The sequence below is a fragment of the Artemia franciscana genome, chromosome 16 (genome assembly GCF_032884065.1).
Source record: "Artemia franciscana chromosome 16, ASM3288406v1, whole genome shotgun sequence".
In the NCBI taxonomy this organism is placed as follows: domain Eukaryota; kingdom Metazoa; phylum Arthropoda; class Branchiopoda; order Anostraca; family Artemiidae; genus Artemia; species Artemia franciscana.
This window is the reverse complement of record NC_088878.1, coordinates 7,644,386-7,788,564: the sequence shown is the minus strand read 5'-3', so window position 1 is coordinate 7,788,564 and position 144,179 is coordinate 7,644,386. Positions and strand designations below refer to the sequence as shown.

General features: G+C 34.3%; 1 protein-coding gene across 2 annotated transcripts; it reads right to left on the bottom strand.

Moving 5' to 3' along the window:
• Positions 1-28,655: 28,655 nt before the first annotated feature.
• LOC136036993 (protein ROP-like) lies at positions 28,656-131,487 on the bottom strand. 2 transcript variants are annotated; one of them, XM_065719394.1, is made up of 13 exons: positions 131,469-131,487; positions 73,528-73,659; positions 69,036-69,191; positions 66,154-66,257; positions 62,157-62,305; positions 57,013-57,228; positions 54,676-54,771; positions 50,454-50,664; positions 47,112-47,213; positions 41,447-41,593; positions 40,204-40,388; positions 34,713-34,867; positions 28,656-28,876 (listed from the first exon to the last, which is right to left on the bottom strand). In XM_065719394.1, the coding sequence occupies exons 2-13, from the start codon at positions 73,652-73,654 to the stop codon at positions 28,815-28,817; spliced, it is 1,710 nt and encodes a 569-aa protein (XP_065575466.1). In that variant the 5' UTR covers positions 73,655-73,659; positions 131,469-131,487; the 3' UTR covers positions 28,656-28,814. The 2 variants fall into 2 exon arrangements, with proteins under 2 accessions (XP_065575466.1, XP_065575465.1); XM_065719393.1 differs by lacking the exon at positions 131,469-131,487 and adding an exon at positions 82,933-83,054.
• Between the last annotated feature and the right edge of the window lie 12,692 nt (positions 131,488-144,179).

Here is a 144,179-nt window from a genome sequence, read left to right as displayed (position 1 = left end):
CCTCAGAAAATACCCACTCCACTCTAAGAAATTGCCCTCCCAGCCCCTCAGTGACGGGTTGGTTTCCAATCACTTTTGAATTATAGAAAAAGACCTTGGACTCTCAATTCTTAATCTAATGAACCCCCTCCGAAGTTTCTTCCACCATGATGAAGGGAAACTCCCAATAGATACGGAATGAATTCTGAGCATTTTGAGGTTTAAGGCTACTGTTTCTGGTAGAAACACTTCCAGAAATCATAGAGTAGTGAATACCAATTTCATATTTTTGATGCATTTTGCAAAGTTTTTTTTTTGCTCCCGAACTGAACCCCCCCCCACCCCCAAGAAAAATACTGGCTACGGAAGTAGTATCCCTTACACAGATGCTAGTGGATATGTCCTCCCAACTCTTTTCTTCCTTAGTTGTTTAAGATCATAAAGAAGGTTTACCGGCAATTCCCCCAATGATGTCATCTAGATATCCAAAGTGGTAGATAACGTTATTTTTAACTACAGTTATAGATGTTGAAATGTTTTCTTTTAAAAGAAGTATTTTGTTTTAGATTCAAAGCAGTTTTCTATTTTTTGTATGAAGTTTATCTCTGGTTAAATAAAAAAAACTAGTTTCTTTAACTGAAAGTAAGGACCGACATTAAAACTTAAAACGAACAGAAATTACTCCGTATATGAAATGGGTTGTCCCCTCCGTAATCCCTCGCTCTTTACGCTAGAGTTTTTAATCGTTTTAAAAAGTAGAATTGTGGTAAAGAGTCAAACTTTAGCGTAAAGAGCGAGGGATTGCGGAGGGGACAACCCATTTCATATACGGAGTAATTTCTGTTCGTTTCAAGTTTTAATGTCGCTCCTTACTTTCAGTTAAAAAACTAGTTTTTTTTATTTAATTTCTGAATGTTTTTGAATTAATGCATGTTTGATTTTAGCTCTCGTGACATAAATTATTAAAATAAAAATTGCATATTAATTTTTTTTTGGCTAAATGGCTTTCTTTTAGTTTTGATCAGACGATTTTGAGAAATAAGGGGTGGGGAAAGAGGCCTGGTTGCCCTCCAATTTTTCGGTTACTTAAAAAGGCAACTAGAACTTTTAATTTTCAACTAACGTTTTTATTAGTAAGAAAATACGTAACTATTAAGAGTACTATTAATTTTTAACTATTAAGAATTAACTTACGTAACAAACTTTTATATTCCTATATTTTTGATTATCTATATGAGGGGGTTTGTCCCCTCGTTAATACCTTGCTCTTCATACTAGATCTTAAGTTTTGTCCCAATTCTTTAAGAATGACCCCTGAATCAGAAAGGCCGTAGAATAAAATACTTCAGCATAAAGAGCGAAGTATTTATCTCCTCCTAAATACCTCGCTCTTTATGCTAAAGTATTTTTATAACCCCTCTTATGCGTAATAGTCTCTGTTTGTTTGAAGTTTTAATGCTACTCCTTACTTTCAAATGAAAAAACTTTTTCATGTTTGTGTTTTTATTGTTTTTTTTTAAATAGTAATGCTAGAAAATCCTGCACCCTTTACATTGAATTTTTCTTCCCCCATGAAATTTTCCTCCAAGGAAAGATCCTCCCACATAGCTCCCTCCCCTCAACCCCACACCCAAATCTGAAAAACCCCCTGAAAACGTCGGTACACTTCCCAATAAACATTACTGTATGTAAACATTGGTCAAAGTTTGTAACTTGCAGCCCCTCCCCCAGGGACTGTGGGGGAGTAAGTCATCCCCAAAGACATAGTTATTTTGGTTTTCGACTATGCAGAACAAAATGGCTATCTCAAAATTTTGATCCGTTGACTTCGGGAAAAAAATGAGCTTGGGAGGGGGCCTAGGTGCCCTCCAATTTTTGGTCACTTAAAAAGGGCACTAGAACTTTTCAATTCTGTTAGAATGAGCCATCTTTCGACATTCTAGGACCACTTGGTCGATCCGATGACCCCTGGGAAAAAAAAAACAAAAAACAAAAAACAAATAAACACGCACCCGTGATCTGTCTTCTGGCAAAAAATATGAAATTCCACATTTTTGTAGATAGGAGCTTGAAATTTTTGCAATAGGGTTCTCTGATACGTTGAATGCGATGGTATGATTTTCGTTAAGATTCTGTGACCTTTAGGGGGTGTTCCCCCTATTTTCCGAAATAAGGCAAATTTTCTCAGGCTCGTAACTTTTGATGACAAAGACTAAATTTGATGGAACTTATATATTTAAAATCAGCATTAAAAGCCAATTCTTTTGAGGTAGCTTTTAGCATCAGAATTCCGTTTTTTAGAGTTTCGTTTACTATTCAGCCGAGTCACTCCTTACTACAGTTCGTTACCACCAACTGTTTGATGTACGAATCGAACGTGATACCCATGATTTCCTAAAGTAAAAGAAAGACATGTTATTCGACTCAGCCAACAAGACATTGATGATGTTAAGCTCTTAGAAATAATAAATTATTACTTATAATTTATTCATCGGATAAATTATAACGTCGGATAAGAATATTCACTTATTATTATTCATCGGGAATAATAATTCTATTATTCCCGATGAAGTAGTAATCTAGAATGGCCTTCCAACGAAGAAACCAGAAGAAATATATAATTCTGTTTCCAAACATTTTGCTAATATTGGCGTTGATTTATATTCCCATATTGTATCTTCTGATGATGATCCTCCCTTGGAGTTTTTTATGAAGACTCCAATCGATATTTCTATGTATATGAAACCCTTCTCTCGTGATGAAGTAGAGAGAATTATCTTTGATTCACTCAATCTTCTGGTGTTAATAATAGCGTTTCCTTATGTTGCTGATGTTCTTACTTCCCTCACTAATTTGTGCTTGAAACGGGGAACGTATCCTGATTACTTCAAAATTGCTAAGATTACTCCTGTTTTTAAAGGTGGTAATAAGAATGATCTTGGAAATAATTGGCCTATCTCGGGCTTACCTGCTATTTCTCGTGTAATAGAAAAGTGTGTTAACACTAGAGCTAATGATCATTGGAACTGCATAAGCTGTTAAATCTGATTCAATTTGGCTTCAGGAAGGGGAGAACAACAGAGATGCTTTTGGTGTGCTACCGATTGATTTTGTCGCCGTTATTTCTTTTGGATAACAAATTAATACTACTTCTACTAAGAGCCAGAAATTAGCCCTTACATAAGGGCCATGAAACATATGATTTTAAGTTGTAAAAAATAATATTAAGCTAAAAAGGAGTATCTTATTAAGCTGAAAAGCCATAATATTATTATTATTATTATTATTATTATTATTATTTATATTATTATTATTATTATCATTATTATTATTATTATTAGTACTATTGTTATTATCAATCTAACAATAATGGTCCTCAAATCCCCTTCTTAGAGGCAGGGACATAGTCCCCTTTCAACAGCAAAATACTATTAAAATTTTGTTCATATATCTAGGCTTGTCATGGATCATTAATGTTCTAATAGTCTAAAAAGTTTATTTCGCATAAAAATTTTGTTTTTATCGTTCAGGCATAAACTCCATTTTCTGGGGGAGCTAGAAGGCTCCTCAAAACCCCTCAGAACTATCGAGAGAACCCTGATATTTTCCCAATTATTACACTGAAAAGAAATATTTTTTGGATGGGGTAATATCGTTAATACCGCCTTCCCTTCGAGGGTAGCAAACAAGGCTCCCAAGGTCGTAGTTGTTTCCCCATATCGGAAAACAATAAGTTTTTGCTGCTAAGACATTAAACTTTACGAGAAATATCTATGGTTTGCACTTACACTAGGGGCAGCAAATCAATCTTGCCTGCTGGGATCAGCTTTTGCAGCCCAATTATCATGCTCTTGTAGTGCGGAAGAGGCTGTAATCTTGCTGCTTTGCTCGGGAGCAGGAGGGGTCGTTTCCAGACGATTTATGAGGACGGTTGATGTGTCCTCATTGCATGCCCTAGCCTTTCTAGAGGGAGGAACCTCTTGCTCTGAATTTTCCTTAAACAGAAGCTAGATTTTAGTTTTTTATGAAGTAAATGGGTCAAAAATACATTTTGTTTTGATCATTTAAAGAAGTAGAAAATCAGTTTTATAGATTTTCTGTCTAACATATTTCAACATCTCCCCCTTCCCCTGATAAATACCAAAAAACATTAGACATACAGGTTTGGAATAGCAATAAACAAGAAAAAGTTGGAGAGTATCATAACAACCAGAAAAAAATCACAAAAAAATGCTCATAGGTTCTTAGTGCTATAATTTCTCTATATACATTACAAATAGTTTTATTTCGTCTAGTAAATAGTAAAAAAAGGTAATAATACGAATAAATAAATGTAGCAATAAGTAATCCTTCTTTGAAGATGCAACTTTGAGTGGTTCCAGAAGCATTTGCCTACACTTCTCCATCTATCAAGTGGCAAGGGGTTGGGGTCCGGGACGTAATTCGTTCCAAAAATAGTGCATGGAGCATTTCACAATTCAGGAAAAAATAGCAAATATTGAATTAGCTAAAAAATAGTCATATATAAGGCAGAAAACCATGATTAAAATAAAAATGCTTGATTAAGGTACTGAACCTTCGCCATTCTGATTCTAAGTCTAATTCACTAGTAACTGAGATACGGCGTATAATGATCGTATTCAATCTATTTGTTGTTTTACAACCATAATTGTGTAGCTTACAGTTCTTTTTCCGAAGACTATGGAGAGCTATGCCGTCACCAAAAGCATAGTTATTGGACCTAATTCAGCAAATACATTTATAATTGGCTATTATAAAATATTGCGTTAGTAATAGCTTCTATTATAAAGAGAAGGGAGTGATAAACTATATTTGGCGAAGCTCAACTTTTGCGAATAGGAGGAGGGGAGGGGTACGTCAAGGATTAGTCATTCAGAATTCTGAGATTCAATTATTTGTTCTTCTATGAATTTCTTCCTCTTAAGAACATTCGATATTCTAAAAATCATTTTGCGAACTCCAGCGTCGGCTGACTGTGTTAAAGAGTGCATAATGAATTCTCACAGCAGGCTAATGATATTTACTAAGGGGGCTAGGAAGGGGAGTATACGGGATGGTTTCTTGTAAATCTCCACTCATGGGTTTTTGATAATGAAATGATACCGGTTTTCGCAATGGTACCGTTTTATGCTTCCAAGCTTTTCGACTTAAGAAGTGGCACCAAAAGTCCCTTTTTTAGTGATATATAGCACTTACGGATGGTAGAACTGAAAAAAAGACCCTAGATACGAGCAATATCTTTTAAATGAGCCCTTAAACATCTGTCTAAGAAGTTCTGAATGCCCACTAGCCCCGGCTTTTACCTTTGAGACATAGCACCAATAGCGCCATTTGGTACTTTCAGATGATGTATTTTAAAGGGAAAACTTAGATATGAGCAATATCTTTTATATGGGCTGTAAAAAAAACTGTCTACGATGTTTTGGTAGTCCGCTAGTACTACTCCTTTAGAAATAGCCCAAAAAGTGCCATTTTAGTGCCATACTGCACTTGCAGATGGTGGAATTTATAAAAAGTACTTATATATGAGAGTTAGCTTTTGAATAAGCCATTAAGCATTTCTTTATGATGTCCTTGTGGCCCGCTAGGCCTGCTGAAAAAAAAAAAAAACAAAAAAAAAACGGGAGACAGATCTGTGCTGCCGATGCGAAAGTGATTGTTCTTGTTGTTCAAGGAAGGGAACTGTAATGTCCCTTTATAAGGTTTTCAACCATGATGATTTCAAAAGTGCACTTTTCATTTTAATCTGATGGCTTTTTTGAGTGGTTTCAGACTTTTTTTCGAAATAACCATAAATTTCTTTTCGTAATAAACTTTTACTTTTAGGACGAACCGAAATAATAGTTACCATTCTTGACCTATCTGTCTGATGACGATTTTTTTCACTGGGTATTTTTTTTTCAAAACGTGTTCTTTAGCTTTTGGTCACTATGGGCTCTAATTCGCTCTTTACTAGGTTGCAGCTACCGCTGCAACCATGATCTGTAAAAGCAGATGCAGGAGCCGTCAAATATCTTGTGATTCAGCCACTACAAGGTCAAATCATATTTTGTGGCTCGATTCAGAGCTGCGAATCCGCCACAACTCTCCAGATTTTCAGTAGGAAGTTTTTAGTTCAAGAAAAACGGGTCCACTAAAGTTGTAGATGTCTTACGATATGGCACTCAGAAATAACTATACGAACTTAAATTACTATAAATAACTATACGAACGTCATACAATTAATGTCCATTTCTTTCACCACTATCCTTTCTGAAAGTGGAGCTCCAGCCTTATCAATTAATAAAATAGTTGGTGGTAATAAATTTTAAGTAAGGAGTACCTCAGCCCAATAACAATCGAAGCTCTAAAAGACGGAATTTTTATAACAATAGATACATCAAATGAATTGGCTTTCAATGCCAACTCCACATGTATGAAATTCATCAAGTTTCATGTACCCATCAAAAGTTAAGAGCCTTAAAAAAATTGAATGACAATTTGTACCAATTTTTCCTTGAGAGGGCTGGGGCGCCACTAAAAAGTCAAAGCATAATAAAAATCGCCCTATCATGGCATGTCAGAAAATAAACTGTAAGGGTTTCTAGCTTCCATCTGAAAAAATGTGAAATTTTTAAATTTTTGACAAAGGGAAGTTCAAGGATGCTTGTTTGTTAGCTCTGTTATTTTTTTATTTTTTTTTTTTTGCAAGGGTGATCATTTTGAAGCAATGGCCATATAATATCAAGAGATGGCTTGCTCGAATAGAAATAACATTTCTAGATCCTCATTTGGTGACAAAAAGGGTCGAAGGGCAACTAGACTCCCCTTCCCTCCCAAATTCCTTTTTTCCCAAAGTCAAAATCAATACTTTCTCGAATTCAAAATTCTGAGAGAGCCATTTTGATCAGCATAGTTGAAAGGTCAAGTAATCATGCCTCTGGGGATTACATGACGCTGCAAGTCCCTAAGAAAAGGGTTGTAATATTTGAAAATTGTCCTGTGTTTGCTTGTATTATTTATTATTGGAGAGTAAAAAGATATTTCTGGGGGAGGATGATTTTTCTGTGGGGAAATTGTCTGCAGGGGGAATTTTCCAATGGGAGATTTTACTATGGGGAGAGAAGTATTCAGGGATGAACTTTCAAAGGGAAACTATATACGGGGGAATTTACGAGAATTTTACACGAAATTCATTTCATTTCACCTAATTTCTCTTTGCTAATTCAATTTTACATTAGAAAATATCTCGGGAAATGGCCCAGGTAATATTTTTGAAGGAGTTGAAGTTGTCTGGTGGATATTGCTGGGGTAGAAAGGGGATTCTTAGCAGGAGGGATTCTTTATGGGAGAATTTCACTTGAGGGAAACCATTCATTGAGAGAAATCTTCCGACATTGGGAGGGGGGAATTTCCATGAAAACTCCGGAACGAAAATTTGGAGGGAAATTTCGGGAAAATTTCCGGAACGATTTGAAAACCAATTAGACATTAAAAGATGTAACAAACAAAAATAGGGTAAAAATAATTTTCCAGGCGGGCTTGTCCGCAAGAAGTTTTTTTTTTATGGCGAATTTTCAGCAGTGACGGAATTGTCTAGTGGAAGGGGGATCTAACAAGGGTGAAACTTTTCGAGGAGGAATTTGCTTAGGGGGAATTGTACACGGAGAGGCAGGGTGTATTTTCTGGCATTATTTGAAAAACGACCAGAAATTAAATAAAAAACAAAACTAATTTTTAAACTAAAAGTAATAAGCAACATTAAAACAAACAGAAAATACCTGTATATGAAGGTGGATCCCACTCCTCAATACATCGCTCCTTACGCTATTTTTAACTTTTTACTATTTAAAAGAAAATTCTGGAACACAGAAGCCGTGTTGGGAGATTTTTGAAATAGAAAAAGAAACTTTGGCATGCAGAGCCAGGTATTGAGGAGAGATAATCCCCCTTATATACGAAGAAATTTATGTCATTTTAAGTTTTAATGCTGTTCCTTGATTTCAGTTGAAACAAGTGTTTTTTTTTTTTCATATAATCACTGAAAGGCTTAACCAAGTCTCACAGGAAAATATTAACAAGTTGTTGATTTGAATATCCAAAAATAGCCAGTAGCTAATTTTCTTTCTCTGGAGCCCGAGTAATTCCAAACCAGGGTTTTTGTAATGTTCATTCCTTAAATGGAAGTCTTTTTATTCTGTTCAAAATTTCGAAACAAAGGTGCGAAATACTCTTTATTTGCAAATTTCGTTAATAAATTTTGCCAAACCCTAAAGATAATCTGAGCAAAAAACTTAACAGAAATAGAGTAATCGAATATCGAATATCGAAAGTAAATATATCGATGTATCGATGTATAATTAAACCAAATTTTTGTTCAACACTACTACCCATTGTCTAGCCAGTACTTTCTCACGGCATTTTAGTTTTCAACATCTTTCAGCCCAATATTAAGTCTTCTACTCTTTTTCCTTGCGAACAAGGCCGTATTCAGAGGAGGAATTAGGGATCTTGACCCCCCCCCCTCTGAAATACTTGTCTAACTCGTAAAAACGCGATAATTTGTATATAAACACATTTTTGATGCGAATTTTAAAGTTGTTTTGTAATCCCCGCAAAAAATGCTCCGAATCCCTCCATATAAAATTCGGGATAAGACCCTGCTTTTGAATTCATTCTCTAGCTAAAACGTCGCAATTTGAAAGTTTAATTTTCGTCGTAAATAAACCTCAAAAATGAAAATCAGATTTTGAAACCCCCAAAATGTCAATTCCAAATTGGAATATTTGAATTATTTATTAAAAGTAGGTGTAATAAAAGTCAAGGCAGTGTATGCCTGACACCGTACCGGGATAATGAGCGGTACCTGATGAGTTTTTTTTCTTGTTATTTTACAAGTCTAGCATTTTGTCTTTAGGATCTATATAGCCAATTATAAATGTATTTGCTGAATTAGGTCCAATAACTATGCTTTTGGTGACGGTATAGCTCTCCATAGTCTTCGGAAAAAGGACTGTAAGTTACACAATTATGGTTGTAAAACAACAAATAGATTGAATACGATCATTATACGCCGTATCTCAGTTACTAGTGAATTAGACTTAGAATCAGAATGGCGAAGGTTCAGTACCTTAATCAAGCATTTTTATTTTAATCATGGTTTTCTGCCTTATATATGATTATTTTTTAGCTAATTCAATATTTGCTATTTTTTCCTGAATTGTGAAATACTCCATGCACTATTTTTGGAACAAATTACGTCCCGGACCCCAACCCCTTGCCACTTGAGAGATGGAGAAGTGTAAGCAAATGCTTCTGGAACCACTCAAAGTTGCATCTTCAAAGAAGGATTACTTATTGCTACATTTATTTATTCGTATTATTAACTTTCTTTACTATTTACTAGACGGAATAAAACTATTTGTAATGTATATAGAGAAATTATAGCACTAAGAACCTATGAGCATTTTTTTGTGATTTTTTTCTGGTTGTTATGATACTCTCCAACTTTTTCTTGTTTATTGCTATTCCAAACCTGTATGTCTAATGTTTTTTGGTGTTTATCAGGGGAAGGGGGAGATGTTGAAATATGTTAGACATACCAAAATATTTCTTAGGTTTAGAAAACCTCAAAATCTTCTCCAGAAAAATAGTTACTTTCTCCTAACTGTTGAGGTTACTCACCTTCAAAAATCGTGTACACGTGTAGCACTTTACTGAAAACACAAAACAATATAGGAGTTTTGATTCAGTAAAAGTTAACCGATTAAGGCCATTTTTTACAAGATACAAATAAAGCACTTTTTCAGTAATAGTAAAGTGTATTGTATACAATTTAAGATTGTTTATTACTCACTATAGGTATTATAGCTGGTAAGACCAAAATGTTACCTGATAAATCGATCAAACATTTCTGTATGCTGTTCAGTTACTTTGCGGTTATTAAAAAAATATTTAATTTTACGCTTATGTTTTTAAGATAATTTTAACTATATACTAAAAGTTACTATTATCACAGCTGGTGTAAGACTATGAAAAGCTATTTAGATTAGTTTGTTGTTGTCAGGCTGCGTACTCTCTTTTAACTAATAAATCAATATTCTTGTTTTTTATGGCACTTGGTATTAACCAAGTGACATATAGCAGTCGCCAATTCTGTCGGTCTGTCTGTCGGTCTGTCTGTCGGTCTGTCTGTCGGTCCCGGTTTTGCTACTTTAGGCACTTCCAGGTAAGCTAGGACGATGAAATTTGGCAAGCGTATCAGGGACCGGACCAGATTAAATTAGAAATAGTCGTTTTCCCGATTTGACCATCTGGGGGGGAGTGGGGGCCCGGTTAATTCGCAAAAAATAGAAAAAATGAAGTATTTTTAACTTATCAGCGGGTATTTGGATCTTAATGAAATTTGATGTTTGGAATGATATTGTGTCTTAGAGCTCTTATTTTTAATCCCGACCGGATTTGATGACATTGGGGGGAGTTGGAGGGGGAAAACCTAAAGTCCCGGTTTTGCTACTTTAGGCACTTCCAGGTAAGCTAGGACGATGAAATTTGGCAAGCGTATCAGGGACCGGACCAGATTAAATTAGAAATAGTCGTTTTCCCGATTTGACCATCTGGGGGGGGGGAGAAGGGGCCGGTTAATTCGGAAAAATAGAAAAAATGAAGTATTTTTAACTTATGAGCGGGTGATTGGATCTTAATGAAATTTGATGTTTGGAATGATATTGTGTCTCAGAGCTCTTATTTTAAATCCCGACTGGGTCTGATGACATTGGGGGGAGTTGGAGGGGGGAAACCTAAAATCTTGGAAAACACTTAGAGTAGAGGGATCGGGATGAAACTTGATGGGAAAAATAAGCGCAAGTCCCAGATACATGATTGACATAATCGGAACTTATTTGCTCTCTTTGGGGTAGTTGGGAGGGGGGAGTAAGTCTTAAAAATTAGAAAAATGAGGTATTTTCAACTTACGAACGGGTGATCGGATCTCAATGAAATTTGATGTTTAGAAGGATATCGTGTCTTAGAGCTCTTATTTTAAATCCCGACCGGATCTGGTGATGGGGGCGGGGAGTTGGGAGGGGGAAACCTAAAACTTGGAAAACACTTAGAGTGGAGGGATCGGGATGAAACATGGTGGGAAAAATAAACACAAGTCCTAGATAGATGATTGACATAAACGGAACGGATCCGCTCTCTTTTGGGTAGTTGGGGGGGGGGGGTTAATTCTGAAAAATTAGAAAAAATGAGGTATTTTTAACTTACGAATGGGTGATTGGATCTCCATGAAATTTGATTTTTAGAAGGATATCGTGGCTCAAAGCTCTTATTTTAAATCCTGACCGGATCTGGTGACATTGGGGGAAGTTTGGGGTGGGGAGACCTAAAATGATGGGAAACCCTTAGATTGGAAGGATTGGGATGAAACTTGGTTGGAAAAATAAGCAAAAGTCTTGCATACGTAATTTACATAATTGGAACGGATCCGCTCAATTGCGGGGGGGGGGGTAATTCTGAAAAATAAGAAAAATAACGTATTTTTAACTTACGAAGGAGTGATCGGATCTTCATGAAACTTCATATTTAGAAGGACCTCGTAACTCTGATATCTTATTTTAAATCTCAACCGGATCAAACGTAATTGGGGGGGGGGCAGTTGGGGGGACCGGAAATCTTAGAAAATACTTAAAGCGGTGAGATCAGGATGAAACTGGATGGGAAGAATAGAAACCTGTCTAAGATACGTGACTGACATAACTGGACCGGATCTACTCTCTTTGGTGGAATTGGGAGAGGGGAGGTAATTTTGAAAATTGAGGTATTTGTAACTTACGGAAGGGTGACCAGATCTTAATGAAATTTGATATTTAGAAGGATCTTGTGCTATAAAGTTTAACTTTAGGTTCTGACCTTCTCACAAGTGCCAAATGAGCTCTTGGCTCTTGGCTCTTCCGACCTCGTCCAAATGAGCTCTTGGCTCTTCCGACCTCGTACCATATGAGCTCTCGGCTCTTCCGACCTCGTCACAAGTGCCATATGAGCTCTTAGCTCTTGTTATGCTTGGTTTCTGTGTTTTCAGTAAAGCGCTAGTTCTCTTTAATCCCACAAGCATACAGAAATATGATTATTTGTTTTTTTTGTACTAGCTTTATTGATATATGTTAGATAGAATGTGAAGAAATAATTTTTGTTCATTTTAAGCTTCAACATTGCTCTTTACTTCCCTCAGAAATTTTGTTGTTGTTTTTTAAAGTAATTCCAGTAAGGCCCGATCCATGTCTCTTACTATTTTACTCTCAACTTGGGGATGATCATCAGGAGTAATATACCATTTCTAGAACAGCAGATTGAGGTATGCAGCAATCATCACAAGCGTAATCTGAGCAAGGCTTATAAGCTTGAAGATATTTGACCTTGCCAAGCCTTTCAGAGATTCTCAGTAACATTTAAGAGTCCACCCTCACCAAACAAAATCATTGTTTTTTCTTTAATTGTTTAAAAATCTAGTGGTCTGGGAGGAAAAACCTATATTTTCACCAAATATGTCCTTTCTATAAAACTGATTGTCTACTTCTTTAAATGATCAAAACAAAATGTATTTTTGACCCATTTACTTCATAAAAAACTAAAATCTAGCTTCTGTTTAAGGAAAATTCAGAGCAAGAGGTTCCTCCTTCTAGAAAGGCTAGGGCATGCAATGAGGACACATCAACCCTCCTCATAAAGAGTCTGGAAACGACCCCTCCTGCTCCCGAGCAAAGCAGCAAGAGTACAGCCGCTTCCGCACTACAAGAGCATGATAATTGGGCTGCAAAAGCTAATCCCAGCAGGCAAGAATGATTTGCTGCCCTAGTGTTAGTGCAACCATAGATATTTCTCGTGAAGCTTAATGTCTTAGCAGTAAAAACTTATTGTCTTCCGATATGGGGAAACAACTACGACCTTGGGAGCCTTGTTTGCTACCCTCGAAGGGAAGGCGGTATTAACGATATTACCCCATCCAAAAAATATTTCTTTTCAGTGTAATAATTGGGAAAATACCAGGGTTCTCTCGATAGTTCTGAGGGGTTTTGAGGAGCCTTCTAGCTCCCCCAGAAAATGGAGTTTATGCCTGAACGATAAAAACAAAATTTTTATGCGAAATAAACTTTTTAGACTATTAGAACATTAATGATCCATGACAAGCCTAGATATATGAACAAAATTTTAGTAGTGTTTTGCTGTTGAAAGGGGACTATGTCCCCGCCTCTAAGAAGGGGATTTGAGGACCATTATTGTTAGATTGATAATAACAATAATGATAATAATAATAATAATATAAATAATAATAATAATAATAATAATAATAATAATATGGCTTTTCAGCTTAATAAGATACTCCTTTTTAGCTTAATATTATTTTTTACAGCTTAAAATCATATGTTTCATGGCCCTTATGTAAGGGCTAATTTCTGGCTCTTAGTAGAAGTAGTATTAATTTGTTATCCAAAAGAAATAACGGAGACAAAATCAATCGGTAGCACACCAAAAGCATCTCTGTTGTTCTCCCCTTCCTGAAATTAAATTGAATCAGATTTAACAGCTTATGCAGTTCCAATGATCATTAGCTCTAGTGTTAACACACTTTTCTATTACACGAGAAATAGCAGGTAAGCCCGAGATAGGCCAATAATTTCCAAGATCATTCTTATTACCACCTTTAAAAACTGGAGTAATCTTAGCAATTTTGAAGTAATCCGGATACGTTCCCCGTTTCAAGCACAAATTAGTGAGGGAAGTAAAAAAATCAGCAACATAAGGAAACGCTATTATTAACACCAGAAGATTGAGTGAATCAAAGATTATTCTCTACTTCATCACGAGAGAAGGGTTTCATATACATAGAAATATCGATTGGAGTCTTCATAAAAAACTCCAAGGGAGGATCATCATCAGAAGATACAATATGGGAAGATAAATCAACGCCAATATTAGCAAAATGTTTGGAAACAGAATTATATGTTTCTTCTGGTTTCTTCGTTGGAAGGCCATTCTAGATTACTACTTCATCGGGAATAATAGAATTATTATTCCCGATGAATAATAATAAGTGAATATTCTTATCCGATGTTATAATTTATCCGATGAATAAATTATAAGTAATAATTTATTACTAATTTAGTAATAAATTACTAAATTAGGAATTTAGACTACGTGTTTGTCTGTGTCTGTGTCTGTTTGTTCAAACTCATGCAAAAGCCTCAGTAATGGAAAAACGATGTCGTCAGGGAAATTACATTAAAAAGTCGATAACTGGCTGGTTGTTGTCATTGCAATTTTTGGAGATCGAAACAAGTTTCATTGGCCATCAAAATAATTTGTCTTTCCAGCAAGTATCTCCAATCACTGTGGTACGCAAATTCATGAAAAGATCGGTACAGTTGGGGAGCAAAAAAGAAACTTTGCAAAATGCATCAAAAATATGAAATTGGTATTTACTACTCTATGATTTCTGGTAGTGTTTCTACCAGAAACAGTAGCCTTAAACCTCAAAATGCTCAGAATTCATTCCGTTTCTATTGGGAATTTCCCTTCATCATGGTGGAAGAAACTTCGGAGGGGGTTCATTAGATTAAGAATTGAGAGTCCAAGGTCTTTTTCTATAATTCAAAAGTGATTGGAAACCAACCCGTCACTGAGGGGCTGGGAGGGCTATTTCTTAGAGTGGAGGGGGTATTTTCTGAGGGAGGATTTCCAGTAGCAAGGTATTTTCCGTGAAGAGTATTTTCCAAGAGGTATTTTCTGGGGATAAGCGCTAGCCACTGAATAATATATCTCATCTTCAGTGTTTGAGCCATGATAAATAAACAGAGCAAGACGATGGATAAAGTGCCGTAAAGCGGTACTTAAAGGACTCAAAATGGTATTTGTAAAGCAATCAATTAATCTATTTACATAAAGCACAGAAAGACCCATTGAGTGGTATATTTATTTTTTACCTAGCAAAGTAATCGAAAAAAAAAGATGATAATATTTACCCCCTTAAAAATCGGACGCCAACAAGGCCCTCCCTCAGTTTAGCTTATTCAGATATTTACTCTTTATACCATCTAATAAATCTCAAAATTCTTATAAACCTGCTGTTATGATATCTTCTCACCCATTTGGATGACCTACTTTAAACCCAGTTTAATAATCACTGCATGTTTTCTATTTTGGGAGGGAAAATTCATATAAAAAAAAAATAAATAAATTTGCTAGCAGCCCTGAATTGCGTAGAGATTATTTGTCAGCGTTTTCAAGTTTTCAAAGCAAAAACAGACGAGGAAGAGTAATATTGTGAACTTGGAAACTCATAAAATGTCAGTTTTATGTCAGTTTTTCCTCCTTGACAATTAAAACCCTTATTTATGCAACTAAACAAGTTTTATTATGTCAGAAATTATCGCTTTCATACAAAAATAGGGAATCAATTACTGGGAAGATTCGCAATAAAACAGAACGCACTTGAAAAAGAACAAATAATTGTCCTGTAGATACAGATGACCTTTTCCAGAGCGCCATTTTTGAGCAAAGTAATTGATGTCTATGAGTATAACAGCATCATCATGCTTTCCCTATCTTTCCATCTATTATCATCATCATCATGATCATCGCCATGCTGTTGTCTTCTTCTAAAGCTCTGTCGCTTCTGACGATGAACCTCTATTTCTGGTTGACTGGTTTCTAAACTTGGCAACGTTGTATGGGAAATTGTAGTTTCAGCCTCGATGGGAGCGGAGCCAGCTAGACCCGCAACGAGTAGTAGAGCAATTATGACCTAGAAAAGAAACTTGTTAAACAAATGAAATCGTTTGGATGTTCTAAGTATCTATGGTAAGGTTTAAACAACTTCTCAATGGTCCTCACTGTAATTAATACATTTATTAACATATTATATATGCAGCTGATCATACAATAATTTTCTAAATAAGAAATGACTTGAGATAATAACAGCACATATTGCTATTGCATGGGTTTTAATTTTTTTGCCAATTTATTTTCACATCCTTTTCCCTGTTTTGTCCTGGGTATAACAAGCATAGATAGTTAACAGAATTTGTATGCTTAGAGCTTCACAGTTTTCGTTTTTGGAGAAAGGCTTTCATTGGAAGACTTTCTCTCAGTGCCAACAAAGTTTTATTTCTGGTTTTCTTACTTTTTTTAAACATGTAACTTGCATAATAATTTTCGCGAGGAATGATCCCTTTGGATCATTCCAGGTTTCCATATATCGGTTTCCATACATCTGTACCTTTGATTATTACAACCCTTTTCAACTCGATCCACTTAACTGTATTTTTCTTCAAATCAATCCACGTTTAAGTCAACCCCCACGTAATTCAAACCCTGTCTAATTCAACGCCCTTTCAGCTTAGCACCAATGCAACTGTGCCCTCATTCAACTCGAACCCCCCCCCCAAAGTTCAACCCTTTCTTAACCAAATCCTTTTTCACTCAACTCAACCAGCAACTCAACCCGCCTGAACTCAACTCCCGTTTAGCACAAACCCAGTTTTACTTAACTCCAAATTTCACTCAACTTCCATTCAATTCAACCCTCGATCAACCCAATCCTAATTGACTTAACCACCATTCAGCTTAAGCTCCTTTAGACTAACAACATAACTGGAAAAGATAATTTAGTCGGTTTTGTTGGAAGTCATTAAAGCTGACTCGAATGAAATGGAAAATTTGTCCTCCTGTGTTATATATTAGGTATTAGCAAAGTTTTTCATGCCCAGGACTCGAACAATCCTGATATCCATGGCTGTCACAGTAGGTGCAAAGTAGCAGAAAGAAATCTACATAGATCAATTCCTTAAAGTTTTTTTTTGATTTGGAATAATTTCAAGGTTAGCCAGACTGCCAGATGGGTAAGCTTTAATTAATTTGTTAGTTGGACTACTTTCAGCTTAAACCATTCGATTCACCATTCAATTTTGTAACTGAATATTATGATTGTTGCCTTCACAATTGCGTCCCAGACCTAATACCCCCTGATGCCAGGACATAGCACTAGCCAATCAATACAAAACATGGATGATTTTTCGTTGTTGTTTGTTTATGGTGTTTTATCATCAACAGTCAATTCATAATACCAAATATTATCAACAAAAAAGCACAAACACACACAAAATAAATCAGCGACATTTTGAACATAGCCTAAGACTGCATTAAGGTATTGGGGGAGCTGGGACAAAATTACTTGGTGGCGATAGTTATATTTTGGATAAGCATTAGATGGTAAATTGAATAGCATGTTCACCTTTCAACTAGCCATTTAATTGAGCGTTCGATCTGAGACGCAATTACGTCGAGGCGATTGTTACATCTGGAAATCCCCGTGCTAGGTATCACCCTCGAAATATGTTTCGAAATATGCTAACAGTTTTTAGTTGGAAAGCGAAAAAACGCATTAGACTTAAAATTCCTTTTCTCCAGACAGGCCTGAAGGATATTTCACTGAAAGTTAGTAAATTTAGGCCTACAAACGCAATTTTGATGTTTAAGCCATATCGTTAAACCCTGCTAATCAACTCTTAATTATTGCCTTAAAGTTGACATACAGCTATGTAATCTTAAAAAATAGTCTTAGCTTGATTAAATAATGAGGCTTTCTGTTAAAAATAAATGTTAATTTAATATGAAATTTATCATCCAGGGACAAAATTTACCACAGTATTCAATGTTCTCAAAAACTGAAAGGCTCTGACTGATAGGTTTATGATTGTTTTGACATACAATAAAAAAAAATGATCAGATTATTATAATTTGATAAAACAAAACAATTAGATAAGAGAAAAATTGAAATTTTTGCGAAGAAGAATTTTTTCACCCTGATTTTGAACGCAGCCATGTGGGTAGCCTCATGAATGTTTTCAGGATTATATTTCAAACATGCGGCATAGAATCTTTAATAAAACATGATGTACGAGCTTTTCTGCTAAATTTTCTGCAATTGTCTCCAAAACACATTTTTATACTAGGTTCCTCTTGTTCTAAAGGAATATGGCTATGATTTTCAATCTGATTGGGGCAAAATGTTCGTTTCTTGGACCCTTAACACAGCTCTTCCCAAGAAACATGCAATCCTCTTAGCCTAGCAAACTATATCTGAAAGTTTCAAGATTGCATAAAACAGACAGAAAGTATGAAGCCATATTAGAGTTTGTCAACGTTTTAAATTTTGCACGACAGATTTCATCAAGATTGCTCCGTGTTGGGGGAATTTTATCCCTTTGCAAAATTTTAAAATAATTTTCTCATTTAATTATGTGTTGAATTAAAAAATAGTTTTTCATCTGAAAGTAAGGGGCAATACTAAAAATTAAAACAAACAAGAATTATCCCATATCTAAGGGGACTTTCCCTCCCTACCCTTTACCCTTAACGCCAAAGTTCGACTTCATTCAAAGAAATTTTTTCATCTAAAAGTAAAAACTAACATTAAAACTGAAAGTGAACAAAAATCATTCTCTACATGAGGAGGCTGCCCCTTCCTCGACCCTCACTCTATAAGTTAATATTGGAGTTCTTCAAAAATATATTCTATTAAAATTAAACGGCCCTTGTAAATAAGAAGTCCTTCTTAAAAATTTGTGATGAAAATTCAAACTTTAGCGTATAAAGATCGAGGGTTAAGGAAGAGGTGGTCCCCTAATATAAGGAATAATTTCTACTTGTTATAAGTTTTAATCATGCTCTTTACTTTCAGTTAAAACCACTTGTTCTTTTTTATTTAATTCTTACCGTTTCTCAAATAATGCCCGGAAAGCCCCTTCCCTCCAGAATGATTCCTCCCATTGAAAAATTCTTCCTGTTGAAAATCTATCACACAGAAAATAAAATCTTTCACCCAGATGGATAAAAATTCATTTCTTTTGATGTGCCTATTGATATCATTTTTCTATATTAGTTTTATAAATCTTGTTCAATATGTAATCCTTATTAATTGTTGGCTCATTATGTGCTTGATAATCAGATCATCAAACAGTAATATCACAATTATTAAACACGATATAAAAAAAATAACGTATTCTTAATCTTGCTTCTTCGCTTGCTATTACAGTTTATTACCATGCAAGGCAACTTACCGTATGAGTATTCATATTGTACCCACATCGAAACTTTCGGATGGACTGATAGAGAGCGTTTGAGAGTTTGGTGCTTTTATTTAGCTTTACAAAGATAAGAGAAATAAAACCGACTCTCCAGTAGGTTATTAGAATATTTCCGAAAGAATGACGTAATCTGTAACATTTTATTAAGACCACGAGAATTTATTGAAAATAAAATTCTTGCCTTGATTTCGTCACTAATTCCAGGTGCTAATCAGTGATGCATTGACGTAAAACCAGATTAAAAGTTTTCAGATCCGGTTATGTGTCAAGTTATATTTTGAAACGGTCGTATAATTACGATTGCATAGCGAGCTAAAGGGATCGTCATGGGGAAATGTTTAATTCTGACAACTTAGTTTAGAAGAATATTATTATTATCAATAATTCAAATTTCTTTAAATTAATAATTCAATAATTCAAAATTATTTTATTAATTGAATTTTATATATTAATTAATTAATTTACTTATTAATTAATTAAAAGTAAATTTTTAAAAAATTCACCACTTATTATTTAATTTTATTTATTTATTAAATTGACAAATTTATAACTAAATAGCAATTAATAATTCCATTAATATTATCCAAGCATCTTTAGATGCAAACAAGTGCATCAGAATGTTTCGTTTGCCAGGGAGAGGGAAGGCGGAAGAAGTTTTCTGGTAGAGATTGAGAAGCAGACTTTAGGCTACTAAAAAACTAAGACTCAAAAACTTTTTTTTCTTTTACTTGCTTGAAATTTATGTATAATCAGGTTTTGTGTTCTTTCCGCTAGCTCAAAATTTGAGTTTTTAGCGACTGGCATGCAACATTGTTGGCATGCCTTTCAAATGTGGGTGTGTCGGGGCTTTCATCACCGCCAATCAGTTTTACAAAAAAAAATATTTTGTAATTACTTTGTGTTAGTTTTTATTAATTATTATTTCATTAATAAATAATTATTGATAATTATTTTCCTAGTAATCATTTTATTTATAATTACTGTATTAATAATTAGATTTTATTAATGATTATTTTAAATTTGATGATAATTAAAAACAAATAATTAAATTTATAAATAATAATTATTTAAAAATAAACATTTTATTAAAGATTAAGTTTTAATAATGAATATTTATATTCATGCATTAATAATTAATTAATTTGTATGAAAATTGGTTTTGTATCATTAAAAAATTTAATTATTAAGGATGGTGAGAAAATAGAGTTGGGGGGGGGGTATTTAGTTAATGCCACTTTGTTGGCATGTAACAAAGTTAAAAAGTGGGGCTAATGTACTATCCTGGTATAACATGGTATAATGACAATAATCAAGGTATAGACTCTATTTTGGTTTATTTATCTTAGTTAAGTTTGAAAATTTGTCAGACTGACAAATAGAACCAGTGTAAATTCCCACTCCCATCTCCAAGAAAATCAAAAATACAGGAAACGGCAAAGTTTTGTAGAACTAGAAAATATTGATCGAGAAAAACAGTCCTGTTTCAAACCCTCGGCTCCCTCCCCTGTGGATTTTCTTAGACTGTTATTAACTTAAACTCTCCCTTCTGAAAATTTTCCACTTGTGCAAACGTAGATTAGTAATATTAAACTTTAATATTAAAAATAATAATATGAAAATAGAATTTCAATTTTAGTCGAATAATTTAAGAGAACAATTGTGTACATAGGAGGGAGGGGGATCCAAGGCTGCAGTCTTTGGAAAATCTTAAGATCGAAAAACTTCTCAAACTATCGATAAAAACTATTTTTTATTTAGTTTGACCGGGGTGACTCGTTTGATTCTCCGTCCGGTGTATAATAGAACATCAGCTACTATTGAGAAGGGGTTAGGGCTCCCGAAACTTTAGAAATTGTTTAATATTTTAACCCAAATTTACTATCTTTGGCTGACAACCCCCTCAAATAATCAATTAGGGGGGAAGGGAACTGTGTTTTTATGTAACATCCTCCCCAGGTAGTGGAAAGGGGCTTCATGTATTGAAACTTTCAGGTACTGTTTTGATATGGAAGTAGACTGTTTTTGTCTCTCCAATCCACTTAAAAGTTTTTGCACTATAATCACCTTGATCAAAGCAGAATTGTATGTAATGTCCTGTTAAAAACTTTGATGATCAAGTTGAAATATTTAGGGAGTGTTTGGGGTGATAAGATGACTTTGAATTTTACCTCAGAAGGAAGAAGGGGGACACAAGGATTTTGTCTCCAAGTTTGTAAAGAATTTGACACTATTCACAACGTCTATGGTCGTTAGTCAAAACTTTCGTTTGATTGTATGTAATACGATTCCCCCCTCCCGTCCTTAACCCCTTGTTCTTAAAGCGAAAGTTTAGTAGTGCTTTATAGAAAGCAATTGTGGGTGCAACAAATCCAGTTAATGACAAGTTAATGACAGTTACTGACAAGTTAATGACAATTGCACGTGTTTTATTTTTGAAATACCTTTTCAAATAATTAAACTGAAAATGCGCATCAATATACTCCTCCATTCTTCCGGCATTGGAAAAAAACCCATTACCCCATTTCCATTGTACTGGTGCTTGATCAGTTACTCTTTAAAGCATAGGGGAGAAAAAATCATACTTCAGCGTAAACAGCAGGGTTTTACAGAGAGTGCAACCCTTCTTACATACGAAACCATTTCTCTTCGTCTGAAGTTTTAATGTTGCTCTTCACTCTTTTGATAAGGCTTGCTTCGCTTCATATCCAGGGCTATCCTCAACATGAGGATGGCTGTTGTCCCCTAAAATCTCACTAGTTAAATCACAGAGTAGCTTTGATAGTGACAGTTAACTTTGGATCGTGATGCATACGTCACCATCCTTCACTGGAAAACGAGAAATTCATGTTTTGTGGATATTTGTTTTAGAGTTCTCAAACGTGGTTTGGTAAAAGTAACTTTGACCTAAAGAGTCTCTTTAAAAGCAATTCTTGAATTTAAGGTACCCTTGGGTATACCATAAAAACAAACGGAAAATCAAAGTAAAAAAAAATTAGATGATAGTAAAGAGCAACATAAAAACTTAAAACGATTTGATACTATTCTTTACATAAAGGGCTGCTCTTACGGTAAATTTTTGACTTTTTTTAGCTTGAGCTTTTTTTTAGCTAAATTCAGGAAATGTATTTTTAAAGCGCTATCAAACTGTAATGTAAAGATTTGGGGTTGATGAGGGACGGGGCCCCTCATTTACGTAATTATTTTCGTTCGTTTTATATTCAGATAGCACCCTTTAGTTTTAATTAAAAAAAAAACTGTGTTTTATTTTATCAGTATCTAAAATGATGATATGCCATTATCTAAAATGATACGTATCTTTGTTATTGTCAAGAGTCTAGATTTAAAAAATTCATTGATAAACGACTAATGGTGATAGATCATCTCGTACGAATGCTAAATGCTGATAATCACGCTTTTTATCTATCTATTTGGGAATGGATAAAAAATAGCTAACAAAAGAAGGATATCCGCAAATGAGATAGGGAAAGGTCATGAGGAAAAAATTTAAAGAAAGTTTGAAGGGGAAAAACTTTGAACAGATTTAGGCGGAGGACTAACAATCATAGATGTATTGGACTCAGGTAGCTTCATGGCGCAGCAAATTGTTAGTGGTGGTAAGTGTGTAGATATTTAAAATTTCCGGAAAAGTTTCGGGGAGGGGAAGGGACAAGGATATTTTTCAATATTCAGGGAAGGGAAATTTGTCGCTTTATTAATTGTATTGCCTAGAATATCAAAAATAAAATGTTTAATGAAAATATCCCCCCCCAAAAGAGTGTTTCATCAATATCGTGGGGGGGGGGGCACCTGTTCTCCTCAATTGTCGTGGCTGACTCGAATATACTAACAGAGTATTGATCTTTGAATCAAATAGTTTTGATTCAGTTCCGCTAGGTAGCGAAATAATATAAAGACCTTACAGTACCAAGGACAGTGAAAATGAAATTTGATTGCCTGAGTTGGTTAAGTGGACATTTACACAATCATATATATCTCAATACACTGTGAAAAATTAGGTTTTCAATTTTTAATAGAAAAGATCTTCCTATATATTTATGTAGCTCCTAGTAGTAGTGGGAGCTAAATTAAAAGTAAAAATGTTAATGACAAATCAGCGAAAAATAAGCTAAAAAAGACATGGTACCAAAGATGGTATAGCGTTCCTTTGAAAGTGTAGTTGTTTTCTAAAATATAACGTTGTTAACGTTTGAACGTTTACGGACGTGTTGCAAAGTGTAGCTAATTGATTTTGGTCATTTATTTTGAAAGTTTAATGTGATAGCACAAACAAAATGTAGTACTGCCCTAAAAACTTCATATCCATGAAACAACCAAAAGAACGGTCTTAGAAAGTCGTGCCTTTCAGATTTGGGTAAAAAATGTTTTTATTTTGATGCCTTGGGTATTTGAACTTCACCTTATGCTCGTTATTCTTTAATGGATAATCTTTTTCCTTTATCCCTTCGCCCTATATTTATTTACTATTTATTCCTTGGTAGTTTATTATAATTACCAAGCTTTTTGTTACTCTTTACCACCCCTCCTCAGCCCTAGCTATGAGAAACCTGATCCAACATTATACATATCCATTTAATAATTCAGTTTTATTAAGCATATTTTGAACACATCGACAAGGGGTACAAAACAAAACTAGGCCCATAGCCCATAACCACTAAATCAAATAACAATGGCACTTAACTTTGAATAATTTCTAATAACGGCATCACTGTAATTGTTATAATGCATAGACGAAGCACAATATTAACTGAACTTTTGTTTTTATTTTTGAACTTTTTCTCCTACATGAAAGGGTCGAGTCAGCTTTGATCTAGTGGGAGCTCAAACTGCACTGTGCAGATCAGGGCATCTCTTCAATATAACGATCATAGCTGCTAGCACACCTATTCACGACTCGCCTGACCTGCAGAAAGATATTTTTTTAAATTACCGAGGAGCCTCACTAACAGACATAGCTGAGAATATTTTTGAAATAGTTTTAGTGAACCGTTTTAGAAAAGAGCGAGAACAACGGACAAGAAAAGAACCAGGCTGGTTTTCGCCCTGGAATGGGGTGTGTAGACTATATTTTTTACCCTGCGACTTCTTTTTCATCAACGTTTCACTCACGGATTGGATACCTTTGCAGTCTTTCTTGACTTTATCGCTGCATTTGACTCGATATTACGACCCTTGTTATGGTAAATAATGCTTTAAGACGGTGTACCGACGAAAATAGTCGACCGGCTAAAAGCGTACTACCCTGAGTAACGTACGAATATATGGTGAGCTAATGGAAATATTTGAAATTGCATATGGCGTCCGTCAAGGATGTCCGGCATCGCCAATTTTTTTCAACTAATTGATAGATTGGATTATGAAAAACGCATTGAAAGAAGATGATGGTATCGCCTTTTCAACACAAGAAACAATTGCCGACATCGAATATGCAGACGATGGTACTCTACTCGTGGACTCCGCCCAGAACAGACTAAATATAATAGAAAGAGTAGCAAAGATGGCTAGTGAGACAGGACTGACAATCAGTAACCCTAAAACAAAACATCTTTCAACTAAAGAGAACACTTCAATATACAGCAGTGGAGAATCTATTGAGAGGGTGGACGAATTCAAATACCTGGGTCAATGATAGATGCTAAGGGTGGAGAAGCTAGTGAGATTCAAGAAAGGGTTAGCAAAGCATGGTCCATCTTAGGCCAGCTTATCAAACCACTTTTGAAGGGAAATCAACCTATTGACAAACGTTAGGATCTACACAGCAAGCGTGCGTTCAATTTTGTTATTCGGATCCCCTCAAGGCGGAGGAAGACTGTCAGCTTGACACTCTTGACCAAAAATATCCACGAGCTATTAGCAACTTACGGCTGGCACAAAGAATAAGCAACCAAGAGCTGATGTAAGTATGCGGACAAAAACATAACGTTTCCACCATGATCAAGAAAAGACATCTCAAGTGGCTAGGTCACGTAATGAGACGCCCGGAAGAGATCCTGACACATAAGGTACTACTTCCTCATGGGAAAAACAACAGGTGGCCATATGAAATCTTGGCATAACGTCGTCAATTATCGAACCGCTTGAGAGATTCCGAAAACATGGTCACAAGTGGGATAAGGCATGGCTAGAGTTTATTCGACCACTCACAGAAGACATAACCCAATGGAAGCATTTGATCCAGCAGCTCCTTGATGCCGAGTTGGGCTGAATAGCCTGTGTCTCGTCTAAGCAAGCAAGTAATCATAATTTATAATATAATATAATCATACAGTTAAGAGCTGTACATTCAGTAATATTTTGTCTAATCAAAATGGAGCTCATAATTATATATTATGAAATATATATCTGATAAATTGAAAACAATGATTATTGTCCTCGTAACTTTGTTCAAGCTTTGTGTATTTTAATCATTACCACTGGGAACTACTGAACAAGGCCGATGAATACTAGTCAGAAATATCTGCCGCTATTTCCGTTTTCTTTATAAATGTTTATATATTTATTAGTCAATATTATATATGTATAAATATGTATTATACAGTATATTATGGTATGTCCTATATTATATGTAAATATATACTCGGTTGTTATAAGATATGATGCATTTTATAACTGAATTAATAAACAGCCGTGCGTCCCATTTTGTGTCTGTTGACAGTAATGAACCTGTTGTGTCTGTATTATGCTTATCTTTAGTTATAAATTTCGCTTTTTGTTTCATTTATCTATTTAAGCCTTTCTGTTTCTTCCTGTTATAACCTGTTTATTATTCATACTATCTTTCTATTGTTTATCATTTCTCGGTTTCTTTTTCTTTTTAGTGTCCTCCGTTCGTGACTTATTTTTACAACGGGGCATAAATAAATTGAAATAGTTCCCTATGGGCGTTCATTTTTTTTTGGTATTTAAACCTCCTGCACAGTTCTTGCTTCAGTATACATTTAAACAGTGGCCTTCAATATACTTAATATGTGGCCTGTTAATATGTTACACTTCAGTCAGAACTGGCTGCGAACAATAACATAGTTATGATTGTTCATGTACTTACTATTTCATTAGTAAAAATTTAAATAGTAGCAATTTTTTGATTCTCAAATTCAATTACACCTCCAGTAGAGAGTTAGACCTTCTTCTGATTTTCTAGCGTATTTTTAGCTGATTTTACTTCAAGAAAATAATAAAATTTTCGATTCAAAATTTAGTTTTCAACAAAAAAACCCGAATACCGACAGCTTTTAGAGTACAATCTACCAGGGATGCAAATGCAATGTACCAGACTTATAATGCAAATTGGAAAATTGTACTTAAAGTGTCAGGTTTTAAAAAGAGATCTTTAGCATATTTTGGTAAGATTTGTATAAATTTTTATTTTCACTGTTTATTTCCACTAAAAACTGATAAGGAATCAGTGCTTGTTGCTACAGGATGCTACTAATAACTTTACAAATGGCGTTATATTCTCTTGCAGTTGGTGTTTATCGAACAGAATTTTTCGAATACAAAGATTTCTAAATCTGCTCTAATTTTTGTAATTTTGCAAAATCTTTGCATTTTTTTTTTTAACGGAATTTTATGCAGTAAAAAAAGTACTTCGAAACATTCTATACAAATTCGTAGCTAAATATGTAAATATGTAGGAACTAGAATAAAAAGAGGAAACAATTTTATATATACAGAGAAACAACAACTCAACAAGAAAAAATGCTCCAAGGGATACTAAAAAGCTAATTTTACAATTACAGAAGAAGCTTTGGCAGGATATAGCGAAGATGATAAGAAAGACAAAGCTTCCGGTAAAAAAAAGTTTAATAAGAACAATTTAAAAATGATACGGCAAAGTAGATAAGAAACGTAAAGCTTTTGGGGAAAAAAAGAAGAAAAATAATATGAATAAATGATAGGCAAAGAGATCGAAAACACAGAAATTCGGACAAAAAGAAAAATAACAATAAAAGCCAACGGAAAATGACAGAGAGAAGAGAATCCGAAACGGAAGCTAATGGTAAAAAAGAGAAAAAAGAATAAAAACCTACAAAAAAAGACTTGTATAGCAAAGAAGGTAAGAATCATATTTTCTAGGAAAAAAAGAAGGAAAAAGGAGACAACATATTCCAAATTGCAATACTTAGTAAACAGACTTCTTCAATGAAAGTTCAGAATAAAGTAACAGCAAATACAACTCTCCGTCCAAAGGATTATACGGACTTCTTTATTTATAGAAATTATTGAAGTCTTGCATCTTCTTGGTTAGGTTAACAGACTTCTGTTAGGTTAAACAGACTTCTTCAATGAAAGTTCAGAATAAAGTAACAGCAAATACAACTCTCCGTCCAAAGGATTATACGGACTTCTATATTTATAGAAATTATTGAAGTCTTACATCTTCTTGGTTAGGTTAACAGACTTCTGTTAGGTTAAACAGACTTCTTCAATGAAAGTTCAGAATAAAGTAACAGCAAATACAACTCTCCGTCCAAAGGATTATATGGACTTCTTTATTTATAGAAATTATTGAAGTCTTACATCTTCTTGGTTAGGTTAACAGACTTCTGTTAGGTTAAACAGACTTCTTCAATGAAAGTTCAGAATAAAGTAACAGCAAATACAACTCTCCGTCCAAAGGATAATACGGACTTCTTTATTTAAAGAAATTATTGAAGTCTTACAATCTTGGCTAGGTTATTTTTTACAGTTATGTTGCATTTAGTTGTTTTTTGCTTACGCTTTTTTATTCATTTTCTTGAAATTAAATTATTAAACTGAACTGAATGGAAGTCAAATACGGCAATCATTATATTTGCAAGTCCTCATTCTAGATAACTTCCTGTTTTTATATGATGGGAACATAATGGAGTCTTCGTCGTTAGTTATATCAAGCTTATGAGGAGCAATTGAATATTCTTTATTTTATTAATTTAGGAAAAACTAATCACCTACTGTGTAAGAAAGTCCTCATTATAATTTCTTGTTTAGTATGACGGATTGAAATGTTCGGTAGATTTTCCTTAGATTGAGGAAGAAGTCAATAAATGAAAAAACGTCATATAATGACTTCTGAAATATTGCCATCAAAATATGTCTAGGTATTCATGACGTACTCTTGACTGAAGTAAAAACGAACGAGACAAAGACTATTCCATAAGAGAACTCAGAGAAGATAAAAAGGAGCACTCAAAACACATTTGGCAAAGAAGTATAAAATTAATTTGAAGAACTTGAACACCAAAATAAATTTACTATCAATTCAATATTTTTTTTCTTCGATGAGTCATTTTGCTAAAGAATTGGGACAATAATCAAACTTTAGCGCAAACAGCGAGGCCTTGAGGAGGGGACAACCCCCCTCATTTACGTAATAATTACTGTTCCTTTTAAGGTTTGATGTTGATCCTTACTTTCAACTGAAACAACTTGTTTATTTTATTTAGTTTCATAAAAGAGCTGAGAGAAAAAAAAATAATAAAGGAACACTTGAAAACACATTTGACAAATAAGTACAGAATTAGTTTGAAAAACTTGAACAGCCAAACAAATTTATTGTCAATTGCTATTGTTTTACTTGGAGAAATTATAATCAGAAAACAAAAACCGGCTCCAAATTAGTCATATAACAGCGCTATATTCATCCGCGGCTCCTATTAATGCAGCATCGATCAAAAATGACTTGACAAATTTTTATTCGGATAGCTGCTTTAAATCCTTCAGGAATTCTTCGGGGCTTATTATGTGGGTGGATCCTGAAAATTAAAAAGAATTAATAATTACCTAATTGATTACTTAAATTCAAATATTAGTGAATTATATTAATGCTATTTGTTGATCAAACTAATTTAAATTATTGGATAGTAAAATTAAGTAAATTAATGAAATTAACTAATAAATTATTTAATAAAATAATAACCCAATAGCTAAGTAATAATTTGTATTCTGAAATCAAAAACAAACAATAATTACCAAATTAATTAATTAACTAATATTCTTTTAGTATTAAAATGAAATAAATTAATGACATTAATAAAATAATTACCTAATAGCGAAGTAATAATTACCAGTTAATAGTCAAACTTGTATATTATGGTTGCAGCATTTACTGGAAACTAGTAAAGAACGAACTCTAGTCTACATACAGTCACCAAAAATAAAACGTGTTTAGAGAAAAACTGCAAAGTGAGGAAGAACTGCCATCTGTAGCTGTTTTAGGAGTGTAACTATTATTTTGATTCATCTTAATGGTAGAAGTTTATTACGAAAGAAAATCTATCAGAATTTCGAAAAATAGCCCAAAGCACCACACAAACGGAAATGAAAAAATAGAAATGGAAACTGCACCATTGGAATCTGAACAGGCATACCCCCTTAGGAGAATTAGAGTCCCCGATCTTGAGTAACAAGGAAAATCACTTTATCGCATAAGAGGTAGTGACGTGTCACCTTTTTCTTTTCTTTTTTCTTCTTCTTCTTGGTTTTTTCTTTATCTTTTTATTATCTTTTTTTATTATTATTCTATCTCTATTTATTATTTAGCTTTATTCATTTATTTAACTGTCTTCATATATTATTTTCGTTGTTTTCTTCTTCGTTCTTTTCTGTCGCCACTTGTGTGGCGCCGAAACATCATAAACATATTTAACGGTTTATTTGAAAGGGAATTGCTATATCTTTAACCTTTATTTATCCCGCAAAGAGTCAGATATAGATGTTTATAATACGTCATTGTCGAATTCTCTATGTAAAAAAGAAAAATGGCCAAATGTGTCAAATTGAACCGTTTTGCTTGAACGAATTATGCGAGTTAAAAATAAGCGGTATTACTTCCCTAAACATCATAAAAATAGACTTTAAGCTTTCAACGCTAGCTCATATAAGCTTGAATTATGCAAGCTTAAGTGAGTAACACTGCTTCATAAAATGTAACAAAAATCACAGTTAAGCTTGTTAGGCGAGCTCAAATGAATTAAACTACCCCAGTAAGAACAATGCAAATGGCGTTTAAGATTTTTAGCGTTTTAGCGTTTAAGGTTTTGGCGTTTAAGGTTATTGTGCAATCTCAAATGAACTCAAATGAGATTACAGGAGCTCAAATGAATAATTTGCTAAAGTCAATCTAACAAAGATGGCATGTGTTTTTAGCGTTTTTAGCGTTTAAGGTTTTGGCGTTTAAGGTTATTGTACAATCTCAAATGAACTCAAATGAGATTACAGGAGCTCAAATGAATAATTTGCTAAAGTCAATCTAACAAAGATGGCATGTGTTTTTAGCATTTTTAGCGTTTTAGCGTTTAAGGTTATTGTGCAATCTCAAATGAACTCAAATGAGATTACAGAAGCTCAAATGAATAATTTGCTAAAGTCAATCTAACAAAGATGGCACGTCGAACTTAAATGAGCAATATTACTTCAATGCACATAATCAAAATGGCATATGAGCTTGTTACACAATTTCAAATGAATAACACTGTTTCACTAAATATAAACGTCACTGATTATGCAATCTTAAAAAAGCTCATTTTATAGCTACAAGAAGCACATTAAGTCGAATCTCAAAGGAGTTCAATGAGCTGAAATAAGCAACACTACTTCCTTAATATACTGGAGAAGGTACTGAAGTCAATTTTGCGAGCTCAAATGAGTAAAGGTGCTTTAATAGATGTAACAGAAATGGCACACAAACAGTGATCGGCTCTTTTGATGTGAGCCGGGCTTTTGACTCGTCGGTGCACACGCAGATCCTTCTAGAAGCATATGAAAAAGGGCTAAATTTGTGTATTGTCAGAGTATTATATTGTATGCACAATAAACTTAGAGCGCAAATCAAAATACCCTCCAATCCGGTCGAATCCACTGTTTTACCGGTCCTTAAAGGAGTCACGCAAGGTTCGGCTGTGTCTCCGAGTTTGTACAACAATAGTGTTCTGCCGGCGCAAGCCCGAGTAGCTACTTGCTGGGTTTCAAAAGGGATTGATGCTTTGTTGATGACGTATGCTGACGACTTAATTTAATTTGAACAAATCCGCTAATCGACTATCAAAGAATTTTGACGTGTTGAATAGGGAAAACACTGACGTAGGTTTGTCGTGTAATGTGTCAAAATCTACCGTCTTGTTTTTCAATGCGGAGCACTCCGAAGAAGAAATCCCTTTGGGCAATTCAGTTGTGAAACCATCTGGAAGTATTACTTATCTTGACTTACGAATCAGTCGAAGCCACCTCTCCACCAGGACGCTGCTTATGCGCCACATAGAAGTTAAAATCCGGATTACGTACGGGTCAATTATTGGTAACAGACATCGGTCCTGAAGTAAATATCTTGCGTCACTGTATAATACCATAGCCCTTCCACATGTATTGTATATATCACTCTTTTCGAAATACCTGTCGTCCACTCAGTGTGCAAAAGTAAGAGTTCTGTTTTTTTTTTATTCGCGAAGTTCCTTCTGACAATTCCACCATGGACGAGTAACTCCTATATCATGCGTAATTATGGCGTATCCGGTCCTACTGTCTGTGCTAACCGTGTCGCCGAGAATTTTCTGAAAAACGCCAAGGGAAGAGCGAACCCTTGGCTAGCCATCTAGTGCCAGTAATTTTGCTAATGTACATTATATGGAAATATGTTTGTTGATTTTCCCTAGTGTGACTTTTTTTTTCTTTTTCCTTCGTTATACTCCTTTTTAATTCCATGTGAGTTTTCGGACAACAAAATTACTTACTTACTTACTTACAAATTACAGGAGATCAAATGAGCCTAACGTCTTCACTGCGTATAAAGGAAATGGCATTTAAGCTGATTATACAATCTCAAATAGCCCAGATTATTCAAAATCCAATGAACAAAAATACTTCACTAAACAAAATTACAATGACACTTAAGTTTATTATGAGAGCTCAAATGAATAGAACTACCCCACTAAGGAAATATTGAGTTAAGAGGTACCTATCAGGGATAAACTTTATTTCTGCTATGGCCGTCAATCCCTTCTTTTTTCAATAATCTCTTATCATTTTTCAAATATTCATAGATAGAATCCATTTTTTTTCTGGTTTTGTTACTCTAAGATTTAATTTCACATAAAATTAAAAACAAATATATAGCCCTAAAATTGACTAGAAAATAAAAGACTTGCAAAGTAAACCCTCATTTTTTCCCTTAGGATAGTGCATGCAGAAAAATTTAGGGCTTATGTGACGTTTGCTGGTTGATTTTAATCCTTAGTCATTTATCACCCATATTTATTAATAGTTTTTTTTTTTTATTTCCGTCCCTGTTATTATCCCCCCCCCCTATCGGCCTACTATATCCTTTTTGAGGTAGATTAAAAATGAAAATATCTCCTCTTTCTTTAAAGACCAGGGCTTTTGTAGGGACAAGTATTTTATACTGATTAAAAAGTTAACAAAGAAAAACATCTTATATTATGTCTCCTTCTTGAAAAACTAAATGAAATAAAAAAAAAATACTAGAATCCATATTGTATATACTATTATTAGTAATTATTGGCAGATAAGCGTTCATCATGGGGAGCACATTCTTACTAATAGTTAAGGTTACATACCTTGTATTATAGCGTATGTTCATTTCATTTGTTTTTATTTGGTTATTTCAACTTATTAAGCGTTTTGTGTTTTGTTACCATGTGGAGAGTTGAAGGGTTATCGTATTGATATCTGCACCAATCTCTGAGAGTATTTTATTTTGAAAGTGTTTATCATTGGATGCGCAAGCAGGACACATTGAGGACTTTAAGAGATGACATCTTTGGAAGTGTGTTGAAGAGTGGCGGATATGTGTAATATATATAGTGTAATAATATGTGTAATAATATAGTGTAATAATATATGTGTAATAATATATATATATATATATATATAGTGGCGGATATAGTGTAATTTATGATACTATTTAGTGGCTACGGAGATTTGTCAAGGTATGAAGCATATTGAATATCGTAGCTTATTACAGTGTATAAGAACATCCCTCAAGATATGGAATACGCTGAAAATCGTAGCGAATCATAGGCTACATTTTATGTGAATGTAATGACATGGCAGGGATATCCATTTAATTTATTTTTTTATCGATTACAAAATTTTGCTGGTTGCCATGAGCCTGTGTCTTTCATTTTACAGTTAATACCGCGTAACAGAGGCCACGTATTATTATGAAATTGTGACCATATGAGGCATTCCCCAAGGATCTATAATTATCAGTTCTTCGAAAAAATTGCTCCGATCAGCAAATCTTAAAAGAAGATGGAAATTTAGTTCCAAGGCAAAGTGTAAAAAGCATCCTTGTTCACCTTTTCGTGATCAATGGACCAAGAAATTGGTTAAAATCTACGAATGGCGAACCAAAAGGGTTCCTCTGCGGCACCTCACAATACATTTCCATTTATTGTCACTGTCACGCCTAAAAGATATTTGGGAAATACTTTTGGACAATTTTTTGTATAGTCTATACTTACTAGATTCATTAAGTTTTCCACTCATCAACTTATATACTACACATTTTTTGGCATTTTAAATAACTTTTTGAGGTTTTCTTTTTCTTCTTTGTTGCTTCTGTGGGTTTTTCCATTACCTAACATAAGAAGCAAATTCGGCTCTATTGGAGTTCATGATACACTTTTTGAAATAAATACTATCTGAAAATATGATACCTTGAAGTTATATATGACATTTTCAAATTTCAGAAATAATTAAGAAAAACCTTATTCTAAGCTATTCAAAGAATTAAATTAAAGAAACAAAGACAAAACAAGGCGAATATTTTGGTAAGACAACCACTTCCCTTCTTCAGTGCCATAAGTGGAAGTTACAAGGAGACACGGTCACATTTTTTCAATGAAAACGTGAACGAAACAGAGGTGGTTGTCTACCCGAATATTCGTCTTGTTTCGTCTAGCATTGTTGTTGCTTTAGCGAAAGTCTTATCCTTGTAGGGTATACATGGCAAACACACTAACGAGATTAGTGCTATGTACGAGAATAAAACTGCTGCAGTCAAGGTAGAAAATGAGGTTAGTACCTGCTTTCTTATTAAAAGAGGAGTTAAGCAGGGTTATGCTCTATCCCCATTTACACGATTCACTTTGATGGACTTTATCTTAAGGAGCACAGGAAAGGCAATGGGAGACCACGGAATCAAATGGGGAGGAAAAAATTTCTTGGACTTAGATTATGCTGATAAAATAAGGATCCAGGATGAAATTAAACCCTAGATGAAAGGAATTTTTCCAGAGATCGTAATGCAAACAGTAGTCTGCAAGAAAAGTGTGGTTCAATACCACTTTCTATGGCTATAATGCGAGAAAGTTTATCGGAGGCGAATGTGATTTAAAAAATTATCATATTCTCTTATGAGAAATCAGCGGGATAATCTATATCCGATCACCCTCTTTTCCTCTTGATCTGCATTGTCCTGCTGATTTAGTTGATTTTCCTCATTATCCTGTTGATTGTCCTGTTGAACAGCTTAGGAAAGAGGTTTTGGAAAATTCCGTATACAATATTTAGGGGTTATAGTGAAGATAAGCTGAAAAACGGTGCAGCTTTTTAGGGACTGACAAAACTTACCAATGATAACTTCCCAAGTATTAATAGCTTTCGTAACTTCGTAAGCACAACGAATCTCTGAAAATGTGGCACCACCAACGATGAAAACAATCAGCCGCGGAACATTTTTCATATTTTGCTGTGATCTGTCCTTGTGCCACTGACCATAACGAGCACTGTAAATGAAAAATATGTTTTTAAAAGAAGAAGAAAAATAATAGAAAGAAGAAAGAAGAAGAAAAATATGTGGTGTTTTTAAAGAAGAAGAAAGATTAATCAAATTATTCAAATAACAACTGAATGTATAGTATAGCACCAAAAATTAAAGGGAAAATCCGAAATTTTCAGATTGTACAGAAGAGTGAAAAAATTGCATGCCATAAAGATCATAAAGGCCATATCTGACATTTTCACCTTTCTGAAAAAAGTTGATGTCATAAAGGCGTATCTGCCAAATGTACATCCCTTAAAGAAATATCTGACACTTTCGCACTCCTGAAAAATTACATTCCATAAAGGTCATATCTGACATTCTTTCATTTCTGAAAAAAAATCATGCTAAAGGCCAAAAGGTCATAAAGGCCATATCTGACATTTTCACTCTTCTGAAAAAAAGTTGATGTCATAAAGTCAAATCTGCCAAATGTCCATCCTTTAAAAGAATATCTGACACTTTTTCACTTCTGAAAAAATTGCGTGCCATAGGGGCCACTGACATTCCGCACTCCGCAGAAAGTGTATGCCATTGGGGTTAAAAGGGTCAATATCTGTCATTTTAAGGCCGTACTTGACATATTCATATTCCTGCAATAATTACCAAAAACAGCTTGTTCAGATGTTCTCAAAGGAAAGATCATATGAATGTAAATGAGGAGGATCAAAACTTTATCAAACACATATTCGCTTGTTGATTTTTCCTTTGAGAACTGCTTCTTTGGCAATCACATCAGAAGTGTAAATTATCATATATGATCTTTAAGGCGGACAGCTATTAGTTTTTAAGCGAATGCTCAAAAACAGAGCTTGAAAAAATAAAACAGTGTCAGGGCTGCGCTTGGAATTTCACAACATCCCGAAATTCCCTTGTAAGAAAGCCCAAGGTTTGAAAAAAAAATCTTAGTAATAACTCTTAATAACTTTTAATATCACCGTGACAATAGCAAGAATACACGAAACATATTTAAAAATCATTTTGACTCAGTTGGAATCTGAAATATCTTAATAACTTCCAGTATCAATGTCTCTGTGCAAAAGACAATCTAATTTATCAATATGTTTTGCGTGATCGTGCTATGTCCATGGTGATATTGGAAAGTATTAAGATGTGAGTTTTATTTATTGTTTTTGTTTTCATTTTCTTTTTATGTTTTGTTTGATTTAGCTTAATGGATTTTTTTCGTTGACAAAGGCTTCCGGACTCGAGGCCAAAATACTCGGATTGCTTTATTATTTAAAGTTTGTTGCTTTCTTTGTTTTTCTACTGCTTCGTTTTATATATTACGCCCGTTTTCACTATATTTTCATTTGTTAAACTTTCTAGCTGAATCGTCCCACATCGTGGAACCAAGTGGAACCAAGGCCAACGTCTATATTAGATTTTTGAGGCCTAGTGTAAGTAACTATTGGGGAGAGAATTCGGGCGATAAAGCCCCTTGGGTCGTTTAAAAGAAAGTAGCAAAAGAATTTGTTATATCAAGGTTAATGGTTTTTTTTTGTAATTATTATCTGATGAAAGATTGGTCATTTTTTTTCTTTTCTTTTTTTTTAGTCATTTACCTAACCTTACACCTAAAATCCATCTGTACCTCAAGAAGCAGCCGAGGCATCAAAAAGGAGTCAAAGATCGTCCTTGCAGATCTGTCTGGTAGGTTTGGCATACGATGCTCCTGAGTCTACCTCTGCGGCATGTCTCTAATAGTCTTGCCAGTGGAGTGCTGCATTTGGTTGCCAGGGATTGTCCATACGTAGTACGTGGACAAGGCATCTCCATTGGTGAACTCTTATGCCATCTGTCATAAGAAGGTGACCAATCTTGTCTCGGATGGATTGGTTGGTTATCTTCTGCTGCCCCTTGATGTTGAGAATTCTCCTGAGACATGTGTTCTCGAAAGCAAGAATTCTCCACTCCTATTCCTGGCTCAAATGTCAGGTTTCGGCTGTGTAAAGCAGAACTTGCATGACTTGGCTATGAAAAGTAGCAATTTTAGCCGTAAAGAGAAGCTTTGGGACCGCCAAACTTTCCGTAGACTATTGAAGGCTCCATTGGCTTGACCAATTCTTGAAATTACTTCATTACTGGTAGATCCTGTGTTTTCAATTATGCGACCTAGGTTTCTGAAATGAATACATTGTTCTGTGTGTTGATCTCCACAAGCAATAGTCGGTAAGGAGTCTGTGGTGGCCATGTATTTTGTTTTTTCAGTATTTATTTGTAAGCCGACCAGGCAGCCCGTCTACCTCACTTGATCTAAGAGTTCTTGAAGTCGTTCCTGGCACGATTCTAGTACGGCGACATCATCAGCACGGTATGTATTTCCCAAGCGTACTTCAGGATTCAGCTGGCTGCCGTCTGCTGGTTCTTTGCATTATGTAAGCCATGATAACCGTGGAGAATAGCGGCGACAAGACGCAGCCATGCTTAAATCCTGATAGGATACTAAAGAAATGGGTTTGGTCATCTGGTGTCTTTACACAGCCCTCACTGTCTTTATAGAGAACGATTATCAGGAAAACTATCTTTTCTGGGATTCCGTAGCGCAGTAGGATCAACCACAGACTCTGATGGTCCACTGAGTCAAATGCCTTATGAAAATTGACAAGTATCATATAGATTGTTTTTATCACCACTCTCTGCTTTCTTCCGCCAGTAGCCGTAAAGTAAGCATCAGCTCCACATAAGAACGATTTGGTCGGAATTCCTGTTGCTCTTCAGGGAGGTGCCTGTCTAGCGGTGGGCTTAATCGCTGCAGTGCAAAGTGTAACAGCAATTTGCTGAGTATAAAAAGCTGAATATCCCGCGGAAATTCAGTCTTCGGCAGGGAGACATTTCACTTTTTCACACTTACTGCTTCTCCTACAATTTCAATGGATGGCGAAGGATCCGTGATAACATTTAAGGAGAACATAGTTGTTTCAGGGATCTCTGGGTGGTTATTTGGTAGAGGTCTGTTCAACAGCTTTTCACAGTGGCTAGCCCAGACTGCGATCACTTTAGTATTATACAAGCTACTCTCAGAGGAAGTATCAGCGGGACCGCTTTGAATGCAGCTCAGCAGATTTTTTCACTATTATCTCAGAAATTTGAAATCAAAGTATATCCGTCAAGAAATGCAACTACTGAAATAGAGGTTCCTGAAAAATAATAACTAAAACCGAATCCTTTTCGCTCAGATATAAGCTCTTTGAGACTGGCAAACAATTTGCTATGGTAATTGAACAGTTTGCTATGCTAATTGTGACAAATTCCAATTAAAGCCGAAAAAACTAAGGTAAAAGATAAGGTAAAGAATACGGTATTGGATTTTATAATTCTTACCTGTGGTGCTGATCACCATTTCATGACCCTTCAGCAAAGAGGTGCTATGGGAGGGGGCAGCCATCTTTCACTTTCACATACCCTTCCTGTCTGCATGCCCCAGATTTATCCAGGCACTCATTTAGAGCTGAGCCGACTCGGGCTGAACTTACAGAGTGACGCCACTGCCCCTTATTCAAACCAAACAACCAGCAGTACCAGGACTCAGACCCCTTTTCTCACAGCAAAAGGGTCCAAAGGACAGGGGTGAGAATCACAATTATGTAGGGGTGGCAAAATAATGGTATAAATGGAAATCAAGAATTTTCAAGCCCTTTAGTAATGTTGATACAAACAGCAACGGAGAATCTTCTGGCTGTGATTTATAGAGTTATTGGATCAACAATTTATAGAGCTACTGGATCTATAATTTATGGAGCTACTGGTTCTATAATCCCACTTAAAAAGTTAGCTTGAATTCCATTAGTTTATTTTCTTGACAAGTTACAGAGACTAAAAGATACAGAGTATCCAAAACTGTAAGACTTGGTCTTGCCAACGCATCAGCACGTAAAAGAGAGATTCAGCAACGTTTTAACGTAGAATACACTCACTTCAAATTTGTTTGAAGTGATTTACTAAATTCTGAAACTTTGTTTTAAATGCCGGTCGTTCAGCATTTGGCACGTGAATATTGCAATTGCAACCAGCCCTGCTGCTCTCATTGAGCGGGACCACAGGAAACGACTAAAAAATCCCCGTGACAGTCGGCTTCTGATAAATATGTGCTTTGTCTAAATGGCAAGAACTCTCATCCCAGCTAGTCTTCTTTATCCAGGCGTCAAAAAAGCTATGAATAAACCACAGCACATCCGAGAATGAATAAACTAAGTGCATTTCTGTCAGAACATTTATGGACACAACGCGAGGGAAACTTCGGTACTTAAATGAAATACGTTCCGTTTACAACTTGATACGTGTACATGAGCACTTGCTATCTAAAGACAATTCAGGCTACATACACGAATCCAAGCGACAATTTTGTCGTAAAACAGAGAGACATCTTTATGACATACTTTGGTATTAGCTGATCATACAATGAATATTACTATCTCTCAAAATTATCCTTGTTTAACAAACAGGAGAATTTAAGGTTCTTCTGTTTCAAGGTAGCATCCACTTAGGTTTTAAAATTTATATCCAAAATACTGCTTCTCTATCAGCTTAGAAAGGAAAGAAGAATATTCTTATGTCACACAAATATATCATTTACGTCTACCAAATCCACAGAGATACGTTCAACGCTTGCATTGTCGACATAAATCCAAATCGAATACCCAAAATTCTCTATTCTTTAAGAATGAGAGCGTAAATTAGTGGAACACGATTCCCATTAAAATGTCCGTCGAAGTTATTCGACTCGTTCAATTCGACTCTATCGTTATTTGTCCTTTAAAAGAAAGCTCAACGAGCATTCGTTTTCTCTTCTACCGGGTCTTATAAATGAAATATATGTTCCTGAATTATATGCCGAACAAACTGTTAAGAGTTTCATCTTTTTTGTTGTTACCCAGTTCTAGAGGAATAGAATATAGGAAATTGGAAATAGAAACGAATCTTTAGTACCTTATCATACTTGCCAATTCTTGGGCGCTTTTAAAGGAAGGGCCAAAAAAGAGTATGAGCTTTAGAGTGCCACTTACAAATGATGTAACTTCAAATTTCCCTTCTTTCCCTCTCTTTTGCTATTAGCCAACCACAGAGAACATGGAAAATGAATAGAATGGATCTTTGATGCCTTAACAAACAGCACTGTGAGTTAAAACTACCAGCACCATAATCACGACGCTATGACCAGTTGAGATACTTTTCCGATCACCTAGCATTAGAAACATGAGTTTGACATTGAGAAGCTGTTTTTTAAGCGCATACAGTTTAAGTTAAAGATCGATAATGGCTATTTAAGGTGTTTTTGGGCAACGAAGAATAAAATATGACCTGGTGGGTATTCCTCTAGCACCAGTTGAAGCAGCTCGTCCAGCAAGATACGGGAAATGCTCTCCATCAAGTTTATCATCAATGGCATCTTCCATAACATCCTTGATAATAGGAGTCCAGCGGGACATCTGGTAAGTCTGTTCTCTTTCCTTGCGATTTGGACACCACTGCTTTCTACGACCTCCCTATAATAAAAAATTCAAATTACGACAAATACTCACTTCTCAGACAATACTCTTTAACATTTAATTAAACTTATGCTGCAAGCCAAAAATGGAATGGGGGAGAGATTAGCATACTCCCAAGAATTGTAGTTCCTAATATTCAGAAAAAGGGCATAATTTTCACCTCTAACACTTCAAGCAAATCGAACCACTATTTCTTCTAACAAAACTTGACGAATGATTTAGATTCCTCTTCGAACTTTATCTTCACAAATCGCTTCATTGTCCGAAATATGATCAAGTAATTTTTACCAATGCTGCCGTTAAACCAATTTTACCGAAAGAATGAAGTGGTCACACTTATGTCCAGAATGCAGTCGCGTCCTAGGTGCGATTATTTACCCTAATTTAAAATTGAAAGGACAGTTTTACCATTTCATTTTATGATATTTTACCAATGACAAATAAAATGAAATAAGATGATCTAATATGTCAGTTTCAGCAAGTTAACGAATAACGTTTAACGTTTAACGAATAACGTTTTACCTACCGCCAGAAGCAGCCAAATGCGTGGAATACGGTCGCGTTATTAGTCTTGCTTTAAAGTTGAAAGAAATATAGCGGTTTGATTCGATTCCCTTTGTATATCTTGCATTTAAATTTTTACAGGGCTTTCCAGAATACATTTTCCGTCTCACCAGCGTAAATTACGTGTTAAATAATACACACCATCAGTTTATTTTTATGGGAGGGGGGTGAAGACCGGATATTTTAAACCCTTCTAGGACCACATTCCCTTTTTCATGTGAATCGTATCTACTTGAATGTTCGTTTTTCTGAACCAAATGTTCAAAAAGGAATTTCAGTAAAAATACACTAAACAGTACTTTTCCTTCATTTTTTATTTTATTCTGAATGCCCAAAAGTCAAAAATCAGGACATTTCCATCACTCTCGGTCTTAAAAAAACACAATTTTTAAAGTCCCTTCCATTTTTCGTAACAACCTTCTGATTATTTTCGAAACTTTCATTCTGTAACTATAGAACCGAAACCTCTAGTGAAATAAAAACTTGCTTACCTCATTGATGACACAGAACCCCAGATTTGTCATGTTGGTAATGATGGGTCGTTCGGGGTCTGGTATTGCCGCATGTTGAATAAGCTTAGTTAGATTTTCTCCAGATATTCCGTTTTTTGACAAAATGTAGAGAAGGATTATACGAATCTGTAAAATCAATTTAAATTAGTAAGCCTCCAATTTAATTTAATTAATCAAATTTAGTCCTCCGATTTAGTTATTTTGAATTATTTCTAACTGGGTTTTGAATTTAAACAAAGTCCCAAAAATTGAGAAGACCAAAGAACATGCGAAACTGGAAAACTTCTTAATTCTGGATACTTTGGGTATTTAACAGCTTTTAATACAATTTAAAACACTAGCCAGAAGCGTCCTGAGGTGAGCCTCAAATTTTATTCGCACTTCATTTTTTAATGACTCGACAATCCTATCGACACCACTGCCCGGAACTCACAGCCATAATAAATCCTGGTTCATCAGCGAGAACTTGCAATACGTGCTTGCTCCCTATTGGTTAATAGAATTAAACTACCAAGCAGGAAACAATAGAATAATAAATTAATTGCCAGGCGATTTTCTAAACTATTTTTTTTAGCGGGAGTTTTTTTTTTTACTTTCAATCGGTTCGCATTGAAGCAGTGAAACTTATTGTAATAGTTACGGATTGCAACGGATAAGCTCTTTCAATATTTGTTTACTCCTGAAAAATAATAGCATAAGAATTCCGACACCAACATTTTACTCAAATACCACTCCATTGGGCAAAAAAAAATCTATTTTCCTACCACATATGAATTCAACAAAACCAGTTACCTTAATTTATTCTTTTTTCCAAAATACCAGAAGAAAATGTGAAAAAGGAATTCATAAGAAACGAGAACCCCCATTCCTCAAGACAGAGGATCCTTACGTGTGTCGCATATGTAAAAATTTTAATTGACTAAATTTGGCCAATATGTAGATATAAACCAATATGAAAATTTGGCAAAATATGTGATAGCTATGTTAGGCGAAAAAAAAAATCAACAAAATAAAACGTCACTCTATCTTTAAAACATGGAAATAGATGGACAGAACGGTGCCTCCCTCTCCCTCTCTCTCTCTCTCTCTCTCTCTCTCTCTCTCTCTCTCTCTCTCTCTCTCTCTCTCTCTCTCTCTTCATCACGGTTATCCATAGCAATTATATGGCGGAGATATGTCGACTTTATCACTGATCTTTAAATTATTTGGGGGAAAAATCACCTTGGTTTCAAAATTTCGAAGCGGGATAGAAGCACGTTTTTCAAACTTCGTACTTTTGAAATATGGTTAGCTAAACTGGTACCCAAAACAATCCATAGATGATTCCTCTGGAAAACATCTAACAGTATCTTTACTGCATCCACCATCCACCATCCACTGCATACTAGTAATACTACATAGATAAGTGAACGTGTCCACTTGATTGATCTTCTTGTTATAACGAAGCAGAACTCTATATAACAGATTTGAAAGCTTCGCCTACCCCATGTTGCAACTTTGCGATCGGTAGGCAACCATATGTTTCTTACCAGAATAGATACCAGAAAACATATATATAAAAAAATATTTTAATTCGCCAGAATGTAAAGAGAATACATACCAGATAATCTAATAGTTCTTGGTAACGAAAATTAACCTGATTTTCAAAAAAGAAGAGAACGCCTCCAAATGTCAAGCAATCTTAATGAAAAATATCATCAGATTCAGCATATTAGAGAATCTTCCTATAGAGGTTTCATTTGTCAGCCAGCAACTGGCTGAAAAAATCCTCGTCTTCTCACTTCTTTCATTTTATTTTGTATTTATTATATCCTTTCCTTTTTTGGTTTCATTCGCCATGTATAGCCAGTGCGATCTTAGAATTTATTTAATAATAAATACTAAATGTAAACAACGGGTTCTGAGTCAATTGGCTATCTTCAAATTTTTATAGGATGTCTATAGGAATAAAAGGGGTTGAGAGGGGAGTTGATTGCAATCTGACCACTTTGGTCACTGAAAAAGGGCAGTAGAACCTTTAGTTTCCATTCGAGTGAGCCCCATTTCTATCTTTTAGGACCATATTTCAGTATGATCCCCCTGGGAAGGAAATAACAAAAAATAAGAAGCTAATAAACCACGTTCCGTGATCTTTCTTCTGGCAAAAAGCAACATTTTTTAGATAGATTCAGCATATTAGAGAACCCTCCTATAGACATTTCATGCTCCTATTCAAATTCATCAAATTTGAACATTCTAACATTCATTTGAGCGTCAAACATTCTAGTCTGTTTGCCCTCTGCCGTTTATGTCAATATATTACCATGGCTCCGGTCTCATTTTTATCAGTTTTTTTTTTTTTTTTTTTTTTTTTTTAGAAAAAATAAGCGTTTGATAGAGCAACAGTGTTGTAAAATTGCGACATCAGCTTATTACTTTTTTTAGTGGATGGCAATGACTGTTTGTCACGTGAGCGGTGGTTTACAGTAATTTAAGTATTTCCGATATGACCAAGAAGACCATTCTGGTGAAGTCAAAAAGCCCTTTAAAGTCAAAATGGGTAAAATTCAGACAACATTAGCTATTAAGAATTATAATACATAATATAAATAGAATACATAAATTAAAATATTAGTAATATAGGCAATAAATTAATTTTATCTTTGTTTTAGCCATTGTTTTGAACAGACAGATATCCCCAAAGCATGGCCAGGAGATAGAGGGGAGCACATAATAAAAGGAATAAAAATATAAACTATCTCGTTGTTTAATAGTAACAGCCTAAACGTAAATGTAAGTATTGTTTTATGAAAAGTACTGTCTTGGTAAGCACAATATTAGTTGGAAGTACCAAGACACTCTTTGTCCCACTCACGATAAAACTCTCTTAGCTCCGAATACCTCAGCAAATGTAGTGGATACAAGTCCATCGGAGAAATTCTTTTCATTTTTTAGGTCATTTTTGACAAGATTATGAGGTACACCTTTGCTTTGAACATGAAAATAATTAGATTAGGAATAACTATATTTCAAAGAAAAAGAATCAAGATACGATGTTGGAAGGACATTCGTAAACGTAAATAAAACAAAAAATGAAAAACTACTCTCACCATACTTATGGTGATGGTATCACCATATGGTGATGGTATGGTATGGTATGGATGGTATGGGTATGGTGATACTTATGGTATCTTATGCCAGCAAATGGTACAAAATTAGAACCACGTGATTCGTCTCTTGGACTTCAGGCAAAAAAAGGACGTTCGATTTGTATTATCTCAGTATTATTTCACTATTATCTCACTATTATTTTACTATTATCTCAGAAATTTTAAAACCAAAGTATATCACGTCCAGAAATGCAACTACTGAATTAAAGGTTCCTGAAAAATAATGACCAAAACCGAATCTTTTTCTCGGGGTGTATAAGTTCTTTAAGACTAGCAAACAGTTGTAATTAAAAGTTGTAACAGTTCCTATGGTAATTGTAACAAATTCAAATTAAAGCAGAGAGCAATAAGGTAAAAGGTAAGGTGAAGAATACGGCATTGAATTTATAATCCTTACCGGCGGTGCTGATGTCCATTTCATGACCCTTCAGCCAAGAAGTGCAATGGGAGGGGGGCAACCATCCTGCATTTTCAACCACCCTTCCTGTTTGCATTCCCCAGATTTATCCAGGTGCCCATTTAGAGCCGAGCCGACTCGGGCTGAGCTTACAGAGTGACGCCACTGACCGTGGTTCAAACGACAAACAACCAGCAACACCAGGACTTAAACACCTTTTCTCCCAGCCAAAGGGCCCAAACGGCAAAGGTGTAAACCACACCTATGTAAGGGTGGCATAATAATGGTATAAATGGAAATCAAGAATTTTCTGAACCCTTTAGCAATGTTGAAACAAACAGCAAAGGAGAATCTACTGGCTGTGATTTACAGAACTACGGGCTCAATAATTTATAGACTGGCTGTATAATCCTACTTAAAAAGTGAGCTTGAATGCCATTAATTTATTTTCGTGACTAATTAACAACGCGTCCGTGATCTTTTTTCTGGCAAAAGTAACATTTTTTTAGATAGGAGCATGAAACCTCTATAGGAAGATTCTCTAATATGATGAATATGATGATATTTTTCATTAAGATTGCTTGACATTTGGAGGCGTTCTCTTCTTTTTTGAGAATCAGGTTGATTTTCGTTACCAAGAACTGTTAGATTATCTGGTATGTATTCTCTTTACATTCTGGCGTATTGAAATGCTTTTTTTTATATTTTTCTGGTATCTATTCTGGTAAGAAACCTATGGTTGCCTACCGATTGAAAAGTTGCATCATGGGGTATGTGAAGCTTTCAAACCTGTTATCGAGTTCTGCTTCGTTATAACGAGAAGATCGATCAAGTGGAATGAAACCTTATATGGTACACAAGGCAAGTTGTGTACCTAAGGGCAAATTGTGGTTCTCGAGTCGCATGTGGCTCTTTGAAAGAATAGGTACGATTCCCGAAAAGAAATGAGAAAATTAAAAGGAATTCATGGAAATAAAAATTACTTTCAATAAATTCAAAATAAAGAAAGTGAGAAGAAACATTTTTGGACAATTCACATACCAGTACGATCACAATGTCTTGAGACAAAAAAAAATTTAATAAAAGTTATTCCAAATAACAATTATAACAAATTACAAAAGAACTATACGAACTTCAATGAGTTCTAAGTCTTAAACTACCTGACAAACTCATACAATCTGCGAGTAAACCTAGTGGAAACTAGTGCCATAATCAAACAACCTTACTAACGTAATTTAAATAATAATGTACCTTACTACCTTACTCATGGTTTTCTAAGGTAAGAAAATCTGTTCGCAGATTATTGTCTATATTAGGCACAGCAAATTCTTGTGAGCCACTTTTTTCAACAACGAAGTTTATAAAATCAAGTTACTGATCAAAACTAAAAAATGAGCATTTAATGTAGTTAATTCGTACCGTGCTAACGAACTATGAATCCTATTTCAGGAAATTGACGGCCAAGTAGCAAACACACATGCCATCTACGAGAAACAACAGCTAGCCAAATTTAAATATTCATGTATGTACTTTTTTGAAGACATGCTCAAGAAAATAAAATACCATAACAACTGACGTTTTTGATATTTCATTCTAAAGATTGGCCTTTGTGAGCAGAGATTACCCCCCCCCCCCAAAAAAAAAAGAATTTTTTTCCGACTCGTAAAAACGAAAAAGTGAATATAAAGAAATTTTTGATGCGTTTTTACAGTTTATTTTGTAATGTCCTCACAGATAAAAGGTCTAGCGCGCTAGCCACCTGGCTCCATGAAGAGGGAGAAATAAAAAAACAACACAATACCAAAATGAAACCGCTAGAAGGCTGGCTAGGGCATAATTAATAAGTGACTAGTTAATATCGAATAATGAGTTTTTGACTAGTAAATTGCTTTTTATTTATTGATTAGACGATTAATACCAACCAAAATAAATTAATATAGAACCCCGCACAAAAAAAAAGAATCGATGAATATACAAATATTAAGTAAAAAATTAAACAAATAAATGATAAAATACTATTACCAGATTTAGTTTATTTAGTCCTTTTGATTTAGTTAGTTTTAAATAAAGTATCTGAATAATATTCAACACTTTGTACCTTGTCCATGGGAGAGACATTTTCTTCAAGCAGCAAAGGAACAATTAGTCGCATGGGATCTTTGACCTTCTCTCCTTCGGCGTCAACGCCCATTGCCAAGTCCTGAAAATATGATTTGATAACTGCATAAGATCCACTGGCTGATTTCCCTTGCTGCAGCGGAGCGGGGGGGGGGGTGAATTTTACTTTCTTTTTTGCTTACTCTACCTTCACTCTGCTTAGCGAAGCTTCATATATAATATTAATAATAAATTAATATATAATAATATTAATAATATTAATAATAATAATAAATATTATTCATATTTAAAAAAGTTGAGTGAATTTTTCTGTCATCAATTTTGTGGGTTTTTCAACGCTCCTGAAAAATTCATGACGCTTCGTTTAGTTTTTCGCCCATTACCCATCTAACTTCTTTTCCATTTTTTAAATAGATATTTATAAAGGTATATTCCTGTAATAGAGATTACATACGTTTTGGATCGTAAATCAAGTTAAAAGTGTGCCATCGACTTATATGTCCTGTTCCCTAACTATGAAAATAAGCATATATCCCTTCCCAGATTAGGCACTGAAAATGTGGATTTATACTAATTTTTCTCTGTTTTGGAAGGAATGTGAGTTTTTAAATTAGAACGTCATCCGTTTACAATCACAGTAGTAATAAAAATACGAAAATAACTTTTTTAGACACTTCATTTATAAAAGCAATATATTTTTTCACTTTTATCCAGGAAGGTGTAATTTTTGATAATAAAATAAAACATGGGGTAGTAGAAGGAGAAAACGGGCCTTGAATAATAATCAAATGAGAGGGGACCATGGATCTTTAATTCTCAGTCTTAAATATTTCAATTTTGGTAGGTAGCAGAAAAAAAATCATATTTACTTGTTAAAAAATTTGAAGGTTAAAGCGGCTAAATTTTTTACATTTTTTTAATCTTCGACAAGTGCATTTTAATGGTTAAGCGGTAAAACTTTTTTACAATTTTATTTTACTACTTTTAATGTTTGGTGTGTGCATTTTAAAGCGGAACCTTTTTCTTACATTTTGTTTTATTATTTTTAATCTTTGGGTAAGCACATTTCAATTTTAAGGCGGTAACCTTTGTTACATTTCTGTTTTACTGCTTTTAGTCTTCGGTAAGTATTTTAATGTTAAAGCATTAATAAACTTTTATTTTTAGTTTTCGGTTAAATCTGAAAAGTGCATTTGCCAACAAAAGATTTTTTGAATTCATCCTAGGGCGTACCTGGGATTTTCGTTGAGGAGTTAGGTGGGTTTACAAAAAAAAAAACTTTAAAAAAAGCTTAAAAACCTTCTTAAAATACTATATTTTCTAAAAATCTTCTTAAAAAATGCATCTTAAAATACTAGTAACGAGCAATAATCGCATAAATATTTATTTATCTTAACAGTTTTTTTCGGAGGACATTGTACTTTCTTCTGCAAATTATCACACTACCAATTTCCGGCGTGAAAAAACGACCGCTGAGTCAAACTTTGGCAAAATTTGTTTCCCTTAAAGACAAAAAAAAATCATAATTGATCATTGCATATAAGCAATAAAAAATATGCTGCGTTGACTAAATGGAGTTCTGCACCAAAAAAACACAGTCTTACAAGAAATCAAAGAAATAAAAGAATTAAGAAAACAGAAAGACAAAAATAAAATTTATAGACAAAAAAAAAAAACATAACAAAGAATAATTTGCAATAAAAGAAAAAAACAATCTTTGAAAGTTACTCTTTCGTTAAGGCTATTTCCGAAAATTCAACTATTTTTCTATACCATATATACTGTTATTTTAGTACTGAAGACGGCAGAAGATCTTGCGAAACTACCTCTAACCTTTCTGTTATTCGGTGTTACCAAATAACATAAAAAGGCTCTGAGACCACACCGAAAATTCATGACGGACAAAAATAAACAACGAACGATAAAAATCAAGAAAACAAATAGACAAATTAAACAAGGGTAATTTTCAACCAGTGAATAACAGAAAGGAAAGAGATATTTTGGCAAGATCCTCTGCCGTCTTCAGTACTAAAAAAATATATATATATATCGTACAGAAGAAAAGATAAACTTTCAGAAGTAACCTTAATGAAAACTCACAGTTTCTTAATCTTGAATTTCACCCAAATAAAAAAAAAGACATTCTTTCTTTTTTTACCCAAATAAAAGCAAAAACTAATCCTGAGAGCCAAATCCTATTCCGCTTATTTGCATTCACTGAACTTAATTGTTGAAGAAAAAATTACGCTGACATAAACTGGGCTATACAGGATTTCAAAAGGAGCGTAATCTTTAATCGCGTTTTTATTTTACACAAATAAAAAAAAATACATTTTTACATCATCCCTTTTTGGCATGATGTTACTAAAATAACACCCAGAAAAGAGTTGTTAATTTGTCACAATATGAATATACTGCAAAGTTAACATAGTCATTTTTTTCATTTGTGTCACTAAAAATCCCTGAAAAAAAAATACCATTATTTTTTGCTTGACTAATTGAGGATGAAAGTCAGGCTTTTAGCAGTTGATTTAAAGCCAGTTAATTTTAGTTCAATTTTTATAGAAAGGCCACATCCAGGGTTTTAGAGAAGTTAGCAAATAATATAAAATCATAGATGATTGAAATGTCTTTCAATTTGGGTGTAAGAGTTTTTTGGAATATAATCAGAAATCACAGTTTCAGAACAGGGTTAGGGTAGAAGAATCATAATATCTAGGTGGAACATTGAAATATAACTTTACTAGAAATGGTTAAACACAGATTAATTTACTATTATTAACTAGACACTGATTGATTAATTAATCTTTAAACACAGTTTTCTTCTTTCTTTCGTATAATTTTTAGTTTAATGTGGGTTCAGTGCAAAATTGACTGGATGTCCGCAAACCAAGAGACTTGAGGTTTAAACTGACAAAATTTGTGCCTAAAATACGTGACACTAGCATGCGTGGCACAAAAGGACCATACTTACAGTCGTTTCGTAATCAAAATATATAATACAAAACAAAAAATCATTTGATTTTTTTTTTTACTGTCCACCTGAATAAAATATTTTTTCAAAAAAATAAAAATCAAATATTACGGGGGGAGTAGAGGATTTTCAAAACTACCAAAATGGGACAGCATTCAAAATCGGCTGAGAAACACTGCTTCAGACCTATTCTTTTTAAATGTAAAGAAAACCAAAATATGCATAAAATTTTCAATTTTTCTAGAAAAGCCACTTCGAAAAAGGCGCTGATTTGAATAATTAGCATGCAGACACCTAAAAAGTCAACGGCGCAAACCTGCTAAGCATGCTAACACTGACAGACCTCACCTGTTCAACTTTGCAAAGACGACTGACTTCACTCTGGTATTTTTTCATACAGTCTTCAGCAAGATTCAGGAGTGACGAGTAGTTACTTAGCTCCTTTTGATACTGTGGCATTTTCTTGATCATCATAGATAGATCACGAATTGACGACTTGTCACCAGCAGTGAGACTCTTCTTTGAATCAACAAAGGTCTTCAAGTTCTTCGTAATATTTCTGCATAAAATAACCAAAAAGTCTCAAATTAGAGGCTCCTCAATTAGATTTTAGAGCCAACCTGATTTTCTTTCTAGTTATTTTAGTTATTTCTTTCTAGTTATTAGTTATTATTTATTAGTTATTATTCCTAGTTATTAGTTTATTTCTTTCTAGTTATTCTAGTTATTTACGGAAGAATCTAAGAGGAACGAAAAGAAATATTGAGGAAAAACGAAACCAAGTGAGAGTGTTGGTTTCGTCTTTTCCTTTATAAAGGAAAAGTAAGATTTGTTTCTTTTAATTTATATGTATATATATATACATATATATCGTCAGTTCTTTTGCCTATTAAATAAAAAAAAAAACAAGTTTTTTTAGCTGAAAGTAAGGAGCGAGATCAAAACTTAAAACGAACAGAAATTACTTCGTATATGAAAGGGGCTGCTTCCTCATCAACGCCCCGCTCTTTACGCTAAAGTTTGACTCTTTCTCTCAACTCTGCTTTTTAAAACAGTAAAAAACTTTAGCGTAAAGAGCGGGGCGTTGATGAGGAAGCAGCCCCTTTCATATACGAAGTAATTTCTGTTCGTTTTAAGTTTTGATGTCGCTCCTTACTTTCAGCTAAAAAAACTTGTCAGCTAAAAGACTCTTTCTCTCAACTCTACTTTTTAAAACAGCAAAAAACTTTAGCGTAAAGAGCGGGGCGTTGATGAGGAAGCAGCCCCTTTCATATACGAAGTAATTTCTGTTCGTTTTAAGTTTTGATGTCGCTCCTTACTTTCAGCTAAAAAAAAAAATTGTTTGTTTTTTTATTTAATTTCTGAACGTTTTCAAATCAATGCATGTTTGGATTTTGGCTCTCCGTAGAAGAATAAATAGCACGAAATTTGCAAGCTTTTTTTTTTTTTTGGCTAAATGGCTTTCTCATAGTTTTGATCGAATGATTTTGAGAAAAAAAGGAACGGTGGAGGAAGCCTAGTTGCCCTGCGATTTTTTGGTTACTTAAAAAGACAACTAGAACTTTTAATTTTTTACGAATGTTTTTATTAGTAAAAGATAAACGTAACTTATCAATTAGCTTACGTAACGAGCTTTTGTAATTTCATGTTTTTATTAAATATATGAGGGGTTCACCCCCTCGTCAGTACCTCGCTCTTTACACTAAAGATTAAATTTTGTCCCAATTCATTAAGAATGACCCCTGAATCACAAAAGCCGTAAAATAAATAGTTGAAATCACTAAAAATACTTTGGCGTAAAGAGCGAGGTATTAGGAGGAGGTGAGCCCCTCATATGCGTAATAGTTTCTGTTCATTTAAAGTTTTAATGCTGCTCCTTACTTCCAGTTGAAAAAACTTTTCATATTTATTTTTTCATTGTTTTTTTTTTAAATAATGCTAGAAAATCATGCGCTTCCTTCATGGAAATTTTCTTCCCCCATGGCAAATTCCTCGATGGAAAGTCCCCCAACATATCCCCCTCAACCCCTCCCCCAACCAAAAAATCCCCCTGAAAACGTCTGTACACTTCCCAATAAGCATTACTATATGTAAGCACTAGTCAAAGTTTGTAACTTGTAGCCCCTCCCACGGGGACTGTGGGGGAGTAAGTCGTCCCCAAAGACATAGTTATATGGTTTTTCAACTACGCTGAATAAAATGGCTATCTTAGAATTTTGATCCGTTGACTTTGGGAAAATAATTAGCGTGGGAGGGGGCCTAGGTGCCCTCTAATTTTTTTGGTCACTTAGAAAGGGCACTAGAACTTTTCATTTCCGTTAGAACGAGTCCTCTCGCAAGATTCTAGGGCCACTGGGTCGATACGATCACCCCTGGGAAAAAAAAACAAAAAAAAAACAAACAAACAAATAAACACGCATCCGTGATCTGCCTTCTGGCAAAAAATACAAAATTCCACATTTTTGTAGATAGGAGCTTGAAACTTCTACAACAGGGTTCTCTGATACGCTGAATCTGATGGTGTGATTTTCGTTAAGATTATATGACTTTTAGGGGTGTTTCCCCCTATTTTCCAAAATAAGGCAACTTTTCTCAGGCTTGTAACTTTTGATGGGTAAGACTAAACTAGAGGAAACTTATATATTTAAAATCAGCATTAAAATGCGATTCTTTTGATGTAGCTATTGGTATCAAAATTCCAAATTTTGGAGTTTTGGTTACTATTGAGCCGGGTCGCTCCTTACTACAGTTCGTTACCACGAACTGTATGATATATCTATTTCTTTCCTTTCTTTTATTGATAAAGATCGGTAAAATGTCATTATCAAACAGTTCGAGGTAACGGACAATAAGTAAGGAGCGATCTGGCTCAATAGTAATCGAAACTATAAGAAACTGAGTTTTGATAACAATGGATACATAAAAAGAATCAAATTTTGATGTTTATTTAAATGTACAAAATTCATAAAGTTTAATATTACCCATCAAAAGTCACGAGCCTGCGAAAATTTGCCCAATTTTTGAAAAAGGAAACACCCTAAAAACATCAAGCTATCTTAATGAAAATCACATCATTAGATTCAGCATTATCAGATTCTTGGGCGTGAATATTCGGATACTGTTAAATTTTCAATGATAGCCCTGGTTAAGAGTCACACTGTTTAAAATTAAATAGTTAAAATTTACTTGACTTAAAAGCGATGCATCATCCGAACGTCAATTTACCCGTAAAAGAATAATGAATTAGTCTTTAATCAATATATATATATATATATATATATATATATATATATATATATATATATATATATATATATATATATATATATATATGTATATATATATATATACATATATATATATATATATATTTATATATATATATATATATATATATATATATATATATATATATATATATATATATATATATATATATAGGTGTGTGTGTGTGTCTGTATATATCTATCCTTCGGAATAGTTTCATAAAAAAAATTTACAAATTGACAGAAAACAGACATCAAAAAAGAAAAAAACCTGTTAGTTCGGATACATAAAGGGGCACCAGACTCAACATGAGGCGACAGAAAAACATGAGCTGATCTCAATCCTCAGGCGAAACAGAAATTGTAAAGGATAAAATCAAAATACAATAAAAAATTGAATCAATTAAGTAAATTGGGGTTGACCAACTTAAAGGAGACGTTACAACAACATCTACATAACAATAATATTATATACAATAGTACAAAACAATAATATTAACGAAAAAATCAATAAATCAGCACACCTTATCATCAGTATGTTTGTCAATTGTTGATTAAGATTTATTTGAAAGATCAATGTAAAACAGCTTACTTTAATTTTGCAGTAAGAGGAACTGATACCAGGGTCGTATCCAGGACTTTTTTCGGGATGGGGGGGGGGTATAAGAACATTTTTCGGCAGGAGGGCGGTATAAAAAACTTTAAACAACGTATCAAAAATTTGTTTATATTCATTTTTGCTACGTTTTCATGAGTCTAAAATAAATTTGGGATGGGGACGGGGGGGGGGGTCAAACACCCTAGCCTCTCCCCTGGATACGGACTTGATTGATAGGTTAGTAAAAACCTCTTTTGGTTTGCTACATGAAGTCTGAATGTTCTGTAGCAACAGTCTTCGGGTTATCTGGAGGATCAATGTAATAGAAAGGAAACAGTTCAAAGACAGAATATTAAACATCCCATCGATGTTATTTGGGTCTTTATTTTACTTTTTAGATAGTTATTTCTATAACTACCTTTTATAACTAATATCAATAGTTCAGTTATTTAAGTTAGTTATTTTATAGTTACTCACTTTTTAGTTAGTTATTACTTAGTCAAATAGTTATTTTTTTCAGTCAATTAGATAAAGATCAATTCCATTTTTGGTCATATTTTGGAACCTGGTGAGGAGATGAACAAAATAGCCAGGCGATCTAAGCGCCCTTTTTCAGGTTAGTTAAGTCTCTTGTTACTTAATTTTCAGCCATTTTAATCTTTTTAGAACTTTATATCTACAGGTAAATATTTCAATCAAGACTTACTGCGAAACTACTGCAATGTGCTGATGTCGAAGTTCTTTCCACTGGTCATCATTTTCATCAAGAAGGACATCCTTTTCCACGCCCGAATTCAAGTACCTGAAAATAAAAACGGATCGATCAAATCCACAACCGCATGTAAAAAAAGAATTCAAATTCATAGATGAATAATATTAGTATATGATAATCATGTAATAAATTCAGACTATAGTTATCATCTTTATTCATATTTAATGAATTGAAAGTCCTTTTGGCACAATAAAGTGCCATTACAGAATAAAAATTTCTAGCAAATTTCGACTGCGAGATCTTTTCATTTTTTCCTGACAATATCTCAGAGATCCACTTGAAAGAAGAGTCTATTGGAATATTAAAACAGCGAAGAAAGATCTTTTCATGATCCAATGGAAAGTTTCTTTCCAGTTATATACTGGAAAGTAAGTCACTTTTGTAATATGCTGATTTAGTTACCTATTTTATATTTAAAATAGCTCTTATACTTATATTTAAGTTCTTCCAACTAACCCCTTAATTCAAATGATAGTCTTTACGACTAGAGCTTCAAAGAGGTTCAATCCAAGACAATTTTTTAATGGGGAAATCAAGGCCGTATCCAGGGAGAGGGAATTAGGGGGTTTTGACCCACCCCCTTCGAAATGTTTCTTCGACTCTTAAACACGTAACAAAAAGAATATAAACAAATTTTTGGTGGGTTTTTTTTGCAAACCCCCACCCCGGGAAAAAATCCTTTTGTAAATCATCCTCCGATAAAAAAAAACATCCTGGATACAATCCTGGGGGAAATGTATCTTACCAAGATTTTAGTTCTACTCCGCTTAACCAACATTGACTTGTTTTTTTTTTGTTTTTTTTTTTTCTTACTTCCAAAAAAAAACAATTTAAAAAAGGTGAATTATATGCCAAGAGCTGGTTCTTGGCATTCTTGCATCAAAGGCTACACAAACGGTTGCTATGATGCAATGGAGGTGGGGTGCAAACGTCACAAATAGAAGTTTATGATGTTTGGTTTCGCTTTTAATGCGTTTGTAGTTAAATGTATGTAATCACTACTTTTATATATAACCCTTGGGTTATCCAGTGCATATTATATTATTATCAAATGAAATGTAAAAACTTATACGAAAAATCTAAAGTTTCGAGATTTTTGGGAAGGGGCACCACTTCGAAACCCCCTCCTCCTGAAAGATACTTTATAAGATGCAGCAGGTTGACTGCGAAATAAACTTGGGGAGACTTTTTTTTAATTAATTAAAAAAAACATTTTTAATTACATTTTCAAGGGTCCCAAAAGGGATTAAATTGAATTTGCGACAGAAGCAATTACTATATTCAGAAGGAGCATAAAAATGGCATCGAGTGGTACGTTAACTGTATCCGTAGGTCAATAATATGGACTACTCCACATTTACCTAGCTTCGTTTCTTCTTCCCAGTAAGAGTTTGCATTGCCTGAAATTGCTGAAAGGTTTGCATTAACAGAATTGGGATTAAATTTAATAGTCAGGGATTATCTTGGCAAGGTTCCTTCAAATTGACCCAACTACCTCTGTCAAATAAATTACCGTCCGTTAAGTGAGTTCAAGCATCTTTTTCGTGTTTCTCGTTACATCTGGCGCGTTAGAGGTCTGGTATATTAAATAATGAAAAAATAAAATAAAATAAAACGAAAGTAAAGAAAACAAAGAATAAAAAACAAAAGAGAAGAAAAGCGAAAATAAGGATGTATTAGACCACAGAAAATACTCGATGAAACTAAACGGATATTTCAGGAGGACAACTGCTTCCCTTTTTCCGAAACAGGGCTGTCGATTCGGAGTTTCGGCAAATTTTTGCTGAATGGAATCGAAGTTGGAGTCGGCATACTGAAAATGTCTTGAGTCACAGTTGGAGCCAAATTCGGCTATACCTTATAACCAACTTCACATCCCTGTTCGGAAATATTAGAGAAAGTCTACAAGAATCATGTTCATATTTTCTGAGCGAAAATGCGAAAGATTTAGAATAGATGAAAATAAAAAGAAAGAAAAACGTGGAGACCAATAAGAAACAAAAACCCAAATTGGAAAAATTAAACAACGTGGAAAAAAATGATAACATAAAACCAAATCTAAAAGAGTAAAAAAAAAGCCACTCAGCTATTCACCCAAAATCTAATAACTAAAAATAAATTGTTCTCACTGAGGTAAATGTTCTAAATTTTCTTATTAAGAAACTAGAGAAGTTACGCTTAGCGGCACATTAGAGATTCGGTAGATTAGAAAGAGGAGATTGAAAAAAGGAATGAAAAAATAAAAGAAAATAAAACAAAATAGAAACAAACTTGTAGACATCATTTTCAATGGGAAGCAAATCATATGCCATGGCTTGAAATGTGAGTTCATGCAACAGAGGTGAGACGCCATCAACCCCACGATCAATGATTAAAAGTTGTGAACGGGACTTCTCAGGGCCATCTCCCATGGTTGGCTCATCTGCTTTGTAACCATCAAGCTTGTGCTGAACAATTTGGGCAAATTCGATGTTTCTCTCGTTATCACTAAGAGTAAAAATAGATCAACATTACTTAAAAGTCTGAGTTTGAAACTTGTCAGTTTAGCTTTAATATTGCTTTCTGTGTAATTGCCTGCGTCTCTTAACATTCTTGTCATAATATCCGACGTTACGAAAAAAAAGTAGATGGCGACTATTACAAACTCCGTAGCTTCTATATAATTAAACGAATCAGTTGAAGAAAAAAAGATAAAAAAAAAAAAAATCTAACTAGGAATGTGTTCCCGGTGGAATAGCAATTTAATTTGTATTTACTTCCAATTTAATGCGAATTAACAACAAACCTGGAGCGGTTTATTAACTTAACTCCCATTTTGATAATTATCAAATGAGTAATTTTAATGAGTATTGGATAAAATGAGACAAATGTGTGTTAATACCATAATACTAATTAATTCTCATAGGTTGGGTCGTTTGCCTCTATTATTTCCAATCTGATGGTAATTGTGCTGAAGCTAATACACCAAAGATACTAGTTAGCCGCATTCACAAAAGTCTAATTAGTAAAAATAATTTTCGACCGATCCGTCTGAATATACTCTCATTTCGAACAAAATATTTATTTTTCGTTAAATATTATTAACTTTTTGTCGAACTTGGAATGTACTCGTTTATACTTTTCAAACTCCACACATGTATGAAAGGAGGGTTAAATATAAGGTACACATCATTGCTAAGCCACAAGTAACTAAGGTGAGTTTTGAGGTAAGTAACATGATGCTACTCCATTTCGTTAAAAGCCAGAATGTGACAAAAATATGTTCTTTGTAAGATAAACATAGAGCTTGAATATGGAAGAATCGCAAAAGGTAGAGCCAGTAAATTTAAATGAAAATTCTACGGGGTGGGGGGGGGTTCATTTACAGGGAGACTAATTTGGGCTATTTCATATTCATCGCACATTAATTCTTTATACAGCCCAGATAAGATCAACTCTCGCTTTCCAGAGCAAATATGGACGCATACCTTCTTTTTTTACATTTTTTCGCAAAAAGTTACCCACATTCTACAAAATAAAAAAATAAATATTAGATTCTCACCAAATGGTCTGACCATTCATTGCACATAAATTCTTTATACTGCCCAGATAATATTAAGCGGTCAACTCTCGCTTTCCAGAGAAAATGTGGATGCATATCTTCTTTTTTTTACATTTTTTCGCAAAACGTTGCCCGCATTCCGCAAAAAAAAAGAAATATTAAATTGTCACCAAATGGTATGAGAAGAGGTCATATGGAAGAGTTCGAAGGGGGTTGGAAATTCATACGAGGGCTAAAGAGTGAAGCTTTGAATAGGCTGAGGTGGATGAGAAGTGTGCGCAGCTGTGCTGGCCAGGATAGCTTGATGTTGCAGTGGGTTGTTAATAGTAGGCTAGATAGTGGTAGTAAAGGACTATATAGATTTTTAAATACCAGTCGTGCATTCGCAGGGATGTTTCTGGCTTTCAATATTGATTATAGAAATCTAGAAAAAATCCTAGAAATCTATAAATTTATCTAAAAATCTAGATTTCTATTAAATCATACGCATTAAAATAAAGAGAATGGATTTTTTTTTCTTTTTTTATTGCTACTGATTCTCTTTTCAAACTATTATATAACACTCAAAAACACTAAATAAAATTGAAAATGTAATTAAATACAGGGAAAAATCATAAAAATTCATTATTCAGATTTCTAAATAAAGTGTCTGTCATATATAAACCAATAAAATGCTTCCGCAGTATGGCATCAAGGTTTTCCTTGAAAACATATTTCCATTCATGAAAAATATTATTCCGCCCCTTGAACATCCGGAATTAAGAGATTAACAAATACAAAATAGAAATTTTTTTTATACCATATACAAAAACTTAATAATAAGGGTTCGGAAAGACAAAGGGTTATATGAGTGAGGACAGACAGTAAGCACATTTTTGTATAGACTTTCGGTTTACTCAAAAAAGAATATTCGTATGGCCCAGCGATCAATTAGTAGATTGGAAGAGATTTAATCAGCTTCCGCCTCTATAGCAAGTATTTAAGCTTTGAAAATATTCAGTTTTATCAATCAGACAGTCAAACTCAATCAAGTCAGGATAATAACAAACAACCTCAAAATGAGTGTTAATCTAGAAAGAAATTCTTAGATTGAAAACTGGGACAGAATACACCCATAACGAAGAAATGATTTAGCTTTTAGTTTCCCGATCTAGTGATAAAGAATATCACTCCTTATCCAACAAACATTTCAATTAACTCTAAATAAATAAATTTTTATCCGTGCTTACTAAAGTTTGCATATATACGGATATTGATTAGCTTGTGTTTCCTGTGCATTTGATTTGTTTCATTCGCACTTATATTTACTTAGGACAGTGGCTAATAAAGTGCAGCTTTTTCGCCCCTCAATTACATCTCTGGTAATATCTTCGGTAAAGCTTTTTTAAGCTTATTTATATTATATATATATATATATATATATATATATATATATATATATATATATATATATATATATATATATATATATATATATATATATATATATATATATAATTATATAATAATATATAATATTATTATATATCATATATTATATTATATATATAACATATATATTATATTATATTATAATTTTAATAATATATAAATATATAATATATTATTATATATATTATATTAATTATTAAACGATAGAAAATGAATTGGAAAACCCTAAAGGTTTCATAGCTATAAAAACAAATGCTTAAAAGAACCATTGTCATGTTTTGTTTGATAGAAGGTTTCCTGGTGTAAAAGATAGATTAGGAGGTTCATCTAAGAGAAGTAAATTAGCAAAATACAGTGTTATTGGTGAATATAAAAATATAATGTGAATTTGATTATAGTTTTTTTCCTATGTAAATGGAAGTTACAAAACTTGGACAATAAGGCGATCTCTTAAATTCAATGACGAATGTAAAGAATTTGTTAAAAAAAAAAACAGTTTATTACCCCTTAAAGAAATGAAACCTGAAAAGCTAATTTACGCCAGCGAGTTTGATTATAGTTATATATATATATATATATATATATATATATATATATATATATATATATATATATATATATATATATATATATCTTTAATATATTATTTGTTCGTGTAATTAATGAGTTGAACAAAATTTTTACATATAACTCTATAACTGTTAATATATGAAAGTAATACTTTTCAAATAATATTTTGATTTTAATTTTATGTTTAAATTAACTGACTGAAATGCAAGAATTACTAAAAGAATGGTTCTTAATTGAAGTTTTATTTAATTCGTAAGAGTGTGCTTCAAGGAGGGGGGGGGTTGCAATTAAAAAAAGACCATAGGAAAGAAATAACTCGTGCGAAAAAAAAATAACAGAAGTTACCGCTTTCGTGGAATCTAAAATATAGATATATCTTTGAATTCTTTAAAACGATATTTTTGCAGTTGAATTTAACTACCAGATAGTTAAAATTTGAAAAATAAATATTTTAAATTCTAAATTCCCAGGGACGTCGGTCATGGCTAGTCAGTTACATAATTACCGTGTATATGCGGGAATATTCAAAAGAATCTTCTAAGAACACTAGTGCTTTATAAGCTTTCAAAACCAAAAAATAGTTAGATATGTTGAAGTACCGAGTACAGTGAAATGAAATCAGCCAATCAGCAAAATCAGCTAAAAATGGCACCAAACACCTTAAGAAGATATAGTGTCCCTTTGAAGATTGTCTCTGGGAGTCAACAGATTATTCATATTTTTACAGACAAAAGCACTGTCAAATTCAACTCATCAGGTTTGCTTATTAATTTTTACAATTCGATGTGACAACACTGCCAAAATGTGATGCTGCCTTAAAAACTTCATAATTTTACAACTACCAAAAGAGAAGTCCTAAAAAATCACGGTTTTCAGGTATGAATAGACCTAAGATAGGTTAAGCGAGGCCAAAACAATTTAATAGGTTAAGCGAGGCCAAAAAGTCCTTGGCATTTTAAATTTGTTCTTAGTAAATGGTGTGACTATAATTAGTATTGTGAGTGGATTCAATAAACTGAGTCGCTCAATCAAAAAACCCCAATTATTTCAGTGATTCGAAAAATTCCTTTAGACTATCTCAAGCAAGTATCTTATAGCCAGCCACAGCCGTACCGTAAAAAAATGTCTATTAAAATTTGAAAAGTCTAAACTACAGGGACAAGTGCTTATTTTGAATTTATAGAAGTTGGGGAAGGAATCCACATCAACACTATATACAAAAAAATAGTCTTGTTATTGTTACACCACAGAGAACTACTTTTATAGTGAGTAGTTGTAAAAAAAAATGTCCTTCTTTTTGTTGGCAGAAATTTTTATACAGGCGAACCAATCAGGTCAAACTTAAGTTTTTGCTCTTTTTACTGGCTTAACATTTCACAAAGGATATGCTAACAATAAGGAATAATGTAATTGGAATACTAAAATACTTTAGAGATACAAACCAAGAAATTAACGCATAACTTTTATCGTAAAATCCTATCTTTACTCGTATGCCCCTCGAAAAGTCAAAATTAATATAAGAGTCATTTTTAACCCCCACCCCTCAGAGTTTAGCGGAAGGTAACCTCTCTTTTCAATTATATGTCCATGGCCTTTTCCCATGGTTATAAGAATGTTTGCATAAGCAAATCCCCTACAAGGGGATTCACGAAGACGGTTACAAGTCATTGAACAAAGATCGAAAAATAAACGTTTTAAAGACGCCTACAAGGGGATTCACGAAGACGATTACAAGTTGTTAAACAAAAATCATAGACAAATATTCTTTGGCAGAAATATGAGCCAAAAATTTATTTCATAAGACAGAATATAGTTGGCAAAACTTTTTAATGTGAGCCTTCAACTTCAAAAACCTAATTTATATTTCACTTACGCTCGATATCTCACAGCAGGATATTCCCCTAACGTGGCACAAAGGGTGGCGATTTGCTCTGCCATTCTTTCCATTGCAGCAGTCCTTTGAGAGGCTTTGTTCTGATTGTAGTAACATTGGAAACCATCAGGAAAATCAAGTGAAAAGACCTAGAAAAAAAAAATCAAGATGGCATTGGTTGCTTGACGCTACTCAATTGAGAATTACGCCCAAGTAATATAAAAAAAAAATTCGAAGTAGAGTAAATTTTGATATTTAAGTTGGAACTCGTATCTCAGCGAACATTCCCTTACAAAAAATTTTTCCTCTTGAAAAAAAAGTGTTATTGATCGCACCAGCCTCTTTCTCTTTCTTTTTCATTCTTTTCTTCTTCTTTTTCTTACTCTTTACTCCAATACTCACTGCATGCCAGCACAGAGGGTGGGATTCACCCTCACGATAGGCTCTGGAGAATCTGAGTAACATTCTTTACCCAATTTTGGCCACAAGCCTCCACCTGCCCAAGATAGATGCTGCTAGGCCGAGGAGCATTAAGAAAATATGTAATACCTGAAAGAACTGACCCCTACGAGGTTAACCGACATTCTATGCTTAGTTTGAACTCCAGAACGTTTCTGGAGCTATTCTATTTCATTCATTATTTGCTCTCAAATTTAAACGTTTTAGAAGCGTATTAGCACCGTTTTTATATTTTAAACAAAAAAGCTCACGTTACGACATTTCATCAAAATACGAATCAAACAAGGGCAAAACAATTCAATTCCTTCAAAACAAACGATTCCTTCAAGACTGCGCAAAATATACACAAATATTTCAAATTTATATGAATGTATTATTGGCTTCTAAGGAATTTTTTCTTTTTCTTATTGTTCTTTTTTATTTTATTTTGATTTATTTATTGATTATTATTTTGTTTTTATTAGCCTTTGGATGGTTGTCTCTGAACTATGTTGGAAATGTTTATTTGACATAGCACCTTATTTTGACTTGGTTTAAAGCAGGTGGTAGACACCATTCTTTTCTTTTTCAGTCCATGTTTTCTCTCTTTACCAATACCCCAATACCTGAATTACTGGCACCGCATCCTTGCTGGGGGAACGAGGTCAAGATTTTTTTTTCTTTTCGATTTTTTTCAACCATTCAACCTATCTTGAATAGTCAGATGTTTAAAGGCAGTAAGATCACACAAATACAAGCAATACCCTAATTTCCGTTGAGGCAAAAATAACCTAGAGAGACCTGGACATCAAACTTGATCCATGCTTGAACTGACTTCACCAAGCTATGCCATGGTGATGCCAAGCCATGCCATGCCACGCCATGGCATGGTTACGACGTTTTCAGAGAAATGCAAGGTTTCGTTTTCAGTGGTGTGACTACTCTGGTAGCTAGCATTCCCTCAACAAGTAGAAATAAAGTTTTCAGCAGAATTTTTAGGATTTCGAGGATGATTTTGGGTACAACAAACTGAATGAAATTATGCTTCTAGAATCAGAAATGGAGAAATGAGATTGAATAGGCTTATCTACAAAATGGGATTTTATGGTAAATACTGATCAGGTTTAAGCAATTGGAGACACATCAAAATATAAGAAGCATTTCCAGCTTTCGTATAGTTTTACATCTGACCCAGAGTATAGCAAGACTTATTACTAGAATTCTTCTATTTGGTTAATCAGGCTTTGTTGTTAACTAATTTAACTAATGTTAACTTTGTTGTTAACTTACACCTTACTAATAGCCTTACATACGAGCACTCACAGAGAAGGCAACTGTGACAGTAATCGACTGGGTCGTTAAGTGATCGAACTTATGGTAATTTTTAGCCCTGACTCGAAACAAAATCCTACAGACGCCTCTATTCTGACTCTCAGAATTCACTGTTTCTTTGGAATTTTACGGGTATGGTATTTGTATAAGCATATTACTTCCAAATTAGCAATGTCGACAAACTACAAACTCAACAATAATCACGTCAGCAACAGCAAGATATATTGAAGAGGAGACGTACGGCTTTACAGTACCCTACCCTCCTGAAACTCTACAAACCAATATAAAAATGTTAAAAGGTTTCACAAAAGCGGGCATTTGACCCTTAACGCGGTCAGCATCAATAACAAATTAGTTAGGGTCACCCCCCCCACCCGTTTGATCAGTCATTAGTAATTCGAAAATACTTATCGTCAAAGTTAGACTTTTTACAGTAAGCATTGAAAAGAGAATTCATTTTACCTCAAGGAAAGATTAATTTATTTATTTCTTAAATAAGTTTTGTAGATTTTTTTTATTTGTCGGCTGTCAACTTATTGTTCAATAGTTTTGTTTTTGTCTTTTAGGGTGTTTAATAAGTTTCTATATTTTAAGCATATTTCTTAGAAAAATACACAAATAGAATGGCTTCAATAATGAAATTCAGAAATTACATTTTCAACCCAGATAGCTTTTCTGTTTTCTTGGAGAAATCTAAAATCTAAATCCTTTCTTCCTGCTAGAATTACTTTCATAAGCTTATCATGCTGCCACTAGGGAACATTCTTTTCTATGGGGAAAAAGAGCCACCTCATCCTCTGAAGTCTTCACAGCCCACTGTTAAGGATTTTTTGGCTATTTTAAGAAAGTCACCAATTGACCCTCGGCAAAATCAGCACTACTAACAGCTTAGTTTGTGTTAGTCCCCCCCCCTCCCATGGTTTTATCATTAAAAAAAGTTTTAGAAAAAAGATGAATTTTACGGTGAAGTTTGGGAATTTTATTTTCTCTTTTAGGATATTGTAACAGTTCGGTAATTTTTCAAGTATACTTCTTCAAAAACTTCGGTAAAAAATAGCGAATGGAAAAAAGGCTATGGAATAGTATTAAAAATTTCACTTTACATCTAGATGGCTCAGCTGTTATGAAGAAATCCAAAAACCTAAATGTTTTTTTTACAACTATAACCAAATTTTTTAAGCTGTTCTTGCGCGTATGTCCATAGCATCTTGTCTTCTTAATTCCCCTGCCGGCTTGGGGCCAGCGCTGGGAGATGACACACCATCCTCTTCCAGGACATCCAGTTTTGAGCAGCCACAGGTACATCTTCAGGTCTTAGTCCTGCCTTGCTTAAGAACAGATGTAGGCTTTCGAAGCCACGGACGACCATTCTTATTCTTGGACGATCACGTGTCGCTTCCAGCCTCCAAAGCAACATAGCCTTCTATTCGGCTTATTGTATCTTCAGGAATACAATGCGAATCGGGTTAAGTTTTATATTTTTGGTCAAAACATTGGCTGTATACATAGTGCTTTTTTAAAAGATGTCAGGCGTATGTCCGGCGCGGTGCCAGAAAATAGATAAAAAAGTTCGTAAGTTCCTTCGAAACAGGAACAGTGTATTTAGGGATCATCTTTCAGGAACACATCATCATTTTTCTTGAAGAAAAAAGCCTTCTTTGAACATAATTTTTATGACTTTTGAAAGGTTGATAACGACAATGGTGAGACAAAACTGATGAAGAAATAAACCATTTTAAGTTTATCTTTTAATTCTTATCCATATATATTTTCACTGGTGGCTCTTCTTTTGGTGAAAAGAAATTTGCTGAAGTTTCAAAGCTTTGGAAAAACAAGTATGTAAGGTTATTAATTCCAGCCTTTGGACAAGTTTTCGACAGAGAAATCTTCGAAATTAATAATCGAGTTATTAATTGTGACAGAGAAACGTGGGGACTGCTTTCCAAAAATCTTGTGACTCAAAAATTTCTTTCTTTTTACCAGCTTAAAATTTCACGCTAGGGACTGTGAAACCAATCACAGTCCCTTACTATTTTGAAATTACTATTTTGAAATTACTATTATGCATTACTATTTTGAAAAGCATTGCTATTTGTCTCTCTAGGAATAAGAAATATTGTGACAGCTTACGAAATATAAATAAAGAGGATTCAAATTAAGCCATTTTTACCATAGGTTTATAGATAAATAATTTTTCTTTTTCTCTTTAATAGAACTAATAACTAACCTGACTTTCATATGGAAGGAAAGCAATGTTGATTTCTTTCAGGGTTTTTATGTACTTTCCAGAGATGTGCTTGCAAAGTTCATTAAAGAGCTCTTCTGGACAGGCTGCATGCAAATAAAACATAGAATTAGTCAAAGACAGGGACAACAATACTTAAAACAAAGCAATTTGAAAGTGCAACCAAAAAAAAATTGTTATTAAACTTTCCTAACCTAGAAAACGACTTTCTTTATTCTGAGACAGCAAACAAGCGACGTTGCTAAGCATATTTTGGTTGCTAAGCCCCTCTTAAAAATTTCTATCTAAAAGATGAATCCTTTAAAATACCATCCTAAAGCAGAATATTTAATATCGTCTACTCATATTTATAACATTTAATTTTAAGCGTGAAATTACCATCTAACTTAATTCAATCAAATTCCAGCTGTTACATCTGCTACAAAGCTAAATTTCTGGTCTTCCTAGAATATTTTAATATATATAAAACAAAGAATCACTTGAATACCTATCTAAAAAAGTTTGTCAATATCAAATATTTTCTGCTGCAAATCGGGACGAATGGGTGCAATGGGAGCACCCATTTTCTTTGAGTATCTTTTTAGTATTACTGTTGCATATTAACTTCATCTACTAGGTTTTTTTCTCTGTGTTTATCGTATTTCACTGTTTTGTTGCTTGTTCGTTTTATAAGCAGATAAGAAATAGTTATCTTCTCTTATTTCCAAGAGTAATCTTACCGGCCGAAAAAAAATGAATTTTCCAACTCGAAAAAAGTCAACCAACCTATGTATGTAAGTAAAATGTATTTATCATCAGACAAAATTAGATTCAGCTATCGAGGTCAAGTTCGAACCCTTCTAAAACATATTTTCAGGCCTCACTGTATTTAGACTTCTCCGTATTTAGAGACACTATATTTGACGGCAGTTAGTTTCAAGTCTAGATTAAGTATGGGTGTCCGTCAACCTCGACATGGGAAATGCAAAGGGCCAGTTATTTTCTATCTGATTTAGTTTCAAAAACAAAACCTGGTATCTACAGGGGTAAAAATCAATTTTATTGTTTTTTAGAGCCAAGACATAGGATAAGTATAGTGCGGAAAAATAAAACCTGGCATCCTCATCCAGCAGAAAACGAGTAACAAAGACAGCAAGAAAGCAAAAATTCTTAAATCTGTTCATAAGATTCTTTATCTATTTCTTCTGTTCCAAAAATCTAAAAAAAGACAGTATTTTGAAACTTTCGGGAAAAATCGGAACATGCGTTGCTTTTCTAACCCAATTAGTACAATAGCAAAGAAGGTGTTACAGAAAAGAGATAGGAAAAATCGCAGTATCTTACAAATAATAACCTTTTACTGGACTATACACTTTTTTTCAAACAAGTTTTTCATTTATCATCAACTTATTAATTCAAATGCATTTCCTGATCTTCTTCCTCTGGCGTCTCAAAATTTCGTACAAGGGGACATAACTTACAGTTATCCAGGCATTTCTCCTCAAAGCGGCAACGCGCCCATTTTCTTACCAACCGTGTTGTCAATCTCTGGAACAAATTACTGCCAGACACCGTTGCTGCCCAAACCACAGACAGCTTTAAGAACCATCCGGACAACGAATGGTCAACAAAAGAATGGAAGTATAACTGGGAAGCACTCGAATCAGCAACATCAAACCATTAGTCTTTCGAGGGGAATTATATGTATTGTAATTCGAATTTGAATTGTATTTTGTATTGTCTTCTATTTAATATTAATAAACTTCTCTCTCTCTCTCTCTCTCTCTCTCTCTCTCTCTCTCTCTCTCTCTCTCTCTCTCTCTCTCTCTCTCTCTCTCTCTCTCTCTCTCTCTCTCTCTCTCTATCTCTCTCTCTCTCTCTAGTCAAGTGTACCTATTCAACTATGTATAATATATTATCAACTCTGGAGTTTCTACAAGGAAAAATCCTTAAATTGCTCCAAGCTGCAATTTTAGGTATTTACTTGAAATCCAACTTTCCAGCTTCCACACTCTTTTGATGCCAGACATAGGCTTCAAACACAGTTTTTGCATTATTGGGAGACATTGTGTTGGGAGTGTTATTATAAACTGTGTTATAAACACTGTTATTTATACTACATTGTTGACTATACCATTAAAGATGCCTTCAAAAGTACGCTTCGCTCTATATTGACAATACAAGGTAGCCAGTCATCTTTGAGCTATCAAAAAGCTATTTAAACAGTCTTCCAAATTCAAAAGCGGTACTGGGGAGAGATGACACATTCGTCTATAAACACACTCACCAAACATAAAAAATTCAGCATAAACTGTTTATTCATTAAAACTAACGGTTATTCAGCATTATAGAAAATGCTGTCAAGGGAATTATTGTATTTCCATGTTGTCAATGTTGTTCAGGACATTGTTATATCTATGTGCTTTTCTAAGCATAAAAACAATAATTCAAAACAGAAATCCAGTTTTTGACAAAAACTGCATATTCACATAAAAGACGATGTCACATGAAGTATGATATTTACAATAATTCATAAAAATAATTAAACATAGCCACTACTAAAAGGCCGAATAAAAAAGAAACAAAAAGTTTGTTCTTCTGTCATATTTGATTTAGAAATACAACCAGACCTGCTCCTGTAATTAGAAATTTCCCTCCCCCCCCCCGCCCTGTGTTTGGGGTATCTAGATGAAATAACAAATTCGAGTTTATAGATTTTCTATAAAAGGTCTTAGAGACAAGTATAAAGGGGGAGGGGTTAACACCTTGGTTAACGAGCTGGTTAACCAAGGAGCAAACTATATAGCTTGAGTAAAATATACGTCAACAATTTAATACGTTTGTTCCTATTAGAAGCAGTCAGATTAAATGAGCAAGCTAAATACCTTCAGTAAAATATACATGAGCAGCCTTATACTGAGTTCTCCCTGGACATCCAAAATCGGCGATGAGAGGTTTTACAGAATCATTTGTAGGAGTCAAAAGATAAACAGCTTCCAAATCACGCAATGGCTCCCTACTTTTGTTTATATCCTCAACAACTGAAAATGAAAGTTTCATCTTTTTGAACATTTTGACTAAGCACTATCAAATCTTGCAAAAAAAAATTAACTGAATACAAATCTAACTCATGTAATAATAGTTCAAGTCTCTTTTTTGGAGAAAAATCAATAAAAAAATGGTATATTTCAGGTGAAGCATCTTTAGAGAAGGAAACATGTTAAAGAAACAATTTCATACTTCATAATATGAAGAATACACATTTAATTCGCAGCACCACTATAATTTACCCCAAATACCCCTAATGTGCAAAAATATATTCCAAATCATATATTTCTCATCTATTCTCCCAATGTGTCTCTCTTGTTTCAACCTCTGTACCTGTAAACTGAACCAACTGTGACGAAACAAGAACCGGAAAAAAAAGGAGGCGGGAGGAGTCAAAAGATAAACAGCTTCCAAATCACGCAATGGCTCCCTACTTTTGTTTATATCCTCAACAACTGAAAATGAAAGTTTCATCTTTTTGAACATTTTGACTAAGCACTATCAAATCTCGCAAAAAAACCCACAAAAAATTAACTGAACAATAATCTAATTCATACATGAGATATGAGATATACATTTATTAAGAAAAGAAAACAAACACTATTCGCCATTCGCCTGCCAAAAAAGGCAATAAGCTTGTAAGGGCAAGCGAGGTTATCACCCTCAGCTAAGTAAAACTACGTTCATATCCTGCTACTCAATACAAAAGAAACTCAAATGATGAAGGAAGAAAGGAAAAAAGAGAAAGAGGAAAAAGACAAGAAGAAGACAGAAAAAAATTAACAGAAAAAAATTAACAGCAAATAAATCAGGGAAATGCTTTGAATAGAATGACAACCTAGAACGGGCCTTACATCAAAATTACTCACGAGATAAAAGAAACTTTTTTACCCGTGACTTGAAAGCCGGAAGACTGGGCACATTTTTCACACCCTCGGGCAAAATATTCCAAACATGGGGACCATAATGGCGAATCACAAAAGATGCCCAAGTAGTACTCCTAAACTCATGAGTTAAGTTATCAGCTTTTCTTGTATTATGATCATGACGGTCTCTATTAAAAGTAAAAAGATTTTCAAAAGCAGGGGTGAGCAGGCGATCCAAATATTTAAACGAGAAAATCGCAACTTGGCAATCTCGAATTTGGGATACATCCATTAACTTATTCTTTTTAAAATGCTCATGAGCTGGAACATCATCAGAATCATAAAATTCTGATAATAATTTTACAACTCTATTCTGAAGTTTTTGTACTCTTTTGAAACATGTTACAAAATTACTTGCCCATATGGAGCATCCGTAGCTATATATGGACAGAATATAGAAAAATAAATCATTTTTAGAATCTGTTTTGGGACTAGATTTTTAATTCTTCGCATCACCCCAAGACCTCTGCTTAATTTTTCAGCTATAGCATTTGAATGGTTTTTCTACGACAGATTTTCATCAATTAAAAACCCCAAATATTTCGTTGTTGCTACTCTTTTTATCACATTTCCTCGAATCACGATTTTGATCATTGCCAACATTTGACGAAAGCCTAGAGAATATCATGAAAAAAGTTTTAAAAAAGCTTAGGGTTAACAGATTTTGTCGAGAAAAAGTTAGAAATTCAGGGACAGCATTATGAATTTTATTATACAAAACATCAAGCGAAGGCGCAGCTACAAAGAGCAAAGTGTAATCTGCAAACAGGATGACACCAGCCTCCGACAGGTAATGCTTCATTCGATCAATAAAAATGATGAAAAGGAGGGGTCCCAGGATTGACCCTTGTGGGACCCTGCGCTCTATTTTCTTTTTTGAAGATAAAAATGATCCATTCTGTACTATCTGATACCGGTTGTGTAGATATGATGAAAACCACTCAAGGCTTGAACCCCTCACCCCAATCGAGGCAAGAGCTTGAATAAGCCCTGAGTGATCCACCGTATCAAACGCTTTTCTCATATCCAAAAACACAGCTGCCGGTATAAGACCAGCTTCAAATGCACCATTAATCCCATCAACCAGTTTCAGAACTGCCATATCTGTAGATAGACCTTTTCTGAACCTAAATGGGTTTTCCATTAGAATTTTATTCCTTTCAATATAATAACTTAACTGGGCATGTACAGCTTTCTCATATAACTTAGAGAAAAATGGGAGAATAGATATAGGTCTTCGATTCGATGGGTCATCTTTTATCCCTCCTTTATGAAGAGGAACCCCTCTTGCAATTATTAGTGCTTGTGGGAAGACTCCAAGATCCAGAGAAAGGTTGATGAGGTGCGTCAAGACAGGTAAGACACTCGTTTTTGCGGCTTTTATGAGTTTCAGCGAAAATTCATCCATCCCACTAGAGCTCGACTTCATCGTAGCCAGGAATTGTGCCACTTCCCGTTCCAAACATCTTGCAAATTCAAAGGAATTCTCACTTGCAGGCTGTCTTTCAAAAACAGATCCAAAACTCACAGATGTGCGTAAGTTAGCCCGTGCTTGATCGCAAAGTCTCTTTCCTTCATTTGCAAAATAATCACACAGAAATTCAGCTATGTGTTGAGAATCAGTAAGACGACCTTCTGTCGTCTCCATGGCTCTCGCCTCCTCCTTACTGTGAAAATTACCCAAAAGTTTATTTATTGTTTTCCATGTATTTTTCATATTCCCTTGATTTTCATGAAATTCATTTTGGAAATGAAGTTTCTGAGCTTTCCGTTTTACTGAATTTAAAATATTCCGAAATTTTTTGAATTTTATAAAATAATCATTTGAACAATCCTTTAAATAATTCACATAAAGTTGGTTTTTTGCTTATTGAAACTAGAATGGCTTTTGTTATCCATGGTTTCTTAGGAAAATTTTTATTAGGGTTGATTCTTCGTAAAGGACATGTTTCATTCATTACATTAGTCACTATCTCACTGAAGAGGTCATATGCTGCATTTGGACACTTTTCCTCTATTACACGCGAAAAATTCGTTTCATCCATCTTATTTGCAAAACTGTTCATATAATAATAAATCAAATTTCTTTATTTTTTTGGGGAGAAAAATCAATCAAAAATGATATGTTTCTAAAGAAGGATCTTAAAAGAAGGAAACATGTTAAAGAAACAATTTCATACTTCATAATATGAAGAATAATTGTAACTAACACATTTAACATGCAGCACCACCATAGTTTACCCCAACCCCCCTAATGTGCAAATATATAGCCCAAATCATATATTTCTCATCTATTCTCCCAATGTGTCTCTCTTGTTTCAACCTCTGTACCTGTAAACTGAACCAACTGCGACGAAACAAGAACCGGGAAACAAGTGGGGGATGGCAGAATGAATTGAAAAATATAATTTAGGCTATATATTTGCTAATTAGGAGGGGGGGTAAAGTATAGCGATAATGCATGCAAAATGTGTTAGCTACAATTATTCTGCATATTATGAAGTAGGAATTGTTTCCAAAACATGTTTCCTTCTCTAGGCTTATACCAAAAAAATATTTTCACTTCTACCAAAAAGAAAAAGGTGTTTTTATGCTATAAAAATAAGCGTTTTTTATACAAAATTAATGGTACTAAAATAGCGCTTACAAGATATTAATTACGAAAAAATTCGTTAAAAGGGAGGGAAAGGCAGTTTTACAAAGTCTAGAAAGTCTTTTCTGAAGAAAAATAAACAGCTTCCCCAAAAACTCTTCAAATCTGACTGAATTTAATATCAATCAATTCAGTATTTTTTCCTATTTTACAATATATATAATTTTCTCCCTGTTGCTTTAACACCATTTTGTCTCTGTTTGACTCCATTGAGCCTGGTCTGAATTGGTGTAGTAAGGGTCTAAGGACTCGTACACTTTAGTGAATTTATACACAAATTCTAGACAGTGGATTTTGCCAAGTCTTAATTCACGTATAAGATACTTAAAAACGACCACGCCTTCATCTCCTTTATTAATCTCCTTGCAAAAGATATAAGCCGATTTAAGAGACCACACCTCCCTCTCATTCCCATATTATATCATGATAATCCATGAAAATACAGGACCATGCATAATCCTCTGTAAGTATACTCTTAGTTAATGGGTTCATTGATTTATTTCAACTCATCACAACTGATTTATTAATTGACATTTGAAATGAATTCACTGTATGTATACAAGATTTCATCTCAAGTCAGCTTCAGGAACAAGAAATCAGCTCAAATATTGGAGAATCCTAAAAGTTCCATTCCATCTTTAAAATTATTCAACAATATTCTACAATAATCAATGATTTTCAGCCGAAAATGGTGATTTTTTGATATATATGAACAAAGGTACCAAAATTGAAAGACAAAAATAAACTTACTTGTGATTCCTTCTGAGGCAATTTCATGCATTTTACAACAGGCTGAAACCATTCTCATTGAAAGCCGATCAACAATGAGAACTCTCCAATCTGTGCCATTCTTTTTACTTTTGAGAACTTCATTCATAATTTCTTTCGAAAAGAAAGAAAGAAGAATCAAAATATGCAATTAGTAAAGTAAACAAATTTAAAATGATTACTAAGGACAAGAAGCGTAACGCAAATAGAATTGGAGAACTATTACAAAACTCAAAAAACTGAAAGATTAAAATAAATTTAATCATAAAGAGAATATAGAATAGACTAAAAAATTTTAAGGACAAGTTCAAAGGATACACATCATGAAAATATATGTGAATCCTACATATATCCCTTCTAGGCTTATCCAAACTTTTTAGAGAAGGGGCAATTTTCTAACAAATGTTAAAAAGTAGTAGCATCTTCATTATAATGAAAATGACCTGGTCTTAAATAGACTCAAGGACAAAGGAGGACACATACAGAGGGACCTAGGTCTCAAAATGAGATTTCTGATTGTCTTCCACGGGTGGCCAGGGAAGGGGCTCTCTAGCGACTCCCACTAGAAAAGATTAGTCAAGATTCTGGTAAAAAAAAAAAATATATTTGTTTTTTTACCAATGATTTTTCACACATCTCGATAAAAGACCAGATTTTACCTAAATATTTTCCCCTTTTAACTTCGTCTATTCTGTTCTGCCTCAACAAAACTACCTAACTCTATCTTTTAACAATACGATATAGGAATACTTTTGTCCTTAATCCTCTGAATCTTAGACAACTAAATGTTTGAATTATCATTCTTGTTGTTTCCTGTATCTGTTTTTTCTTCTTTTTTTCACTTGTTAAGTTTTAGCTTGTGGTTGTATCTATGAGCTTATAACAGCTCCTTTGGAAATAAACATAATTATCTTCTTTTAAAAATGTTTCACAATAAACGTGAACGCCACTCCGAATTCAATTAGTTGTCTTGACATTAGCCAGTAAAAAGTGGACACAATAGAGTAGACTATTAGTGACACACGACGGAGTAGGCTGATTTATTTCCCAGCAAATCCTCCCTGGGAAAACCCCAATCCAAACGTTTTGAACACACCAACACCTATGAGCGGTATTAATAATGCAATCACCTAACACAGAAAATATTATGCGTTTTTACGATAAATTTCCCAATCATCAAGCATTATTTATTTTTACTCATTGTGCTAAGAAAAGAAACGTAAAAAAAGAAGCTAAATAAAGGAACCTATGGAAACTAAATTGCCTGATAATAGGTAATAATCTTTTATATTAACTTTTCTTATTTAAGATAAGCTTTTGCTTGTACAAATTATTGTACAAGATACTGAATGTGTTTTTAATAATACTCTTCCCTCCACAAGGTGCATCAAAAGTAGCCTATTCTACATACTTGCAGTCGTCTATCGCATGTTATCCCTTACTTTTGTGCATTTGTTGAGCCTCAGCCTCAGTATAATCAACAGCAAAGTATAAGTATATACGAACAGCAGCAAAAAGTTTGTTCAAACATGACACACATCATAGCGCGCTGACTGAAAAGTTTCCAGTACGTCACATCAATAGTTTCAGTTGCTTCTTAGCATTCAGTTTCAGTCAGATCTTACCATATGTAATGTGCTAAACATTTGTCATTGCGCGTGCGCGAAGAGGCGGAGTCATCAAGAGAGGTCTAGACTGGTATGTGTCAGAAGTCTTTAATGGAGAATATAGGATTTTTTGCTACTGTTCGTTTATACTGTGATTGACAGATGCATTTAACAGAATGATCTCGAAAAGAAGAGGGTTTTTAATAAAGACAAAAACTGTCATGAAGCACTCTTTACTATATGTTTCTATATTCAGATACTCTGAGTGCCAGCAGAGATGGTTCTAGAGTTCAGATCTTTGCTGATCTTTCAGTTTGATTTTTCCATTCTATTGAATATTAAAGGCTAGAATACTGACAAGCATATGAACATGTTTCCCCTTTCTATTCTTTGGTATGTTAGATGAATTCTATTGGCACCAGTTTTCAGCATGGTCTCTTAAAAACCAAACATTATACTATAATGAAGAGATTTTTAGTTCATTTGTTCAAGAAAATTCTACCAATCCAATTTCCAAAGTTGCTTCCAGTTTAACTGTGTCCCAACCCCGTCTGTTCCTAATTGCTGGGGGGAGAGGATGCATCAACCAAATATTCACTCCTAGATTAATAATTTAGAAGTACCTGGGCCATCAGACCATCAGGTTCATAGAATACCTGGGCCATCAAGAAGTACCTGGGCCATCAGGTTCATAGAATATGAACCACCATTTGATTGAAGTGATGGAAGGAGTTTAGCAAAAAGTCTATTCCTGTATGGTATACCAGGTAAGTGCATTAAAGTGATTAGTGCTATGTACAAACACAGCTACAGTCAAGGCAGAAAAAGAGGTCTAGAAGCTGGTTTTGCATTGAATCAGGAGTTACACAGGGTTGTGTTCTATCCCTGTTTATATGGATCATTTTGATGTACTTTGATGGGAGAGTATATAATCAAATGGGAAAATAAAACTCTCCTAGACTTAGATTATGCTGATGATTTGTTTATTCTCGATGAAAATGTTAGCAAAGGTTTTTCGGAGGTTCTGGGAGTTCCTGGTGCAAAATTAGGTTTGAAAATTCATGCTAATATGAATAAGTTGGCAAGACTGGGAATAAATTAGGGTGAAGAGGTGATGTCAGGTAACGAAAAGATTAAGCAAGTGGATAATTTCATCCACCCAGAGAGCATTATCAGCAAAGATGATGGATGCAGTGATGATGTTAAAAGTAGAATGGCTAAGGCCCAGGATGTTTTTCCACAAATGAAAAAGTTTAGAAGAACAGGAAGAAAAGTCTGCAAGATTAGAATATTGGAAGCTACAGTGATGACAGTGGTTAAGTAAAGTTTTGAGATTAGGATGCCTCAAAATACAGAGGAGGATATGTTAGATGTTTTCCAGAAAAATTTCTATGGATTCTTTTGGTTACCCATCTGACAGACCATATTTCCAACAGCATATTACGCAAAAAAAAAACCTGATTAAATCCCTCTTTGTAAGGCTATAATAAGAGAAAATTGAGAGGGCAAGACACATTTTGCAGATGAACAATGACATTACAAAAGATTTATCTTTTTCACCCATCACCTAGGGCCAAACAAAATGTCCCTAAATGGGGTAAGAAGAGGCTATAAAAAAAGGATTTCAAGAAAACTGGTACTTATTGGGAAGGCATAAAGAGGGAAGCTTTAAATAGACTGGGATGGAGGAGGAGGATACACAGCTATGTTGGCCTCAGGCTGCCTGATGCTGCAAAGAGTGGCTAGTAGTAGTTTGTACTACCTATCTCTAATAGGCCTACACACAAATATTATCGATTTGAAAAAAAAAACATAATTAGGAAACTTTAGATATAGCCAAGAAGCAGCTTTGAAAATCTATAAGCTGAAATCAGTTTTAGTCAAGACCAATTTTCCAACAAGCTAAAAACTTAGATGGAACCTGATTTCATCAATCATGTTCTGCTTGTTATCTGTTAGAACCACCCACACCTGCAGTGGCACAGTGGGCTAAAATTACTGTACCAGGAGGCATTTGAATATAATAATTTACAGTACAAGGAGAAACATTTAATTACCACAAGGTATTGAACGCATTTAATATGCATTTAGCATTTAATATACTATAAGGAGGCTAAAGGTTTAATTCTATTTAAATAAATAAAATGGAAAAAGTTGAACTCTTTTTATCGTAAATAAAATTTAATCAACCAAATTTGAATGATTTAATTTTTATTTTCATTTCAATGCTGTAATAACTGGAAAAAAGAATATTTGTATTATAATTTGCTTTCAGTTAAATGCCAATGATGTAGTAGGTTTTAAATTTTTACAGTTAGGGAAGGAGGCAGCAGCCAAATTCTTGTTTATAGTGAAACCAAATTTGTTGTGAATGGTCTTGGGGAGATATAAGACTCATTCAATATATAATGATATCAGCTGCTGAAAAGCCCATCATTGCAAAATTTAATTTTACTATAATTTCATTTTTATTTTCAATTTTGTAATAAGTATGCAAGACAATATTGACGCAGTAGGTTTTAGACCTTTACAGTTAGGGAAGGAGGCAGTACCCATCCTTTTTTTAAATTAGTTTTAAAGTCACAAAGGCTGTTTAATTAGAATAAATAGCTCTTTTGAAAGTACTAAAACAAACTTTAGCATAAAGAGCAAGGTACTGTATTTTTCGTTTTTTTTTTAATTTCTGATCATTTTTAAATAATGCAGGGAAATTCGGCGCCCCCTTTATGGAAAATTCCCTTCCCCCATGAGAAATTCCTCCCATGTAACCCCCTCCCCCAATCCCTCCCACACCAGAAAAAATCCCCCTTGAAAATGTCTGCATATTTTGCAATAACCTATACTATACATGAACAATGGGCAAAGTTCACAACTTGCAGCTCTTCCCCTGGTGACTGTAGGGGATTAAGTCACTCTTAAAGACATAGTTATTAGATTCTTAAACTATGCTGAACAAAATGGCTATCTCAAAATTTTGATCAGGTGACTTTGGGGGAAAATGAGCGTTGGAGGGGGCCTAGTTGCCCTCCGATTTTTTTGGTCACTTAAAAAGAACACTAGAACTTTTAATTTCGGTTCAAAAGACCCCTCTCACGATATTCTAGAACCACTGGGTTGATAAAATCACCACTGAAAAACAAAACAAAAAAACAAATAAACATGCATCCATGATCTTTCTTCTGGCAAAAAATACAAAATTCCACATTTTTGCAGATAGGAGCTTGAAACTTCTACAGAAGGATTCTCTGATATGCCAAATCTGATGGTGTGACATTCATTAGGATTCTATGACTTTTAGGGGGTGTTCTCTCCTTTTTTGAAAATAAGGCAAACTTTCTGAGGCTTGTAACTTTTGATGGAAAATCAAGTAGATAAGACTAAACTTGATAAACCTTATATATTTGAAATCAGCACAAAAATCCAATTTTTCTGATGCATTTATTGGTATCAAAATTCCGTTTTTTAGATTTTTGGTTGCTATTGAGTCGTGTTGCATCTAACTTACAGTACTTACAGCTCCTTGCTTACAGAATATAAATCAAAGGTGGGTTCTATGATGGATAAATTGAATCTAACAGCAAGTGTTGTGAAGCATAAGAATTGTGTTTAAATTAGATGTAAGGGTAACTTTTGTTAAAGATAAATATTAAAAAAAAAGTCTGTATAGGTTGCAGTAAACCCATTATAATGAGCCCAGTCCCAACCATCAGCTAATCCCAACTATCTAGGGCTAAGTGCCTATAAAATATATCCAAGTCCAGAAACCTAATATCCACCATTATTAAAGATATATATTAATCAAAACATTCTTAGGCATTGCGTAGGCTCTTTCAGTTTACTGGTTTCATCCTCCATAAGGATATATGCCAATAACAGTCATACTATTTAATTCCTTATGTTATGCTCTTTTCAAACACAGTGGTTATTCTTCTGACAATTCACCTGACCTGCGTGATAGTCCTCGATACGGTCCTAAATTTATATAACAAAAACTGAAGAAAATACTATATAACCTGATTTTAAATAAAAAAAAAGGCTAAAAGAAAACACTAAAACAATGAAATTATTACTTAATAGTATGCAGGATGTTTCTACTGGAAATATTATTGTGTTTCTTTTCATTGTTACCATATTCACTTTTTAAATCATTTCAAGTAATATTCTGGTAAATTGTTCCAAAAGAGGGCAGATACCAGAATCCATAACCACTGTTTCTCCAACAGAGTGATTGCCCATTGGAACAATCTTCCTGATATTGCTATCACTGCTCCCTTTGTTGATGCCTTTAAGATTGCTGTTAATTAGAGTTGGTCCATTAAACCATGAAAAATAGAGTGGGATACAAATGAGTCAGTAGCTCCCCTTCTTCCTTACTGACCAATGACTCAACAGGATTATTCTTATTTGGCTGAACAATGTGATTTAAGGTAAATAATGTACTCAATCAAAGGCACACCTAGAGTAAAATCGTGGGAGGGGGGGGGAGAATGTGACAAGGGTCACATCTGGTATCTGTTAAAAACAGATACCAGAATACATAACCACTGTTTCTCCAACAGAGTGATTGCCCATTGGAACAATCTTCCTGATATTGCTATCACTGCTCCCTTTGTTGATGCCTTTAAGATTGATGTTAATTAGAGTTGGTCCATTAAACCATGAAAAATAGAGTGGGATACAATTGAGTCAGTAGCTCCCCTTCTTCCTTACTGACCAATGACTCAACAGGATTATTCTTATTTGGCTGAACAATGTGATTTAAGGTAAATAATGTACTCAATCAAAGGCACACCTAGAGTAAAATCGTGGGAGGGGGGGGGGAGAGAATGTGACAAGGGTTCCAGTAATTGACAAGTTTACTGACCAATGACTCAACAGGCTTATTCTTATTTGGCTGAACAATGTGATTTAAGGTAAATAATGTACTCAGTCAAAGGCACACCTAGAGTAAAATCGTGGGAGGGGGGGAGAATGTGACAAGGGTTCCAGTAATTGACAAGTTTACTTTTTAAAAATACTGCAAAACAGAAAAAAAAACATGGAATGGGGACACCAGTAAAAATTTGGGGAGAGAGGTCCCAGGCCCCCTGGATCTACCAGTGTGCTTAATCATAGACAAAGATAGATTCTGATTACAGGAATACAAACTGGAATTCTTTGAAACAAGACAAGTTACCTGCTATACAATGCATTAAGAGATAAGAAAAAATACAAAGAAATGTTTGATTAAACTATATTTGGAACCATCATTGAGGGGGAGTGAATTGTTAAAATAACAGCCATAATATTTGGAAGGTAGATCAAATACAGAATCTAATGGTAGTGATGTTACTATTTTTGTTTTAGTATGTTTTTTTAAGTACCAGGAAGGTATTGCAATACCAGGTAGCTTTGCAACACCAGGAAGGTATTACAAAGTTACTATGTTAGCCCTCTTCTGATTTTTATGTCTTAGAAGTTTGCCTGCTTGACAGGTCTATTACCTGTTGGAATTTAGAACAAAACAACATGATACCTTAAGTTTCAGTTTCTTTTTCTCTGGTTTTAGTTCTGAAAAGGTAATTCCTGTAATTTCAGTAAAATTTTAGGCCATATCAATCTAAATCATCTAAATCTTGGAAATGTATTTTTCAGATCTTTGAAACCTCATAAATTGGGATTGAGCAAAGTTGTGAAGCTGAAAATACTTTTCTTGTTTTCATTTAAGCAGAAGATATATTTTGCATGGTTTCACTTTTACAAAAAAAAAGATTTTTAAAATTCATCAAAGGTCTATAGATAAGGTAATTTACCTGTAACTGTCATGCCATCTTTACATTAGTGCTCAAGTCTATAAGGATATTTAAGTATTATGGATATATCTACTGAAATTTTTGTGATGAGGAAGCAACAATAGAACAAATCAATTACATTTTTATTAAATGCAATTGTATGTTGTAGTGTAAAAAGCAGTATACAATTGAGCAAAATTATGTAAAACTCAAACCCTCATATCTTGTTACCAAATAAGAATAGATAATAATTGTATATATCAATGAATGGTTAAAAATCTAAGCTATGCATCAATATGGTTATTATTACAACTATTTAAGATCAAACACTTAAAATTATTAGTTTATTGACTTGCCTAGAAGGACCTCTTGGGAAATACCAATTATACTATTTTGATGTACATATCCTTTCAGTGTTTCAGTTTTATTCACATATTAACAGAAATCTGATTTTTTTTTTTTTCTGATCCCAAAAATGTAACTTTTATTGCTTGATAGGCCTATTTTTTCTCTAATTAATCAATATTAAATATAATTTTTTTCTTTTCAATTGCTTGTCAAAACAGAGATCACAATTTGAATTTATGATGACAATTTCACCAATAAGCCAGGGATCTTGTTGCTCATATTATGTAATGCTATGGTAAAATAGGGGCAGTCCAAAAACCCATCTCTATTTTTCTGGAATGCCAGTGGTCTTTCTCAAAAAGAGGTCTTGTACCCAACTCTGAATCTGGGTATATGTATATATTAATGGAATATTCAGATAGTAGTAGGTAGTAGTAGGAAGGCCATCCTCATGTAAATGAATGTTAAAGTTGGATTCATGATGTAATTTTGACTATAGAGGTAAGTTTGAACTTACACAACTAAGGGCATTAAGGTGAAAACTTCAGGTAATGTTGAACTAAATCATAAGGCCATTGCCCTTCCACATGGATTGTCTATAGCACCCTTTTGGAAATACTTGTTTTCTGCTCAGTGTGCAAAAGTAAGAGTTCTGTTTTTTTTATTTGCAAAATCCTTCTGAGACTCCCACCATGAATGAATAACTCCTATATCATGTGTAATTATGGTGTAGCCAATCCTACAGTCTGTGTCAACCATGTCACCAAGAATTTTTTGAAAAATGCTAAGGGAAGAGCAAACCCATGACTAGCCCTCTTGTGCCAGTAGTTTTGCTAATGTACATAATGTGTAAATACTTTTGGTGATGTTCCCTAGTTCTACTTTTCTCTTCTTTTTCTATAGTTATACTCTGTTTTAATTCCATGTGAATTTTTGGGCAATAAAATTACTTAATTACTTACTAAATCAAAATACACCACATGCATGCTGGTTTTTAAAAGGGCATTTCAGTCAAATCCCAAGATGGGCTTAGGACATTAAGTTCAAGTTTTAGGTTTTTCTGTAATTGGTCTTTCCCAGAAAGAGGTCTTTTACCCTGTGTCATGTATGGATGATTTATGCAGAGTACATAATTTGTGCTAGATATTTGACTATTAGGGGGGATAAGTGTTGACAAAGTAAAATGAAACACTTTTAGGAATTATAGGCCTATAGCCTAAGTAAGTAGCCTTGTTTTCAGAATTTTTCAATGTCTTCTTCTATTAGGTCAATTACTACATATGTGCCAAATAAAATAAACCAGGATGAGAAGACAAACCAGAAAGCAACAGGTTCCCCATTGCACCAGACAAGAGTACCAACACTTCTTCTTGGTCTGTTCTATCCCACTCTGGAATAGCCTAGCCTGTCCAAAGTCACCATCCAGTCTCAAACCCTACAAGCCTTAAAGAGGGAATTGATCAACACTGATTCAATGCTGAACTCTCCAACAGTTAAAAACAAACTTACTCCCAAAAGTTTTGAAAGATTTTGCCCCACCTTCTATTAGGCTATGTGCCTAAGTTATTGAACTGGCCTTTGCAACCACACCTGTGGAAACATGAGGATTTATCCTAGTTCATTTCTTTAGTGGCTTACATAAAATTCTAAAATAAGCTTACTTTGTCCAACAAGGTTCTTTAAAGCCATTTTCACAGGATTATTACTATTTTAGATTTTTATTTCCCTGTTGTGAGTCATCAATAAATCGATTCTGGCGCTTTATAATAAGCGAAAACGCCATCTATTTTATAGTATTATAGAGAGTAGCACTATCAGGCTCACAACTGCCAGCAAGACAAGGGAGATTACTAAAATAGCGTAAAGGTTGGTTCAGGTGCATGGTGAGACGCATGAGAAAAACCGATCAATGCGAAAAGAGAAGTGTGTTTCACTTACTTTAACGACAAAATCATTTCAATTAAGTAAAATAGATAAAAAAACAAGGTTCTTTACAATAATTTCTTGCCCTTCATAGCTGAACAGCCACAGTTATTATTATTGGATTTAAAGCAAAACACATGAGGAACTCTAAATTTCATCTCTTGAACAGCCAGAAGGAAGTATTGGTAAGAAGTAGACAAGATGTTCCAAGAGTTTCAGCATCTTTTAAGATTTTGCAGCCGAGAAATAGTAAGGAAACAAGTGACTTGCGAAATCCACATTCCCTGAATCTTTACTGCCATTCATGGAAATCTAAACAGGGTTCTAAAGTTTCATTTTGAAAAATAGCGCGAGTTCAAGTTAACGGCTAAATCTAACTACATAGCCAATGAAGAATTTAGCCCCTCTTCTTCTATTCTATCACTGAGCTCCCATTAGCTTAAAACAGAAGCGTAAAAGTGCTAATCTATTCTAATAATATTTATAGTAATTAAGAAAAACAATAGTTCTTAAAGCTGTAATTAAAATCATTAATAATATTTTTAAGATTCGTAGGATAGGAAATTAAAGGAATTTATAAAATGTGAACATCAAGAAAACATGGGGAGTAGGGCTGCGAAACTTTCCAGGGGAACTATTGTGGGGTAAGACGTCGTATTATTCCGAATATCAGAAATTGGTACATTATTTGCACATTCTTTGTTTTCTGAGGTAAGGGGGCTGAAAGTAAAAACAACAACAGGTAAAAGAAAGGAAAATAAATCTAAGACATTGAATTTTGGAAACTTTAATGAATATTATTTGAGTTAGTTTTTGTCTTTCGATTTTGTTTTAATTCTGTAGATGCTACCTATGCACCTTTTATATTAAAAAAAAAAAAAAGATTTTCATCCAGCCACCTTTTTGTCGCGAAAATTGCCCTACCCTATCGCAAGGAGAACAGCAGCCAGATTACTTTCATGTATAGTTATAAAAACGGTGTAGACTGAGAGAATTTCCCATAACACTAATAGCAAAAAAAAACTATGGTCATTAGATTTTTGTTCAGTATCCCAGACAGAGGATTTCTAACCATTTGGTTTGGCAAAAGATCCAATTGACATTAATGGCTAGAAAAAAAATTATACCGACTGTCTTACCAATTGACATTGAAAGCATGGTTGAAGTGCTATGAAGTCAAAAAAGGCAGTATCGTGTAGCCCAATTGTTTGACATAATGCAATACAGTTCACTGCGCCCAGAAAATAAGATTAGATATGTCTGCAGCGTTTAAAAAAAGGGGCAAGGGGAGGTTCACAAATTAAACAAAACACTCAAAAATAGCTGAAAAGGTATACAAAAAAGTTCAGAGGCTTCTGTAGAAATTTATTACGCGAATGGGGGATATCACCTTAAACAACACTATATTGAAAATGACACTATATTTTGTGGATTGAACCTTAAAGTAAGGCGTGATCAAGGTGAATTCTGTTTTTTTTTTTGTTGCTAAACTGCCAGCTGATGATTACTTGAGTGCAGCAGTGACTGTCAATGTTGTTGTTCAATCATCATCAGGTAATGACCTATTTAAATAAGAAAAGATATCTTGCCAGAGCGAAATGGTGTTTTCTGCCTATATGTGCAAGAAAGCACCAAATTTTTCTGTAAAGACGATCGAAATTCTGGGGAAAGCAAATTCTTGAAGATCCAATAACGTTTGCTCAAAATAAATTTCTCACATATTCTCGTAACAAAAATTTCTAGACCTGGCTGATTCTCAGCTTTGGCGTCAGCTAAATACTATTGTGCAAAGGTATTGCCTTTATTTATTCCAATAACTGCAACAATAAATTTGCCAAATATGAACGTCATCTATTCTTAAGAAAATAGAGTGATCACTAGATCATTCATACGCACGAGTACCGTGGAGGAATGGACACAAAGTCGAAAGTGTGGAGGCAGCCTCAGGATGAAAATAAAACAGAGCTGGAAACATGGTCTTGCAGAAAAAACCAGAGCTGTATTTAAGAATTCCTTAGAATGTATTTTTCTGTGATCAGGTATACTAGTTTAAATAATATCATCCGGGACAAGACCGCATTTCAGACACTTATACTAGCATTTACAGAGTTTAACGATAAAAAAAAAGGTAAAAAAAGGTAAAGGATACGGCATTAGACTTTACAGTCCGTACCGGCGGTGCTAATCTCCGTTTCTTGGCCCTTCAGCCAGGAAGTGTAATGGGGAAATGGGAGTGCCAGGAAGTGCAATGGGAGTTTAACGGTAACATTGGTAAATAGCTCGACAGCACGTCAGACAAGGGTAGAACCAAGCTGAGGTTTATTTGGGGTTTCATTTTTCTGTAGATGTTGTATTTGCAGAGTACTGAGCTATTTCCAGTTTCTTTAAAACTGGAAACAAAGCAAAAATTTTTTGAGCATCGATATTTGTCGTATCTTGTAAAGTGTTATACAGTGTTATTATTATGATTTGTTCTGCCGGATTTAATTTGAAGAAACTAAGTTTTTCCGAGGTAAGTAAAGAGCGAAATTGAAACTTAAAATGGGCAAAAATTATTACTTCACAACCTATCTAATATATATCAATAAAACTAGTACAAATAAACCAAATAATTATAACCCCTTAGAATTTGTATCATAGCTTGAAACTCACTGTTGTATTGAGAGAATTAATCGGATTTCCAAAGTTCATTTTATGTCTTATTTGATCTTCATTTCAAGTAACACTAAAGCATATTTCTTGCAATTTAAGACTATATATTACTCAATATTGGTATTATAGCTGGTGAGACCAAAATGCTACCTGATAAATCAATCCAATATTTCTGTTTGCTGCTCAATTACTTCGCGGTTATTGAAAAAAATTTGATTTTACGCTTATGGTTTTAGGATAGTTTTAATTGTATACTGAAAGTTACTAATGTCACAACTGGCGTAAGACTATGAAAAGCTTTACAGATTCTATTATTGCTGTCAGGCTACATACTCACTTTTGACTCCCAAATAAATATTCCTGTTCTTATACTTGACTTTTGTGTTTTCAGTAAAGCACTAGTTTTCTATAATCCTATAAGTATAGAGAAACATATCAATTGCTTTATTCGTACTAGTTTTATTGATATATGTTGTTTCAACAATGCTTCAACCATGACATAGAGTTCATTGCAAATTATCCCCAGAAACTAGTTAACATTGAAACCTCTTAAATCTAATAGATGGTAGAATTTGTAAGAACCTTGTAAAAATAAGTAATAGCTTTTATTTGAGCCATTAAACATCTATCTACGGTGGTGCGGTAGCCTGCTAATGATTTAGTAGCTTATTGATGAGCAGTCGATTTACAAAAATTACCAAGGGACTGGGAGGGGGAGTTTACAGGAAGGGCTGTTGTAAACATCCAGTTAAAGGTTCTAGATTATAACTATTACAATAGTACTTTAGAATTTTTCCACTTAAGAAGTGTCATCAAGACTGTTGTTTTCAGTGCTATATCGCACTTACGGATGGTAAATTGATTAAAAAGCACATAAGTTTGAGCAGCAGCCTTCAGATGGAGCAACAGCCTTCAAACCGTTTGAGCAACAGCCTTCAAACTGTTTGAGCAACAGCCTTCAAACTGTTTGAGCAACAGCCTTCAAACTGTTTGAGCAACAGCCTTCAAACCGTTTGAGCAAAAGCCTTCAAACCGTTTGAGCAACAGCCTTCAAACTGTTTGAGCAACAGCCTTCAAACTGTTTGAGCAACAGCCTTCAAACCGTTTGAGCAACAGCCTTCAAACTGTTTGAGCAACAGCCTTCAAACCGTTTGAGCAACAGCCTTCAAACTGTTTGAGCAACAGCCTTCAAACTGTTTGAGCAACAGCCTTCAAACTGTTTGAGCAACAGCGTTCAAACTGTTTGAGCAACAGCCTTCAAACCGTCACTCTTATAAGTTCTGCTAGTCCAATAGCCCCAGCTTTTCCATTTGAGACACGACACTAAAAGCGCCGTTTTTGTGCCATTTGGAACTTTCAGATGGTGGACTTTATAGCAAGAACGTAGATATGAGCAATACCTTATATGAACAATAAATATCTGTCTACGATATTCTGGTAGCCTGATAATGCTACCCCTTCAGCAGTGGCACAAAAAGTGCCAGTTTAGTGCCGTATGGCAATTCCAGATAGAGGAATTTATAAAAGGCATGTAGATATGTAAAATAGCTTTTGAATCAGCCATTAAGCATCTCCCTATGATGCTCTGGTAGCCCGCTAGGCATGCTGAAAAAAAAAACGAAAAAAAAGCGAGAGACAGATCAGTAGCCTACTACCCATGCAAAACCGTGATTTTCCTTGTTTTTCAAGGAGGGGGACTGTAATTTCCCTGTACGAGGTTTCCAACCATACTAATTCCAATGGTACATTTTTCATTTTCATCTGACACCATTTTCTACGGGGTTCGGGCTTTTTTTCCAAATCACCATAAATTTCTTTTCGCTTTTAACTTTTACTTTTACTTTTATTGCGACTTCCTCATAAAAACCAGGCAGCTCCCTCTATAGAGCAAATAGGCTTTCAGATTTAAATCACTTAAATAAAAAAGTCAGATTTTCTTTTGCTGAAATTTCCCCCTATTTCCGACCGATCCATCAAGGAAATTTCTAGGGTCACTTTTCAGTTGCCCATTTCCAGAAGTCAAACCATTAATAGAAGGGACATCTCCCCCAAATTTCCGGCCAGCAGTAAATAACCCTTTTGTGCCGGGAATTTCGGCACCATATCCTTGCCATGACTAATTCCTACTTAAAATCAATCAGTGCAGTATTGTTCACTTTAAGATTTGAATGTTACTAGTTTCTCAGTAAATTGCTTTATCAAAAGTCAATAATAACTTTATGTGTTATGATTGTATTTTCCTGGGAAACTTGGGCTTCTAAAGATTCGTAAGAGGTCATGATTCGGAGCAGTAAGCATAAAATCCAAACCACTATGCTCGATTAAAGATAAACATAATAGGCTACTTAATTTTGTTTAAACTTATCTTTGTGATATACAAAGTATACAAATGTAATAAAATGCTCATCCATTAAATATACAATATCTAATATATTTTTAATATGAATAAAGAAATATAAAGAAAAACGAGGAAAAAACTGTTTTACTTTTAATTTCATAGAAAGGATTCTGTAAATAAAAAAAGTTATAATTTCGTCTTTAGTTTTACAGAGTAAATGAAAGGATAATTTAGACAAAAATGTAACTTTTTTCTAATAAAATCCATACTTTCACAAGAAAAGTAAAACAGTTTTCTTCGATTTTTATCATAATTCGTTATTCGTATTAAAAAATATATTAAGTATTTTATGTGTAATGGATTTAAAATAATTATGACCAAAATGAATCCTTTTGGAAAAAATTAAATAGCCAATGTACCTGGAAGGCCAAAGGTGAATATTAAAAGTTTTCTTCTGTTTATTTGCTGGCAAATTGTCCTCGTTTCCCCCTAACTTTTAAGTTGAGCTGTAGGCACATTTTTAACCCGTGGAATTCTTCATTTTTTTTTAATTGCTTGCATACTTCCAGGATATTCAAAACTTTAGACTGTGCGCAAAAATGACGCATATTCTTTCTTTTTTTCAATTTTTTTCTTCGATTTTTATCATAATTCTTTATTCGCATAAAAAAATATATTAAGTATTTTATGTGTAATGGATTTAAAATAATTAAGACCAAAATGAATCTTTTTGGAAAAAATTAAATAGCCAATGTACCTGGAAGGCCAAAGGGGAATATTAAACATTTTTTTCTCTTTAGTTGCTGGAAAATTGTCCTCGTTTCCCTTTAACTTGTAAGTTGAGCTGTAGGTACATTGTTAACCCGGGGAATCTTCATTTTTGTATTGCTTGTATACTTCCAGGATATTTAAAACTTTAAAAACTATGTACAAAAATGAAAAACTATGCAAAAAAGTGAAAAATGAAAATTAAAAACTATGCACAAAAATGAAAACTCTGCACCAAAAAATTATTTAAAAACAAATTGAAAAACTATTGAAAATTGATAAACTATTGAAAAACAAAATTAAAAACTATGCACACAAATGAAAACTATGCACAAAAAAATACTTTAAAACTATGCACAAAAATGACACATATTCTTCCTTTTTTTCAAATACTTTCTGCAGTTCACTACCAGTACATTTCGGTACCGGTACATTTCGGTACATCACCACCGGTACATTTCGGGTAGATATAGTATTTTCGGTATTTCTTAGAAGAAATGGACCAGCTTGTGGACAGGTTCCATAAGCGTCGAGAAAATACTGTCGATTTTTCACTTATCTGTATAGCTTAATTATGTTGTTTAAGTAGCTGAGGTGTTATTTTTTCGTGAGTTTTTTCTTGTTAGTATTTTCATTTTTATTTTATTTTCCTCTACTTTTGTTCTCTTCTAAGTGCATTTCGTGCTCATAAAAGGGTTTGATATAAATTATTATTGTTATTCTTACTGTTATTATAATATGTCAAATAAACCAAGACGAAGAGAGGGTTGGAGTTTTACAAGCAATGGGATTAAGTAGAATATTGTAACAAATTCGAGATGAAATAAAAATTGACTTGAAATCAAATATTTTTGAGAATTGCTATATGTTTTATGAACCTTATGAAATATTATTAAATATAGTCCAATTTTTTATAGGAGAAATACAAACATTTCACCTTTAGGCGCCATCAGTGAAACTGGGACAAGCAGCAAACTTGCATCTTTTGGTTCCAATAATCAAAAAAGAAGTTTGTTCAACTAAACATAAGGAGCAAGATTAAAACTTAAAATGTACTGAAATTACTTTGTTCGTTTTAAGTTTTAATGTTCCTTCTTACTTTCAATTGAAAAGACTTTTGTTGTTAATGTTATTTCTTGCCCCCGTGTGAAAAGCTCCCTGGAAAATCCTTCTGGGAAGTTTCCTCCCTAAATTCTGCCTCAGGAAATTCAACTCCAGCACCCCCTCCCCAAATAATACTTATATTTCCCAATAACAAATACACCCAAGGTAAAGTTCTTTGATCTTCAAATAAACTAGTTCAAATAGCTATCTCAAAACTTCGATCGGGTGTCTTTTAGAGGGGGGAGTGGGAGGAAAGTTTATTGCACTCCAATCTTTTCGGTCACTTAAAAAGGGCACTAATTTGTTTTTAACTCCATTTTATTGAGCTCTTTCTCGATATTCTAAGACCACGTTTTAGATAAGATCACTCCTAGAAAAAGAAGAAAAAAAATACATACGCGATCTTTCTTCTTGCTAAAAAACAAAATCTTATATTTTTGTAGGAAAGAGCTTGAAATCCCTATGGTAAGGCTTTCTGATATCTTCAATCTAATTGAGTGCTTTTTATTAAGATCACTTGATGTTTTGGGGGTGTTTCTCCCTCTTGCGAAAATCTGGTAAATTTTTCCAGGCCCATAGCTTTTGATGAGTTACATTAATCTTAGCGGATTTTATATATTTGAAATCAGCATAAAAATTCAATTTTCTTAATGTATTCTTTGTTTCCGAAGTTCGTTGTTTTTAGAATTTCATTTACTGTTGTGTTGGTTCGCTCCTTACTTATAGTTCGCTATGGCCAACTGTTTGAAACGGTAAAATACTGTTTTCACTATTGACGTGAAAGTATTAGTATTATAAAAAAAAATCCTTATTTTGCTCTCTAGTTTTAAAGAGAAGACAAAATGATATTCCAGTCAAGGCAAAAGAATCGTAAAGAAGAGAGAAACGAGAAAAATTGAGTCTAAAAAAGCTTTTTTTTAGGAAGAATCACGTAAACTTTAAAGATAAAAAAAAATATTAAGGGTTTTCTTTTGTTTAATCTCTGACAAATCGACCTATTTTTTCCAACTTTGAATTGAGTTCAAGGTACAGTCTTAACACCTGGGGAGCCAGCGTTAATTTTAATTTACTTTTTTAATTCCTTGCCTATTGCAAGAATATAAAATAATAAGGATCATGAGAAAAAATGATCCATAGATGTCGATTAATCTGACCCAAAGACATTTTTAAAGAGCTGATGCTAACAGAACATTTTTAGCATTTAAAATTACTTAGTCTAATATTTCAAGGGACCACCAATTTCCAAAAATAGTATGCACCAGATTTACTTACAAAACAGATGGTGGAAGTGTTCCACAAGCTTGCCATGCGTGCTGGAATAAGTGGCACTAAACAATGCACACTAGATAGTGGAGAGGGTGAACCTCTAATATTCAAGGAATGCAAGAACCAACAATATAAGAACTTAAAACAAGAAAAAAAAAAATGCATGTTTGGGGAGTTTGAAAAAGGATAATTCGAAATTGAATCAGTTACAAAGAAATTAAATGCACAGAGCAAGAAATACATTTTAAGAGAAAAAGAGCCTAAATTATGTTCCATTACGCCATTTATTTTCCAGAAAGAAATTAAGCTTGATTCAGCAATAGGTATTAAACAGAAAACTAGTAACCTTCTAAGTTTAGTAACTTCCTACTGAAAACGACTCATAATATCTATGGTCATTGTTTCCGGAATTAGAGCGTATATACATAATGTCTGGACATTTCCGATTTCCTGGACCGTGGAAAATGGAATCCCCTTTAGACTGGACAATAGAAAGTTCTATTGCCAGGAAGTAGACTTCTTCCATGGTTGGTAAATTGCCTAGAAAAGCTTAGAAAGTATTTTATTCTTCTTCAAGCAATTATTTACAGTGCATAGAGCTCTTTGTAGTGACATGCGAAAAGAAAAATGAGAGTAACTTGGAATCATGAAAGAATGATCTTTAACAGAAAGCGTCGTTTGGAAAGCGGATTTTCAAAAACAAAAACTCAGAAAAATTTTGATTTGCGAAAGACAGTGGCTGACAGCCATCACTGTATTCAATCACTCTTTGACTATAGAGTTCATTTTTTGTGGTAATTGGTTCTATTCCAATATGATTTTGAGACGGTTTTGTCCCATCGTCAATTGAAGAGGCGAGCTCTTCCCCTCAGTTCAAGATCGAATGGATTGGAAAGTTTCATTCGGCCTTAATTTATTGATTGTGTTTTAGAAATTTATTAATGAATAAAAGAGCAGGCATGTACTCGTAATTATTTTCGTGGGTACCGACATTTCATAGCGGAAAGGTAAAAATATGCAACAAATCTAGAGTTATTGATGAAGTTGAAAAATTCTTGTGGTTTGGGGCAGGGGGGATGGGCCCGAAGATCTCTCATATGCATTTCCTGAAAATTAAGAAATGCAAAGGTGAACAAACCTTGTATCTGAAAGATTTCTAAAAAGAAAAGTTAAAAAAAAGTTAAAAAAAGTTAAAAAGTTTAAAAAAAGTTAAAAAAGTTAAAAAAGTTAAAAAGTTAGTTTATAAGACATCATATCACGACAACGGAAATAGAGGCAATGTAAAAACACAAGACGGGCAGCACTGAAAAATCTAAAAAGAGGAGTTGTCGACCTGTTTTATAATAGGTAAAACAAAAATATACCCTTTTTCACTTATCAGGGGCACCAATTAAAAGAAGGTAGGAGGTAATCCTCTTCACCCTGAAAAAGATCTCGAAGAATAAACTATTCGTAGTTTTATTGAAAAAATAGAAACAAAACAAAATTACACCCTTAAGTACCTTCTTCGTTTCTTCATTAAAAAAAAAAAAAAAATGCAGAAAAATCTCCACTTCTCTATCTCCTACATTTTCGTGAATTGAAGGCCCCGGCTCATACTTGGTGAATTATGGTTCCAACTGTGTATGAGGTGCTGTATTTATAGGAAATAGTTCTAAGAATACATAGGTTCGTTTTTAAAATTTAAATTTTTTTAAGTTTTTGTCTACTGACAAAGTAAATTGAAGCAGTCTCAAATGTTCTTGACCTTATCAACAAAACAATAACTTATGCTTTCTAGAAAGTTTTATTTTCTGTATTATCTTTTTTAAAATTAAAAAATTCAGCTAAACCCGTATCTTAGTATTATTATCATATTGTCATTGCAATGCAATTCCTGAAGTATACCAGAATTTTTATCTGCAACAACAACCATTTTCTGATGGAAATTAAATCATTGACTTGTAGCAAAACTTATGGAAGAGATAGGAGCCTGAAGGAGCCGAGCCTAGAGAATAGGGTGGATATTCTGACACTTCATAGAAGGAATTCTTCATTTTCCCCATTTTACTGACATTTCCGTGGGTAGTTCATCACGGCCTTTGAATCGATGCAACCTACCTATTATTATGGTAGCAAAGGGGTTGGCTGTGTTATAAAGAAAACCGCTATTATTTTTATAAGGTTTATATTGAAAAATTCCTTTTTTATGAAAACCATTTTCTATGTTTCCAAGAAAGTTTTATTTTTCAAAAGAACCACATTTTAGCATAAAAAAAAATCCTACCATACAGTCATAACGTCGTTATCCTGTCTTACAATGTCTTCTGGAAGGGCTCTAAATGACCATTTACGGCGACAATTACTTTTTAGTGGAGGACAAGCGTCGGCAGGCCAGTAAACTTTTGAAACATTTACAAACCTAAGGAGTCCGGATTCATAAATCCGGAAAATAGTGTAAATATTATGGCATTTCATAGTAGGTCAATTTTCCCAGATTGCTGGGACAATTTTGTTGACAGACACATAAATTCTTTTGATTTACTACATTCGACTAGTGATTCTGAAAGAGGAGGTATATCCTGTATTAAAAAGAAAACTGTTCTAAACACAAGGATATAGTAAAGAGAAAAAGAGAGTTATAAGAAGAGTGCTAAATTCCATTGGTTTATTTTTGTAACAGATTTTCGCAAGTCAGTCCTATTAATCCTGCAGTGTTTGTCAGAAAGGGAGGTCACATATGTTCTATTCACCTTGATTTTTTACTCATTCTTCTATTCAATCGTTGTTGCTATGTCAAATTTGTGAAGTGGTAAAAAGTACATAGAGCTTGATTGGTTCTTTTGTACGAAATCTTTGGCCAGTGAAAAGATGGAGAATTTTTCTATTCGCAATTTCTTTACAATTAAGTTCTCTATTTATCTTTGGCTACTATATATATATATATATATATATATATATATATATATATATATATATATATATATATATATATATATATATATATATATATATATATATATATATATATATATATATTTATATAGTGTATACCAACTAATTTTGGCGATAGTTGTTTTTCTTCCGAATATTTTATATACTAGATAGTCAAACTTTTTCCAATAACAAATCTTTAATAAGTATGTTACTTTGCCAAATCGCTGCGCGGATGATTACTGTTCAATATGAGCTTTCTGTTAAAAATTCGTTGCAACAGAAGCCCAACATAATTTGTCCAAAATTCAGAGTCAATCCATTAAACTTAAATACTTTTTTCTTATATGCGAGTATCTTTATATTTATACGCAAAATACTAGATAAGTACAATAGAGTGCTGAAACTGTATTAGGCCCCGACAAGTCCTTAAAAAGCTCATCACCCTATAACGGATGGCTACAAAAATTTTATAACTTTTTGTAAACTTCTCATTAAGAATTTGGTGCAGCAGAAGCTTAATATCCAGAAGCTTAATATGATGTGTCCGAAAATTATAGTCAATCAATTAAACTTATATACCTTTTGTCAGCTATCAAAAGTTCCATTGAATAGAATATTAGTCGAACAATACCCCACATACAAGGCAGGACAACCCTTTTGAGCCATAATTTTGCAAGTCACTTATTACTATTTTCACACCAAAAGCCAATCTTTTCACTAGGGTAGGCTACCCATTTGTCACGTGAACCGTCTTCTCAGCACGAGCTTGATTACAGCGGAATTGGTACAAAATATGTCATTTACACGTTCATAAACACAATCGTTACGTTTGTGGATAATCATTCTTTCTTGATGGGCTAAATGTGACATGATTAAGCTAGGAAAGGTTATTAATTGAGTCTTATTCGAAATGTACATCTGCTTCCGATTCAGGAACATAAGGAAGACAATTAATTTAGGCCACAAATGATCATGATAATTATTTAATAAATTTGCTATAAAATTGGATTACAATGAAACCATTGCTTTTGATTTTCTATAGAGATTTTTGGGTATTTTTCTTTTTAAAGAGACCTCGAATTTTTAAAATTTCCTATGTCAGGAACTTCTAGTACAGGACGTCAGGTGGGTCACCCCCTTCAATCTAAAAACATATTTACGAAATGAAAAACATGAAAGTGTATGAAACTTTGATCTAGGGTTATTTTTCTGCGCTGATTTTAATCGACAGATTTTTATTGCTCTTCCCTTTTCAGTTTTTACGTTCTTTTATCCTTTCTTATTTCAGTATTACTTTCCACTTTTTGACAAGAAGCTCTATTTTGGGATTGTTTGCTTGCTAAAGCTCTTTCAGTAATAAGACTCTGCATTGTCATATTTAAGGAGGGAGGGAGAAAGGTATCTAGGCCTGGAGTGTACCACATTTTCAATCCTTTTCATAAAATTTTACTCCTTGGAATTAATTGCTATTTATTGCTATAATTAAGTGCTCGACGATCGAATTAATTGCTGTGAACGTGCCTGATTTTAACTCCACTCTCAAATTTTAACGCAATTATCAATATTTTAAAGCTTATTTTTTTTTTCGTTTGAAAAGAAGGAATACTGCAATAAGAGAGAGTTATTCTGTTAGCAATTTTCCTCCTAATATTTTACTCCAAAACAAAGGATGGCAAGGGCTGAATTTTTGCCTCCGTATTTAATCGGAACGCATCTAATTCTAATTCTAACGCATCTAAAAGGACTATAAGTGTACTTTTGTAGGCTTTTTGTAATCCCCTCCCCAAATAAATTTTTACTGATATCCACCCTAAAAGTTTATGCACAGCTCTGCAACAGTTTATAGCCGTTAACTTTGCTAGACGTTAACTTTTTCTAAATCAGTGCATGAGGAACATAAGGAGCTAACCTCCACCCTTAGAAAGTAAGACCTACCAAGGGAAATTTTTTGATACAACAAAACGCAAAAAAGCTATTATTGGGTGGGAAAAATAAAATTTCAAATATATATTAAATATGAATAAAATAAACATGTTAAAATACGCTCAAAAATAAATTAAATATAAATATATGTATATATTAAATAATCCATAAACAAAAAATTTATTTCTACGCAATGCATAAAAGTTTATTGATGCCTTTGGTTACTTCTAAGAAGATTTTTCATCTTTGGCCATCTCTGCTCCATAGCATTCTGGCTCCATTCGGGTCAAAATTGTTACTTTTGTGTGACAAAACAAAGGAGAACTTTTGGTTATGCTGTCAGGCAGAACCAAATCCATGATTTTTGTTCGGAGGAGGGGGGTTTACACAAAAAAACTTATAAAACACAAACATTTATTTTCATGTATATTGTTATGTTTTTACGAGTCGAAAAATACTTTTTTTTTTTTTGGGGGGGGGGGGGGTCAAATTCTCCTCTGTATACGGTCTTTGCTGTTGTCAAACTTCTAGCTGCAATATAAAAATGAATCACTGCAGTCTCTTATTGTTGTATTTCACAATGTTCATGGTTTAAAAATTGTATTATCATGTAAGTCTAGATGTTAGGAAGTGGTTACGATAAAGATAGTAACAAAGGAGGAGTCACATATTCAAACGTTCTGAGGGAACTACTGCAGAGAAACCAGCGGCAAGTTAGTAATTCGAACAAACTGAAATCTCATTTGACCTGATTCTTCATTTATTTTACCAGGTTTCCATGCCTTAGACCAGTTAAAAAAAGGTTCCCAATCGATTTTGGGCTATGCCCCACAGGGGGCGCTTCTAAATTTCTGCATTTCCCGTCGTGATATCTAAATTCTGCTATTCAAAATTTTACGTGCATTCACCTGACTTGACCTTGAAAGGCCACTAGCTCATTATCTTTTTCTAATAGTCCTCTAGGCATATTTTATTATAATCAAGAATATTGTCTGAATATAACCCCTTTAATACAATGAATGACGTCATTGCAAGATTATCATGTATCTTTTTTGCTTTTTATATGAATATAAATGTGACGTCATTCACATGAAAAATGTTTTTCTTTAAAAATTAAGGCTCTAAAGTAGTCAGTCAAAGGGTGCACGTCCTGCCCATGATCTACCAAAATATTGCCCTGTCCCACCGGTGGGGCCTGCGACCCACGATGGGAATCACGGCTTTAGGTCATGGTTCCACATCAGCCTCTAGAGCCATCCATGTTACCAAGAAGGAGTCGTTAGCTTCAATGATGACATCCCTGATTGAGGCTTGAAGGTAGCGTGGTTCTAGCTGTGGTAGGTACTTCAAGTCACTGTAGTAGGCTCATCCGTGTATGTTAATAAGTCTGCCTCTACGACGGGATCCCTTGGGGTTGCCAACTTTTTGGTCCATGAATGTGTTTTTTTTTTTTTTAGCACCTAAAAATGTATCATTTCTACCTGAAACGTGTCCATCTTGAAATCTCAAAAACCAGCGCAAATTTTTTTTTACCAGTTGTATTGTTGACCAAAAGACGCTTTATAAACCCGTTTTAAAGCGGTCAGTTATCATCAAATATAATAAAAAAGAAAAAAAATATGTTAAACGTTTTTACAAAATGACTTAGTTTGAAAGTATGCAACTTATATAACATGTAAATTCCATACTTTGGAGAAAATCAGTTTCTTAAGACATTTCTGGTAAAACCGGGATGCTAAGAAAATACCGAGAAAAAAGCAATACTTTGATGAAAAGTAAAATTCTTTTGTTAATCAAAATATATATCCTGTTGGGAAATGTTCCTTTTTCTGTCATGAATTTATGTGTATCTGTTCTTCTAACACAAAAAAAGAAAGAAAAAAGATGCCGTTTGTGCAAATATCGTTGTTCAAGCAAATTTTCTTTGCCTACAATTTTCTTTATTGTTCAAGGTAAGACACTGTAAGTTTGTCACTGTAAGTACACTATTGGACACAGCTGTTTCAATAGTGTATTTTTTTTTTTGATATGACTCTAGTTATAGGAGTTATGAGATATTGTATTTATTAGTATGGGACGTGATCGTCTCTCACAACGTTGCTACCACCGTTGCAACGAGCTACCACTGCGACCCAGAAAATATGTCCAGTTGGCAAAACTGATGCCTACGGCTGCTGATGCAGTGTTTGTATTTGGGACCCTTTGGTCGTTTAATCTTAGAACATGACCAAAGTGAAAAACTGCAGTCTACGAGATTTTTTTTACAGCGTTCGATTAACATAAACCAAGAGAGTCTTTATTCGGGTATGGATTTTGCTTAGTATATCAATATAATCTTTGGTCTCATTATTAAAGACAATCACCAGGAACTTGCTCCTAACGAAACGTTTAGTATAGATAATGATCATCTTTGTATATCTTATCTAAATGAAGAAAGAAATTAGGTATAAATTATTAAAAGAAGGGTCCAATTTCCCTCTTCGGGAAATAATTTAGTAATCACGCATCCATTTTAACACCGAGAGGAAAATTATTGCTCCGCCAACCGTGACTTTTTTCTGAGTACTTCTTCCAGTGTGAGTCGCATAAGAGATTCTTTTATTTTTACCGAGCGCTTATTTTATCGAGTGTTTTATTTTTTTCATTTGATACTATAGTGCGGACACACTGGGTTGTAAACATTCTACCGTCGCAGCACCAGCAGATCCTCATAGATCTGATAGATCATAATAGATCATAAATACATAATATTAAACTTATAGACCTAGCTTATAGATCATAAATGAACTATAAATAGACCACAAGACCCTGGCTGTATCCAGAGGGGGGCTTAGGAGGTTTGAACCCTTCTGCCCCCCAAAATGTTTGTCTGACTCATAAAAACGTAACAAAAACGTAACACATTTTTGATACGTTTTTTAAGTTTTTTTTTGTAAGCCCCCACCCCTCAATTTTTTATAGCCCCCCCCCCGAAAAAAATCCTGGATACTGCACTGCATAAGGCTTTTTTATTTTCATAGACAATAATTGAAAGCAATGAATTCCCCCCCTCCCGACACATTAAAAAATGAATTTTATGCCCCCTACATTTGTATGAATTGTGTACAGGCATTGGGTTAAAGTAACTAGAAGCTATTCTGAAAACCAAATGGTATAGACTTTCTAATGTAAATGAATTCAAATTTTGTTTAAATAGTATTTAAGCTAGTTTAGGGCACAATGAATTGGATCAAAATTTTTCTTATTTATTATATATAGGCTTTGATTTTATAGGGTTTAAGGCAGGGGCTAAGTTGGACCTAACCTGAAGACACTCCAGACTTCCTTGAATTTCTGGGCACTTTCTAATCGAATTATCTAACATATTTTTCTTTTTTACTTTTTTTTTTACAATGGCTTTCACCGTTCCCAGGAAAAGAAACTCATTTATGACTTTTAGTTTAGTATTTTTATGATATTTCCTCTATAAACACAATTATCAGCAGTCGCTAGCGGTAAAAAGAACGCCGATGATGCCCGCCCCATTTAGTTCGATTAGTCGACATCTCGGAGTAAACGTTCATTTTACTGCACGTTTATTTTGCCGTTCGCTTATTGTAGTGACGATGGACGACTACATTGCTGCCGTTGACGTTTGCTTTACCGAACGTTTGTTGTTACCACCCAATGTGTCCGTCGCAATACTACCCTATACACCTCCAAGAAACGCTCAGTAAAACAAACGCTCGGTAAAAAAAACGCCGATTGTGTCTCGGGCCTATGAGTTGGATTTGTATGGGAATAGCCGGAGGGCATGGTGTCGAAGTTACTAGAGCTAACAAGTGTGTAAACCATTTGTAAAAGCAGAAGTCTTTACCAGAATGACGAATGGTGACATCCAGAAATATTCCAAACGATTTTGGAAATCTATTATCTAAAATTACCTTTCCTTCCGTCTTTTGCCAATCACTTCTTATTAGACGCGGATTGTAAGTTTTGTTATTTTGATGTGTCTGTACTAAGTTTTGGCTGTTTGAAATTTGATTCACGAATTACGACCTTGGTCACAGGAGCCCAGACTTCCCAGGAAGGTAGAGCCATATTATATAAATCATTATTGACTTTTGACGGTTGATGAAGCAGAAAATAGTCTGACATAGAAATAGAAAATAATAATAGAAAGGAAAATACGAATATATAAATAAATATATACAAAAATACGAATATATATATATATATACATATATATATATATATATATATATATATATATATATATATATATATATATATATATATATATATATATATATATATATTGCGAATCGTAAATTTCTTCATATTAAAATTTCCAAATTATATTTAAAAAATCAATATTAGGCTCAAAATTTCCACTAAATATCGCAGAAACGTAGGGATATTTTCCGATCTTGAGATTTTGGAGGGTGACATGTTCTACTTTGAAATTAAACGTTTCTAAGCATTTTCTAGCAGTTTTAGTTGTTAAGTTAAATTAAACAGAAAATAAATATGAAACTAGTTAAATTAAGAAACCGTAAAAATATGAACGAATCTGGACTGAGGGTACTTAAAAATAACTAAATTTTGTTATCAAAAGAACTTGGAATTCAGTATTAAAAATAAAAATTGAATGGAGAATTACTTTAAATAAAAAATGCTTTAAGATAAAAAAAAAAAAAAACGCACCGCCCTTGACTATTATAGTGGATAACTATACTACTATGTGTTTAAGGAAGCAAATAGGAAATTTGATTTGATTAGAAATTAAATATGAATTAAAGTTTTCAAACAAATTTAATCTAAAAGATAGTAAAAATGACAATTTGATATTGTAAAAAATGAATAAAAAATAAAAAGAAAAGGTTACTTCAGGCAATAGTCGTGGCAATAAATAACTACTATTTAAAATCCATTTTGAGTATAAAAAATCCAAATTGAAAAATATGGTTTTGGCTATTTTCATTGGACATTGACACTGCTAGGTATTTAAGGAAACAAACAGAAAGTAAATTTATTCAGCTCAAACCTTTTTAAAACCAATTTATTTTGGCTATTGTCTTGACATCTATTTTCAAAGCAGTAAAAATTCAAACATCGCTTAAACCTGCATTTTAAAAATTGATCTTATGGAAAAAAATTAGTATTTTTTTCTATTTTCAAGCCAATTGGCCCTCTAAAAAGTGTGAGAAACTGCTAATTTGGCAGTTCAAAACAAAATGAGATTCATGTAACTGCTCCTCCATTTTCTTGTCATAGTTAAAATCAGGACCACACAGTTAACTCTATCAAATTGTCTCTGAAATTAGTTACGGGCAGAAGGAAATAACACCGTTTAATTTTAATATTTAAGTTTCTAAACCCGAGCTATTATTATGGTATTCACTGTGGGAATGCAATTGCATCAGTATGGATAATTCCAAATGTTAATAAATAGATGCTATTTCATAATGCCTGGCAGCTTAGACACCAACTAATTTCAAATGAAGTAAGGTGAGTATCTCTCATTCAATTCAATTCAATTTATTCAAATAAAAAAAATATAACACCAATAATAATAAGGATCCTAGAAGCGAATTTGTTGAGGACCATAACCAAAAAAAATTGAAAATGAAGAAGAGAGAAAAAAAAGAAAAAAGAAAACATGGGTAATTAAAGCAAATTGAATAAGTATTTAGAGAATTATAATATCAAAATTTTAGTACATTGTTATACAGCGTGTGAAAACTTGTGGATAGCTCGACACTGGAGGGTATTATATTCCATTGAAGTATAGATTTATAAATGGGAGATCGCTGGGCGGAACTAGAGACACACTTGGGGACAATGAAGGAACGGTTGGATGAACGGAGACAGAGGCCTTCAGAATTATTAATATTAAAATAAGATAATAATTGAGGAGGAAGATTTTTATGGTGAGCGGAGTATGCAAGGTATAGATTTAATTGTTGTTGTATTTCTTTCGATTCTTTAACTACAAGCCCGTATTTTCCGATATCAGCTGCTCTGATTGAGCACCAACCAGGCACGTACGTAGGAGCCTTCAAGCCTATTCCCCTGGAATGTCAAAGCTTTGTAACGCTTTTTATTATTTCTCATTGTTTTAATTTCGATTTTCTGCTATCAGCTACTCTGATCGAGCACCAGCCAGGCACTTACGCAGGGTATGAGCCTTCAAACCTATTCTTCCTGAAATTTCAAGGCTCTATGACGCTTTCTATTATTTCTCATTGTTTTAATTTCTATTTTCTGCTATCAGCTACTCTGATCGAGCACCAGCCAGGCACTTACGCAGGGTATGAGCCTTCAAACCTATTCCCCCTGAAATTTCAAGGCTCTATGACGCTTTCTATTATTTCTCATTGTTTTAATTTCTATTTTCTGCTATCAGCTACTCTGATCGAGCACCAGCCAGGCACTTACGCAGGGTATGAGCCTTCAAACCTATTCCCCCTGAAATTTCAAGGCTCTATGACGCTTTCTATTATTTCTCATTGTTTTAGTTTCTATTTTCTGCTATCAGCTACTCTGATCGAGCACCAGCCAGGCACTTACGCAGGGTATGAGCCTTCAAACCTATTCCCCCTGAAATTTCAAGGCTCTATGACGCTTTCTATTATTTCTCATTGTTTTAATTTCTATTTTCTGCTATCAGCTACTCTGATCGAGCACCAGCCAGGCACTTACGCAGGGTATGAGCCTTCAAACCTATTCCCCCTGAAATTTCAAGGCTCTATGACGCTTTCTATTATTTCTCATTGTTTTAATTTCTATTTTCTGCTATCAGCTACTCTGATCGAGCACCAGCCAGGCACTTACGCAGGGCATGAGCCTTCAAACCTATTCCCCCTGAAATTTCAAGGCTCTATGACGCTTTCTATTATTTCTCATTGTTTTAATTTCTATTTTCTGCTATCAGCTACTCTGATCGAGTGCCAGCCAGGCACTTACGCAGGGTATGAGCCTTCAAACCTATTCCCCCTGAAATTTCAAGGCTCTATGACGCTTTCTATTATTTCTCATTGTTTTAATTTCTATTTTCTGCTATCAGCTACTCTGATCGAGCACCAGCCAGGCACTTACGCAGGGTATGAGCCTTCAAACCTATTCCCCCTGAAATTTCAAGGCTCTATGACGCTTTCTATTATTTCTCATTGTTTTAATTTCTATTTTCTGCTATCAGCTACTCTGATCGAGCACCAGCCAGGCACTTACCCAGGGTATGAGCCTTCAAACCTATTCCCCCTGAAATTTCAAGGCTCTATGACGCTTTCTATTATTTCTCATTGTATTAATTTCTATTTTCTGCTATCAGCTACTCTGATCGAGCACCAGCCAGGCACTTACGCAGGGTATGAGCCTTCAAACCTATTCCCCCTGAAATTTCAAGGCTCTATGACGCTTTCTATTATTTCTCATTGTTTTAATTTCTATTTTCTGCTATCAGCTACTCTGATCGAGCACCAGCCAGGCACTTACGCAGGGTATGAGCCTTCAAACCTATTCCCCCTGAAATTTCAAGGCTCTATGACGTTTCCTATTATTTCTCATTGTTTTGATTTGGATTTTCTAATATCAGCTACTCTGATTGAGCACCAACTAAGCACGCAAGCAACATAGGAACCTTCAAGCAAATTTCACTTGAAATCCCAATTCTTTATAACGTTTTCAATTATTTCTCATTGTTTTGATTTATATTTTCTTACATCAGTTACTCTGATTGAGCCCCAGCCAGGTACGCACGCGGGGCGGGGGGCTTTAACCCTGTTCTCCCTGAAATGAGGCTCTACAATGTTTTTTATTATTTCTCATTATTTTGATTAGCTTTATTTCCTTTTAAAGTTTTTATATAATCTTAGAATAAAGCCGTCCTTTCTTCTAAAAAGGTAGAAAAAGTTATCGTCATATGATTATTATCAAAAAGTAACGTCATGGAATTATTTACACGTCATAAGGTTGAGACATCACTTAAGTTTCCTCTTTTTAACCCTAGAGCTAGCATAAACAAGTTTATTTTCGACGATCAGCCAAAACTATTGACGACAAGTTAAAAGGCCCTCCCAAGCCTGCATCCATTACTAGTTACGAATCCCCACATAAGCCTATTTACGCTGGTACTGTTGTTGCTAATTATCCGTTCTAACACTTTAGTTTAGCTCGCGGATACGAAATGCTGACTGACAAAAGTGAATTACTAATATATTATTGGAATATGTTAATTGGCGGGGGGGGGGGATTAAAAGTAGGACCTCCAAATATAAATAAGGGGTATCACAAAATATAAAGTGGTAACAGTTATCGAAGAAGAAGAAAACTAGATTTACATCCTGTGGTGTATCAGTGGATTGATCTCTATTTGCAAATACGCAGCCGTGGATTGAATCCCAGGTGCCACAGAGTCAATGCAAGGGCCCTGGTAGCCATGAAGCGTTGTTAAACAATGTACGAATCAAACTCTTTTCAAATTTAAAAACAAGTATAAAATTGCAAAATAAAACTTTAAAAAACCACATTCGGTCATAGTTATTTTTTCAATAAGGAAATTCTCGACTTACATTTTTATACATTTTGTTTATATTTTTTGTTCTAAATTCTCAATTTCCTTTAGTACTGTTTCGAATCGTTAGGAAACTATTTTGACAATAACCTTGTGATAGCCCAATGAAACGCAATTGTCGTTAAAATTACTGCTAGTGAGGGTGGAAACATGCCTGTATAACCGTCGCTGCAAATTGACCTTGTTTGTCAAACTTCCATCTATTCAAATTTTTTTCATTAAGGCACATTACACTTAAATATAGCTAAATAAATTACGGAAGTTACTTAGACGATCCACCCACTTATCTAAATCTCACTTATGGACCTGATTTTGGGGCCAAGGTGACTAAACAATAGCGAATTACCAAAATAGCATGCTTCAATTGTAAATAACAAGACAACTTAAGATGAAAGATTAAATTTTTTTGGAGCATATATCGTTGAAGCCCGCCCTTCCATACTTAGTTTCTTTTATAGAAAGAATGTCGTTAGAGAAAACTTTGTTGGGAATTAAAAAAGCCCGCTCTAGGTCATCATTAAATGGAAGAAAACTAGTTTTTTTAACTGAAAGTAAGGAGCACCGTTAAAACTTAAAACGAACAGAAATTACTCCCTATATTAAAAGGGTTTTTCCCTCCTCAACGCCCCGCTCTTTACGCCAAAGTTAAACTCTTTCTCTCAACTTTACTTTTTAAAACAGTAAAAAACTTTAGCGTAAAGAGCGAGGTGTTGAGGATGGAAAAGCCCCTTTTATATACGGAATAATTTCTGCTCGTTTTAAGTTTTAATGTCGCTCCTTACTTGCATAAAAAAAAACTTGTTTTTTTCCTTTAATTTCTGAACGTTTTTGAATTAATATATTTTTTGATTTTGGCTGTCCGCACATAAATAATTAAAACAAAATTTGCATATTAATTTTCTTTTTGACTACTAAATGACTTTCTCTTAGTTTTGATCGGAAGAGTTTGAGAAAAAATGGGTGGGGGAGGAGGTCTAGTTGCCCTCCAATCTTTTGGTTACTTAGAAAGGCAACTAGAACTTTTTATTTTATACGAACGTTTTTATTTGTAGAAAATATACGCAACTTGCGAATTAGCTTACATAACGAACGTCTTCTATATTTGTATATTTTTATTACATATATGAAGGGTTTGACCCCTCGTTAATACCTCGCTCTTTACACTAAAGCTTAAATTTTGTCCAAATTCTTTAAGAATGACCCCTGAATCACAAAGGCCATAGAATAAATAGTTGAAATTACTATAATACTTTAGCGTAAAGAGTGAGGTATTTAGGAGGACATGAACCCCACATATGCGTAATAATTTCTGTTTGTTTTAAGTTTTATTGCTGCTCTTTACTTTCAGTTGAAAAAAACTTTTCCATTTTTATTTTTTAATTGTTTTGGTTTTGTTTTAAATAGTACTAGACTATCCTGCGCTCCCTTCATGGAAATTATCTTCTCCCATGACAAATTCCTCCATGGAAAGATTTTCCTACGTAACCCCTCCCCTCAACCCCCTCCCAACCAAAGAAATCCCGCTGAAAACATTACACTTCCCAATAACTATTACTATACGAAAACACTGGTCAAATTTTGCAACTTGCAGCCCCTCCCCCTTGGACAGTGAGGGAGTAAGTCGGCCCTAAAGACATTGTTATTTGGTTTTTTGACTATGCTGAACAAAATGGCTATCTCAAAATTTTGATCCATTGACTTTGGGGAAAAAAGAGCGTGGGAGGGGGCCTAGGTGCCCTTCAATTTTTTTCGTCACTTAAAAAGGGCACTAGAACTTTCAATTTCCGTTAGAATGATCCCTCTCGCGACATTCTAGCACCAATGGGTCGATACAATCACCCCTGGAGAAAAAGAAAACAAATAAACACGCACTCGTGATCGGTCTTCTCGCCAAAAATACGAAATTTCACATTTTTGTAGATAGGAGATTGAAACTTCTACAGTATGGTTCTGTGATACGTTGAATGCGATGATGTGGAAAACTTTTAGGGGGTTTCCTCCATATTTTCCAAAATGAGGCAAATTTTCTCAGGCTCGTAACGTTGATGGGTAAGAGTAAATTTGACTAAACTTATATATTTAAAATCATCATAAAAATCTGATTCTTTTGATGTATCTATTAGTTTCGAAATTCTGTTTTTTAGAGTTTTGGTTACTATTGAGCCGGGTCGCTCCTTACAACAGTTCGCTACCACGAACTGTTTAATAATGTGAAGTTTTAATAAAACAAAAGTGTTACAGAATATTTTTCTTCAGAGTTTATAAGGCATGGATAAGAATTAGCAAATTGTTTGGCGAAAGATAACACTGAGCTGTAATTTGCAGAAGAAATCTGCCATTCTTTCTGCAGATTTTCGAGTATATATATATATATATATATATATATATATATATATATATATATATATATATATAGAGATATATATATATATATATATATATATATATATATATATATATATATATATATATATATATAATTCCTGAGACCACACTGGCTAATCATGACAAAACACAAAATCGCGAAGAAAAGAAGAACGAAGACAATAAACAGCAAGTGAAAAAAAATTGAAAATTACGCAAATATTTCGGTCAAGACCTCCGCTTGACCATGCTCACTGCAGAATAAACTGATAAAAATTAAAAAAAAAACAACCTTAAAACAAAAAACAAAACAAAAATAATGTAATATATAATTAAAATACTGCTTCATCAACAGTCAAAAGTCAATAATGATTTTATATGATATGACTGTACCTAACTCAGAAGTTTTCCTGGGAGTCCAATTTCTAAAAACGATTTCTACTAATTTTCAAACTTTCGGTTTTGTTTTTTAAGGTTTTTCAATTGTTGTAACAAAAAAATTTTACTTCTTGTTAAAAAGTAAATCCATGCATTGAATATATATATATATATATATATATATATATATATATATATATATATATATATATATATATATATATATATATATATATATATATATATATACTAGCTGTTGGGGTGGCGCTTCGCGCCACCCCAACACCTAGTTGGTGGGGGCACTTCGCGCCCCCCCAAGCCCCCCCGCGCGCGTAAGTCGTTACGCGCCATAATAGTTACGCGCCATTGTAGTTGTGTCCCTATGTCCCACCTGTGAATATAGATATATATATATATATATATATATATATATATATATATATATATATATATATATATATATATATATATATATATATATATATATATATATATATATATATATATATATATATATATATATATATATATATATATATATATATATATATATATATATATATATATATATATATATATATATATATATATATATATATATATATATATGGTTTTAACTACGTAAAACTTGCGAATATACAACATTCTTTGCTGTCCCATTGTCTTTGCATATAAATAGATTGTCAGGTTTACCGACTCTTGAACATGCAACATATAATGGTCCATGGGAAAACAATCTGTATTCAGATCTATACCTCATGATTCTAATGATTGCCCTTGAGCTTTGTTGATGGTGATTGCTAATCGACCATTCCCTGTCCCGGTGTCCCGGTCGTCATTTACATCCCCCTGTTTCCCCCGGTGTCCCCGTTGTAGTTGTGTCCCTGTGTCCCGGTCGTCATTTATATTCCCTGTGTCCCGGTCGTCATTTGTATCCCGGTGTCCCGGTCTGTATATACATTCGTTTTTTAGTTTTGTTTTTCTCCTTTATTTTTTTCCTTTTTTTTTTCTTTTTTAGCTTATTTAGATTTTTAGATTTTTTAGTTTTTTTTATTAGTTTTTAGTTTTTTTTCTTTTTAGTTTTTTTGTCCCGGTCGTCATTTATATCCCCCTGTTTCCCCCGGTGTCCCCGTTGTAGTTGTGTCCCTGTGTCCCGGTCGTCATTTATATTCCCTGTGTCCCGGTCGTCATTTGTATCTCGGTGTACCGGTCTGTATATACATTCGTTTTTTAGTTTTGTTTTTCTCCTTTATTTTTTTCCTTTTTTTTTCTTTTTTAGTTTATTTAGATTTTTAGATTTTTTAGTTTTTTTATTAGTTTTTAGTTTTTTTTTTCTTTTTAGTTTTTTTGTAGTTTTTAACTTCTTTTTAGTTTTGTTAATTTTTTTTTTACTTATGTCCTGGTCGTCATTTATACTCCCTGTGTCCCGGTGCTTTGTTGATTGCTAATCGAACATTCCTTTTGTCCTGGTCGCTTTCTCTTTGAGTGTCGTCATTTATTTTTTTCTTTTTTAGTTCTTTTAGTTTTTACCTTTTTTAGTTTTTTTTAGTTTTTTAGATGAAAATTTTTTTTAGTTTTTTCCTTTTTTTCTTTATAGTTTTTTATTGGTTTTTACCTTTATGTTAGCTTATTTTTCAGTTTTTTCCTTTTTTTTTAGTTTTTTTTTATTTTTTATTTTTTTTAGTTTTTTACTTTTTTAGTTTTTTTAGTTTTTTTAGTTTTTTTTAGTTTTTTAGCTTTTTTACTTTTTTTATTAGTTTTTAGTTTTTTTGTAGTTTTTGCCTTTTTTTAGTTTTTTCAGTTTTTTTTTTTAGTTTTTTATTGGTTTTTACCTTTATTTTAGCTTATTTTTCAGTTTTTTCCTTTTTTTTAGTTTTTTTTAGTTTTTAGTATTTTTAGTTTTTTACCTTTTTTTAGTTTTTTTAGTTTTTTTAGTTTTTTAGCTTTTTTATTTTTTTTATTAGTTTTTAGTTTTTTTTTGTAGTTTTTGCCTTTTTTTAGTTTTTTTAGTTTTTTAGCTTTTTTATTAGTTTTTAGTTTTTTTTTGTAGTTTTTGCCTTTTTTTAGTTTTTTTAGTTTTTTAGCTTTTTTATTTTTTTTATTAGTTTTTAGTTTTTTTTGTAGTTTTTGCCTTTTTTTAGTTTTTTCAGTTTTGACGTCACCTGATCCAGTTTTTTCAGGTGACGTCACCTGATCCACGATCCACAGATCCACAGACAACTTATTTTTATATATATAGATAGTTTTTTTTTTTTACTTATGTCCTGGTCGTCATTTATACTCCCTGTGTCCCGGTGCTTTGTTGATTGCTAATCGAACATTCCTTTTGTCCTGGTCGCTTTCTCTTTGAGTTTCGTCATTTATTTTTTCTTTTTTAGTTCTTTTGGTTTTTACCTTTTTTAGTTTTTTTTAGTTTTTTAGATGAAAATTTTTTTTAGTTTTTTCCTTTTTTTCTTTTTAGTTTTTTATTGGTTTTTACCTTTATTTTAGCTTATTTTTCAGTTTTTTCCTTTTTTTTATTTTTTTTTTATTTTTTATTTTTTTTAGTTTTTTACCTTTTTTTAGTTTTTTTAGTTTTTTTAGTTTTTTAGCTTTTTTACTTTTTTTATTAGTTTTTAGTTTTTTTTTGTAGTTTTTGCCTTTTTTTAGTTTTTTCAGTTTTTTTTTTAGTTTTTTATTGGTTTTTACCTTTATTTTAGCTTATTTTTCAGTTTTTTCCTTTTTTTTCAGTTTTTTTTAGTTTTTAGTTTTTTTCGTTTTTTACCTTTTTTTTAGTTTTTTTAGTTTTTTTAGTTTTTTAGCTTTTTTATTTTTTTTATTAGTTTTTAGTTTTTTTTGTAGTTTTTGCCTTTTTTTAGTTTTTTTAGTTTTTTAGCTTTTTTATTAGTTTTTAGTTTTTTTTGTAGTTTTTGCCTTTTTTTAGTTTTTTTAGTTTTTTAGCTTTTTTATTTTTTTTATTAGTTTTTAGTTTTTTTTGTAGTTTTTGCCTTTTTTAGTTTTTTCAGTTTTGAGGTCACCTGATCCAGTTTTTTCAGGTGACGTCACCTGATCCATCCACAGACAGACAGACAACTTATTTTTATATATATAGATATATATATATATATATATATATATATATCAAACATAGAAACATTTTTTCAAAACACTATTATCAAACATAGAAACATGTGGAATAACTTTGAAAAATCTCGGGTGACCATATCAAATTGTAGAACAACGTATATCGAATGGTGAAATCGACCTAATGCGAATCGGATTGCAACCGCTCTTTCCGCGTTAGACTTCCCTAGCTTCATGCTATTATATCAATTGTGTCCATTTCGTTATGCCTTTACCCTTTTCCGCTCATCGCCTCACTAACCGCATTAGCCTATCTCTTAAAAACAAATCTCGGGGACATGTGAAGAACACTATATAATTTAAGGTGGAAATTAATGTGCTTTTTAATTTTTGTATTAGATTAGAGGTTTAAATTTGAAATTTAAACAGTTGGTCAGTCACAGTTTGTTTGCTGCACAGGAAATATATGGCGTGAACAATAGAAAGATAATTATAACCCTTACGTCCGTATTGTCGATTGTTTTGTTTTTTAAACGATTCTACATGACTGCTGCTCTGTGGTAACACTTGCCTTGCATGTCAGTTTGTAATATGCATCAAAGCAGTATAATTGATCATTGTTTATGTTCTTAGATTTTTTTATTTGGAAAAAATTTGTAATTGATCCGCTTTTAGTTAGCTAGTTTCATTAGTGACGGTGCTGCTTGACAGCGGTGGGCCTGTAACTCTACCCCTATTCAACTCAACCCCTTCATCGTCACCCCAATTCAAATCAACCTCCGTTCAACTCAACCCTCCCCCCACAACTCAACTCCCCATTCAACTCAACTTCTGTTTTATTTAACCCCACTTTTACTCAACCTTCATTCAACTCAACTCCATGCAACCCAATCTCAATTCAAATTTTAGGTTTAATTCAGTTGGGGTTGAATTGAATGGGAGTTGAGTTGAATGGGGTTCGACTTGCATGGGGGTTGAATTGCATGATAGTTGAGTTGAATGTGATTGAGTTGAGCGGGAATTGAGTTCCATAGTTAAATGGGGGATGAGATGCATGAGTGTTGCTGTGAATGGGGTTGAGTTGAATAAGACAGAGTTAAGTGGGGTTCAGTCGCATGGGGGCCATTGGCTGTGGTAACATTTGTCTAAATAGTATTCTCGACTTACTCCCCTTTGATAGTACTCACCCTGACACAGTATTAAAGGTAATATTGACTTACTAGTATTAGAAGGGTAAATTATTTACTTTCTTACTAACTAATATTCCCATAAATAGCATTTTTCTTGGCAAAGCAGCTCAAAAATTTCCAATTTTCCTCGGAGAATGATCTTTGCAACAGTAACGTTGAAAGAAGGAAAGGGGCAAGAGGGGATAGCTGTCCCCGGGCGTAGACTCTAAGAGGGTGCTAAACTGAATTTTCTTATCGTCAATATTATGATCTACTTGCATTATGGCAGTAAAAGGGTGGTGCAAAAATTGACATTACTACTCGGTGCTAAACACTTTAGCTACGCATGTGCTCTGCAGCTAAACGAAAAAAAAAACTATGCCGATATTCGATCAAACTTAATGAACCACCAACCCTGAGCAACAGGTTGAAGAACAAAGTCTCTTCCTACCTTACTTTTGTCTTTGTGTTGACTTTCTCCTAATATTTATGCCTATGCAGAAATTTATTTTTTCAAAATTAGAAAGGTAAGAGACAACCGGGATGTAATAACAAGATAAACAATATACTAACAATAACAGCAAGAAGTATTGTAACTATTATATTTTCGGCACCAGTTTACTGTATGGTCCCTTCTAATCTAAATATTACAATAATTAAATTCTTTTTTCATCACACTCAGAAAGTTTGTATCCATTGAATTTTCAGAGTCTCTTCCAGATTAACTACATACTAACTCCTCCTCCCCCTGTTGAGTAAGTAATAGTAAATATATACTATTGAACAAATAAACATTCAAATGGGGATAAGTTTATCTATTAGATAGTGAAAACAACCCATATCACCATATCCAGACTTTTGTATCTGTTTTCACTGTCTAATAGATGACTTTATCCCCATTTGAACGTATATTTCTCCGTCATGGAAAGGCAGTTTGGCAATGGAAAAAATTTACCTATTTAAGGTAACCTAGCGTAATCATATCTCTGGTCTGGTCCAAAATATACTGTTTTTTTATTGGAATTATGAACCAACTATTGAAGTTAAGGACAAAAAAGAATGAAGGTAAAAAAAAATCAACGTACTTCTGGATACAAGTTTAAAATATTTCCGAAATCCTGAAAGAGAAGACTTTTCCCGGGAAAAAATTTTGCAAGGCCCAATTTGGTTGGAACAAATCCATCTTTCTCCAGTTTGTCTTGGAAGTAACAATTGAAAATCCTTACAAAAATTAAAACTTAAAACGTCAAGAATCATTACTTCACTCATTTTTCAAGATAAATCCATAAAACTAGCTAAAATAAATGGACTCGTAGTATTTTCTAGTATTTGCATAATCCAAAAACTAGCGCCTAAAAACACACAAAACAAATCCCCCGAAATATTCTCCTATGGGCAGGACAATCCATAAATAGTTTGCAGAAAATAAAAGACTAACTTCCAAGGCTCTTAATAGTCTTTCACAGGCCATGATATTGTAATTTTTTCAAACAATTATGGTTCTCTAAAAAACTCAAGCAACCTCAGCTTTCAGTAGAGCGCTAATTGTTAAGAATTCTAAAGATACTGGAAATATCACACGTTAACTTATTTGAGCTAGTTTTGTAGGTCATAGTTGGTGAAGCATGTTCGTTTTAACTTTCAACTTCGCTCTTTATTACTATAAGAAAGATTTTTGATTACTGGCTTAAAATTTCACACAGACAAAATTAGACCTTAGATATTAGTTTCTCTAGAGGCAGTGGCGCCATTTCGGAAATGCCTTTAGGCATCGTAATACCTTTGGGGTTCGCATTTTAAAGCTTATTTAGAGACCAAAAAAGTATCAAAAATGGAACATTTACTGTATAAGTCAGAAACTTACGTACACTTACTTCAGCAATAGATATCTCCTTTGCTTCATTTTTTCAAAAGCGAGCTCCTTCACTCCAGCTTTCCCAGAGAATATAAGCAGCAAATACGAAAGCCGCTCGTTTTCCATCGTTGTCGGGAGTTAGTCCTTCACAAACGTCAACACAGAGAAAAAACTTTCATTTGAGCACGTTCTGAGCGGGAGTGTGAGGACTATCCTGACAACCTTTAAGAAGCTCAGGATAAGCTTATTTCAATCCTACGAGGCTTTCGAAGACATCTAAAGCATTTGCCGGTTTCTGTGGAAGCTGCGACAGAAATGCACGAGCAATTAAAGCTTGACACTTCAGTTGCATAGTGTCGATTCCTACCTGATCGAAGTATGTCATGCTCACAGGATGTAAATCCGAGTCCATAAAATTTTTGGATTTGGGGTTAAGGCAACGTGTGGCTTCTAGCACTGGCAGCTGGATAGAAAAATGCTCTTCAAACTCATTTAACACTCTGTCAAAAACCTCGTAGAACTCTCTCCGCATATTGTCTTCCGTTGTTGTGCTTTCGGAGTCAATGTTGTGCTTTCCAATTGTTGTTGTCGTCAAGTAGTCTCTTGGTCTTCCGTATTATTTTCTAGGCCCATTATCTTGATAGAATCACCCCTAAAAAAAGAAACAAACACCCATGTGTGATCTTTCTTTTGACAAAAAATGCAGAATATATAGGAGGATGAACTTTCTACAATAGGCTTTTCTGATTTGCTAAATTTTATGGTTTTTGAGGGGACTTTTAGGTGGTGTTTCGCCCCTATTTGAAAAATCAGGCCAGTTTTCTCAGGCTCGTAACTTTTGTTGGATAACACTAAACTCCATAAATTTCATGTATTTCGAATCAGCATAATATTTTGATTCTTTTGATGTATCTATCGATGTCAATATTCCGTTTTCTAGTTTCGGTTACTATTGAGCCGATTCACTCCTTACTTACAGTTCGTTACCACGAAATGTTTGGTTGTGTTTACTGAGCACAAGGGAGGGGGCAGTGGAAAAATAGAAAAACATAAATAAGTGAAATAAATTGTCATTGAAAATCAAATTTGAAAGTGTGTTTTCCTGTTCATTTTCAATTTATCTATGTTTAAAGAATATACAGGGCTGGGGATAACTAACCGAAGGCTAGAAGTAAATAAACGACCAAAATAAAAGAAAATTCAGGTAATTTTGAAGAAAATCCGACACGGGTCTTACTTAAATAGGAAAATTTGAATGCCAAAGACATCTAACTTCCAGTTAACTACTAGCAGCTATTGAGCCTTTGTCTTCTTTAGGATCCCTTCGTTACCATACCTACAATTTTTCAAAAGAATGACTTATATAGATCTAGAAAGAGAGCAATACAAACCTCCCCATAAATTGATGCTTATCAAATGAGGCGATAACTTTCCTTTTTTCAAGGGCATAAAACACCCCTCCCTCTTCCAAACAGAACCATTAGGATTGTATAAACTAGCATCTATTTTTCAACTGAACAATAGGGGAACATCATCCAACAACCATTTTCTTATTTACCCCCATCTGGCTACTTAGCGGTTTATAATTTGGCTTACAAGCTTACATCTCAATGCTAATAGGGGGGAAGCTTCTGTGATAGCAATCTTATGAATACGAGCTATGCTTTAAAATGTCGCTTTGTCCATAATCGCTGGGGAGGATTAGATCCACACGCGTTGGCAAAACGACCATTTGAAGAGTGCGATAAATCGGGTGTTTCGGTTTTTCTCTGATTATCGACCAGATGGAGATTTATAATCTGACAATTTCCAATTGTATATTAATGCCCGAGCAGCACTGTAAGTCCAATTCGCTTATGTCGATGCAATCAAATGTTAGTGAAACGAATAAATTTTTCGGAGTTTGTGAGGGCTTGGGATGAAAGAATTGGTATGAAATTAGTGCTAAGGAGACTCACTCACTTAGACTAGGGATAAATAGTGATGAAGAGGTATTAGGTAACAAGAAAATCGGTCAAGGGGATAGCTTTACCTACATTTGTGGCGTCATGGTTGTAGCAATATCAGCAACCTAGTAAAGAGCGAACCAGAACCCATAGTAAACACAAGTTTAAAAGCCGTTTTGAAAAAATATTGTCTCAGGGAAAAGGTTCATTTGCAACTGATTCAGGAACTCTTGAATTGATTAATCTTACCAGTTCAAGCTTATTCCGAAAGTATATTTCTAACAATTGAAAAAAAACCTTAAGCCCCTCAAAAATGGTGTCAAATTGAAATTAAAAGTGTGCTATTGGATTCGCCATGACCAAAATCTGGCCTAGGAGAATTACAGCCCCTCACCTTGAACAAGGAAAATCCCTTTTTTTTGTATGGGAAGCTCCGATGTATTCTATTTTTTTTAGTGGGGTGATCGTATCGAATCAGTCTTCTTAAAAATATCCGAACAAACCTCTTTTGAAAGAAAATCGCCTGATATATTAAACTTTTTGGGTGACAAGAGAGTTCGTGCCACAGCAAATTGGTGTTTCGTGCCACCAAACCTCAAATCCAAGAGAATTGAAATTCTAAGTATGTAATCGCCTTATATAGGAGGTTCTTGGCACCCCATTTTGGCAACTCATAGCCAAGTATCGTTTTCTGCAATTTCTGTGACGAAACATCGATTTCTTCCCTTAAAAAAATCAGGTTGTTTTGGTCTCACTGCTCAAGTCAAATAAAAATCTTTTTGTTATGTGTTTTGCGTATGTTAAAAAAAACGACCTAAAATTAATTTTAGAAAGTAAAACTTTTTTACGGAGGTAAAGAGTGACATTGAAACTTAAAACAAACAAAAATTACTGCTTCGCCAATTTTATAAGATATGTCTACAAAACTAGCCCAAATAAATTGACTCGTGATATTTTTCAACAAATTGACTCGTGATGAGCTAAAATTAATTTTAGAAAGCAAAACTTTTTTTAAAAAGTGATGTTGAAACTTAAAACGAACAAAATTACTACTTCGCCAGTTATATAAGATGTATCTACAAAGCTAGCCCAAACAAATTGACTGGTGATATTTTTCAACAAATTGTATGGTGACGAGCTAAAATTGATTTTAGAAAGCAAAACTGTTTTACGGAGGTAAAAAGTGAAGTTGCAACTTAAGATGAACGAAAATTAAATAACACAACAGGATGTTCTGCTTATGAGGGTTTTTTTTTTCGGGGAGGGCTCACAAATAAAACTTAAAAAGGCCATCAAAAGTTTGTCTATATTCATTTCTGTTACGTTTTTACGTTATAAAACTATTAAAATTCTTAAGTGCAAATTCCTAAAGACATTCCTCTAAAACTGTTTATTTACGTAACAAAAAAAAATATATATTTTGTGCAAAAATTTAAGGGATCTCAAAAGTAAAACCTATTTTTTATCCTTAAAAAGATCAGGTTGTTTTGGTTTCACTGCTCAAGTCAAATAAAAATATTTTTGTTATGTGTGTTGTGTATGTTAAAAAAACACCTAAAATTAATTCTTAGAAAGTAAACCTTTTTTACGGAGGTAAAAAGTGATATTGAAACTTAAAACCAACAAAAATTACAACTTAGTCAACTTTATAAGATATATGTACAAAACTAGCTCAAATACGTTCTAAGACCATACTGGCTAAGCATGACGTATGAAAACAAAGAAAGGAAATAATAAATTGAAAGAGAAAAATCAAATAGGTGAAAAACGAGGATTTTATCAGCCAGTAGCAAAATATGAAAAACAAGCAAATATTTCGACAAAGACCTCCGCCAAGTCCTCCTTAGCGCTCAGAGTTCTTTTTGAAGAGGCAACTTTAATATCTACCGTAAATGGCCTACCGCAATCTTTTAAAAAGGCAATTGAGATAAAAAAAATATATAAATAGCAATTTGGCTATAAATAGAAACACAGGAAATATTTCCTTAAGCTCAATTTACAATAATTTAACATTAAAAGACTCTATGAATATTTTTGCCCAGTCTAATTTAAGACAACCTGTCCGCATATCTAATGATTCCGAAATTGTAGACAGGCGAAATCTGTTGCAAGGCAAAGGATACTTATTCAATCTAATTGGTAACTTCTCTTTCATTGATTTCAAGTTGGTTTTTGTTGTTTGATTCAGTGTCTCTTTTCCTCTCGTACAGTTCACTTAAAAAGGTTAGATTTTGTTGTTGTTTCTTCTTTGTTTCTTTTCTTCTTTTTCCTCTTTCTTATTTTTTTTTTAGCACTGAGGACGACTTGGTGGAGGTCCTTGTCGAAATATTTGCTTGTTTTTCATATTTTGCAACTGGCTGATAAAATCCTCGTTTTTCACCTATTTCATTATCCTCTTTTCATTTATTATTTCCTTTCTTTGATTTTATACCACTACCTCAAACAAATTGACTCGTAATATTTTTTCCACAAATTGACTCGTGACAAGCTAAAATTAATTTTTAGAAAGCAAAACTTTCTTCTACAGAGGTGGCAAGTGACGTTGAACTTAAAACGGACAAAAATTACTGCTTCATCAATTATATAAGATATATCTACAAAACTGACCCCAAAAATTGACTCGTGATATTTTTCAATAAGCCGACAGGTAAAAAGTGATTCTGAAACTTAAAACAAACAAATAAAATTAATTTTAAAAAGCAAAACTTTATTACGTTGGAAAAAAGTGACGTTGAAACTAAAAACGAACAAAAATTACTGCTTCGTCGATTAGATAAGATATATCGATAAGATATATCTACAAAACTAGCCCAAACAAATTGACTCGTGACAAGCTAAAATTAATTTTAGAAAGCAAAAGTTCTTTTACAGCGGTAAAAAGTGACGTTGAAACTTAAAAAAAATAAATAAAATAACTGCTTCGCCAATTATATAAGATATATCTACAAAACTAGCCCAAACAAAATGACTCGGGATATTTTTCAACAAATTGAATCTTGACAAGCTAAAATTGATTTTAGAAAGCAAAACTTTTTTTTAAGGTGGTAAAAAGTGACTCTAAAGCTTAAAACGAACAAAAATTAAACAGTACAACAGGATATTCTACTCGTGAGATTGTTTTTTGGGAGAGCTCAAAAATAAAACTTAACAAATTATTAATCAGAAACTTGTCTATATTCATTTCTATTACTTTGTTTTTAGTCGTACAAACATTTCAAGGGGGGTTGTAAACCCCCTAACCCATCCCCCCCCCCGATACGGCCTTAATAAAAATGTTTGACGCATCTAGGCAAAATACTTCAAAAACATTTGAAACCCTCACCCCCTAAAAACATACACAACAGGATGTTCTTCTTATGAAAAGAAAATACTGACAAGCTTGCACAAAACAAGGACTAATTTATGTGTCTCTAATAACTTTTAGTGTGCAATTATAATTGTCTACAAAATTCAAACAAGCTCAGTTTTCAGTGACCATCTTACCAGGATATACCAGTCGTAACACAGTGGATTTATTCTCTGCTTGGCAAAACGGAGTACCAGGGTTCGATCCCCGCTGCAGCAAGTTTGAGAGACAAGCCGGCTAGTTGTCTCTGTAAAAAGACCCAGCAACCGAAACGTCGATTTGACATCCTATACGCCAACAATAGCTCTGGAGGATCTCTATCCTCTTAAAAAAGATGGTAATCTTTGAATTTCAGGTGTTAGGGCTCTATCCAGGTTGAAGATTAAGCGCTGGGGTTCTAAAATTCAACCCGGGTTCTAGAGTCAGATTTTGGGCATTATAACCATAGAAATCGGACAGTGAATTTCTGAGGGAACATACCTAGACTTGATTAGATATTTTAAAATTGTTGCTCATCCTTACTCCTTTATTTCTATCCGAGAATGTGGGATCTGAGTTCTAAATACCCACATCTACTAATTTTCTAAATCAACAATTAAATTTAGATGCGTTATCACTATTTCTACTAATCGGAAATTTGATATATTCAGTCAGATATCCTGCGGACCGAAATTGTGAGAAGAAATTTGTGCAGACAATAAAGTCAACATAGGACATATCTAGTACAACTACTACTGCTAACAAATTTTTGCAGAATCGAGCTGTTTAAGGCCAATACAGTGCAATGCTATGTCAGTTATGTGGGTATATTTTCCTTAAGGATTTCTTCTCTTTAAGGCATTGAGAAAACTGTCGCGAGGAAAACGTACTTGGAACATAAGCCCACAGAGATTTAATCTATAAGGGACTAAAAAGTACAATTAATTGATACGAAACAAAAAATTAGGTAAAGAAAAAACAGGTTTAATTTCTATAAAGCAGTGAACAAAAATAAAATATATAAACTACGCTTTAACTAAAAAAATAAAAATACCGAAAAAAATAAAAAATTACAAACCGACAATTTAAGACTTTTTTAAGATATCATAATTAAAATACCGTGACAAATAAAACACCACAAAAAAATATCACCTCCCGGTCAGCTCCCGGACCTAAAATATCACCTCAAATATCAGCTCCCGGACGTGGGGCTGAAAAATTCGGAGTATTTTTAATTTTTTTAGTTAAAGTGTAGTTTATATATGTTATTTTCGTTCACTGCTTTATAGAAATTAAACCCATTTTTTCTTTAATCAATTTTCCGTAAATGGAAAAGCAGTTTGGTCTAAGAAACTATTTAAATTAATTGATACCAAAGTTAACAGTTAAAGAAGTTTAAAAATAAGTTGTAAGTATTTCCATAACTGATACTCATTGTCCTCATTATGAAATTTCTAAATTACTTTATTTGCTTCGGGTATTGATAATTTTCGGCCTGAGTGTTATTATTTGACAACAATGAATAAATCATTTCCCTATGTCTATTAGCCTTTTCCCCATCAGCGCTTTTAAGCGAGAATTCTAGAAGCTAAATTGCCTTTCTCCTTTCTAATAAAGTGCCAATAAGAAAAATTTCCAGTTCATAAAACAGCTCTTTTATTCATAAGCCTTAGCCACTGAATAGCTTATTAAATCAATGAATAAAGTTTGTTTGCCTGGGTGTTAGCATCATTCTATTCAAGCACTGGGCTGTAATGTCAATCTGAATGATGGCGGATGATACGATTAGTCGAGTTCCTGGCGCAAGGCTTTCTAAACTTTGAAAGCAAATGAGGTGAAAATATAACAAAAAAACAAATTTATCTACTCTTTAATAATTGGCTTTTGAATGATTGTTTGTGGAGTGATGAACAAGTAAAATGAATAGACCAAAACACCATTCACACCTTACTGAGTAATATAAGTACTTTATGACAAAAATGGGTGCGTTCCAAAAGGCAATTGTCACTAAGTAAAATAAATTGTTTGCAATTATTTACTACTACTACTAGCAACTAATTGCAACACCAAGCCACCTGAGGCCAACAGCTACGAAAAATTCTCCTCCATCTCAATTTATTCCAAGTCTACCTTTTTATTCCCTCCTGAGAAATTTTTATTTTCCTTGAATTTTTCCTTACGACATCCTGCTACCCCATTCGGGGAAGACCTGCTTTTTGTTTCGCCATAGACTGTTTCTCGATAAGGAAGATCTTGGGCAATATTTCATCCTTCATCCGGTTAACATGTTCTAGCCATTTCAATATTTCTTGCTTCATTTCAATAGCTTTAGAAGGCGGGGTTGACCAACACTTTTTGTTCGGATTACTGTTTGAGATACAGTTAGTCAGTCGGGTACCCAAAACAATTAGTAGGCAATTTTCCTGGAAAACATCTAGTAAATCCTAGTCCGTTTTATGGAGCACCCGCACTTCAGAATTATACTTAGCCCCAGTCATCACCGTAGATTCCAATGTTCTAATGTTGATGCGTAGACTTATCATCCCACTCCTGGGCCTTGACTATTGTACTCTTCACTTCCAAGGTAAATGAATTTGTCCACTTCATCGATCCTCTCGTTACCCAAAATAACCTCTTCATATTCACTTATTCATAGTCTTAGCTACTTAGTCTTCTTAACATTGATTTTCAAGCCCATTTTTGCACCCCGATTCATATAAATGGGAAAAGGACACAACCCTACTTAACTCCTGATTTAATGCTAGCCCAGTTACAAACCTCATTTCCTACAATAACCGAAACATTGGTGCTCTATTTTTTAATCAGTTTAATGTGTTTATCCGGTATACCATTAGAGGATAAGACCTTTACTAAAGCTCTTCTATCGCCTGAATCGGGCGGTTGTTGATAATATATAAAACTAGAGACTAAAGGGGCTTGGTGATTCAGGCATGGGGTTGCTAACTGGATACATTTTATGTCAAAAGGACAAAATCCCATGTACTGGGACATAATGACATATAAGGGCACATTAATCACACACTTTAGAAATTTGGGATATAGAAAGGACACATTTTGTAAATTTATGAAATAAAATGAAACATTTTGGATGTATAATTTGGTGAAAAATATCCATTTTCACCAAAGAGGTGTTTTTTCCTCATCATTTTTTTTTCTTTTCTAGCATCCATGTTTTGCCAGAGATTTCATAAGTAAAAGATTTACATTTTTATATGAATTCTGTTTCGTGCCTTCATGCTTAGTCATTTTGTATGAACAGTCTTATGTTTTTTTCCAAGTACATTAGATGTTAACAGAAAGTGACATACCAAGCGTCTTTGGTCAGTAGTACAACTGGTAAAAAGTTACCCCTGGTTTTTGATATTTCAAGACTGACACGTTTCAGCTAAAAAAAAGCACATTTTTGGGTGCTCAGGGGACACATTCATCGGCCAAAAAGTTGGAAACCCAGAATTGGCAAAGGATAAGATCCCAGGATAGTAGAGTCGCAATATATTTTGTTTTTGTTTTGTCACGTGAACTGAACTTTTCAAACTTAATGAAATGACCCAGCTGTAAATTATTTATATTACAGAGAAGCGAATGAACCAGTTCAGGGGCACATATTTCAAGGATGATATTGGGTATCATGTCAGGTTCTGAAGTGCTAGTGATATCCAGCTAATTGAGCGTTATAAATATGTTTTTGCTAGACATGGATACACTGGTAATTTTCTTATCTGTTTGCTGCAGAAAGAGGGGAGGGGCGACTCCAGCGTCATCAAGCTTAGAGACGTTTACAAACGATTTTAAAAACGCATCTATCATTTCCTGACCAGAATGCTTTATCACACCTTCAACAAGAACTTATGGCATTGAGGTGGGTTTAGAGCAATGTAAAGCTTCCTTGTGACCAGTCTTACTCTAATAGACTCATTTCCAGCTCTATTAGTTTGACTCTTTCTCTTAACTCTACTTTTTAAAACAGTAAGAAACTTTAGCGTAAAGATCAGGGCGTTGAGGAGGAAAAGCCCCTTTCATATACGGAGTAATTTCTGTTCGTTGTAAGTTTTAATGTTGCTCCTTACTTTCATTTAAAAAAACTTGTTTTTTTCTATTTAATTTCTGGCCGTTTTTGAATTAATTCATGTTTTGATCTTGGCTCTCCACACATAAATAATTAAAACAAAATTTTCATATTAATTAATTGCAATTATTGGAAGACTTTGAGAAAAAAGGAGTGAAGGAGGAGGCCTAGTTTCCCTCCAATTTTTTGATTACTTAAAAAGGCAAGTAGAACTTTTTTACAAAAGTTTTCATTGGCAAAAATAATGCGTAACTCACGAATTAACTTACGTAACGAACTTATATATTCGTATGTTTTTATTGCGTATATGAGGGGGTCAACCCTCGTCGATACCTCGCTGTTTACACTAAAGCTTAAATGTCCCAATTCCTTAAGAATGAACTCTGAATCAAAAAGGCCGTAGAATAAATAGTTGAAATTACTAAAAATACTTTTAGTGTGAAGAGTGAGGCATAACGAGGAGGTAAACCCCTCATATTTGTAATAATTTTTGTTCGTTTTAAGTTTTAATGCTGCTCCTTACTTTCAGTAGAAAAACTTTTCATATTTATTTTTTCATTGTTTTTTTTTTAATGATGCTAGAAAATCCCGCACCCCCTTCATTGAAATTTACTTCCCCCATGAAAAGTTCCTCCATGGAAATATCCTCCCACGTAACCCCCCTCAAATACCCTCCCTAAAACAAAAACGTCCCCCCGAAAACGTCTGTACACTTCCCAGTAACCATTACTATATGTAAACACAGGTCAAAGTTTGTAACTTGCAGCCCCTCCCACGGGGACTGCGGAAGAGTAAGGCGTCCCTAAAGACATAGTTATTAGGTTTTTATGATGAATAAAATTGCTATCTCAGAATTTTGATCTGGTGACTTTTGGGAAAAATGAGCGTGGGAGGGGGCCTAGGTGCCCTCCAATTTTTTGGTCACTTAAAAAGGGCTCTAGAACTTTTCATTTTTATTAGAATGAGCCCTCTTGCGACAATATATGACCCCTCAGTCGATACGATCACCCCTGAGAAAAAGACGCAAAAAAAACAACAAAAAAAACAAATAAACACGCATCCGTGATCTGTCTTGTGGCAAAAAATGCGAAATTCCTCATTTTTGTAGACAGGAGCTTGAAAATTCTATAACAAGGTTCTATGATACACTGAATCTGATGATGTGATTTTCGTTAAGATTCTATGACTTTTAGGGGGTGTTTCCCCCTATTTTCTAAAATGGGGCAAATAATCTCAGGCTCGTAACTTTCGATGGGTATAACTGATTTTGATGAAACTTATATATTTAAAATCAGCATTAAAATGTGATCCTTTTGATGTAACTATTGGTATCAAAATTCTCTTTTTTTAGAGTTTCGGTTACTATTGAGCCGGGTCGCTCCTTACTACAGTTCGTCACCACGAACTGTTTGAAAATTTCATCGTTTGTTGAAAGGGATGCTGAAAAAAAGATACTGTTTGCATACTGCTACTAATAGTCCAGGACTTTTAGGGTTTGACCCGGACAAAATTGCAATATAAACGAAAATGGTACCAAAATGATCAGAAAAAAATTCTGTACAACATACTAAAAGTCCCCATAAATCCGAGTGGGGCGAGTACCCGAAAAACAGGGGAAAAGGGGGAAATGCGGGGGAAAATGGGAAAAATGCCGAACATGCCCAGAAAATAGTTTAAAGTGAGTTTTCTGGGGTTTTCACATACGCTGATTACGAAATTGACATCTAAGATTCAGTATAGAAAAAGAGTACTACGGAAAACGGGGGAACAGGGGAAAGAGGGGAGAAAAGAGAAGAATACAGGGTAGGGGTAGAAAGCGGTTTGAAAGATATTTTCTGGGGTATTCCTATCTGGTGATTACGAAATTGAGAAATAAAATGATATAAAAAAATCGATTAACATAAAACGGGGAAATGGGGGGGGGGAAAGGGAAATATACAGGGTAGGGGTAGAAAGCATGTGGAAATGTGTTTTCTGGGGGTTTTCTATCTGCTGATCACGAAACTGACCCCTAAAATGAAGGAAAGAAAACGAGAACCATGAAAACCGAACAAAACTGGAGGAAACAACGGAAAAGGGGAAGGGAGGCCTGACTCCTGAGCCAGCTGCTAATGGCTAATAAGTAGGCCTATGGACAAAATAACTCGCTTAAGTATCAAACTTGTACTTTCTTGAATCACAGACATTTCTTACAACCATTTGAATTACTAAACATAAAGAAAACAACCGCTTGGCAGTTATATATAAAATGGCTATTATATGTAAAATTTGCACTTTCGAAGGCAGTATAGTTGACTTGAAAAACACAGCATTGATATCACTAGTCGAGCTCCTCGTCTTCGACAATCTCGTTGTCCCTGTTCAAACATTTGATACCCTGACATTCTCCGCACGCGAACGCACACGCTAATCCATTTTTCTTACAGCTGCATCGCGAGTTCTCGCAGCCTGTCTTACAGTTGGATCTCACGACACTCAAAAGAGTCTGAGGTGCGGGCAACAAATGGGTCATCACAGGTGAGTATTTATGTTCTCTGAGGACCCAACCCCAGTCAGCCGGGTCGAGGTCAGCTGGTTCCCCTTTCCAACGGGATACCTGGAGGCTCACTCGCTGGGAGTGGAATGAAGCTGCAGCTTCGGTTGGCGGAAGCCTTTCAGGCTTAACAAACGCCGTAGTATTAGACGAAGAAACTTTTTCCAAGAAAATTCGATGTCGCAGCTTAGTGAGATCTTCGTTTGGTCGTGCTTTATACAAGCTGAGGAGAAGATATTCACCCGCTTTCACAATTTCCTCTTTGGACGATGATTCATCGAGAAACACTTTGCATTTTTTTCTGAACACTTCGCTCTTCTTCAAAAGAGGTAGCACAGCTTGCTTTCCAAGTCCAAAAACTCGTGAGGTCGTGTCACATCCCAAGAGTGCGTGCCCTACCAGAAACAGCCTGGATACATCTCCCATTTTTTTTGCACTTCGTTGAGGCACCAGAACCGTGTTATCGCTTCTTTTGCGTTCGTTGACGATTCGAAGTAAAGTGTTTTTGCATTAGGCGGGAGGTGATACAAGAGTAGAATCAGAAGGTCAGTGTCGTTGCCAAGAACTATTGTTTCAGAGTTTTCTGCTTTCGTTACGGCAGTCTTCACGATTAGACAGTCAGCATCGTACTTCGCATGGACGACTTCAAATCCTTTGGCTCTGAGTTTTTCCCCGATATAGCTTATAATTCGCTGTTTGTTCTGAGAGTTGCTCAAAAACTCTTCCTTCTTTTTCTGGAGCTTCATCCCTAAACTGAAATCGATCACTTGATGCTGGCTTCCCTTACACCGTCGGTTGTGCGTAGCATCTTTCGTGGTTGGACCAGCGCTGTATCCATCGAAGACAACAGTAGGGGAGGTACAGCGTCGAGTAACGAAACTAACATAGCTGTCACAGATTGAATCATAAGTATCACCAATCTTCCAAGGTACTTGCTGAAGCAGCCAACCTCCGTCAACTACAGTGACACGATCTGACACTGGCAGGTGGTGAATCGAGTCTGTGTTCGCTTCTTTCCATATTGCTTTCGCTTGTGCAGGTTTGTCTGGCTGACGCATTGTGCCAGGATTCTCAAACAAAGCGGGCAGATAACTGCACAGTTCGTAACGTAGAGTTTCTGCCATGTCATTTTCAGATGTACGGGCAGCAGTCGAAAGACGTTGAAAAAGCAGTGCAGGATCGATATGCAAAATCTCGCCATCTATCCTAATGTTCCCATTGGATGCCAGTGTAACGACTTTGTCTTTCTTCCTGAATGAAAAACTTTCGACGGATTGGCCATCCATGCGCTGGAGGATTAGCTCACCTACAGCTTTAGCATCCTCTGCATTGACGCCTTTATGGGCAATCAGCCCGGAACCTATACTTCTAAGCTCTGTGGAACTAGTGAAAGGAGAGTTCTCTAGAAGGAATTCAAGAAACGTCAGTAGATCCTTAGTATCTCTCTGTATTCGTGCTGCGGTTGCAGTAACGTGCTGTTCACTAGAACTGTACTCTAGACCCGTCAGTTTCTGCATTAGATCATTCACTGAAGCGAGTACTGGCATAGACATTGTCCATATGTTTCTCTGAAGCTCAGTCATCCCTTTTCCTCTTGTCAGCCCTCCATCTGTTTTTAAGCTCCTCATCAGGACTGTCTCGATGACGAGGTCTGGAGCCAATCCAGCCCAAAAACGATCACTTCGTCGGGCAATAAACTTGCCGCTTGCAAACTGTTCGAAGAGCTGTGGATTCGATGCTTCAAGTTCCTGCATCATCTGAAGAAAAAGTCGAACTGACTTGGCATAAAGATTATGCCCCGCAGCTGCGAGGTATGGGAGCATATCAGAAAGAGAGGATAAGTAGAGATCCCAGTCTCCAGTCCTTTCTGCTTTCAGAAACTTCCGAACGATCGAAACCATCTCGGAATACTGCATGAATAGTTTCGCAGTTCTGCTGGATTTCAGAGACGATTTTAAGGCTTCGAGGCGTAGCGAAATCGCCTGAAGGGCTTCGTGGTTAGCCGCTTCTTCCACGGAAATCTTTCCATCCACCAAATCGTCATACACGCTGGAGACTCGTACAAGATCTTCGTGGTCGGAAGGTCTCTCGCCATACGGAATTGAATATGCCAGGCACAAAAGTGAAATATTCAGTGATGCGTCGACTAGCTCGTGAGCTCTTACGGCTCTTGCAACCGCTTTGCCGCTGAAAATGTGTTTCACTGTATTCTCCCCGTACACAAGTTCTAACATCTCTTTCAGGCCCGACCCTTCCATTATATAGCCTATGGCCCCTAAGAAGCTCATTCGTGTATGGAACCCTCCAAGCATTGTTACAATTTTCTTCAGGGGACTTGCTGGAGGCTCGTCATGAACAATCTTTGTCGCTTTCCAGAAGAGGGACTGGTCAAACGTCAAACGAACCTCTATAGATCTCCTGTATTTGTTCTCGAACTTTGTTTTAGATGTCAATTTTATAATCAGCAGATAGAAAAACCCTAGAAAACATATTTCCACATGCTTTCTACCCCTACCCTGTACATTTTCCTTTTTCCCCTCCCTCCCCCCCCCATTTCCCCGTTTTATGTTAATCGATTTTTGTATATCATTTTATATCTCAATTTCATAATCACCAGATAGGAATACCCCAGAAAATATCTTCCAAACCGCTTTCTACCCCTACCCTGTATTCTTCTCTTTTCTCCCCTCTTTCCCCTGTTCCCCCGTTTTCCGTAGTACTCTTTTTCTATACTGAATTTCAGATGTCAATTTCGTAATCAGCGTATGTGAAAACCCCAGAAAACTCACTTTAAACTATTTTCTGGGCATGTTCGGCATTTTTCCCATTTTCCCCCGCATTTCCCCCTTTTCCCCTGTTTTTCGGGTACTCGCCCCACTCGGATTTATGGGGACTTTTAGTATGTTTTACAGGATTTTTTTCTGATCATTTTGGTACCATTTTCGTTTATATTGCAATTTTGTCCGGGTTCGACCCTTTTTTGAGCTAAAAGTCCTGGACTATAATGCTACTTCTGCTACTACGGCTATTGTTAAGCATAACTACTGAACCTTTCAACAATATTAAAAAAAAAGTTCATGTCTCAATACTTTGTTTGGATGTTTGTTATGGGAAATGCTGGGCATGAGGGTGGGTCTCTCATATCACTTTAACTCTTAAAAAGGGCAATATAACTTCAAATATAAAGTCGAACGAGACCCATCTGAATTTAGTACAACCAACCATCCCATATGAACCATATATAACCCCGGGCCATGACTAAAAACCCTCGGCCCAGGGTACTGGGGGAATTGTGTCTACCTTAGAGGCATTGTTTTCGCTCTTTGGACGATTTTGAACCAAATTGCTACCTCACAATTTTACAAAGATTCGCCAGGAAAAGAGGGGCTGTCGGTAGGGGAGATGTTAGCTACCCTCCATCACTCCATTGACTCTTAAAACAGAACTAAAAATTCCAATTTTTAAGCAAATGACCCTCTTCTAAAGTTTATACAACCATCCCTTTCATAAAAAAAACTTAAAAAACCCTGGGCATAACTAACAACCCTTGCCCATAGGCCCTGGCATTTGTTTCAACCCAACAGCCCATTATATATAGACTGTTTTGAAAATAGTTGTTATCTCAAAATTGCCATTACATGCATTTCAAAACAATACGACGTGTGTATGTAGGGGGGGGGGGCTAGCTGTCGTCCGATCACTTTGACTCTTGAAAAAATGCTATAAATTCTGATTACCAATCCAATGAGCCCCCTTCAAAGTTTATATGATCACGCTTTCTATGAAAACCTTAAATACTCCAGGGCATAACTTACAACCTTTGCCCTGAGGGCAGAGCGGATGTGTTATCCTCAAGAAGATAATTTTCCACATCATTCAAATACGTTGAACAAAATAGCTATTTAAAAATTTTGATTGGAAGTGTTATGAAAATTTGAGATATAAGGATTCTAAACCTCTCAATTTCCAATCAAATGAGCCCTTTTCGAAGTTTCTACGACAGCACTTTCTATAAAAAAAAACCTTATATGCCCACAGGTTATAAATTAAAACCTTTTTCCTTGAGTACTGTGAGGAGGGGGGATATGTCATCCTCAAAGACATAATTTTCGGCCCTTTCAACTACGTTTAACAAAATGGCAGTCTCGAAATTTTGATTGGATGTGTTTGGGAAAAGATGGGCGTGGGAAGGGGACTAGTTGCTCTCCGGTCGCTTTCGACTATTGAAAAGGGCACTAGCCCTTTCAATTCCCAATCGAATGAGTCCTTTTTGAAATTTCTACAAGAACACTTTCTATAACAGCCTTATATGCCCTAAGGGCATAACTTACAACGCTTGTCCTGAGGTCTGTGGGGTAATTTCATCCTCAAAGGACATAATTTCCGGATCTTTCAACTATGTTGAATAAAATGGCTATTTCAAAATATAGATTAAATGTGTTTGGGGAAATGGTGGGCGTGGGAGGGGGACTAGTTGCCCTCCAATCACTTCTGACTATAAAAAGGCACTAGTCCTCTAAGTTTCACATCGAGTGAACCCTTTTGAAGTTTCTACGACAACACCTTCTATAAAAACCTTATAGGCCCCTAGGGCATAACTTACAATCTTTGCCCTCAGGGCAGTGGGGGAAGAGGGGTTGTCATCCTCAAAGACGTAATTTCCGGAACTTTCAACCATGTTGAACAAAATGGCTATTTCAAAATTTTGATTGAATGGGTTTGGGAGATGGTGGGTGTGGTAGGGGGATTATTCACCCTCAAATCACTCTTGACTATTAAAAAGGTGACTAGCCCCTTAAATATCCAATCGAATGGTTCCTTTTTGAAGTTTTTATGATAATTCCCTCAATATGAAGTGATTGTCAAAAAACAAAAATAAAAAGATGGCGTCGCTTATGATATCCGTCCTAGCTAAACTGTGATTTTACGTACACGTTTCGATACGTCTTGAACTATTTTGAATCATTTTAATTTTACTGAAAAAGATTCTTTTAAATGTTTTCACTTTTATATCTTTAAGAAACCAAAAATTAATTAAGATTTACGGAATCAATATCAGCATATGCATATTAAACTAACAATAAACATTCATTTGAATTTTGTTCAGTGAAGTGCAAATTATGTTCTAGCTTTTAGAAAGCATAGAGGTTTTGAACCCTACTCTTGCTAATTTCTGTTCGTTTTGAGTTTGACTCAGTTATTTATTGTAGTTTCTGTTCGTTTTGGGTTTCAATTATTTATTGATGCTGATTTGTGGTAGCTCTATGCTTGCTAGATTATTTGATTCTTTTTTGTTAATTTTTGGTTTAATGGAATTCTTAACTTTTTTTTAAAAACTTATTTTGTGAACAAGTTTTTTCATTAATTGTCTTTAGGATTAAAAAAGAATCTAAAGAAATATATGAATAAATAAATCACAAGAAAAAAAGCAAAATAGGATGCCACGAACTAGTCCGGTAAGAGATCAAAAAAGCCCGGAAATATGATATAGAATTCGAATTAAACCAGTTAACAAAGGTGTCAGATAAAAATAAAGGGAAACGCGCATTAAGAAAATTAAAAAGCATTTATTTCGAAAAAATTCACTTAAAAAAAATTCAAAATCATTGTTTAAGCAAGTTCAAGTGACGTTAAAGCTCCAAAATCATGGGGCATTGAAAACTGCAATTACTTTAGGAATTTGAAATTTTCCTTTTAAACTTTCTCATTCTCAGTTGAGGTGTTCTTTGAAGTCAACAGACAAAAATGGATAGGCTAGAATACTTCAAAAAACTATATTGGAAGGTTATAAGATAGGTCCAATCTCAACAGACATGATTAACAGCAGGCCTAGCAACATTTTTAGTAAAAATCTTCTCTTTTCAAACTAGATTATTTTTTTCGAATGCAAATGTACGGGATAAAGGGTGGATTTAGCTAGGTACAAATTTTAGAGGAAATTAACTACATATTTCCCCACAATGTCGCTATACATTAAACCAGAACTAATCAAACTTTAAAACAAATAGCAAAATATTTTGTTATAAAACTTACCAGAATTGCAAATCTCATGATACTTCTCAGTTACTCAGCTGTTTCAAAACTAGTTCAACTTCAATTAAAAACCAGCATCACCTCATGGAATGGCCAAGTCTGATTCATTCCGTTACCAAACACTTTTAATCTGACCTTTACAGAGTGCACTGGCTATAGTGAAGTTTGTCCTACTAATAAGTACATTATTTTTAATGTTTATAATAACTGTACTATAATGTATGCTCTGTAGTAAGTTAGGCTACCAGTAAGGGTATCAGTGTACAATTAGGCATATGAAAAAGGAATGATGTTACAAATAATGATTCTTACTTCATGATATGCGGGAAAGTTTTAGTCTATTACTCCTAAGGGTGTTTATGGGTTTTTGGGTCTGTAATGTAATATATGCTCTGTATTAAGTCATGCTACCAGTAAGGGAATTAGTGTACAATGACTGATAAATTTTTCGCAGTTCATATACGAATATAATAGTCCCTTGTACCGCAAATTCAAATTTAAGCACTTTTTGAACTAACTTAACCTTACCTACCCAAACCTAACCTAATTTTATTATAGATTAAATAAAAAAAAACAAGTTTTTTTAACGGGAAGTAAGGAGCGACATTAAAACTTAAAACAAACAGAAAGGGCTGCTTCCTCATCAACACCTCGCTCTTTACGCTAAAGTTTGACTCTTTCTCTTAATTCTACTTTTTAAAACAGTAAAAAACTTTAGAATAAAGAGCGGGGCGTTGATGAGGAAGCAGCCCTTTCATATACGAAGTAACTTCTGTTCGTTTTAAGATTTAATGTCGCTCCTTACTTCCCGCTAAAATAACTTGTTTTTTTATTTAATTTCTGAACGTTTTTGAATCAATGCATGTTTTGATTTTGGCTCTCCGCAGAGGAATAATTAAAACGAAATTTGCATTTTTTTTTTGGCTAAATGGCTTTCTCATAATTTTGATCAAATGATTTTGAGAAAAAGAGCGGGGGAGGAAGCCTAGTTGCCCTCTGATTGTTTCGTTACTTAAGAAGGCAACTAGAACTTTTATTTTTTTACGAATCTTTTTATTAGTAAAAGATATACGTAACTTATAAATTAGCTTACGTAAAGAACTTTTGTATTCTCATGTTTTTATTACATATATGAGAAGGTTCGCCCCCTCGTCAGTATTTTGCTCTTTACACCAAAGCTTAAATTTTGTTCCAATTCATTAAGAATGACCCCTGAATCACAAAAGCCGTAGAATAAATAGTTGAAATGGATAAACATACTTTAGCGTAAAGAGTGAGGTATTAGGAGGAGGTGAGCCCCTCATATCGGTAATAATTTCTGTTTGTTTTAAGTTTTAATGCTGCTCCTTACTTCCCCCTGAAAAAAAATTTTTCATGTTTATTTTTTCATTGTTTTTTTTTTAAATAATGCTAGTAAATCTTGGGCTCCCTTCATGGAAATTTTCTTCCCCCATGACAAATTCCTCGATGAAAAGTTTCCGCAGCATATCCCCCTCTTTTCAACTCCTCCCCCAACCAAAAAATCCTCCTGAAAACACCTGTACACTTCCCAATAACCATTACTATATGTAAGCACGGGTCAAAGTTTGTAACTTGTTGCCCCTCCCACAGGGACTGTCGACTACGCTGAATAAAATGGCCATCTCAGAATTTTGATCCGTTGACTTTGGGAAAATAATTAGCATTGGAGGGGGCCTAGGTGCCCTCCAATTGTTTTGGTCACTTAAAAAGGGCACTAGAACTATTCATTTCTGTTAGAATGAGCCCTCTCGCAACACCCCTGGGAAAAAAACAAAAAAAAACAAACAAACAAACAAATAAACACGCATCCGTGATCTGCCTTCTGGCAAAAAATATGAAATTCCACATTTTTGTAGATAGAAGCTTGAAACTTGGTGTTTTCCCTATTTTCTAAAATAACGCAAATTTTCTCAGGCTCGTAACTTTTGATGGGTAAGACTAAACTTGATAAAACTTATATATTTAACGCAGCATTAAAATTTGATTCTTTTGACGTAACTATTGGTAACAAAATTCCATTTTTTAGAGTTTTGGTTACTATTGAGCCGGGTGGCTCCTTACTACAGTTTGTTACCACGAACTGCTTGATATATATTTTAAGCGATTTCAAAGCCTGAGAGAAATAAAAACTCAAGACAATGCCCAGGTTAAATTGATTACCTGGCTGTGGCTTATTCCCTTCCCCCTCACCTGAAAGTTAAATTCCACTCGTAAAAAGCTACAAAAATGCAAATAAACTAATGTTGATGCATTTTGTTAAGTTTCTTTTTCTGAGCCCGCTTGAACAAAACGCCCAAAACAATTCTTCTGGAGTGACGAGTGTTATCGTGTTTCAACGCCCCTCCCCCATCCCCTCACTCAAAAGTTCAGTTTTACTCATAAAATAAAATGCATCCACAATGCATGTAAATAAATTTTGATACGTTTTTATTAACATACCCATCTAAGTACCCATCTAAATACCCATCTTTTTATTAACATACCAATATAAGTTATTTTTTTAACATACCCATCTAAAAATCATAGCCTCTCCCCCAAAAATAATCCAAGATATAGCCATACAAAAACTAAACTGTCCACAATACCTATTGTTTTCATTGACATACAGTTTAGATTCTGTAAAACGAAAGAGAAACGAAAGAAACCACCATTTATCTGTAAAAATTGATTCGTCCTGGGACGTCATTTTTTTTTGGTTGCATCGTGGTTAATGTTATAACAAATTAAAACTAAATTCATTTCATATTTTCTTTTTAATTAAAAATATAATAATTGAAAGCAAAAATTCCAATAGCAATCAAGACCAGATCAAAAAAAAATTTCAAGTCAAAATAACAGCTTTATGTTAATATTCTTCTTTTAGTTTTATTTCTTTTAAAGATATAGAGCAGTGGTGCCCAAATTACCTTTAGGAAATGAATAGTTAAATTTTTTGAAGAAATCCATTTTGTGATGTTTCTTATTTCATTTTATGATGAAGTTTTGCAAGAACAGATTTATTCGGCTCTTTTATGTATTTTAAAGAAATATGTTGGGAATAAAGAATTATTAATGGAACTTTAGTGTATATCCGTCTGATGGGACTAGATTGATATTAGAAAATGTAATTGTAACAAATTCAAGAATTTTCGCTACTCTACTTACTTTTTAATTTTATAATAATAAACGACAAATTACTTAAGTATGTATTGTTTTCAGTAAAGCGTGTATAACAATCGCCGTATGATTTGAGTGAAAGGGGGAAAATTTCTTACTTCATATATCTAGTAATTTCTGTTTGTTATGAGTTTAAGATTAGAATATCAATTTTATTTTGGGTACATTCCAAGTTTATTATGGGTTAAGTCTAATATCCGTTTCTTTTAACTGTTTGATCTCTTATGCTGTTTTAACTCTTATACTAACTGTTTCAAAAGTTATAATTGGGGTACAAGACAGACAACTTCGTTCAATTATTGAATAATTTCTGTTTGTTTTGAGTTTGAGTTGAATATTAGCTTTATTTTTTGTAACTTATAAGTTCATTATTGGTTTCATTTTTATTAAGCTGTTTCTTTTAACTTTTAGTTGATTGATTATTATAGCGTCACTTTTTTTTACTCTGCTGAAGACATATTTACGCTCTTTGTTTTTGTTAAGAAAAACTTTTTTATTTACTTAATTCTTTAAGAGCGACTTTTGAGACACAAAGGCCGTTGAGTTTGAACGAGAAGCATATTTTGAAGAAATCTAAGAGTTTAGCGTAAAGAGCGAGGGTTGAGAAAGTGGCAGCCCCCATCCTCATATACAGAATGATTTTTCTTCGTTTTAAGTTTTAATGCTGTCCCTTACTTGTCCCTTTACTAAACAAAAAATTGTTTTTTTTTGTAATTATGTGAAGGAATTCATGTTTTGACTATGAATCGGGCTTACATAAGTTTCTCCGGTATCTATATTATTCTCGGTATATTTTTAGAAATTGTTCTACTATCACTACTGCTACTGTTACTACTATAACTGCCACTACTAGCCTACTACTGATGCTGAGACAAAATGAAAGATGTGCATAATACTATAAATACTACTACGACTGGTACTATTACTACTGCGACTAGAGTTATTACTACAACTGCTACTACTACTGCTATGGCTATTTTTACTACAACTACTATTAGGACGGCTTCAACTAGTGCTTCTGAAGCTAAGGGTATTACGGACAAACCTTCCGAAAATGTTGAAGAGGATAGTAAACTATGCTAAATCGAAACACGCTATGTGGATGCAGGTTATTGAAAGGTTGTAAACAGCTATAACTCATGAACCGCTTAGAATATTCATTTGAAACTTTCATTGCATGTTGAGGGGGATATTGAACGAACCCAAAGGTACTGCATAATGCAACTGCAAAGACTAAGGATATTAGTAAGGAATTTGCAAGAAATGCTGAGGGGAATCTTGAATGAAATTTAAACACGCTATTTGTGTGCAGGCTGTCAAAAGGCTGTTTCAGCAGTATTTTAAAAACGGCTTAGATTATTGGGTTAAAACTTTCAGGACATGTTAAGGGGTGTGATGTAGTAATAACATGCCTTTTATGCATTCTAATACTACCACTAACAGTAGTACTGCTACTGCTGTTATTACTAATATTATTAAGACTAATTGTATCAATTTTTAACTTTCAGGGACTGTTGAGGGTAATGTTGGGCTAAGCCAAAACACATTGTGCATATAAAGGTTATTAACAGCACGTATCAGCGGTATCTCCGAAACAAATTAAAGCATTATGTTGAAATTATGAGGGCATGAGGAGGGGCTGTTGAAGTAGACCAAAAAGGTATAATGTTATTACCATTATATTGCTTGCGACTAATGCTACTACTGCTATCCCAAATTCTGTTCCTATTACCCTTACTAATACTTCTGCTACTCTCACGAAAGGGATTTTGGGTGAAGTGGGCAATGGAAGAAATATAGTGGGCAATTAAAGTTATTTTTTAGCAAATAGTTTAAAGTATGGCTAAATAATTTCTTAAAATTTGCAACTAGAAAAATTTCTGTGATCGCTGAGAGCTCATATATACTATGGTGAAGGGCGTATACAAGGTTTTTGTTCAGAGGGGGTGGGAGGGAGGTTACACAAAAGAAAATGAAAAATTTGTTTATCATCGTCATCGTCATTTTATTTATAAGTCATCACAAAAAAACTGGGCAGAAAACCCAGAAAGAGACAATACAAATAAAAAAAAAAAAAAAAGAGAGAACAGAAATAAAAACATACTTTGATAACTACAAACAAGGGACAAACAGAAATGACCAAAGATGGGAAGACTTCTAGCTTTTGGTAGACAAATCGCAAATACACTTCTCAATAACCCCAGCTAGATTTACCAATTGATACTTTCTTTGCAGATGCCTTTATTTTGTTACCCTTCCACCGTTACTTTCAAAGGGCACCTTTTAATTTAGTATTTGTTTTTAGTTTTCCCTGAGGACTTTTATTTGTGTTATTTACTCATTTTTACAGTGAAAACAGTTGAGCGGAGGCCTGAACTAAAATCTCGGCATTCTGTTTTGTTTGCAAAAATGACGTAATTTCAGGCTGCGCTAATTTGAATTTACTAACACTACAATATATTCCAATAATGCAGCTGAACTCCATTGGAAGTCAAAATTACTCAAACAAAGCAACAAAGTAATTGAGGCAGGGTTGTATTTAAGAAAAACAAATATAATTTATATACAATAAAACTAGTTTTGGCTGTACCGAGTCAATACGTCGGAAAATAGGCCATATTTTTATTTCGTCTCTGATGTACTTGAAACTTTCTAAGCATGTAGACAGGGTCGTTCTTAGGGTTGATGGTACCCAGGGTAAAACTAATTACACCCCTCTCGGCTCAAAGATAAAAAATAACCAGAAGTTCCAGTAGCACCCCCCGCCGCGGCACCCCCAGCCACCACGCTCTGGGAAGCTTGCCTTGGTCATCCCCTTTTGAACGGCCCTGAATGTAGAAAGGTTCTTGAAAACCTCAATGAAGGCATTTTGAAGTTTGCTTTTATTCATAAGTGACATCTAAAACTGAGCAACCAACAGTATTTTCTCATGGCCAAGCTTTGTTTTTCTCCGATCGGCATGACATTATCATTGTAAGTCGACTGGACAAAAAATATTTTAATGAGGAAAACAAATATCCGAAGACAAATTTGATTGTGTCAGTTCGTAGCGCTACTTTATGAATTTATTTATTTTTTGTTGCTGATGTGTTTGAAAGTTTCAGGACATCTAAACAGGGCCATAGGAGCCTCTACTAAAATAATAAATTAAGGGAACGGATCTGTTCTTTTTGGTTGTAGGCGTTCATTTTCTTTTTTCAACAACAAAATGGAACTCTTTTATGAGTGATTTTGACATACAGCAAAATCGAACATGAAAAAACGAAAAAAACTTCTTTGAAAAAGTGGTGGATTGAGATATGTGTATTTTTAAGGGGATTTGGACGGTGGCAATCTAGGAGGCTTCTGCCAAATAGAACCTAAGAGTCCAAACTCGGGTTTTGAAGATGTTTTCAAGCTGCTAACTGTACTATTTTTTGCTTCCAATACTTCCAATATTAAAGAAAGGTTTGCTTATAGTCGGCTAATCAGCTTGTTTACGCAGTCAAGTGTATACTCATGATGGGGGTTAGAATGACTTCATCCCTATAAGCTGTTGAAGACTGAAAATTACGAGATTTTAGATAAAAATATTTATATATTTATATTTATTATATTTTAGATAAAAATATTTATATTTTTATATATATTAAATGTGTTTTAGAATATTGCTATACAAAATTATTATTGACCTAGAATTTTGACTGAAAAGATTGCCTCCTGTTTAAATTTCAATCATCAGTTAAAGTCTTAAGTAGAAAAAAATTCCTACAATTGACCATTAATAGAACTGTATCCACAAAAAAGCTTTCAAATAAAAAAGCTTTCAAATAAAAAGGCTTTCCTGGCAATATCTAAATCCATAACGCGCATAACCTAATAATTGTAATTTAAAATGAACATTAAATTCTACGAGTGAATAAATGAAACCCCAAACGAAAGGAAATTAAAATGAGTAATCAAGCATGAGGATAACAGACACTGCAATGGATGAATCACTAAATAAAAAAAAGTATTTTAAATCTGAAAAATAAAATAATAATCATGTCCAACTCAAAACGAACAAAAAGTTCTACAAACAAATAAAACAAACTAAAACGAATGAAAACGAATAAAAACGAAATGTGTTAAGTTTCTCTTTTATAATAGTAACATTAAAAACCTTGTCACTTTTTAAATAAGCATCCTACTTTCATTAGTTTTTTCTTCTATAACCTTGATTTTCTCTTTTTATGTGTTTATTTTTAGAAAAAAATACAGAATATACACAATATAGGCTTGTTCACTTAAAAATTACTCATTTTAATTCACCTAAAAGTAAATTACATTCTACCCGTTTGTAGGGCTTGAAAGGGGAGGGTGGGGGTGTGTAAACCCACTCTTATTTGTAAACCTTGCTAATTTTTGTCATGGCTTTCACTGTTTTTGACAAATACGACACTACTCGAAGTACAAATTACATTCAGTAAAGCGCAAATAAAATTCTGGCCTAAGGAGAGTTTAGGGGGGACACTAACCCCAATCTTATTTATTTTAATTTTTGTTCCTTATAAGTTTGATTATATTATATGTTTTCAGTATTTTCGAAGACCACACTGCCTTTCCGGTGATGATAAGCAACAGTTCAAATAGGGATAGGCTAAATCATTTAATTAGATAATAAAAAAATACAGGATATTTCGATCACATATACTATGACCGTCATTAGCAGATTCAGCAGTATATCTGCTGATGATGTTCAGTATATGTGTGATCGAAATACCCAGTATTTTTGATTATTTTTTAATCATTATCTGTTTAATTTCTGTTAGTTTTTACGTTCATTCCTTGCAATCATTTCGCCTTGAAACATTTGGTATCTTCTGCCAACGCTTTGCCAAACAATATGTTTTTATTATCAATATGTTTTTACCACAATATGTTTTTATTATCAATACGTTTTAATCATCTCTCATCATGGAGTCAAGTAAGGCCTCTCAAACCTGTTCCGTGTCTAATTACAAAATCATCTAAGCAAAGAAGTTAATTGTTGACAAGAAAGTTCGAGCATTCTAGTTAAACTACAGAAGTTGACACAAAAATTACTGAATAGCGTGTATCAGCCATGTTTCTGTCAAAATGGGACATTTTTCTTGTTCACTTGTATCTTAACAACGCACGCAATCGTAGACGGGGTGTAGAAAAGCTATTTCCGGTACTTGATATGCGTAATGATATACCCTGTGATTCCACATGGAATATCCGATGAGCATACGCCCTATTATATCACTGTCTTTTAACCAAATCTTGGACTTGATCGGAAACCGGAAAAACATCCCGGAAATACGTAAATCCTGGCTAGTTACGGAAGAGTTGATCACATTATATTTAGCTTCTTCATTATTGTAAAAAATGCACTGTTATCCATTTATGGTGACTGGCCACAAAAAGCATACCATTTCATAACATGGTCATACGACATCTTTAGGGAAGTTGAATCAACATCTGGAGCAGAATTTCTCTTAAATTCAAATATGCCAACTATTTATGTACGTTTATGGTTACAGTCAAAACAATTTGGGATACAGATTAAAGCAAGAACTGGCACTAGTGGCGTATAAAAATCACAAACGCCATCTAGCGTTAGGTATTTTTTTTGTGAAAAAAAAGGACTTGAAAGCACACTCCAGGGCAGAATTCTGGATCTAGAGAAGTTTCACTTCCTAACTCAGCCACTTTCCAAAATCATAAAAAGATTGTAATCTATTATTTTGTGCAGACTGGGGTATATAGACTGAATTTTTATTTAAAGTCATTCTTGAAGACAAATACATTCTGGTTAATTATTATTTATAAGAAAATTCCAGTGTTGGGCCCATGAAAAAGATTATTACTTAGACTATAAAATTCTCTTTGAAATTTTCTATTTCTTAAATGAAGCCATTAGGCACTGCAGTTAAAGTGGCCCTGCTGTCTTATACTTTATCTTTCCATGTTAAATCACCAAAGATGGGTTTTCCGATCGTTGAATACATTGGTTTCCTGATCGATTCCCCCACTCTTTGAATACAGTCATAGGAGGACAGTCTACCTGTATTTAGGAGTTGTCCTTGGACGTGTAAAGTAAAAGGAGCAGGGATACAGTACATACGGTCTCAAGTCCGTATCCAAGATCTTTGTTCGGTGTTGTTTTTTCATTTTTTTTGGGGGGGGGGACAAATAAACTTTAGAAAACGCGTCAAAAATTTGTTGTTACGTATTTTTGTTACGTTTTTACGAGTCAGACAAACATTTTGGGGAGGGGATTCAGACCGTCAACCCCTCCTGCATACGGCCTTGTTAGTCCTATCTGTGTCTATTCCGTGACTTATTCCATTTTATTACTTCATGCTTAAGCTTTCATGCTTATTGTTTCATTCATTTCATTTTACAATTTCACGCTTGAGCTTTCATGCTATGGGACATGTTTCGTCAACGGATGAAGGATGACAGATTGCCATAGATTGTCCTTTTTCGCCAACCCTCTAGGGTCAAACTGAAAACAGATTTCCCCTGAGTTGGGTGGGAGAAGGTGGAGGGAGCTGAAATTTCTTTGGAGGGTGCAAAGAAGGGGGCTTTAAACAGAGTAAGATGGGAAGGAGCGTGCGTAGGTGTGTTAGCCTCAGGTGGTTTGGTTCTGCAGTGAGTTTTTAGTAATAGTAATAGATGTAATGGTAGTAAGCTTTCATCGACGTGGGGATCGTTTTTTATGGCACTTGGTATTAACCAAGTGACATATAGCAATCGCAAATTCTGTCGCTCTGTCGGTCTGTCTGTCTGTCGGTCCCGGTTTTGCTACCTTAGGCACTTCCAGGTAAGCTAGGACGATGAAATTTGGCAAGCGTATCAGGAACCGGACCAGATTAAATTAGAAATAGTCGTTTTCCCGATTTGACCATCTGGGGGGGGGGGGTTGGGGGCCGGTTAATTCGGAAGAAATAGAAAAAATGAAGTATTTTTAACTTATGAGCGGGTGATGGGATCTTAATGAAATTTGATGAATGGAATGATATTGTGTCTCAAAGATCTTATTTTAAATCCCGACCGGATCTGATGACATTGGGGGGAGTTGGAGTGGGGGAAACGTAAAATCTTGGAAAACACTTAGAGTGGAGGGATCGGGATGAAGCTTGATGGGAAAAATGAGCACAAGTCCCAGATACATGATTGACATAATCGGAACGGATCCGCTCTCTTTGGGGTAGTTGGGGGGGGGGGGGTAATTCTGAAAAATTAGAAAAAATGAGGTATTTTTAACTTACGAACGGGTGATCGGATCTCAATGAAATTTAATGTTTAGAAGGATATCGTGTCTTAGAGCTCTTATTCAAATCCCGACCGGATCTGGTGATATTGGGGGGGGACGAATTGGGAGGGGGAAACCTAAAACTTAGAAAACACTTAGAGTAAAGGGATCGGGATGAAACTTGGTGGGAAAAATAAACACAAGTCCTAGATAGATGATTGTCATAAACGGAACGGCTCCGCTCTCTTTGGGGTAGTTGGGGGGGGGGGTATTTCTGAAAAATTAGAAAACATGAGGTATTTTTAACTTACGAACGGGTGATCGGATCTCAATGAAATTTGATATTTAGAAGGATATCGTGGCTCAGAGCTCTTATTTTAAATCCTGACCGGATCTGGTGACATTGGGGGAAGTTTCGGGTGGGGGAACCTAAAATCATGGAAAACGCTTGGATTGGAGGGATCAGGATGAAACTTGGCGGGAAAAATAAGCAGAAGTCTTACATACGTGATTTACATACTTGGAACGGATCCGCACTATTGGGGGGGGGGGGGGTTAATTGTGAAAAATAAGAAAAAATGACGTATTTTTAACTTACGAAGGAGTAATCGGATCTTCATAAAACTTCATATTTAGAAGGACCTCGTAACTCAGATCTCTTATTTTAAATCTCAACCGGATCAAGCGTAATTGGGGGGGGGGCAGTTGGGGGACCGGAAATCTTAGAAAATACTTAAAGCGGTGAGATCAGGATGAAACTGGATGGGAAGAATAAAAACCTGTCGTTTTTACGAAGATACGTGACTGACATAATCGAACCGGATCTGCTCTCTTTGAGTGAGTTGGGGGGGGGGGGGTAATTTTGAAAATTGATGTATTTGTAACTTACGAAAGGGTGACCAGATCTTAATGAAATTTGATATTTAGAAGGATCTTTTGCTTTAAAGTTCTAATTTTAAATTCTGACCAGATCCTGTGACATTGGGGGGAGTTGGAGGGGGAAACCGGAATTCTTGGAAAACGTGAAAATTGGGGTATTTTTATCTTACGAATAGATGATCGGATCTTAATGAAATTTGATTTTTAGAAGGAATTCATGTCTCAGAGCTCTTATTTGAAATCTCGACCAGATCTTTTGACATTGGGGGGAGTTGAAGGGGGAAATCTTGGAAAAACACTCGGAGTGGAGGAATCGGGATGAAGCTTGGTGGTTAGAATAAACAAATGTCCTTGATACGTGATTGACAGAATCATACTGGATTCGCTCTCTTTGGGGGAGTTGGGGGGAGGGGTTCAGTGATTTGGTGAGTTTGGTGCTTCTGGACGTGCTAGGACGATGAAAATTGGTAGGTGTGTCAGGGAGCTGCACAATTTGACTTGATAGTCTTTTTCCCAGATTCGACCATCTGGGGGGCTAAAGGGAGAGCAAAAACTAGAAAAAATTAGGTATTTATAACTTACGAGTGGGTGATCGGATCTTAATGAATTTTGATATTTAGAAGGACATCGTGACTCAGAGCTCTTATTTTAAATCATGACCGGCATTAAGCCTCTTATTTTCCTTTTAAATCTATCTATTGACTCTTAGAATTTTGTTAGAGCTCAAACCATATGATCTCTTGGCTCTTAGCTCTTCTCGCCTCGTCACAAGTGTCATATGAGCTCTTAGCTCTTGTTATAAAGAGGAATGGGCAACATCTATCAATATTCTTAGGAGCTTCTCCTAGTCATATTGTGAACTTTAAACGTAAAGAGCGGAGGATTAGGGGTTGGTAGAACCACTTACATTCAGGATAAGACTGGATATACGGTATTAAAAAAAAACTACTCCATCAATACCCCCTTTTTTACACTACGGTTAGGTATTTGTGCTTTAAAATGAATGCCCTAACGCAATAGCAACTTTATAAAAAGTTTAATTGTTTAACTTTGTTTACTGTTTAGCACGGTGTTTTAAATAACTTATTTGACTATGTTTAGCTATCAACATTTAAGTTGACACATGTGGTACGGTTGTGCAGTCAGTCAGTATAAGCTAGAAATAAATAGATATTGCTAGAAGTAATATCTAACGTATCTGTTTCACATTTTATCCCAGGAGACTATATTTTGAATTGTCCGTCTTTTTCTGCTTCTATGTCAAGCATTCCATTTTGAAATTCACATCACAGTTTTCGCCCATTACAAGAAGGCGAAGAAAAACCAACGAAGCAGAGATTCAACTTTCTAAAGCTCTTCCCGACGGATCTTTTTTCCCGTAATTGAACTGGCTTTTAGAAACAGTCATCTTT

Excerpts from the sequence above, each read along its gene's own strand:
- LOC136036993 (XM_065719393.1), bottom strand. The coding sequence starts at position 82,960 with ATGGCTTTAAAGAACCTTGTTGGACAAA. Across the intron at positions 54,772-57,012 it reads ATTGAAAATGATGTCTACAA|GTACTTGAATTCGGGCGTGG; the intron begins GTTTGTTTCTAT and ends TTTTATTTTCAG. Across the intron at positions 40,389-41,446 it reads GGTTCTGTGTCATCAATGAG|GGAGGTCGTAGAAAGCAGTG; the intron begins GTAAGCAAGTTT and ends TTTTTATTATAG.